This window comes from Mesocricetus auratus, unplaced genomic scaffold, assembly GCF_017639785.1.
Source record: "Mesocricetus auratus isolate SY011 unplaced genomic scaffold, BCM_Maur_2.0 Super-Scaffold_100003, whole genome shotgun sequence".
NCBI classification, from domain to species: domain Eukaryota; kingdom Metazoa; phylum Chordata; class Mammalia; order Rodentia; family Cricetidae; genus Mesocricetus; species Mesocricetus auratus.
Genome location: NW_024429188.1, coordinates 102,908,930 through 103,053,108, shown reverse-complemented (window position 1 = coordinate 103,053,108; position 144,179 = coordinate 102,908,930). Strand labels below are relative to the sequence as shown.

At 41.4% G+C, this 144,179-nt stretch overlaps 2 protein-coding genes across 5 annotated transcripts; one reads left to right on the top strand and one right to left on the bottom strand.

Moving 5' to 3' along the window:
• Positions 1-39,460: 39,460 nt before the first annotated feature.
• Positions 39,461-108,712, bottom strand: Slc9a6 (solute carrier family 9 member A6). Of its 4 annotated transcripts, none has more exons than XM_040744646.1 (18): positions 108,580-108,712; positions 97,549-97,773; positions 87,412-87,611; positions 84,577-84,654; positions 84,195-84,271; positions 83,815-83,927; positions 79,569-79,674; positions 70,727-70,868; positions 68,030-68,135; positions 67,452-67,540; positions 64,234-64,347; positions 58,104-58,215; positions 55,089-55,242; positions 50,434-50,523; positions 49,320-49,350; positions 46,000-46,079; positions 42,886-42,991; positions 39,461-42,084 (listed from the first exon to the last, which is right to left on the bottom strand). In XM_040744646.1, exons 2-18 carry the CDS (start codon positions 97,715-97,717, stop codon positions 41,812-41,814), a joined length of 2,040 nt encoding a protein of 679 aa, XP_040600580.1. In that variant the 5' UTR covers positions 97,718-97,773; positions 108,580-108,712; the 3' UTR covers positions 39,461-41,811. The 4 variants fall into 4 exon arrangements, with proteins under 4 accessions (XP_040600580.1, XP_040600579.1, XP_040600577.1 ...); XM_040744645.1 differs by lacking the exon at positions 108,580-108,712 and adding an exon at positions 97,914-97,987; XM_040744643.1 differs by lacking the exon at positions 108,580-108,712 and having other exon boundaries at positions 97,549-97,882.
• Positions 108,713-108,930: 218 nt separating this feature from the next.
• Mmgt1 (membrane magnesium transporter 1) lies at positions 108,931-120,924 on the top strand. Its single transcript, XM_040744647.1, has 5 exons — positions 108,931-109,218; positions 111,464-111,516; positions 115,592-115,695; positions 117,373-117,502; positions 117,866-120,924. Exons 1-5 carry the CDS (start codon positions 109,140-109,142, stop codon positions 117,941-117,943), a joined length of 444 nt encoding a protein of 147 aa, XP_040600581.1. The 5' UTR covers positions 108,931-109,139; the 3' UTR covers positions 117,944-120,924.
• The last annotated feature ends 23,255 nt before the right edge of the window (positions 120,925-144,179 follow it).

Below are 144,179 nucleotides of genomic sequence, written 5' to 3'. Positions count from 1 at the left end.
TTTAATTATGTATATGTGCGTGTGGTTATTATGCACATGTTAGTGTTGGTGCCAGAGTCCCCCATGAGGTAGTTATGAGTCACTTGCTGTGGATACTGGGAACCAAACCATGGTCATCTGCAAAAGCAGTGTGTTTTCTTAACCTCTAAGCCATCTCTGTAGCCCCTTGGCCTCTTTTCATAATTTAGACAGTTTCATTATAGAATTACAGTAGGGCCATCAAGTCTGGCTTCCTTTTACAACCTCCTAAGCCTGGAAGCTCCTACACATTTTCAAGAATTCAATTTAACTATTACTTCCTCCAAGAACTTTTCATTAATAATTCTTACCTCTATTTCACCCTCACCCCAATGCAGATTAAGGTTTCCTAGCACACCCTGTACAAACTCATCATAGTACTATGACACTATATTGTGACTACTCAGCTAGGCTGTTCATACATACATCCATTCATTCACTCAAGAAATATTTACTGAGCACTTTCTGTTCTGAGCAGCAGAGATATAGCAGTTCATGAAAGAGACAAAAATCCTATCTTGATCTTGAATTCTAATGGAGGAGGCATAAAATATACAAACACGTGCCAAATAATAACAAAGTCTGCACATAAAAATAAAGTAGAGCAAGGCAATACAGGGTTAGAGAGGTTGTGCTGTTCAGCGTGGTGAGGACTCCCCTCTTAGATTATATGGTACTTTCAGCAAAGATCTGAGGGAAATGAGGGAACGAGTCAGGCAGGTACCTACACATATTCCACACAGAGGGAGCAAGAACACAGGCCATGAAAATGTTGCACAGTGAGTGTCCACAAGAAACATCCTGGAAGCTACAAAAGCTGTACTGGAGAAATGTGACAGAGCAGTGGGAGGCATTGCTGAGCTTTAGAGCATGACAATCACTGCCATACATGAAGACCCTGGATACAGGAAGACAGGAGCTTTTGTGTGTATGTGTTCAACACACCTCACACAAGAAAGTCCAGTACTTATCAAAAGCTGGCATTTACTGCACCCTGCCAAGGGCCCATTATCTGTAATCTTCACAATAACCACAACAGGGGAAGTGGTGTGAACCTGAGAGTACACATAAAGGAAGTCCGGGCTGAATGGTGTGCCTAAGGTCAATCAGCTAGTGAGTCCCGCAGAGACAGTGAGAGTTCTTTCTGATTGAAAAACTGGAGGCATGTAGCAGGAATGGCAGTTCAAAGACAATCTTGAGAAATGCCAACACTTTTAGGGGCATGAGACAAGATACTCACTTATTTCAGGAGTAAAATAAAAAGGGAACGACACACAGCTTAAAAGTTAAAGGTACAAAAATTACAAAGAACCTACTGCTCAGGCATGCTCAGCTGGACATGGGCTGTCAGAAACACACCATAGGAATGGGAAGTGGGAATCCCTGCTGTGACAAACCGGATGGCTTAAAACAACAGACATTTATCCTGCTGTTTCTGGGGGGCCAGTGGTTTTAACCGAGTTAAGCTTTCTAGGGAGAAAAAGCTGTTCCTTACCTCTTCCAACTTCCGGAGCCTCTTGAAGTTCCTCAGCTTGTGGCTACATAACTCTAGTCTGCCTCAATCTTCACACTGGCTTCATTTTCTCTCTGTGTCTGCACCTTCTCCTCTGTCCCACACAAGGATGGTTATTATTACATGTGAACAGCACCCAAGATGATACCAAATGGTTTCATCTTGAGACTCCTAACTTCATCCCTTTTTGGTTGTTTTGTTTGAGCATATTTCCCACCCTCTGATTCTCACCACTTCCCCCTCCCCTTAGTCTCCTCTGTTGCCCTCGGCAGCTTTTTGTATACTTTTATGCCCTATGTACATATACAATTTTATGTACCATATAAAATCTAGGATCTGCAAATGAGAGCATGAAATATTTGCTTTTATGAGATAAGCCTGATTCACTTAATGTAATGATGCCCCGTTGTATCTATCTCCTTGCAAATGACATGACTTTTTTATTATGACTGAGAAATCCATTTTAATATATGCTAATTTTTCAATTCTGCTGTTGTTGGACACAAAGGTTGGTTCCATTCGACTTTTCAGTTAACTCAATCTGCAAAACTCCTGCTGTGGCTTCCATTAAATGTATGTCTTGATTTGGACACAGGGTATTCATATTAAACATCACTTCTAGATATGGCTATGATGGTTTTTTTTGGATGAGATTAGCCTTTCTGTTCATGGAGCAAGTAAAGCAGATTGCCCTATATGTGGGGTGAACCCATGTGCAAAAGAGCCTGGAACCAAATCTGTGATGTACACACAGCGTTTCTTGTCTTTAGTTCTGCACCTGAATCCATTTCCAGGTTGAAACAGCAAACCCCACATTGTCTAGGATAATCTCCCTTGCTTAAAGGAAACTGGGAACTTTCACACAGCTCAAAATGCCTTCATGGAAATGATAAGACTGGTGTTTGATTAACTAACTGGGGACCATATCTCAACAAAGGACACATAAAAGTGACCATCACAATTTAAGTAGCTGTAATAACTTTTTTGTTTTGTTTTGCTTTTGAGATAGGGTCTTATGTAGCTCAGGCTGACCTAGAACTCATTATGTAACAGAGCATAGCCTTAAACTTCTGATTTTCTAACCTCTATCTCCTTACTGAGTGGGATTATAGGCAGGTGCCACCCTGTCTGGTTAATATGGTACTAAGAATTGATCCCAGGAATTTGTGGGTGCTGGAAACACTCCCTATCAACCCAGCTACATTACCAGCTCCATGACCAAAACTTTTGAAAATGTTTGACAATATATGTTAAAGCAAGAAACAACATCTTCTCTATAAACCCAAAGGTATCATTTTATCTTAATAATTAATATAAATATCCAAAAATTATTTAAAAGAATGTTCATTATGTTGGTTATATTAATCGCAAATTGGAAGTAACCAAATTTTCCATCATCAGAAAAACAGACTAATAAATCATAGTAAGTTTATCCAATAGAAAATTACTTAGCAATGAAAAAGAACTATTGTATGCAACAATATGAATGAATCGCACAGCCATAGTAATATTTAAAAGCCATTCACAACTAAATATTTTCTATATGACTAAATTTAAGTAAAGTTCCAAAACCAGCAAAAACAATTTGATAATGTTAGAAATCAAGATAGTGCTTACCTTGGGGTAGGAGTTATTGACTATAGAGAAACATAAGAGAGCCTTCTGGATGTGGTGTTGTGGCAGTGCTTAATCTGAGGAGTGTACACAAACATCTCTCTCTCTCTCTCTCTCTCTCTCTGTGTGTGTGTGTGTGTTGGAACACTTAAGACTTTTGAACCTTATATTGGTCTAACAATAAATTTAAAAATACAAATTTTAAAAGATTCAGAAAGGCACAAAGAATTAGTTGAAACCAACAAGATGGTTTTAATGTCTAATAGCCTTAGAGCAGAGCCTGAGAAAGACCTGACTTGGCAGCATGGAGGCCGACTCGGGTTCTTAGTCAACCACAAGTTTTGTGTGAGTCAGCCACAGCCATGGCAATGGCAGCCGCTCATGTAATGCAAGCTGCTTTTGCAAAGGCAAAGCCTGTGTTATATTTCATCTTGTTGGCTCTAGCCCATCATTCTAAAATCTCTTCCAATCTTGATTGTGTCGTGCAGGAGAGAACAACATTGTAGAAAGAACTACGAAGATAAAAATAAAGTCTTGGAACTGCCTTTATCATGAAGGCAGTAATTTTTAATGCTGAACAAGAGTTCAAAAAGTTGTTTGCCTTCAAACTAGATTTAGATTTAGAGGCTAGACACAACACTTTCCAAAAGTTGTTGACAAATTTAAGAGGATCTTTGGGGCCAAGAGTTAAGATGGTAATGAGAAAATTAACCCAGCCATATATGGAGAAGCTTGAGACCAAAGAGAGGGGGTAGAAGGACATGGAATGTGTTTTATTTGGAATATTAGAAAGGCTAGTTTATGGAAGGGGACATATTTATTCACTCCTGAGAGCAGAGTTACACCCATAGGTCAGTGTGATGTTAAGGCCAACTGGGGTTATGTATTAAGAAAAAAACAGGCTTGCTGGTACAGGCTTGTAATCTCACTACTAGGGAGACTGAGGCAAAAAGACCACAATTTTAGAAACCTGGATGGGCTATAGAGTGGATTTAAAGATAGCCTGGGCAACTCAGTGAGACCCTGTCTAAAATGAAAAATAATGGGCTGGAGACACAGCTGAACAGTAGAGCAGCTGTCTAGCATGTGTAGGCCCTAGATTTAGTCCCCAGAATAGAAAAATGGAAAGGAAGGAAGGAAGGAAAAGAAAAGAAAAGAAATGAAATGAAGGGAGGTAGAGAGAAACAGAGGGAGAGACAGGAAGTCCAAATGGCCAAGGTCCTGCAAAAAAGAGTTGGGCCTCCGTGGAAAGAGTTTAAGCAGCTGCTTAATATCCATAGAGTAGGAAGTAGTCTAAGGAACCTTGCGCGACAATGGCTCTCTTCAGATGAGAAGTAATCAAGAATGGTACCAAGGAGGAGGCAAGTGGGATCTAAAGGACAAGATGAAAATATGCTAAGGACAGTTGTGGCAGCTAACACCTTTAATCTCAGCACTCAGGAGGCAGAGACAGGGCTACACAGTGAAACCCTATCTCAAAAACAAATGCTAAGACTTCTGTTTTATTATTGTTATTCACATGCTCTTAAATGTGGTCAGTGGGCATGTTTGTAAAACATTTTATACTAGCAATTGGCATGTATCTCTGTGCATCATTTGTGTACTTGGTTCCCAAAAAGGCCAGAAGAGGGTGTTGGACCTCTGAGAACTGGAGTTATAGATGGTTGTGAGCCACTATGTGGGTGCTAGGAATTAAAAATCCAGGTCCTCTAGAAGAACACTCGACACTCTTATCCACTGAGATATCTCTCCACCCCATAAAAGCCTGTTTGTTTGTCTGTATGTCTTTCTGCCTTTCTTTCTTCCTTTCTTTCTTTGATGGGGTGTTATTTTTTTAGACAGTGTCTCTCTGTATATGACCTGGAATTCGCTATACTGACCAGGCTGGCCTCGAACTCACATAGGCCTTTCTGACTTTGCTTCCTTAGTGCTGGGATTAATAACATGTGCCACCATGCCTGGTCAAAGTCTTTCTTAAAAGCATCCTCTTAAACATGGTCTCCTGGCCACTCTAACACATGGAGAAAAAAAAACGCCCAAAGCAGATCATGATACTCAAAGAAAAGTTTGTGACATTGATGTCCAATTTAGTAGAAATAACAGCAAATCAAAATGATGATGCAATCATGTTTTGGTCAAACTGACCCTGTCCCAAATGAAATGCTTGTTTTGTTCTGTGGTTACAACAAGCCTGTCACAACTATTAAGTAGATAAGGTCATTCAATACATTCTCTTACTAAAGAAGAACATAATACTGTATAAAAAAACTAGAAACAGACATATTTCATTTGCCGAAATAACAGCAAGACGCTGTTGAAGCACAGACCCCAGTTGCTGCCAGGCAGCAGGGAGATAATTTCAGTGATGATATGACATGACAGATTGTCTTTGCTGCACACAATTTCCACTCTAGAAAATAATTCATCTCCTACTCCCATCACATGGTTCTTTTCCACTGATCCGTGCATCAGTTCCCTTACCACTGTAGGCTGAATGGGGCCATTTATCCTCTGTGGCTGATGTACCAATTCTGCAAAACTATCAAAGGAAATAAGCATCACATGCTTTTAGGTAGCTTGAAAATTTGGAATGTCATTGCTTGTACCCCATATGTGTGCGTGAGTTAAGAAACCAGAAATAGATTAATCATGTTGTAGCAAAGGGCACTGTGAAGGGAGTCAAGAGCAGCTATGCTGTGACTCCGGTACAAGTTTGATTTGGATATTCTCATCTTGTCCTTTAGATACCACTTGCCTTCTCCTTGGAACCATTCTTGATCACTTCTCATCTGAAGAGGCACACTGTCCAGCAAGGTTCCTTAGACTACATCCTACTCTATGGTTGTCAAGAAGCTTCTAAAAATCTTCCCATGGAGATCCAACTCTGTTTTGTGGGACCTTGGCCATTTGGACTTCCTGTCTCTCCCTCTGTTTCTCCCTCCTTTTCATCCTTCTTTCCTTTCCATTTCTTTCTGCCAATTACCAGATGTGTGCACATAGAAGTAGTGAGACAAATCAGTGAGTGAAAGCTTGGTCACCAAGCCTGATGACCTGAGGTTGATCACCAGGACCTGTACAGTGGGAAGAGAGAATTACTTCCCACTGGCTGTCTCCAGGCCTCCACACATGCTCACCTACCACATATATGAATTCATGAACGAACAAACGAACGAACGAACGAATGAATGAATGAATATGTAATAGGTATGTGAACTTGGGGGAAGTTCTCTCATCTGTGAGTATAGATAACAACATGCTTTGGAGAGTAGTCATAAAACCTAAGTTATCCACATTCAAAGGGCCTAATTCAGTCTTATGCAGGTTCCTCAGTTGTGAGTCCAGAATTAGTGAGTTCCCACTTCTCGGGTCAGCTGTTTCTGTGGGTTACCCCATCGTGGTCTTGACCCCTTTGCTCATATTATAGCTCCTCCCTCTCTACAACTGAACTCCAGGAGTTTGGCCCAGTTCTTAGCTGTTGGAGCCCATTCCCTATGAAGGGATACCTTAGTCAGCCTAGATACAGGGTGGAGTGGGCTTGGTCCTGCCTCAAGTAATGTGACAGACTTTGTTTATTCCCCATGGGAGGCCTTACCTTCTCTTAGGAGTGGATGAGGTGGGGAGAAGGTGGGAGGAGCAGAAGGATGGAATGGAGAGGGAACTGGGATTGGTATGTAAAATAAGATTGTTTAAAAATTATAAAAAAAGAATGGGAACTATGGAATGGAAAAAAAACCCAAGTTATATCATGGTGTGTGTCCAGTCACCCAGTTTGTGTTTGCCAATTGGTACTTGGTAGTCCTGTTCAATTATTTAACTAAAATTTCTTGAGTGTCTCTTTTTGACAAATTTACTTTTACTGTTGGAGGTGGAATAGAAACAACAAGATCCATTTATTGCTATATCCTAAATCTACTGATAAGAAACAAAATGGGTAAGCAAATAGTAGGTAATTTATCACTAGGCAGCGATTTCTACGGAGAACTAATCACACAGGAGAACCGGGAGTGTTGGCATGAGAGGGTGCGAGTTGATGGGACGTCACCTAAGATGGTATCATGTCAGCAAAGTCCTGAAATGAAAGCAAGTCAGGGCAAGGAGTCAGGAGGCTATCTGGGGGAAATCGTTTCAGGCACTGAATACAGCAACTCAAGAAACATGAAAGAAGCCAGAGGTGCTCAGAACAGCAAGAAGGCAGATGTGGAATGTTACAGAAGGCGGGAAGAGAACAGGGCATGAGGTGTGAGAAGCATCAGCGACTACTGCAAAATAATCCTCTTGCACACTGTAAAGCTTTGTCACTCCAATTGGTTTCTGTCTGGCAAGTGCCGCATGTGTGGTGTGTATTATGACATTATCACTACCTACCTCAAACATCCAGAACATCACCCACTGCCAGACAGAAAACAAACTACAGAAGAGACAAAGATGAGAGCAGTAAGATAATTGAAGCAACCACATGAAGGGCGATGGCATGATATCAGCAGAGGTTCTGAGGCATGGTCAGATATGGTATTTTGAACTGAGCATCAATAGGATTTCCTGATTTGGTAAATGCTTAGATGAGAAAGGGGAGGAGTTAAAGGGATCCCGACTCAAAAAGAAAAGGAGTGGGGGAACAGAGGTTGTGCCATTCCATCTGTCATCATGAAGGTCAGTGATGGCCTTGATAAGACCTGCTGAAATAGAATAGTAAGGGTGACTAGATTGAAATTAAAAATAAGAATTTATTGGTTAGAGGATGTTAGGGAACCAACTATTACTTTGCAAACTAACCCTGAAGTGTCAGATTTCTTTAGAAACAGCACTACTAAAAATCCACATTGTAGAGTAGGTCATCACACTGTCGAACTATTCCAACTAATCAATGAAGGATGATCTTGCATAATGTCATCACTTTGCCACCACCCCACCCTACCCACAGCTGCTAAGGTCACACCAAGTATTCATTACAATGTCATGCCTCCTAATGTGACCACATACCATTCCAATGATGTACTTTTTCGTAACAAACGTGTGTAATGTGTTTGGATCATATTCATCCATTGCTCTCTTTTGTGCCCCTCAGCCACGCAGATGGGCCTCTTCCATTAATAAAGTGGTTGAGTAAAAGAAAAAGCAAGTCTACTTTCACTAGGCAACTAGTGTATCAGTAACTACTGGAGACAAAAGAATACATTTAAATGGTACTACAATGGAAAAGTCACTAGACAACAGCCTTTGGGAAACTGTATTGGATGTGGGGTGGGGGGGTGGCTGGATGTGGTGGTGCACATGTTTATGGTTGGCAAAAACATGAGAATCTCTGTGAGTTCCAGGGCAGCCAAGGCTACATAGTGAGATCCTGTCTCAAACAAACAAAAAACCACTAGGTTTTCCAATTAACAAACTTGAACAGGAAAAATATATACAGAAGAACCCATAAAAGAGACATATCCATTAATTGCAAAATCTGGGCATTATTGGATCCTAATTTAAACAAAACTGTCTCCAGGTTATGTCTTAATGAGACAATTATGAGCTAGAATAGTTACTAAATTTTAAGAATATATTTTCTAGATAAATACTGAATTGTGGTGTAGTAAATTCATATGTGTAGGATTTACTTCAAAATAATTTGAGAGGGAAATCGGTGACAGGACAGATTTTAAAAAGTCATTATGCCTGCCCTGGATGAAATGACAGACTCTGGAGATCCCCCATGGAGGCCTTCACTCTCCCTGGGGAGCGGAGTGGGGATTGGGTAGGGAGTTGGGGGGCATGGTGGGTGGTGGGGGATGAGGGGAGGGAGAGGGAGCTGGAATTGACATGCGAAGCAAGTCATTATGATTGTATAATTTTTGCAGCTGGCTGATAGCTACACCAGAGTAAAGAATTATTTCTGCTCCCTAATATATGTTCTACTTTTAAATATACTTGAACTTTTCCATAGTAAGTCTTAAATAGGCAATGAAAACAAGGTAGAATTGTAATTAATTTTGGATGATTGGAATGAGAGCTTCTAGTGTATTATTATAGCAGTGTTTTTCATTTCTACAAACTCACAACATCCTAACCACCATGAAGTTTAAAAGGCAACAGAAGAATTTTAATGTATTGCCTTGTGTTTCTCCAGTACAACTGGGATTCTGATTATAGCTATCAGGAGTCCTGGTATTTTCATTGAGTTGTGCTTCTAAAGAATTCTTGAGGGTTGGTGAGATAGCCCAGCAAGTAAAAGCATGTGCCACCAAGTGACAAAACCTGAGTTCCATCTCTGGAACTCACATGGTGGAAGGAGAGAATCTATTTCTAAGCTATCCACTGACCTCCACATTTGCATCATGATATGTGCTTCTACCCCCCAATAAATGAATAAATGTAATACAAAGTGAATAAAAAGAATTCTTGAGGTTGGGTGTTCTGTTCTCATTTTCTGATATTGTTCTTGAACACTAGAACTGATCTACAGCTCAAGAGAAGACTCTGTTTGCTATAAAGTTGTAGTTTTAATTTCTACTTTCCTCTAACACCATGTAGTCCTTAATAGCCAGCTTCATTTTCCAAATATGTATGTTATACTAATAAGAGCAAATATGAATATGAATGGGATGAGAGAATGTGGAGGCAATGAATATAGCAAACTAGAATAATTTTACTTCTCCACCATTTATTTGTTTTAATAGGCTAGATTAAGAGGGAAAACATGGGGCATGGAACAGAAAATAAATCTGAATAAACATAAGCTATTTTTACCAAAATTTTTATGACCACAGCCAACTAGTACAGAGAATGCCCTGAGCAAAACACTTAAAAGTTTTAATATGAAGGTGTTCTCTTAGCAAGACTGAAAAGTTCAATCTGGAACTTAGAATTTAGGTTGAAGTTCTTGTTCAGGGTGTTTGGCACAATCTATGCTTTCAAATCTATCTGAACAGGGGAATGGCTACTGGACCTAGATAGAACTACATGAGGCTTTTGGTATCATGCGTCACATAACTACTGACATTCATGCAGTGCCATGTGGGGTGATACTTCTAGTCTGGCTCACCAATATAGACTAAAATGTCCTTCTCCATGATATGTCTCAAATGCCTGGGCAGCATACTTTACCAACTCCTGTTGCAGTCCTCCAATATGTCTGAATGATGACTGATTAATGGTGGCAAATTACCACCTACATTAATTACTTTTCTGTTGTTGTGATATAACACCATGACCAAAAGCAACTTAAGAGTATATTCTGGAAAAAAAGGGTATATTCTGGTTCTATCCATTTGCCTTCAAATCTCTTGATGTCATTGTGTTTTTTTAACCACTGAGTAATACTCCATTGTGCAAATGTATCACATTTTCTTCATTCATTCCTTGGTTGAGGGGCATCTAGGTTGTTTCCAGGTTCTGGTTATTACGAATAACCCTGCTATGAACATAGTTAAGCAAGTGTCCTGGTCGTGTAATGGAATAGCCTTTGGGTATATGTCTAAGAGTGGTATAGCTGGGCCTTGAGGTAGATTGAGTCCCAATTTTCTTAAAAACTGCCATACTGATTTCCAAAGTGGTTGTACAAGTTTGCACTCCCACCAGCAGTGGAGGAGTGTTCTCCTTGCTCCACATCCTCTCCAGCATAAAGTGTCATTGGTGTTTTTGATCTTAGTCATTCTGACAGGAGTAAGATGGAATCTTAGAATCATTTGATTTGTTTTTCCCTGATGGCTAAGGATGCTGAACATTTCTGTGGGTGTTTCTCTGCCATTTGAAATTATTCTTTTGAGAATTCTCTATTTAGATCTATACCCTATTTTTAATTGGATTATTTGGGTTTTTTGATCTCTAGTTTCTTGAATTATTTTGGACATCAGCCCTCTGTCAGATGTTGGGTTGGTGAAGATCTTTTCCCATTCTGTAAGCTGCCGTTTTGTCCTACTGACAAGTGACCTTTGCCTTACAGAAGCTTTTCAGTTTCGTGAAGTCCCATTTATTAATTGTCAATCAGTTTCTGTACTGGTGTTCTATTCGGGAAGTTGTCTCCTGTGTGAATGTATTCAAGGCTGTTCCCCACTTTCTCTATCAGGTTCAGTGTATCTGGTTTTATGTTGAGGTCTTTGATCCACTTGGACTTTAGTTTTGTTCAGGGTGATAGATATGTATCTATTTGCATTCTTCTACTTGCCAACATCCAGTTTTGTCAGCACCATTTGTAAAAATCAGGTGCCCATAGGTGTGTGTGGATTTGTCTGGGTCTTTAATTAGATTCTATTGATCCACACATCTGTTTTTATGCCAACCATGTTGTTTTTATTACTATAGCTCTGTAGTAGAGCTTGAGATAAGATATTGCAATACCTCCAGACCCAGAAGGACAAACATAGTATGTATTCACTCATAACTGAATATTAGCTGTAAAGGAAAAGATAACCATGCTAAAATCCACAGACCTAGAAAGGCAAGATAACAAGAAGGGCCCAAGGGGAGAACACATGGATCTCCCTGGGAAGGGGTAATAGTTGAGATCTTCCAGGTAGACTGGGGGTGGGTGGGGATGGGAACTTGAGGTTGGGGGTGGAGGTAGAGAGTGCTAAAAGAGATGACTGGAAAGGGAGGTATTTGGGGGTCAGGTAGAAACCTCATACAAGAGAAACTCTCACAAATCTACAAGGATGACCCCAGCTAAGACTCCTAACAATAGTGGCTACAAAGCCTGAACTGGCCCTCTCCTGTGATCAGATTGGTGACATCAGAGAGCCTTCATCCAGTAACTGATGGAAACAGATGCAGAACCCCACAGCCAAATGTCAGGTCAAGATTGGAAAATCCTGCAGAAGAGGGGGAGGAAAGTTTGTAGGGGTCAGGGACATCACAAGAAAACCCACAAAAAAACTAACCTGGCTTATAGAAACTCACAGAGTCTGAACCAAAAATCAGAGAACATACATAGGACCAACCTATGCCCTCTACAAGTATGTGACAGTTGTTGTATAGCTTGATTTACTTGTGGGACTCATAACAATGGGAGAAGGGGCTGCCCCTAACATATTGTCTGGCTTTTGGGACCCTACTCCTCATACTGGGTTGTCTTGCCCAGCCTTAATACTAGGAAAAGTGCTTAGTCTTACTGCAACTTGATATGCCATGCTTGGTTAAATCACATGGGAGGCCTGACCCCTTCTGAACAGAAACAGAGGAGGAGTGGATTGAGTTGGGGGCAGAGGGAAGGGTGGAAAGAGATGGTGGAAGGAGAGGAGATAGGGAAAATTCAGTCAGGATGTAAAGTAAATATATTAAGTTTTTTTTAAAAGCAAGTATATACTCTGCCTTATGGCATATAGCAGGGAGGCATAGAATGGCAGCAGGGTGCATGATGGTGACAGCAGGATAGCATGATGGCTGATCACATTTTCATCTGTACAGACGAAGTATAGAGAGGAAGCAGAATGAGGCTGTAAAGTCTCAACACTTGCCCCCCAGTGGCACACTTCCTCCCACAACTTATCACCTCCTAAACAGTGTCACCTTCAGGACACTTCAATACCAAAGCCTACAGGGGACAGTTCTCAATCAAATCATCACAGATACCATAGAGCAGGAGCTGGCCAATGCAACAGTTTCCTGGGGGTTTATGCTCAAGAGAATATAGTCTCACTACGGAAGCCATGGCCCATTTCTAGGATACTCTTTTAAGACCATAGTGTAAACAGAAAGAGAAAAAGAAGACAGCTGTTACATAGTAAAGTGGCCCAAGAGATGTGCTTGCTCTCTGGCGGGAATGTTCTAATAGTTCCGATGAAATTAATGTTTAGATGAAAAGGAACATTTTGTATCATTTCCTTGACATCTGCTTGAGTAGATGAAAGTGGCTGGTAATCTAATGAAGAAATGGACTCATCACTGCTTTGAAAGACATTTCTGCCGTTGGGATCTATTTAGTAGCAGGATACTGCAGAATTTCTTTGTATCTTCTGACCACACCTGCTTCCACAATGATATAGAAAATAAGATCACACACCAAGAGTGAAGGTTGGAAGGGTAAGTATTAGAAAGCTGAAGAGAGAGGGAGTACATAGGACCTAGTCCTCAAGGAGAGAGGAAGAGTGGATTGTGCAAATAGGTTGCTAAGCAACTTGAAGGAGTCACTTTTGTGCTTGGCCATCAGGAATTTAAAGTGAGATCATTATTAGGCATTATGGTTTTCTATTTTGCCTGAGTACCAACTTAGCTGCAGGTGCTTAGCTGGAAGCTAGCTGAATTTCAGAGGCTTTTGCCAAGTGAACAGGCAGATGCAGGAAGGACGAGGAGTTAGTATGTGTACAAGGGAGGGATATGGAATGTAGGCAGTACAGTGAGGTAAGATGACAGGAAGGAGGTAAGGGTCAATGAAAGAGAAGGAGGGGCCGGGCAGTGGTGGCGCATGTCTTTAATCCCAGCACTCGGGAGGCAGAGGCAGGTGGATCTCTGTGAGTTCCAGGCCAGCCTGGAATACAGAGTGAGTTCCAGTACAGACTCCAAAACAATACAGAAAAACCCTGTCTTGAAAAACCAAATAATAATAATAATAATAATAATAATAATAAAGAGAGGAGGTTTGCTAGATGGGAAGCCTCATGTAATCAAAAGATAATTAAAATTAGAAAGAAAAAGGGGGCCATGAATTTGTGAGAGAGGGAAGGGGCACATGCCAGGCTGGAGGGAGGGAGTGAATGATGTAATTATATTTTAATTTTAAAATTTCAAATACATTTTTAAAATACAGCTGGAATCACTAGTAAGCGCAAACCGGGCAGTAGGAAATGCAGTTTCCTATCTAGCTATGCAAGGAGACATTTTGGATGTTTTAATAAAAATGGTGAAGGACAGGTCTGGGGTATAACTATGGAAGTAAGTGGGTAAGGTGAGGCTAAGGGAAGACAAGACCCCTGGAGGGCTCCACAAACTTAGAGGTCATGCTGGGAGGATCTTGCTCATAGGCATAATGAATGAGCTTCATCACAAATGTGCTACATCCATAGTATACAGGTCTGTCTAATTTGCATATTGTCCTCTTTGAAACTGATGTCGAAAATGAATCTGTATCATGAAATATTAAGAGGTGGTAACCCCCAGAAACAGCTGACCTGACAAAGGTTAACTCTTGAATCCCAGGCATCAGCCTGGGAATCCAGCATGGGACTGATCAAGATCCCCTGAATGTGGGTGTCAGTGAGGAGGCCTAGGTAATCTATTGAGCCTTGGGCAGTAGATCAGTACTCATCCCAAATATACGCACGGACTTTGGACTCCCATCCAACAATGTGAGATGCACTCTCACCCTGAACTCTTGGGGGAGGGTCTAGGCCCTGCCCTATATGAAATGACATACTATGGACACCCCCATGGAGGGCCTCACCCTCCCTGGGGAAATGAGGGGATAATGGGGGGCTTGGGGGGAGGGCACGGGAGGAGGGGAGGGAAAGGGAGAGGGACCTGGAACTGACCTGTGAAGCAACCTTGTTTCTTATCTAAATTTAAACTGAAAAATAAATTAAAAAAATATTAAGAGGTGGGAGCAGTTGGGCATGGTAATCCCAGAATGTGGGAAACTGAGGCAGGAGGATCACAAGTTCCAGGTCCGACTTGGCTACAGAGCAAGAGTGGCCAACAACGACGACGACGACAACAAAAAGAGGCAAGACCAGGTGGGTCATTTAAGAGTGTCAGAACTCTGTTCCCATGAATGGAGAAATCCAGTCATGGAGGACTGGCTTCATGGGATAGTAGTTTATCTACATAGTAGGTCTGTTATTAAAGTCATCTTGGTAAGTCTCTCATACACTCCCTGTTTCTTTCCTGGGCCACCTGAGCAAGAAGGTCACCACCACATGTGGCTCCCCAACCTTGGACCAGAGCTAGTAGTTCCAAACAGCTTCTTTCCTTTAAAACTCCCTCACTTAGAGGCATTGCGTTATTGGTAACAGAAAGTGGACCTGTGCAGGACCCATTAGGGGAATGCTGGACAGTTGAAGAAATGTGTTGAGGAAAGGGTAATCCTATGCCACATAGAACTGAGAAGCCCTGTGGAGAGTGTTTATAAGCTGGGGGAGATCTGATTATGAGGCTTCCATTTCTGTAAAGTGTAGTCATTTTTTCCCTTCAGGAGAATATTAAGTGCCATGTGTTGCATGAATATAGAAGCCACCTGAGTAATGCGGCCTGCTCCTCCACTGGGGATTTAGTCTTAGTTTCCAGGGAAACAGTGTGGAGCAGAAGAGGTGTGATGCGAACCTAAAGAAGCACTCCAACCTCAGACTGTTGCCTTTGTTGGGGCTCCATCACCACCTCTCCATACATCATTCCATTCTCCACTGGTTCCCACCAGGCTGCCACTCCCTCCTCTCTGCAGAACCAGCTCTAGCCAAGGACACTATTGACCTCCTGGAACCTAATTTCACAGTCATTCTGTTGTCTGTATCTGTGTTCCGCAGCAGTGCGAGGCATGTCGCCAGCTCCCTCCTCCTTAAAGCACTTGCTTTTCCCAACTGCTTCCGAGAAACAGCTGCCTTTCTCTCTTTTCCCACTGACTGATTCCCCCCTCCTATGCTGGACCTGTAAATTGAGTGTGTCCTCCTTTCTGCCTGTTTCTCTTAGGATTGCCTCTCTAATTCCATGGTCTCACCTGAAACAACTCTCAAGTCTTTGACAGATGGTTACCCTTCCATGGGAACCCTCTCCTGGGCTTTAGATTCCCATACTCCTATCACCCCCCCGAGCATTTCTTCAAACTCTAGGGATGGTGTGTGTGTGTGTGTGTGTGTGTGTGTGTGTGTGTGTGTGTGTGTGTGTGTGTGTGTGTGTGTGTAGGAACATTACTTGCTACAGAGTCTGAAGAGCTTCCAGGAGTTGGTTCTCTCCTTCCACCATAGGTTCTGTGAATCAAAACTCATGTCACCAGACCTGCACAGCCAGACTGGGACCCTTTTTGCCTCCACATTTTGACACAGTGTACAGAGTAAAAGTTGGCATCTGAATGCTGGATGAAATAAATGTGTGCTGGATGAATTGGATGAGTGAACAGATGAATGATGAAATCGATTAGTCAAATGTCACCCCTGTAGGAGAGTGATGGTCTTCATATATGGAAGTAGTAGCTCAAGAGGAGTCTGAAGGTTAGCAAGGATCCAAGAGGGGTCATCGGTGGCCTGCTAAGGGCTGTGGCCTGCATTCTTCCAGCATGACTCACTTCTGGCACTCATTAAAGGAGAGCACTGGAGAAGGCTCTTTTGCAACATTGGCAGGAACTGTTTCAGACCTTTGCTTTGGGAAGAACAACAGCTAGACCCCAGCACATAATGGGCTGAAGGAGGGATGAGCAGAGGTTGGTATCCTCTAGGAACTTTTGGTGAGTGCTAAAAACTGATTAGCCAGTAACAGGTAAGGACCTGGAACACAAAGTTTACAAACTCCTTGCTATCGGCTAATAATACTGGCTGGGGCAGGATGGGGTTATCCAGTTGTCTCTGGTCATTTTGAACAGCCTCACCTTTTCTGGAGGGCAGTGCAGTATTGGAGCAGGGCAGCCACATTCCATCCCTGCCTTACCTCTAGCAGTCTGCATCCCACACCCACCTCCCTACTCCTCATCCCCCACCCCACAGCACCAACAGCAGCAGAGTCGTCATTCCACCTCCAGACACTCTGCTCAGAGGAACGTTTCCCACCTATTAAGCAGAGCTTTTCACTCCTGTGAATACTAAGAAGTGAACCTAAACAGAGCCCTTGCCAAGACAACCCCTTTCTCTCAGTCTCAAAGGCCAGGCACTAAGCTGCCCGACAAACATGTCTGAAGTCCCCTTGCTTTTCTGAAAACTGCAAACTAAAGAAAGAGCTCTGAATCAAAGAGCCCCCTCCGTGCTCGTCCCTTTGGAAGTAAAACATGCCAGCTTGGAAGTCTCCCAAAGACCAGAGATGCCAGACTTCTTATGAACAAAGCCCAAATTCCTTCACATGCTGCCTGACTGATGGAATTCCTGTGGGATCTGACCCTTGGAAGGCACCTGATTATTAAGTACTACCAGAATAGACACAAAGCTCAAATTATAAAAGCAAACACCCAAAATCCTACTTGCATGCTTTTACACATATTGTGGTGGCATACTACAAAACAATAGAAGGCATAATTCCTGTCCTTGGAAGGTTCCTGTGGACTGGACCACCATATGTGTAAAGGACACCACTTAATGAAGAACATTTAATGCAAGACATCATGTGACTAGCACGGTTCCCTGCACCATCTCTGCCAAGGTGTTTGATGCTCTCAGCTTTCCTTTGAGTACCAAGATATGATGACCCAGCTTCAATACACCATAATCAAGTTCCTGCCCTCACTCACTACAAAAGAAAATGGTTCAAATTTAACCTCTGGTCCCTAGCACAGAAAAATCTCAACACAAGAACACCTCCCCTCATTCAACTTCTCCCTAAGTCAGTTGTTCTCAACCTTTCTAAAGCTGTGACCCTTAAATACAGTTCCTCATGTTGATGGGCTAGACAGTGGTTCTCAACCTTCCTAATGCAGTGACCCTTTAATACAGTTCCTCATGTTGATGGTCTAGACAGTGGTTCTCACCCTTCCTAATGCTGTGACCCTTTAATACAGTTCCTCATGTTGATGGTCTACACAGTGGTTCTCGCCCTTCCTAATGCTGTGACCCTTTAATACAGTTCCTCATGTTGATGGTCTAGACAGTGGTTCTCACCCTTCCTAATGCTGTGACCCTTTAATACAGTTCCTCATGTTGTAGTGACCCCCAAGCATAAAATTATTTTCATTGATACTTCATAACTGTAATTTTGCTACTGTTATGAACCATAATGTAAATATTTTTTGAAGATAGAGGTTTGCCAAAGGGGTCTCTCCCCACAGGTTGAGACCCACTGCCCTAATTGATTCAGAGCTGGGGCACTAAAATCCAGAAACATTTGGGAGGAATTTACAACTGTGGTTCCAACCCTAAATATTTCTTGCTTCTCAGTCATCCATTTTATCATTCTCAATCATGCAAAAAAACCATTCAATTTAATGGTAAGTATATAAACAAATGTGGATCTGGGCAAGTATTTCCTGGAGTTGGATACTGGAGGCACTGGTAGAGGATAAATCAATAAAGCCATGGAAACTTGTAAAATTTTAGCCATTTTGGGGGAGAGGTGGTGGCTTTTTTTTGAGGTAGGGTTTCATGTAGTTCAGGTTGGCCTCAAACTCGCTATGTAATCAGATGAGTTTCAATTCCTGATTCTCCTGCCTCCACAGCCCCACTGCTGTCACAACAGCTCTTGATGGAAAAGAACGGGGGAGGAGTGGAGAAAAAAAGACAAGAGTAGTTTAACTGGTTATCATTCTGACTCAGAACTGGCCACACAATATCCTCTTTGAAAAATGGGATTAAGGAAAATGAGAAAGCAGAACTGTGGAGCAATGTTAGACATTTCATGGTTTTCCAAAACCACTAACTTCTATACTCCATCCACAGCAGTTCAGAACACATGGTGGTCCATGAAATAGACAGGATCACCAAACGCTGACATGCCCTCTACCTCCAGTCTTTCCCAACAATGCCAGGCCCACCCACAGCATGCCACATGCTTGCTCGTAAGAGACTATTTCCCATCCGAACCTGGCTGTGAGGCAGAGTGGAGCAAAGGGTTTCCTCGACTTTAGCCCAGACCATTTTTAGCCAAATGGGTATAGTACATCAAGCCACAGCATAACCCATTGACAGCAGCTGGAAGGAGACAAGAAAATACAGGACAGATGGTAAAATCATTTGAAGTAGGGAGTCAGTCCCTAAATAGAGAGGCAAGAGTCACACACTATTTTGTTTGGGAAGAAATGAAATGAAATCATTCGTCCAAATCTCAACAGAGGTTTCCAAAGTAGAGTGCCATAGTTCGCCTTACATAGTATAGGACTACCTAGCTTCTGAGGACATGGTATGGTGAGCAGCTTTCAGGGAACTACCCTTAGAGCCTATAACTAATTCACTGGAGTTTCATTGCTGCTTGATTTGTGCGGAGTTTGTTTAAGTGGACAAAAATTGCCCACCTAGGCAAATGTCCCAACTAGACTGGCTGTACCTTGGCTCCAGGAAGAAGTGGATTTTCTCAGGTGTCCTATTGAGGAGTAACAATGTCCAGGTCACTGACAAGATCGTTAGAATAAGAAAGCAACCTCACAGGAGGCGAGTTTTTTTTTGGAAGTACAACTCCCAGTTATTAGATGTGCATGATATGATATCATTTAAATAAATACAAAAGTTCCGATGTGTTTTTCAAACCCACTCACTCCTTTCCTGTACTGTGTGTTTAGGACAAGGGAAAGGGACTGAGTGGTGCTTTACCAAGTCATGCGATGTCACTTTGTTCACAAGCTGCTTCCTAAGCAGGGTCAACCTTGATGGTGAACGTCTGTGATTCCCAGCACTCTGGAGATGGAGACAGCAGGATCAAAAATACAAGGTCATCTTTGGCTATATAGTGAGTTCCAGACTAGCCTGGGCTCCTTGAAACTTTGTCTTAACAAGCAAACAAAAATCACATAGCAAACTTTTCTGAAAGGGCCATATGGGAAAGATTGTGAGCCTTGTGTGCCATATGGACTCTGGCATACCAATTCAATTCCATGTACAGGTGGCGTAAAAATGACCATAGCCAGTACTGAAGCACATCAGAACAGATGTGTGCCATTTAAATCTTCTTTGCAAAATCAGCCAGAACCAGAGTTGCAGGGCTGAGTCCTCAAGCCTTAGTTTGCCAACCCCTGCTTTTGTGCAAAGATGACACACATTCACAGGCTTCTTGGCCAACATCTCCAAAAGATTTCATTGGAAGGTAGAGGGGCAAACAGAGGTCCCCTGGCTCCCATAATCACTTCTCTCCAGCAGTTTTCGGCTGAATCCCATGATGTCATTCAGAAATGCAGCGGGTCGCTGACAGGGTCATATTACTCAGAGGACAACAGGATGTTTGACACCTAAAACATTCAGAACAAGCCAGAGCTCATCTCTGGGGGAAAACCCTCTTATATAATGGGAAACAATCAAGGAAAGGGAGAATTCAGTAACAGAAGACTGAAAGGGGGCAACCACTCATGGAGAAGGGACGCTGGGTTAAGCTCAGATGGCAGCCTGCTGCTCCACAGAGAACAGTTCTGCTTGCAGCTGTCACTTCAGTGGACAGATGACTTCATTTCAGTTCCCACCCCAAACAGAGGGACAATAATCTCTTGCTTGGGAGAAATACCATATGTTAACTGCTTTGAAAAGTTGTAAGAGAAATATGAAGTACTTAGGAGGAAAAAAACACTTCCCAACACATGAAATTTGTGTAGAGAAGGATCAGGCAGTTTCTTTGAAACACCATAGCTTCCTAGAAAAATGAGCCCAAAGCAGTGGGATTGGATGACAAGCAGGACATTATCAAGGCAGAGCACTAGGGGGATCTCCTTTCTTTGTGTTTACATCCCTTTAGTGCTGCTCAAATCCAAAATACTCGATCCCCAAGCTCTCCCAAGACCAACCCAGGACTCAAACTCAACAGCCAGCACTCTATCTTTGGACTCGAGTCTAGCAGTTCCCAGGCACGTTTGCTGTTCTAGAAAGCTTCCCCTGACTGGTTCCTGGCTTCCTCAAGTGTGTTTAGCACCCCTCTTCTGGGATACCTTGGGAATCTTGCTTCTATTTCTTCAGCTCAATTTGCATGTCATTTATTTAACACTATGTCTTATTGCCTCTGCTGGTCTGTGACAGCCTTGCTCTCTGACCTATTCCTATAAGAATTTTTATGACTTATTTATCAGCAGCAGCTCTGCCTGTATAGGTTGGCTTCATGAGGATGGTGGATGCTTTGGAAAGGGACAGGTACTGTCTCTGTTGCATACACTGTTGTAACCATGACATGGTACTAGACTTGGCATTTAGCAGGCATTTGATGAATATCTGTTGAATGAGTGAGTGAAGGCATACCACAAGGTATGAGTAAGTTAACACCCATGGGATGCCTCACCCAGACCCATTGCCTCCAGGCACATAGTGGAAGCTCTTAATCAGCATCTTCAAACACTGTCATCCCAGGAAGCAAGTAGGTTGATAGAGTGCCATCCCACTCCAGCACTTACAGAAATACGTCCTTCCACCTACATCCAACTGGAAAGGGTGACAAGTGCCAAAGGAAAGCAACTGTCTTCTTTGACACAGTAATCAGAAGTGTGCAGCAGTTGACAGCATTCATGGTCTCTTTAGTATTGCTTGATTAAATAGGAAGACAAGAGAAGCTCACAGATACAGAAAGGTGGATCTGACTGCAAGTGTTAAATGGCTAGAGTTCGCCATTACATAATACACATGCACGGATACTTTTTTCCAAAGTTGACAACACAGCTAAAGTTTCCAAAAACAATACATATGCACCTAAAACATCATACTGTAAAGAATAAATAAAGGTACACCATCTTATCTTTCAACTTAAACATAAGCAATGTTTTTTTTTTTAAAAGCGTATCCGACCATGCTGCAGAGCAGGACAAACCCACTTTAAGAGATTATATCCATATAAGGCTCTCCACACAGCTCCCAGGGGAGCCTGAGCTAATCTGGCACCTCTTACCAAAGACCAACTGGATTGCTTTCAGGGCTTTGTTCACAAATAACCTCAAAGTCTGCTGTCTACATTTTCATCTAAACATATTATGGAAAGCCTAATACCACTCTAAGCATCCTGGGCCTCCCAGACTCTTGAAAGAAGTACTGCAAATAGCTAAAGTGCAGCCATCATCCAGAATGCAAACTCAAGGCACCCAAAGATCTTCCCATGTTGTGATGGGAGCAGGGTGCTAAATTCAGAGATCCACTGAGATCTGCTTCTCTTCTTGCCAGAGAGCAGCAAACACATTCTGTTAAATTTGAGGGTCTCACTCACAAAGACTCAACACTACCTTTTTAGTGGAAAAGATTAGATAAAACATGAATGAATGGGTGTAGATTTGTCCCAGTCAAATCTTACTGAGGAACACTGATATATGAATTTAATTATTTTACACATATGACATAAGCATTCTTTTGATTTTTTCCAAACATTTATAAATTTGAAACTATCTGTAGCTCATAGGTAGTATAAAATGGACACTGGGGCACATTTGATGAGTGGGTTCTACCTTACTAACTCTGAGGTACCAAGTAATGCACAGTAATTGCAAACAACACAGCCCCAAGTATTGGACTCACATAGACTGTTCAAGTTTATTTTTGCCACTTTTTAATACATTTTTATTTAAATTAGAAACAACCTTATTTTACATACCAATCCCAGTTCCCTCTCCCTCCCATCCTCCCATGCTCCCCACCAACCCCCATCCCATCCCCCATCCACTCCCCAGGGAGGGTGAGGCCTCCCATGGGGGATCATCAAAGTCTGTCACATCATTTGGAGCAGGGTCTAGGCCTTCCCCCATGTACCTAGGCTGAGACAGTATCCCTCCATAGCGAATCTGCTCCCAAAGCCAGTTCATGTACTAGTGATAAATACTGGCTCCACCACCAGAGGCCCCATAGATTGCCCAGGCCTCCCAACGGACACCCACGTTCAGGAGACCTGGTTCCCGGTTGTCAGACTGGGGTCCATGAGCTCCCACTTGCTCAAGTCAACTGTTACTGTAGGTTTCCCCAGCATGGTCTTGACCCTTTTGCCCATCGCTCCTCCCTCTCTACAACTGGATTCCAGGAGTTCAGCTCAGGGCTTAGCTGTGGGTGTCTGCCTTTGCTTCCATCAGCTATTGGATGAAGGCTCTAGGATGGCATTTAAATAGCCATCAATCTCATTATAGGGGAAGGGACTTATAGGGGAAGGACCTCTCCACTATTGCTTAGATTCTTAGTTGAGGTCATCCTTGTGAATCCCTGGAGATTTCTCTTTGAACCTATAATGGCTCCCTCCATTATGGTATCTCTTTTCTTGCTCTCCTTCTCTATTCTTCCCCTGACTCAATCTTCCTGATCCCTCATGTTCTTCCCCATCCCCTTCTCCGCTCCTCTTCCTCCTACCTCCCCCCCACTACCTCTTCCGTACTCCCAAATTACTCAGGAGATCTTGTCCCTTTCCCCTTCTGGGGGGGTCCATGTATGTCTCTCTTAGGGTCCTCCCTGTTTCCTAGCTTCTCTGAGGTTGTGCATTATAGGCTGCTCATCCTTTGCTCAACATGGTTTGCTCAGTTTGCTTTTTAAATACAATTCAGGACCACCTGACCATGGGTGGACCCACTCAAAGCAGGCTGGGCTCTCACATCACGTTAATCCGATGGAGGTAATTACTCAATTGATGGTCCCTCCTCCCAGGTGACTCTAGTTGGTTTCAAATTGAGAAAAACCTACAAGCACAGAGCTTAGTAGTTTCTTGATGAATGAATGGCCGCAAGGATAAACTGATACTGCCAACATCAAGGAATGGGTGCAAGTGGAGTGGTCCCCAGTTGAATATGATTTGACTACAACTCTGCTACTTTATGATGGCACCAAAGCATAACCTTTACAGCCATTCTATTTTCTACTCTCTGTACCACAGTCTAGAAATTACATGAGATATCCAATGCTACAGTATCCAAGGCTCTGGCTTAGATGATTTGGCCTAACTGTAAGCTATTGTTAAGTGCTCTAAACATATTCAAAGCTGTCTAAGTCAACCATGACATTCAGTAGTTTAGGCATCTTTACAACATTTTCAACTTCACAATGTCATTATCACAATATAGGCCCACCATCAGTCAAAGAAAAGGTCTTTCTGTCCCCATCTCTAGGGTTTACCATGTTGAAAAGCGTTGAACACAAGGGAACCCTCTGTGAAAGTCTGCCTGGGAGGCTGCAGGCAGTATCCCATCCCTGTCGGTCTTTTCTTGCCTTCAACTGACTTCCCAGGGGGACGGTGGCCTACCCACCACCTGCCTTGCGAAGAGATGAGGCCCTTGCATAAACACAAGTTTGGGACATTTTGGAGCCAAATTTGTATCCACACATGTATCCTCACCCAGAGGGTCATTGCTCCAGCTGCTAAGGTAAGAGAGGGGTTAGCCAGTGATTGACGCCCCTGTGCTGCACTGGGGGAAGCCATTCAGTTTTAGATCCAAAGCATATGGTGTTCATCTGCCCTCTAAAACAGGCTGTGGGGATTCCTGGCATACGGGTAATTCTTAGTTCAAACTCTCCAAGGGCCTGGAGGGGAGAAAGCCCATGCAGAAAACATGGAAAGGAAAATCATCTTGAGTTGGCTTTAGCAAGCCTTGAAACACAGAAGGTGCCCCAGGTGGATCAGAGGTTCCAGCAAAGCTGTCCCTGGATAAGGCCACTGCAAGCCCAAGCCAGGCAGACAGAGTGTTGGTTCCCCACCGGGAGAAAAGCTGAGGAATCCAAGTGAGTGCTGTACTTGGCAGTGCAGGCCTTGTAAGACACTGAGCAAGAGCCTGTGGGCTATGTGAGCACTGAAGAGTCCCTTAAAGGCTTCCAGCTTCCCTCCCGAGGAAGGCTTGACTTGACTCACACTACAAACGCTGTCGACCACATCAGAGCTGCTTCACGCAAGCATTCAGAAACTGGAAAATGTTAAGGACATTTGTGGGAACTATGACTGAGCCAAGCACAAGCCCAACATCATTTCCCCACCACCCAAGGAGTCACCTTCACAAGCCTTGGAGAAGCAGGAAGGGAAACCAGGGTCTTTGTAGCTTTCTCAGAAGGTCCCCAGAATCCAGGAGACCTTCAGACATCTGTATTTCAGAGTTTGATGGGGGAAGTCCTGTACATTTGTTAATAAGGCACTGTTGGCCAATAGGAATCTAGATAGGTGGGGCTAGGAGTCCAGGAGGACTCTGGGAAGGAGAAACACAAGAGTTCGACATGTAACGCCATGGGGTAGGAAGCCTGGAACTATTCTCCAGTAAGAGAAATACTTAGATTAACAATTATGGGGTAATTACTTAAGTCAGAGCAAGCCAGTAAGAAACAAGCAAAGGCCAACAGCTTCATAATTAATACAGCGTCTTGTGTGTTATTTGGGGACTACAATGTGGCAGAGCCCAGGTGACTGGCGGGTGATATACCAAAGCAGCTAGCAAGATAAAGCTTCTCTTAACAAGAGTTAGTTCATTTTAAGCCTTGGGGCCCATGGCCTGCTGCGGGCCAACTGTGGCACCAGTCACGTCTTAGGGTGGCCCGTAGAATTACTAGGCATAGCAGCTGCCATTGCCTGGGTGTTGGTTGCAGTACACTCACCGCGGCAGGTCACTGTGTCACCACAAGCATCCATAGCACCTCTCCAAGTCTCCTCTTTGTTCCAGCCTGACCAGTGCTAGTGCTCGGCTCAGAAAGTTGCGCTGAGGCACCATTAAGGCAATTTGTGAGAAGCACTGAGCCTGGTGGCCGGCCCAGGTTAGCTGAGTCAACACTCACTCATTGCTATTGTCACCTGTCAGGCCTAGCCGAAGGTCAGGAGCAAAGCTGATAGCAACTTCAACTGGTTTCATTTTCCCTTCCCCCACCCCCAGTTACCTCTGGTTCTTTTTCAAAAATTTTAACTAGGATATAACCGCATAATGTAAAATTCACCCTTCCACAGAGTACAATTCAGTGGGGTTCTGTAAAATACAAAGTAATCTATTTCAGCATGGCACTCCATGCGTGTGCGTCATAGCGCTCCTCTCCTGACCACATGCCCACCAGCCTCCCTTATCTTTCACTCCCCTTCTTGCTGCTCTAGCTCTGTGGTGCAGACAGTCTCCTTTTGCTCTTACCTTAGTACTTAAGTGCAGACTCCTTCAAATCTCCTCCAGCCCGAGGCAGAGCAGCCAGATGAAGCAGTTACCTGGAAGGCAGCGGATACTAATTATCCCCAGCTGTGAGTGCCTATCACAGCGGCATCCAAGCAGACCACCTCGTCTTCCTGTGTATTTCCCAACTCCTCGACAGTACAGCTTTTGGGCCGGCTCCACATGGGAGGCACGCTATTATAGCAAAGAGTACAGCTCACACTCATCAGTGGCAATGCAAATTGGTCTATGCATGATGGGGAAAAGTGGGGAGGCAGTTCTCAAAAGTTGTTAAAATGACCTATCACATGACCCAGCAAGCCCACTGCTGGGTATGTCAATGCAGAAAACAGAGTTCTCACCTTCAAGGGAATAAGAGATAGTTTATTCTGGAGCTAAATTTGAGTGGTTACGACTGAGGAACACAGAATTAGGTTACTACAAATTCCATATTCCAATGTGGAAGTAGTTTTATGAAGTTTTATATTTCTACAGAACAAAGAAAGGCATAAGCCAAGGCAAGTTTAAAATGCATTGGTGGTTACATTAAGATGGGGAAGTTATTCTTTAGGCCTCAGATGCTATCTGTTGACATTCTTAGCTTTTGGGTTGGTGGAAGATAGTGGTTTGCTAAGGTAACAGATTCGCAAAGGTTTTTGCTTTAAAATTTATTTTTATTTTATATGAATTGGTGTTGTGCCTACATGCATGTCTGTGAGGGTATCAGGAGCTCTGAAGCCAGAGTTATAGACAGTTTTGAGCTGTCATTTGGGTGCTGGGAATTGAACCTGAGTCCTCTGGAAGAGCAGCCAGTGCTCTTAACTGTTGAGCCATCTTTCCAGTCCCTGATTCGCAAATATTTTTATCTTTTAGTCACATGATGTTAGTTCTGACACAGAGATGGTCAAGGAATGGCTATTTAGGTGGCTAAACCTATCCTGAGATAAGGTAATTAGCCTCTAGGCCTGCAAAATTCCAACCTACCCACACAATTGCAGTTTTAGTTAGTCTTTGCAGACACAGACAGCTTCTTTCCAGGAATTCTCATGGGAAATTATATACCCAAAGAAGATGAAACAGCAAGCCAAAGAGACAGCTGCAATCCCCTACTTATCACAGCGAAGAATATTTGTTCTTTAGTTAAATATCTAAAAATCTACCACAATGAAGATGTTATTGCCTGAAAAACAATGTCACTAATTTAAAAAACAAGAGAAGGCTGGCAAGACGGCCCAGCTGGCAAAGGCACTTGCCACCAGGCCTTAAGATAGTCCCTATACGCCGGGCGGTGGTGGCGCACACCTTTAATCCCAGCACTCGGGAGGCAGAGGCAGGCGGATCTCTGTGAGTTCGAGGCTGGGCTGGTCCGACAGCCTCCAAAACAATACAGAGAAACCCTGTCTCGTAAAAACCAAAAAAAAAAAAAAAAGATGGTCCCTATACACACAGTAGAAGGAGAGAACCAAATCCACAGTTGTCCTCTGACCTCCACACATGTACTGTGGCACACACACCACCCCCAACATGAAAAATAGAAAATAAAATATAATAAAAGCTAAAAATGAGGGTCTTCAAAAGGCTACATGCAATGTGATTGTTTAGGGTTAGGGTTAGGGTTAGGGTTATGTTACGTGAAGCTTTTTCTTTTTGCTAGCAGCTTTGGTTTATCCCCCGCCAGTTGCCTGGGCTCTGCCGCGCCAGCCTGGTTCTAGATCCGCATCAGTCCCAAATAAACAAACACACAGGACGCTATATTAATTATGAAGCTGTTGGCCTTGTTTGTCTCTTACTGGCTAGCTCTGCTTTAAGTAATTACCCCATAATTGTTAATCTAAGTATTTCTCTTACCGGAGAATAGTTCCCGGCTTCTTACCCCTATGGCGTCACATCTCGAACTCTCTTGTCTTTCTCTTTCCCAGAATCCTCCTCGACTCCTAGTCCCTCCTATCTAGGTTTCCTATAGGCTCAACAGTACTTTATTGACAAATGCACAGGACTTCCCCCAACATCTCCTCTTTTCTGTTTAAACAAAAAGAAAGGTCTTAACTTTAACACAGTCAAATTGTATATAACAGAACAGTTATCAAATAAGAACATAGTTACAATATTTTAGCAAGATTTAAAGAAAATATCATCCATCCCATCCTTGTGAGTCCACAGTCCTATATGTAGCTTATCTTTTATCATAACTAAGGAAAACTATAATTATAACTATCTGTCTTCAACTCCATCAAAGACCACAGAAGGATAATATATAAACACTAGGATTGATAGAGACATCTTACTGCCTGGACAGTCACCCGAAGTTCCTCTGTAACGTTGGGGCATCCATCTTCAGCCCATAGGCCACAATGTGTCTGGAACACTTCTCAGCAAAGCAGGAAATTTCAAACTGTCCATCTGCGTTGGCAGTCTGTCAGTCATTTTTCTTTGTCCTGCAGCAAGTCTCGTAGACTCTTCATCAAGCAGGAACCCTGTAAGACTGAGTTCAGTAGTCACTTTCCTGTGGGTCCTGCATGTCCAGATGATACAACAACAGTCAAACAATCTAGGCAAGAGCAGTTTCTTGCCCAAATGGCTAATCTTGCCATGTTGAAAGCAAACTTTATAACGAGTTTCTTCGATGCCCATCTTCCTCTCAGACGTAATTGGTGCTGCCAGGAGCAGACATTTCTCATTGTCAAGAAAAACCCTAAACCATTTTAAATGCCATTTTCTGAAGGTCTTTGAGAGGTTTGAAGACTGTTTATCTATCTCAAATATTTTTCTGTATATCTAGAAAACCTAACTTATGTAACTATAAATTCTGTTATAAGTAACTATCTATAGTCTGTATTCAATTATGCATTACATTTTAAAAGATCAGTATAAGCACAATACTTAATCAAGAGGAGAAATATAAACATCACAAAATTGACCTTGAATTTGTATCAATAAATGAAAAACAATACCCATACCACAATTCCCCTTTTTACCATTAAAAAGTAGATTGGCTGTGATCATTAACCAATTATAAACAATCCCATTTAAATGAAAACAAAGATTTATAAACAAGATGGGAATTGGGACGTCGCTCATTCCAAACTGCTTCCTGCTGGAAGGGGGCGCTGTTTATACCATGGGGATCATTACAAAACTCAGAAACCTGTATAAGTCCATATTTTCATGGTCTGTAAGACTGCATCATCTTCGCTGTTTCAATTGTTGGAACACCTGGTCCACTGCTTCCGGGGGTCTTGGTTCGTCAAACCACAAAAGCCTGGAAGGAATCCTTAGCTTTTCATTTTCTGTAGAAACATAAATAAAAACTCCTTTTCCGAGTAACATATCCTTATGCTTAAATTTTGAGGTCAAGGCATTTTCGAAAGATATAAGTTGAATTAATTCAGCAGCATTTATAATCAAGTGTACCTCAGTAGCTGTTCCTTCCTTAGCAATGAAAAAACTGAAAAACACAATAGCGTACAGTATCCAGACTCTCTGTGTATTTTCCATCTTTACGTGGCTTATTTATTTATTATTACTTTATTCCTTTCACTTTTATTTCTTTTTCTCTGAGACAGGGTGTCTCTTTGGAAATCCGCCTGCCTCTGCCTCTGGAGCAATTCCTACCGGCGTGCGCCACCACAATGCCAGCTTTTGTATTTATTTACCACTTTGCCGTTTCATTTTCTCTCTCAATCTCACGTATATTTTTAAACACACTGTAAACCTTTAAAAGTTTTGTTTATCCAAGTCTGACTTTACTGTAAATCTTTACGTTTTTCTGGCCACGTGTCTTATCTGTAAAACTGTGGCTGTTTTAAACTGCCGTTTCAAGATGGCGGGCGTAAGCGTGACTCCAGCTTACCGCCTCAGTCCATGCTGACATCCAGCAAAAGCTGCCACTTCCAGCTGTACGTACAACTTTAAATCGTTAGCAGAGTCTCTTAAAACAACCTTGTTGGTTTTTTTTTTTCTTTTTATGCCGAGTCAGGAAGACTCCGGTAAGCGAGCCACATGAATCTCGGCTTGTCGATAGCAAAACAGAGCACACCTGAGAAAATGCTGCTACCAAAATCTATGCTTCTCTCCGTTCTTCTGTTTCTAAAATTCCTTTAAAGCTTTTGTTGTTTTGCGTGGAAATTCAATCCCGCTTCTGACAACCATTCTGTTAAGAGAAGCTTTTTCTTTGAGAGAAGCCTTTCTGCCCGCCTGGTTCCAGAGCCGCATTAGTCCCAAATAATCACACAGGACGCTATATTAATTATGAAGCTGTTGGCCTTGTTTGTCTCTTACTGGCTAGCTCTGCTTTAAGTAATTACCCCATAATTGTTAATCTAAGTATGTCTCTTACCGGAGAATAGTTCCCGGCTTCTTACCCCTATGGCGTCACATCTCGAACTCTCTTGTCTTTCTCTTTCCCAGAATCCTCCTCGACTCCTAGTCCCTCCTATCTAGGTTTCCTATAGGCTCAACAGTACTTTATTGACAAATGCACAGGACTTCCCCCAACAGGGTTAGGGTTAGGGGTTATGGTTAGGGTTAGGGTTAGGGTTACAACTCCTCGGGGGAGTTGTAAATGTTCCATATTTTCACTGTGGTGACAGTGGCATGTCTGCATACACTTTTCAAAACTCACAGAACTGTGCATTGGAGAGGATTAACTTTGTTGCTTTTCACTCATACTTTAGTAAGTCATAGTTCTGTTTTGAAAGACGTTTTCTGCCTCATTTCTCTAATACTGTTTTCTCTTGGGAATAAGACAGGTCTAAGAAGATGAAACTTTTGGAGGGAATGGTCTAGAAAGACAAGTGAAAACCTGATAAGAGAAATTTTCATCCTCCTATCAGGCTCTTGAAGTTGAGCCACACACAGCTAGGACTTGGGTTCTGGTTTTTGTTCTTTGTTCCTTTTTTTTAAAGTCACTGGAAACCAAGGTTTATGTGAAAAACATAGCTCCCCTTGTAATTTAATGAGGTGGCTTTAGTGTGAATTCAAGAACATGATTTACAACTCAACTGATATCTTTAGGAAACATTTACATCTGTAACAACACTTCATAAAACTTTTTATTGGAATAACTGCTTATATGGTTAAAGCAGACTGTCAAAATATTCCCCCTTGGACCAAACCCAACACTAATTGATAATTTATAATTACTCTTGACAATATTGTATCTAAAGTCAACCTGATGAGGAATAGGAAAAAAGGAAAATTAATTGTCATTACATTCTTTACAAATGCTGGAGTTTTCACTTCCAAGAAAAATAACCTAAAGACTTATTCACTTCAGTATTTTCAGTACCTAGAGTGAACAGGCACTCTATGTCTGTTAGAGAAATGAAGGAGGAAGGGAATGGAGAGAGACAGAGGGTTCTAATCAAGCCATTGATCTCCTATGAAAGACAGGTTTGAATCCAAGTACTGACATCCCTGCCAAGGGGCCAGGAAAAGTAGAGCTCAGCGGGGTAGAGTGTAGTATAATAAGAGAAAATATATGGTTCCATCATTACACAGAAAAGCCAGTTTTGTTATGGTCTGTAACCATTGGCCTACTGTCAACTCGAGACAGAAGTCTTGAAATGAGATGTGGATCATCTAGAAGAATCTAGAATATAGCATGACTAATTAACCCACACTGTGGTAGAGTTCAGGCTCAGGAAGAAAACACTTTAATCTTCTTGATGTCTCCCCTGATGATCTTTTTCAGGTTAGGATTGATAGTAGTCCAAGAACAGCTTAAATGGAGAGATGAGGAATGGGGAATGATTTAATTCCTTGGTATCCCTAGGGGATACATATCTAACTGCCATCTATTGGGAAAGGCTAAAGTGAGCCAACAAAGTTGTCTTCCTAGGTAAAGGTCTTAGTTTATGTGGTTATGAATATATATATATATATATGGTGAGCAAATCAGTCCTCAATTTTTAGGCAAAGGAATAAAATCCTGCCTAGAAAGGAATGCGGTTATGGTTTTTAACATAGAAGCAATTTTAATAAATATCACTAAAGACAAATATTGTACATAGGTGTGTGGGGGTGAGTGAAGTTACATGTATTCATGAACACACATACACACACACAGTCACACACATACACACCTACCTCTCTATAGATCATCTTTTCCTCAAGGTAATTTTAAAGTGAATTTTCCCAACTGCTCTGGAGGCAACAAAGTTTGGAAACATTGGCTGAGCAAGCTGGTGACTCACACCTCAGATGAATTAATAAAATTTGAGAAAACAAAAACCAGATGTTTCCTTCATCTTAATATAGGCCTCTATGTTTTTTTAAAATATGTTATACTGTCGTTTACTGTTTTTCTTCTATTGAGAAGCAAAAAGCAATTTTTTAAAAGCAGTTGAGTCCAGGCACATTCGATGAAATCTCCCCCACCAGTGGCTATTTGACTCAAGCTTCCCCCCAAAGTGTCAGCTTCAATTCTGATAACTGGCACTGGTGAATGGCACAGGAATCAGAGCACAGCACACCCCAGGGCTTTGGTCACCCCAACAGTCTTTGGGGAAGGTGAAAAGGAAAGGAGTCTCGACTTGCATGTAAATCTCCACAGAACCAGAAAGGGTCTGGCCAACCAGCTGTGGCTTTCTTTCCACGTCCAATATTCATTCTTTGGCCTTTGACTCTCTTGGAAAATACTAAGAACTGCATTCAACAGAGCCCACCACATATATTTCATTCTCTTGGCCAAGACCAGTGATGGATATACTAAGATCCAGAGTGACACAGTTTGAAAAGTTTCCTAATAACACCACCCATCATTCCTGAGAACTTCTGAAGCTCTGTTTCTTCTAAATGGGGAAATAATTTACTTTTTTCCTCCATCCATTGTGCTTTGGTTAAATCAATTATTTTTCCCAGGCACCACCCAGAGGAAAAGCTCCAGATGTTCCTAGGTTATAATGGATACTAACTTACAAATCCTGGTGGTATTCAAGCTTGTATTCTTTCCCAACCTCGTCTGGGGCCCTTGTCCCTTTCTCTTCTTTTATTTATGTTCCCACTTTTATTTTAATTAACATAATATTTGTACATATTTCTGGGGTATTGTGATATTTCAATACATGAAAACAGTATATGGTGATAAAATCAGGGCAAATCGTACTTCCATCTCTATCATTTTCTGTGTTGGAGCCTTTAAACTCCTCCCTTGTATATTTGTGAAAAACACATAGTGGACTATCATAAATAATAGTTACCCTATTATGCTACAGAACACTAAAATGTATTTTTCCTATTTGTGTTTACTATTAACCTACTTTCTTCTATATCCCCTTCTCCCATCCTTCTTTGTTTGGTCTCTAATAATCACTATTCAATTCTCTTATACTCTTATACTTTGAAATTGGGGTTTTAAATCTCCACAATGAGACACAGCATACAGCACTGTGTGTGTGTGTGTGTGTGTGTGTGTGTGTGTGTGTGTGTGTGTGTGTGTGTGTGGGTGTGTGTAAGAGAGAGAGTGACTCGGAAGCAAATTTGTTTTTACTAACATATCTCACAATCTCTTGATCTAATTTTTTTTAAGATTCTAGTTATTGTCTTGTCTTCCATCCATTACGCCCAATCCAGTTGCTCAGATCATTGGACTATCCCTCGTCATTTAATCATCACATGTGGAAATTGATCTATTTTTAGTTTATGTATGTTTTGCCTGAATGTATGTGTATCATGTGTGTACCCTCAGAGGCCAGAGGTGAGCATCAGATTCCCAGGCACTGGAGTTATGGGTAGTTGTAAGAGCCATGTGGGTACTGGGAACTGAACCAGTTTTCTCTGCAGAGCAACAAGTGCTCTTAACCACTGAGCCATCTCTGACCAACACATCTCTCCAGCCCCGATTATCTTATTTAGCTTACAACTATTATTGATCTACATACTAAATTCTCCCTGATCTATCTCTCCTCTTTGTCCTCAGTGACATTTCTCCACACTACTACACACTCTCTCACTGGCCAAGCTTTCTAATCATTATTCCTATGTCCATTCTTGCCACATTCAAGTAGCCATAGCTACAAGAATGATCTTTCTAAAGCCAGGTTTGATTTCATCCCCTGTATACTGCCACTTTCAAGGGATACAGTGGACATGGTGGCTTGGGAAAATCCCTTACACCAGCCTGTGGACGTCCTTCCCCAGAGTAGGAATCTTATCATCTGGACTCATCTCATGGACCTATTGTGCATTATCACAGTTGTCTGTATGGCTCCTAGTCGTCTCTACCCAACTGTCTATGACCAGTTCAGTTCTTTCTGTTCCCTAGTCCCATGCACAATGCCTGGCATAAGTTAGACATTCTGAATGAGACAGTAACAGAAACAACGTTCCTTCCCTCACAGGCAGTCTGTTAATTTCCTATTGCTGCCATAACACATTCTCACAAGCTTAATGCCTTCAAACAACATCCACTTGTCATCTCACAGCTTGGTAGGTCAACAGTCGGACAAGGCTCTCAGTGGGCTAACCCCACTGTGTCTGCAGGCTGCTGTATGCTCTGCTAACCCCACTGTGTCTGCAGGCTGATGTACACTCTGGCTTCCAGAAGCTCCCTTCCTCTTTCTCCAAAGCCAGCCAGATGGTATGTGTCTGGGTTTGTGTCTGTGATCCACTCTCCTCCTCTGACCATGGCCAGAAACAGTTCACAAATTTTAAGGGCCTGTGTAATTCAGTTAGCCCCCATCTGTATAGCCCAGAATAACCTCCCACCTCAAGATCATTCCACTGGCAATCTTAATTCCTTACTTCCCTTTGCCACATAAGACATGTACTCATTCATTCACAGGTTCCAGGGATCATGGTGTGGACATTTCTGGTGGCCCATACTCTGCAGCAATGTGAAGGGCCACAATTCCACCTAACAACCTCATTCTAATGCTTATCCCACCACTATGATGCTCTTATTTAGTCTGCTGCGTTCTCCTTTAGGCTCAAACCATGGTTTAAACACCCGTGTTGTGTTTCCCCTGCCCTTAGCCTGGCTCAAGTCTCAGCTCAGATGAGACACTAATGGTCTGTTGACTGCAAGTTAGAATTTAAAATACTGGTTGGCCAAAGTCGTTGAATTTCAAACTCCTGGCTCGTCTTAGAAAATGGACCTTTGTTGAGTTTTTCAAAGTGTTAAAAAAAACAATTTTGTAGCATACCCAGGGGGTCTAATTGCCATTATCTTGCCTTCTCACACAAACCCAGCACCGAAATGGGGGGGACAACTTTCATTATCTGACAGAAGTCTTCCAGATTTTACAGATGGAAAAACAGCTCATATAATTTTTGCCTGAGCCACATGGGAACACAGCTGTATAGGAGATTCAAATAAACAACAAAATCAGGCAGCAAAGCCTCGTGACTCCCAAAGCAACTGAGAACTGGCGACCTCTCAAGCAATTTTTGTACATTTAGTATCTAAAGGCACAGTGAACTACTTCAGTTGCAACAGAACAGGTGAAATTAAACCTCATTTCCAAGAAGTACTCGTAGTGCTTTCAATGAATTTTTTCCATCACAACAAAAGAAATGACTTCCACGGCTAAGCTCATCCCCGGAGAAGAACCCAGTACCTACCAGTACCTACCCAGCAGCACTGGCAGCTGACCATGGAGGGCAGGGCTTCCTAAGCTACAACTGTAATGTAGATTCATAGTAAAAAATAACACTATTCAGGTTACCAAAATTAACCAGAAAATGGACTCGTGGACTTGGGGCTTCATTCGTGACAGCAACGGCTAAGGCAGCCCAGTTTTCACTGTGACAGGCACTTGGGACCCTTCCAGTGTGCCAAACTGCAGATTCTGAAAGAACACAGCCTGGAGGATCTGAACAGTCTATGAAGTGTTTTCCATATCATAATCAAATAGCACCTCATCAGAAAAGCCATACAGAAAGTCCAACCTCAGTCAGACTGCTTGGACGTACATCACTTCATCTGATCCCCTAACAGCTGGCGGCTGTTTGCAGCTGGAGTCATAGTCCACCACCTACCACAGTGTCTGGCATATGGTAAAAGCTCAAGAATGCTCACCGAGTCTCTGATCTGTCATCATTTTACAAAGAAGCAGGCTCAGAGATTCCAGTAGCTTTCCGAAAGTGCTCAGTGGCAAGCAGGACTAGGACTCTGCCGTCCTATTACTTACTGCTTCTCCTAATCTACTATAGCTGTCTTCCAACTGAATCAAGGACAAGACATTCTGTTTTCTGTCAACAAGCATGCTTTGATCATCCACCTCTGCACCACTCCCATTCTCTACCTACATCAGGGGCTTGTTTGTCTGAGACAGGAGGGTCAGGCTGAGACAAGAGACCCCAGGCTGGTCCCAAATGCGCTGTGTAGCTAAAGCTGGGCTTTGACTTATGTATGATCCCACTGATTGCTGACATTTATAACTTCTCCCCGCCTCTTCCACTCCCACCGCCTCTCCTCACGCCCTTTACCCCCTGTCCCATCTCTTGCTGGCCAATGATCCACCCTTTCATTATTTCATGCATGTGCATTTATGGTTTGCTTTCTCTGAAGGGAATGTAGACTTCCTGAGAGCAGGGTGCCTTTGACCCAGTCTTCCTCCTAATTGTTAGGAGGGGTTGATGCAGCCCCAGAAACTAAGCAAGCCAGGGTGGTCTCGGGAATAAAGAAGATAGTAATATGGTTCTTTAGCCTGGGGACATAAAGACTCAGGAAAGACATTATCAGCTCTTCTTTTCAAAGGCCCTTAAGGTAATATACAGGAGGGAGTTGTCTTACTCTGGGTAGAAGGGAGGAGGGTGCAGGGGGCACATTTTGGCTCATGGCACTCACTGTGATTAACACTGGAACTAGGATTCTGTCCTTGCAACTGCGTAAGTGCTGTGAGGGTAGCCTTATTTTTGTTTCTTGCTGAATTATATAGCACAGTGTCACTCAATAGATACCCAGCTAAAGTAACGTCACTTCACTCTGCTTGGAAAGGTCCTCATCACTTCACTCAGCTGGCCCCTAACACTTGAGATCTAAACTTAAGCATCACTTACACAGAAAAGTCAGCTTTAGTTCCTGTATCACCAGATTACAGTGGCCCTGCTATCACTCTAGGGAGGGTCATAGCTTTTATGACTACTGCATTTGAAGTTATGACTTAAAATCACTACACCACCACTAGAAAGCAAGTGGTACTTCTTCCAGGAGTGATTCCCAAGTACCCCAAGCTATGACAGACAATGTCTTCCATACAGTGCTATTCAGTTGTTTGCTGCTATTCCCACTGTATGTGGCTCAAAGTATGAGCTTGGATCCCTTGAAGAGTAAGAGGAGAGAATGAAAGACTTAAGTCAGATAACTGGTCAACATCACACTCAGTAGCAGGGCCTGAGTTTGAACCTGGGCTTTTAAAACACTAGTCCATCCTTTGTGACTACAAAGACATTGTTCACAATCACACACTCTGGCATGAAAGACGGGCTAAGAGGCAGTATAAGGGGGTATAAGGCAGAGCTGCTAATCAGACAGCTTCACTTCACAGATTGGATAAGATACAGGAGGGGCCCTCGCCTAAGAGTGTCAGGATGTTTCCATCCAGAGACCCATGTAAGGCAGCCAACAGGGCAGGAGATTCAGGACAGAGCTGAGACCTCATCTTTTACCCTGGCCTGACGGCAGGAAGTTGGTGGGCAGCAGGCTTGAAGCCTACAACTCCATGCCACATCTTCAGGTTGTACTTAGTTTAGTATGGAGCCTGTGCCTGGAGTCCGTAATGGTTAACAAACTGGACTTTGAATGTTAGGTGTGGTGGTACATGCCTGTAATCACATCTCTCAGGAGGCTGAGATTGGAGGACCATTTGTTTCAAAGCCAGAATAGGCTACACAGTGAATTCAAAGCCAGCTTGACCTTTATGGTTATGTTCTGTCTTAAAATCTAAACAACAGAATCTGGACTTTTGGAATCAGGCTGAGGCTGGATTTGAGTCACAGCTCCATGGGTTACCAGTCATGTAAATCCTGCACTTCTGTCTCAACTGAAAAATGAGAGCACACTCATGTCATAAAATTAAAACAATACAAATATCATGTAAATACATTATGTGTACCTAAGAGGAACTCAAAAAATACAATTGTTATTGACATTTCCAGTTTATTTACAAGCCTCATCCAGTGTCATGTTGATAGTACTTCCTGTTGAGAATTTTCCAATTAATTCAAAAACACCTATTCTTCCAAATCCTTACATTCTAGCTTTAAATCAGATTAATGAAGACACTTGTTCACACCTAGTAAAGGGTTGTGTGTGGTGAGAAAAATGAATTGGTGCAAGGCATGAGCCTTAGGTGTGGTGTTTCCCACCTGTGCCCCAGTGAGCGAGCAACAAGTAAGGAAGCTGGAGTGGATAGCATAACTGACAGCATGGTTTGTACATCAACAAGACCAGACAAGGTTGCTCTTAGCAAACTCTGCTGTGGCTATTCCTGGTTGTTATTGACTTTATCTCGTATTAATTAAAACCCAAGTGGCTGGATATACCCGTGAGGGATATTTTACATTATTTAAATCATCTGAAGTGGGTAAGCCCACTTCTAATGTAGATCTTTTGAGGTCATAAGATCCACGTCTAATCTGGGCCACACCTTCTCCTGGCAGCCTATAGAAAGGACATGGCAGAAGGAAGCTGAGTCTCTTTTTGGCTGCTTGCTATTGCTGGCAGGTCTATCCCTTCACTGGTGTTAGAGCCCACTGGTGTATACTGAAGACCAGCTCAGGCATCCAGCCTCGTGGACTGAACAACTACTGGCCTCTTGGATCTTCCATCGGTAGACAATCATTTTTGAACTATCTGGACCACAATCTGTAAGTCATCTAATAAATCCCATATACATACATAAATATACACACATATATGCATATATAAAGTTGTTCTAAAAATCTCACATATACATCACAATATACACAGGATTTATTAGAATGGTTATATATACATATATATTAATGTTGCTGTCAGGTGGCTATTCTTGGTTGTCAACTTGACTACATCTGGAATTAATTAACTAAAACCCACATGGCTGGTCATACCCGTGAGAGATTTTTTTTCTTCTTAATTAAATCATATAAATTCTTCAAGTTTTGTTCCTGTAGAAAACCCTGACTATGCAAACTCTAAACCACAAAACATCTCATGTACAAAGAGAAACATACCTTTAATGTGAAGGACAAACCTGGAGCTGACTTTCTATCTACCCCAATTCACCACTATCCCACCTGCTGTACAATGCAACTATTCTCATGACATTCTCTGGTACTGCACTAACAGGCTACAAATCAATGTAATGGAACTGGATGCTTTTGACCAGTATTTCATAAATGGTCCAATTGTGACCATAAGCAAATACATTCACTCTTATTATAAGCACCCCAACTCTGCCACCTCATAAGTTAAGTACTGTTCAGTTTCTTTTTAAAACACCGGTTCTCCCCCTTTTCCAGTATGTATATAGGTAGAAAAATAAATGAAGTCAGCATTCTTTATGACTCTCTAGAATAAGCTGTGACTCAAATAACAGTGGTTATTTGCAAGGCTATAATTTTTTTTAATGACAGATTTTCCTAAAAGAAACCACTATAACATCTTTCCAAGTACTCCAAGGGAAACAAAACTCACATAAAGATTAGAAGTCTAGTACTTTAACAGCACACTGCCAAACACAGACTAGGATAAATGCCAGGAGATCTTAAAAAATAACTCTGAAAGATGCAATGTTCAAGTCTATCAAACATGTAGATTCCACAAACAACAGAAAAACAGGTCCAAGAGAGCAATTCACTCATGCATGATGGTAACTCAGACTGTACTTCATCAAAGTTCATTCAGGTCTTCCATTCCAATGGCTGTCTCAACATGGGGCTGTGTACACAGACGAGAGAGGGGGAAGACATAAGCACAAGCTTGCTTCCCTTTTGATAAAGTACTGATGGCAGATTTTATGGACTATAGCATTACAAGTGTCCTTAATGAGAAGTCTTATGCATGCGGAAAGAGACAGGTTACATAGTTTGTCATGCTAAGTATTTATAGTCATTTTCATACTGTGAGCTCAGTAACCTGACAGAATGAAAAAGATAGTAGTTAAATTACTGTATACCGTTTTACAATTTGAATGACTGTGTGGATCAATGATGCTGACATTCAATCCCCCCCAAACATACATTAACAAGAAATTATTTACTGCATGAAGAGCCACACATCATATAAAATATTCACTTCACAGGAGAAGTTCCTGCATAGCAGGAAGTCACTACCACTACATAACAAATGGCCATGCCAAGAGTCAAGGCTGCCACAGATGGTACAACATTAGAATTCCCTTAACATCTCCAGGAGTGTTTACAATGGCACAGAACCCTTTTGGAGAGTAAGTGCATGTTTTGCTTGGAAGGGTATTTTTCAGTGGAAAATTTGAACATCACATAAGTAATCAATTTTCTAATTGGATTAGGTTTAAGGCAATGCTACTGAGACCTGAGAGGGGGAAATCCACAAAGTTTGTATTTTTCCCTCCTGAATCTCGAACAGGTCAGAATCAGCATCAAAAAGTATTCCCCTTCCAAGTGTTCAGTGTACCTTTAGGTATTTGCAGCATTACAAAATAGAAACTACTTTCACACTATGACTAGGAAATGAAAAAATGTTCTGTGCTCTTCCTCAAAAACTATCAAAAATAACACATGGCAGCTTAGGTGTCTAATACTAAAAAGTAATATGACAATGAAGACAACTACACCTACTTTACACAAAAGAGAATCCTTTCAAAGACACTGCAGAGCACTGTGTTTCTCTTACGGGTCTCTTTGGTGTATGTAGTATCGAACAATCGTGGGTTCATAAATTAACTTTTAACATCAACTACGGACTAACAAGTGACCATTAAACATCTTAAGTTTAAAAATTTTACATTTTGCTCCTGTTTGGCTGCTGAAGAGCAGCGATTTAAATTGATATAAAAAACTTCTGATGACAAGGCTTACTATACACACAAAGAACATAGTCAAAAATGAAGCAGCAGCAATGACATCTCCTATTTCAACTTACTGGTATCAAATATTTACATATGTGGGAAGAGAGACCACCATCACCACCCTATGCCCCATTGTCCACTTGCTCCAGTGCCCCCAAATCTGTAACAAGTGCCCTGAACTATATATACCTATACTTTGGCTAAGCCAGCTAGATGCAATCCCTACGGTCTTGGTGTGAAAGAAAAGAAATAAGGTCATTTGTAGCCTTCTTTCTCAGAGCATCAATGTACTGTAGTCAAGAAGTGTTCTTTCACACCAATGGGGGAAAACAGCCCCCACACTTCAGTCCCCAACCTGAATGGGGAGACATCAAAATGCCATCAGCTCCTTGCACCACAAAGGGCCACCAGAGAAAAGGGAAAAAAAAGTCATGACAAAGGCAGCAGCACTCAACAAAAGTTTTCAAACAAAGGACCCTCTCCTCCTTAGGTTCCCCAGGGAATAACAGCTTCCCCTCCCCTCCCCCTTCCCTGCCACACACAAATGAATTCACATCACAAGAACTTAGTACTCTGGTTAAGTGTCAGATAAATATAAGAAAGGGTCAATCTGTCACTTTTTATACTTTAACCGAAACATAAAACTAACAGAACACACATCATTACTGTAAAAGGAACGTTCTAAAAGCGATCCGGCCAATGTAGTACAGCCAGCAAAACTTAAGAGAACAGATTGTTCACAACCTGCCTTGTACAGGGTATTTATATTCTTCCTATGCTATATAAATAGCATTTATATAGCTTACACATTCGGAGACATGCACTAGGACTTGTAGGTAGTACACACTTCTTCACAATCACATGTGCAAAGTTTACAAACCACTGAGTGAGTATTAGAAAGCTTAGGCTGGACTGTGTCTTGTATCATCTAATGAATTTAACGCTGGTTCAGAATCATCCATCGGAAGAACCAGGCGTGTTCCACGAATGACTAGTTCATGGTCCCCAAATGTAAGCTCCCGATCCAAGGCATCTTCGGAATTGTTGCCCATAAATCTCCTTGGGGCAGTAGCTGTTGCGGAGTCAGTGTTCACAGTAGAATCCCCATATGTCAAACTGATATCACCATCATTGAGAATAAGATCGGAGTCATCATCTTTCAGTTGCTCTTGGTTCTAAATGGAAACAATATAAGGTTTAAGAGTAGTTAAGTGGCTGGGCGTTGGTGGCTCACGCCTTTAATCCCAGCACTCGGGAGGCAGAGGCAGGCGGATCTCTGAGAGTTTGAGGACAGCCTGGTCTACAGAGTGAGTTCCAGGACAGGCTGCAAAGCTACAGAGAAACCTGTCCTGAAAAATCAAAAAAAAAAAAAACCAAAATAAAATAAAACCAGAGCTCTAACCCATGGAACAGCTAAATGAAACTTCCTAAAAAATTCAATTAATGCAGCCAGGTGGTGGTGGCTCACGCCTTTAATCCCAGCACTCGGGAGGCAGAGGCAGGCGGATCTCTGAGAGTTTGAGGACAGCCTGGTCTACAGAGTGAGTTCCAGGACAGGCTGCAAAGCTACAGAGAAACCTGTCCTGAAAAATCAAAAAAAAAAACCAAAATAAAATAAAACCAGAGCTCTAACCCATGGAACAGCTAAATGAAACTTCCTAAAAAATTCAATTAATGCAGCCAGGTGGTGGTGGCTCACGCCTTTAATCCCAGCACTCGGGAGGCAGAGGCAGGTGGATCTCTGAGAGTTTGAGGACAGCCTGGTCTACAGAGTAAGTTCCAGGACAGGCTGCAAAGCTACAGAGAAACCTGTCTTGAAAAAAAAAAACCCAACAAGAATCCAATTAGTACTAAAAGCCACTTACTTTGGAGCAAGGTAGTGCATGCCTGTAATCCCAGTTTGAGGCCGGCGTGAGCATACAGCAAGATCCTGCCTCAAGACAACATCAGTAAGTAAATAAACAAATGGCACTTACTTCATACGCTTGGGGGCTGGTGAGGCACCTGGCGATGGGCCCACAGCAGGCTGGGAGTGTGGTTGTGAGAGGAGGCCCACTGTGGGTCAGCAGAGGCTTCAGGTAGCTGAGAAGGTATGGTTAAGGAAGGGGGGTGCTCATTTCTTTACTTTTAAGAGAACAGGGACTTGTTGTTTCAGGGGTACTGGGGAGCAAACCCAGGGATTTGCCCAGGCCATGTAAGTGCTCTACTTGCTCCTAAACTACACCTCAGCCACAAATAATACAATTTAAGATAACCAATGCCACAGCATGCTGACCTCTTCAAGAGGCTGGCGAAGGGTTTACATGTGCGAGTTCATCTCACTGCCATATTACAGCAGGGAGACAGCAAAGCGAGACCTTTTCATTATCTTCATTTTACACACAGGGAGACTGACACAGAGGGGTCAATGACCCACCTCAAGTCCCACAATTAAGGAAATGGGAACATATCTGCTAGCTTTTACTTATGAGCCTGTTGTATGACATCCCGTTGCTTTTCTGCTTTTAGGGATTAAAGGAACAAAAGCTTATCCTGAGTTTGGTACTGAAGAAAATGAAAGAGAAAGCAAAGAATGATGGTGTTCAGAGGGATGAATAAGTATTACAGTAGCATATACTAATAAAAACGGCTTTGATCACTTATCATAGATTCTGATGGCTCCTGAATGCTGAGTTGAATTTCTGTATCATGCTGTTTCACTTCCTACAAAGTGAAGGAGGAAAGAAAAACGAAATCCCAAGACTTACAAAAATCAAATCAACAAACTATGAATCATAAATTCCTGTATCATAGATCCTCATTTCATCAGATTTGGTAATTCATGGCAATTGAAAGAAAAAAAGAGGAAAACGCGGAGAATCAAATGGAGAAAGGACATTATAAAATGAGAACCCAGGGCATGTAGCCTAGAGGTAGAGTACTTGCCTAGCATGTTTAAGGCCCTGGGTCAATCTCCAGACCACACCAAGGTTATTAGCTACATATAGCAGTGCGTGCCTGTGATCTCAATGCCTGGAAGTGTAAATTCAAGGGCACTGGGATACACAGCAAGTTCACCTCAAAACATTTTAAAGGCAAAATTTTGAGGCTAGTAAGATGGCTCAGATGGTGGAAGCATTTGTCTAACAAATGGAGTCCCACCCCAGGGTCCACATGGTCGCAGAGAACCAACTCCTGCATTTTGTCCTCTGCTCTCCATAGCGTATTCCTTCTCCTGACACACCTACACACAATACACACATAAATAAGTCTTCAAAAGACACCATTCACCCATGCTTACATTAATAAATTCCATGCAAAGATTAAAGCTCTCTATAAGCACACTCTGTCTACACAAAGCCACTAAAAACAGAAATGATAAATTCTCAGAATATTGATATAAACATGACCAAGGCTCTGTTTAGTAGTACTGAACAGGGATTTGTTATACCAAATTACCCAACAATCTGCCAAAAGAAAACTCTAAAGAGTCTTGTGCTTGTTAGAGAAATAAAGAAAAGGCTGGGCATGAGGGAAAGTGCCTGTATGCCTAGCACTAAGGGGACAGACATGGGATCCCAAGTTTAAGGCTAGCCTAGGATAACTAGCGAGGCTTTGTCAACAAGGACTGAGGAGGTACAATGCTTCTCTGCTATGCACAATGCCCAACATCTGGACCACAGCTCGCTGAATTATTGTTCTGCATAGCCTTCTGGATAAATTACACAGATGTCAGTGAAGGAACAAAGACATGAAAAGAATAAATATGATCTATTTAAATGAAAATCAAAATCAGCTAGCCCTAATTCATGCTGGTGGCACTCAGAATCAGAGTTATTGCTCTGTGGGGCAAGTTAGGGAAGGTGTTACCGACTGAAGAGAACACAGGGTACCCTCTACTGTGCTATAAATACACCAGCATTTAAATGGACAGTCGGTACACAGGGATACATGGTCAAAATTCATTAAACTCTATTCTTAAGATTTGCATACATCATATTTAAATCATAACTCTATTGTGACAACCTTGCTAAATAAAATAACTGAAATCTAGACTGATGAATAATTAATTCTACCAGGGCTCTGGGAATTAAAATTACTAGAGTTTAGATTTTGGTTTTACTTCTACAAGATTATACAGGAAACTAAGTTCTTTTTCTAAACTTGAATCATTTAAATTATTTTTTGAATTTTGAAAATGTACATTTTATTCTACAAAACTAAAAAATGTTAAATAGGAGGAATGAAAAGCCCCAAGAGATACGGGAAGGGCATACATCCAAGATGCTGGTAATGGAGCCAAAAGTAATGACATAATCCTTAAACAATTTAAAAACCCAGGCTCTCACTCCCTAATGGGAGCCTTAATGCCTCAGATATGCTTGAATTTTTGTATGCACACAGTAATTTAAAGTACTTGCAAAGAATGGAAGTCAACACCTAGTAACCAGAGTATAGTAAGCAGTGGCTTCTAATCATGAGGGCAAGTGTATTTTGTCTAAATGTACAAGTTTTTTTTTTATCACAAAGTCATTCTGAATAGCAAGTATTTGGTCTTTAGAAAGGCTGAGAAAGAAAAGATACGCTCTCCTCTTGCCCCAGTGGGGAAAGGTAGCTTCTAACGAAGTGTGGTGTCAAGAACACTGTTTCATTTCAATCTCATGCTTTCCTCTAAGGCTTCCACCCAAGCAAGGAATAACCTCCACAGAATTCTCCAACTTAACTCAAGGACATCAAATACTAAAGTTTCCTCCACAAATAAATCTATATCTAAAAAATGAGCCATGTCATTTAGGCTCTGGATTTCCTCCATACATCCGTTATTACAATAACCAGTGCCTACTGGTTCCCTGGGTTTGCAAAGGAATTCACTGGTGAGAATGTCCCTCGCCACTACACTTATGGAGAGAGGCAGGTTTTATATTCTGCTTCTGGAAGGCAAACCAGCTGTTCTGGGGCTGCAGCTGTAGCTCAGTGGTAAAGTACTCGATTAGCAAGTGCAAGTCCCCAGATTCATCCCCAGAATTCATCCAACACACAGACACACTCACATGTGCACACATGCATGCTGTTTCATTAAACTGTACCATGTGTTATCTCATTAAGGATACTTATGATCGAAGTTGTACCACATCCGAAAGAGCCAGGCACTCTCTGCTTTGGTAGTTCTCCTTTCATTTTCAGGAACACCCTGCAGACAGACGATACAAGAGTCAAAGATGCAGACAGGTTTATTTACAGTCATTCCTTCCCAGAATCAGAAATAGAGCCTTCACAACATGGGTAACGTTAACATTTAGTGGCTTCTACACTGCAGCTTTGGTGTAGGAAAATGAAATGTTTTCCTAAGCACCTCTATGACTCGGGCAGCTTTACTACTTTATGATTCTATTGCCACTTGTAAGTCAATGTGGGGTCCATTAAAGAAAAGGAGGACATGAATTTGAGATGGACAATAAGGATGGAGTATATGGGAGAGGTTGGAGGGAGGAAAATGAATTAGAGAAACTATATATATATGTATATATATTCAAAAATATTATAAAAATCAGTGTGGATGTCTGTGAGAAAAGTACTTGCCATGCAAGCATGAAGACCTGAGTTCAGATCCTCCGAACCCACATGAAGTCAGGCATAGCAACACTTCTCTGTAACTCTAATGTTAATAGAGTGAGATAGGAAGTGAGGACAGGAGACTCTGGAAGCTCATGGGCTAGCAAGCCTGATGTACACAGCAATTAACATCCTATTGTACGATGCCCAAGACTACACTCTGATCACTACATGTACTGTGGCACATGCATACCATGTGAACATACACACACAGACTACAGCTAAGCCAGTAGGGCTAATTCACCTCCTCACTCTGAAAGACTTGTACTACCTATGCAGTGGTACCTACCGAAGAAAACATCTCACCCTATATTTGGAGAGCTGTGCCATGGATTTCAAAAGTAACTGTCATTTTCAAAGTTGCTACTATGTTCAGAACACAGTGGCAAAATGAAAACAAGGAAATGCTATGGTAGAACTCACTGGCCATGAGGGAGACTAACACAGCAAGCAGGCAGCTTCTAAAACAGCTTACAAAAATGTGAAATGTCCGTATTTGTAATTGGTCAGTAGTCAGGCCGTGTAGCTCCAGTCCTGGTTCACTGACATTAACTAGTTGGGCCTGAATTTCTTCACGTGTAAAATGCAAGCAACACAGATTTCCCCAAGGCCCTTTCCAGAACTAATGTTCCATGTTTTTGTGATTTTCTAAGGGCAGAGTTTAGAGTCTGAGTTTTGTCTCCTTCCTGCCCAAATAGCTTACCTTCCCCCTCAACAAGTATCAATGCATACATAACAATGATAAAAATATCTGAGAACATTGTATGTGCTCACAAGCACAAAAGAGCTTCCGAACTTGCTTCTACATCATTAAGTTTCGCATGTCTTCATCTCTTAGTTTCTTGTTTGTTTGTTTATTTATTTATTTATTTATTTATTGGTTTTACGAGACAGGGTTTCTCTGTATTGTTTTGGAGGCTGTCAGTCCATCTTGTTTAATTTTTACTGCTTGGGAGCCAGGAGTGGTGGTGATACATGCCTTTAATCCCAGCACTCAGGAGGCAGAGGCAGCTGGATCTCTGTGACTTCAAGGCCAGCCTGATGTACAGAGTGAGTCCTTGGACAGCCAGGGCTACACAGAGAAATCTGGTCTCAAAAAAAAAACAAAAAAAATTGGTGCTGGGGATGGAAGCCAGGACCTCGTGCAAACTAATTGCACATTCTACCAGTGAGCAGTAGCCCACGCAACTGCCTTCTTTTTACAGTTTTGCTTTCACTTCTTGTTAATTTCATTGTTATTACTACTATTGTATTATTATTATTACTATAATTATTATTTATTGGGTATTTTAGAGGTTATTGTCCTCCAACATAGGTTCCAGGGATTGAACTCAGGACATCAGACTTACCATCTTATTGGTCCTGCCTTCACTTCTTGTAAAGCAAATCATCTACAGACCTTACCATATAACTAAGTTCCATACTGGCTATGATGTTCCTGGAGCTTTATAATTGACATAAGTGTTACTGAGTAAACAATGCAATTGAGATGTCCATGAGGTTTTATTTATTCTCATCAGTGAGTGTGTGTGTGTGTGTGTGTGTGTGTGCATGCGTGTAAGGGCACACATGCCACAGTATACATGCAGAGGTTTGAGAACAGGGATCAGACTCAAGCTGTCAGGCTTTGCAGCAAGGGCCTTTAACCACTGAGCCATCTTGCTAATGTCTGTCCATTGTGTAATGGAAAAATATCTCTTTTTGTTTGCCACACTGATAGTCACCTATCTGGCACTTTCCCTTATTTCTCCTCTGTGGTGACAGTGTTACCAGGGCTGATGGAAACATACATGACCCAGGAGCTGTGTAAATGCAATGTTTTATTACTACTGAGACATTAACACCCCTTGAACCTATTCTAGAAGCTTGACAGGATAAAAAAGTCTATAATCTGGTTTGTCCGGGGAAGTCTACTTTAAGATTCTAACCACAAAATGGGCACGTACTTACTATATCACATGCATACACGCACACAGTCATCACTCAAAATTAGCACTTGGGAAATGAATTGAGTAAATGCTCTTTTAAAGCATACTCTGCAGAAAAAAATATACCACAGCTTGCTTGTTTCAGGAAACAATAGGAATTATGTTTCAAAAGATACTTTCCATCTTCAAAACCATCATTTGTGATTTCTCATCTACTGTGCAATGTGTAATAGAGAATCACTCATTCAGTGGTACTCAGAAACCATTACAAAGAGGGTGGAAAATACCAGAAAAGGGTGGTCAGTCTCCTAAGGGCAGACAGTTGTGTTGTGCCCAGTCCACAAGTCTGGAGATCATAGGGGAGGCTGAGAAACTGACACATGGAAGGAAGGAAGTGAGGAGCTGTGTTGAAAAGGCTGAGGCTGGGGTTAAGAGAGTGTAACCCCCCAAACACGCAGATGGACACTGAGAAGACTGTGGGCAGTTAGTTCTCAAGGGCAGCTGCTGGTCATCCAGTTTGAAAGTTCCACAGGAAGAGCAGCTGGAGTGGGGCTGACATCAGAGACAAGCCTTCATGCGCAACTAGAGTGGAAAAAGGCTGCCCGTGCCAGAGCAGTCACTTGAACACCCAGGAGCACTTAAGAGCCTATTCTCCTCAGTGGCAAAAGCCCAGGATGGCCACAGATAGGAAAGCTGTCACCCTTGATAGCCATGTGCTGCCGAAACTATGCTTCTGATTCATGGAGCAATGAGAAAAGCCAGAAATGTCAGTTAAAAGTCGAGGCAAACAAAACGGTATCTAAAAAGTGGCATGAAGTCTGAGACAGTTTTCTTTCCAAATGACTGAACGCTGGACAGAAATGCCAGGGACAACACAAGTGTATATTTACCAAATGTTCTTGGTCTGAGTCAACACCAACCCTAAAGGAAAAACACAAAGAGCAAATGAGATTTTAGAAGCCAGTAGAAGGTCTACTCACATATACACATTGCCAGGCAAATATTTTTCTCAACACAGAAGCTCCAGAATTGTTAATGTTCCCTCTTCTCTACAGGTTGGGGTGGACATTTCTGGCTCCTGCCACTTTCTTTAGCAACAACCTTGGGTCTAAGGCAAGCAGGGCAAATGTTCTATTCTAAAACCCCACTTACCAATTTCAGTAAAATAGTATCTCTTCTCTGAATGCTAGTCTAAGCACCAAGAGAGAGAGAAACTCTGCCCCAATTGCTCAGTAAGAATGACTAGAAAGTTTCAAAGTCAAAGCTGGAACACTGCTCTCATGGAAACATTGCTAAGGTGACAGAAAGGGGGTCCAGTTGCTGAGGGACTACAGGATAATTGATGGACATCAGTTTTGGTTCTTCATAATTCTTGGGTACCTACATCAGCTTCCTTCTTTGGGAATCCCAGGGAACAACTTCATTTGCCAGTTCTGAGTCTGCTCTCTAGTCTCAGAACTTGAACTCTGTTCTCTCTCCTGCCCTGCCTGTCACTTCTCCTCTCCTTGCTGTCCCAGCCCTCATTCTGACTCATGAGTTCTGTTGAGTAAGCCTTTCCAACTGTCAGGCTCTCACCCAGAGTTAACTCTGGATAGCATGGAACTCTCTAGGTCACTGCTTTCACAGAAGCTTCTGAGGGAAGCTCACAACCCTGAAGGTCACAACTAAAGTCCTTTGTAGGACATTCAAAACTCTCTACACACCAGTGGCCATTCTTTTCTCCAACCTACCTTCCCACCCCCATTTCCAGTCATCTTCTTCCAAGTACCATGTGATACCCTAACCCACACCTCTCCCCAAAGCCCTGCCAGCTCCAGGAGTTTTTTTCTCACGCCTCTCATTCCCTCAGGTCAACTTGTGCCCCCACCCAGTTTTCTACTCATTTGTCAAGTGCCAAAGTAGCTGTTCCATGAGGTAGTCACACAGCATCACCTCCCCTTTGTGCTTCTGTAGCACTAAGTTCTTTATTATAAACATATATCACAGCACAGGATAGTTATTTACCTGTCCATCTCCCCAAAAAGACTGTGAGCTCCTTGAGGGTAAAGGCCATGTCTCAATTCATCTCTGTATCCCCAGAGTCTAGCATAGTACCTGACATACAATAGGTGCTCAAATGTTTATTGATTCGGTTACCAACTACAGACAGCACAGACAACATAGCAATACAAAAAGCTGTAGCAACATCTGCAAAGACAATACTCAAAGGAGGAAAATGATACAAAACTGTATCTGGAAGGCAAGGAAGTCATGGTCACATATTTGAAAACAGGTGGCCATGACCAGATTCGAAGCTCAAACAAAGGCTCATTTTCACTTTGTTAAAAATGGCCAGACACTGTTTAATAGCTTCCCAGTCACATTGGACTCTCACCACATTTACGCGTCTCAAGTGACACCTAGTGGTCTAGATGATACAACATTTAAACATTCTAGTGGCACATTATCCAAAAGCAATGTAATAAACATTTACAGAGCACTTATTATTTGCCAGGCACTGCGCTAGGCACAGGGCATAGACATAAATTAAGCATGGTCCCTGTCCTCAAGGAGCTCACAGACTAGTGGGGAAACAGACCCAACTACAGCAGACTCAAAGATTTTGCTATTAAGGCAGGATGGGTTCAGGATTACTCCGGGATAATTTCTAGCTATGTGAGCTCAATCAGGCTATGTGGCTCTAAGGAATGTAATTCTGTCACCCAGAAAATAGGGCTAGTATCACCACAAACTGTTGCTGCAAAAATTAAATGAGAACATGTCCTGAGAAACTTTTAAAGTGCATCACTAGTGCTAAGTGGTAGGTAGTTCTTCTAGCAATACTGCATTACAAGGACGAATGGGATAATTGCTGTGATAGGCAGACCCAATGCTACATAGCAACTCCAAGAAAAAAGACTAGGGGAGTAGGAGGAAGGGTGGTTTTGTCAATTCCTAAGAACGAAAAAGAATCTCAGGCCAAGCAAAGGCTCAGAGACAAAGAAATGCAAAGCACGTGTGCCTAGCTAAATGATAGGGTGCCAAATGTGACTGTCACAAATTACATCAAAGGATGCAAGCTGATTAATTCACTGCTCCCAAGACAGAGGACATGATCTTTTTATACTAGAAATCAGATCATGTCACTCACTTGCTTTAATATCCTCAAGATTTCCATTGTATTTTCAAATCCCAAGTCTTCACTATATACTACAAGACCCTATAGTGAGAGGGACAAACTACAGCCCTCATACACATCCAGTGGTAGATAAGGTTTTATTGGAACACACCCATACTATGTGATTCCATATCACCTGTGGCTGCTTGTGCCACCAGATCTGGATAGCTGACACTGATCACAGGACTGTGGGCGTCTAGAGTCTTTGCTTCTGGCCCTTCACAGGTAGTTTTAGGGTCTTGTCCAGCTTTTTTTTCTACTTACCATTTGATCACTCTCATCATGTAAGCTTTTCTCTGTGTCAAACAGGCCACATCTGCTCCTGCCTTGGAGCCTTTGCTGTTGGACTGCTCTGTCTGGACTGCTCTTCCTGGTCGTCGTTGAACTGGCAGGGTCTTGCCACTCAGGCAGACTGAGCTCAAATATAACCTTTCCAAGAAACCTCCCCTGGCTTCTTCATATTATATATAACACATTCCCAGTCACTATCACAGCATCCTAATTTCCATCACATTTAGTATCATCTAAAAACTGTCATGTTCATTCATTTATTTACTAGGGGTTTTTTAATCATGTTTCTCTCTAAATGGGAACGTAGACCTTTTCTATCTTTTTATTGCCACTGTCCTTTTGAATACAGTTACTTCATTTTAGCACTACTGACATTTGGGGCCTAATAATTATTTAATTGAAGGTCTAGACAGTAGCCAATTCTGTGTTCTGCAGAATGTTAAACAGGGTGCTGGCTTCTGCCTGCTAAATAGCAACAGCAGTCCCTTCTCCTAGTTGTGACTGTCAAAAATGTCTCCAAATATTGTCAATTATCCTCCGAGGAGACAAAATAATCTGCTAAGAACCAGTGAGTTGGAAGTTGACACAAGGAGTGTCCACAAAACCGTTAGTGCTCAGTAAATATTCACTGAGTGACTACACAAAAGGCACACTTGAAATGTTGTGCAAACAGCTTTGCAGACACTAGCACACCAAGTTCTCACAGCAACTCCAGGAAATGGGTGGCACACTATAGAGGTAGAAACCAAGTTTCTGAAGAGTCAAAGACCTTGCCCAAAATTAAGAAGGAATGATCAAGAATGCAAAGGTTATGTTGGTGTATTCACAAATCTTCAACAGCCCCAACTCATCAGCAACTTCAAAATTACACCACTAAAAAGGCGGAGGAAAAAAAGAGGCACTTAAAATACAGTCTTTGCCTTTACTCCCAAATATAGGTCGGAAGGAAAAACAGCTTTTTAGGCTTGAAATGCCAATAGAGAGATAAACCAACAATAATTACAGCAATAGTAAATGTCATGAAAATAGTCACATTTTCTATTTATGTCAATTATTAAGAATTTATTAATAATTAAAATAGAGAAAATGGAAGATTTGTGATGTAACTATTAAGTAAATGTGATAAATAACATTTTAAGCCAATACATGTTTAGAAAAATTAAAGCAACAATGTGAATTAAACTATAAAAATGAATACTATATGTTTCCCAACTATTTGACATGCTAGTCTTAACCACATTCAGTACCCTATCCAGTAAGGACTATAAAAATATATAGCCTCATTTCAGTGTGGAAAGGTTGGAGGAAGATACCTGGGAAGAACTTGAAAAAATTAACATATGACCTCTGTTCACAAACAGGCCAAAACACTACAATAAAACAAGAAGTCGTCTAAAACTACAAGGCAATAGATATAATTAAGCCTCCAGCTGTGCTGCAAGGTAAGAAAGAATGGGACCAGCCAAGAAGCTTTCAAATCCAGTGATGTAAACAAAACTCAGTGTGACTAGTTGGGATTCTCTTCTCTCTTCTGAGAAGAATGGTAAAGCATGGGATTTTTTGTTTTGTTTTGTTTTTCAAGACAGGGTTTCTCTGTATTGCTTTGGAGCCTGTCCTGTGTAGCCTTGGCTGTCCTGGAACTCACTCTGAGGACCAGGCTGGCCTCGAACTCACAGGGATCCGCCTGCCTCTGCCTCCCGAGTGCTGTGATTAAAGGTGTGCACCACCAACGCCCGGCTAAAGCATGGGAATTTTATTTGCTCCATGTAGAGTGCAGTGAGGGGAACAAAACTGATTCTCCGTTGATGAGTTTAGTTCTAAGCTATCTCACATTTTGCTTTAGTCTCCTCACAGTGTCTTCAGATACAAGCTTTTGAGAATAAAGGGAGTTTACTCCTTTCAAAATTTACCACACTTATTTCTTGATGAACCATGTCTGAAAGAACTAAAAATAGAAGATCCTCTGTCTCCTGTTTAATTATCTGTATGACATTGAACAATTAACAACTCTTAAAGCCTCACTTTTTAAAACAGTTACTATGATTAGATAAACATGTTAAACACAGCTTACAGAATGCCTGGCACATAGTAGGTGCTTAATAAATGTCAAATTCTCTTATGAGTAGTAAGTAGGATTATAAGAACATTACTGGATGTATAAAAGTATATGCTGCACTATATTATCTACTATACACAGAAATAGCACAAAAAATAGAAGAGATTTTAATAGTAAAGAGAGATTAAGACATTAACAACATTCACTGTGCAATTAAAAGCTAGCTTGTCTTTGCAATGTTAAAAGGCATAATAGAAAGTAAAAGAAACAGGCAACAGATTCTCTATTACATGAAACACTGGTTTTTTTCAAATGAGGTTCATATATCCTGAAAGCTTGGTAGCTCTTAACATCCATGATGTTTCAGTCAAACACAGAACTACAAAGTACAAAGGCTTTAGACACGAGCTGCTGTATCCATGGAAACAAATGCAGAACTCGAGATACAAGAGAGCTTTCAAACTGAATACATTAAGCAATACACACACAAGGCCATGACTACATCACTGTGGCCTTGGTAGATTTGCTAGGTTAGAAATGGTGCTGATCAGAAAGATGAAAAGGAATGATAATGTTTAGTATTGATTAGAGTTGGGGTAAACTGGACTCTCACACACTGCTGATGGACTGAACTTTGTAATCTGATCAAAAGCCTTAAATACATGCATGTCTTATGAATTAATCAATTCCACTTCTGGAAATGCATCCTAAAGAAACAGTTAAGCAAGAGCATGGAGGCACATTGGCTTTAGAGCATTCATTTGTTAATAGTAACAGCAAAACCCTCAGATGGAAATGAAAATAGCCACAGCCTAAAACATATAAAACTACAATAATAGGGATTTTGTTAAATCAGTCAGGATACATATAGCTATTCAAATAATAGGAATATATTCACCAGGACAAATGCCCACATTTCAAAACCAGTTTAGAAGAGCACTTAGTGTTGCCTGTTTGCTAAAATGCATAGCAAAGGTCTGGAATGCTTTTCATTCATTCTTCTTGCTGTTTCTTTTGTCTATATTATGCTATGCACTTGTTAAGAAGGAAAAAATGAAAGCATATTTGACAAAGCTTAAAATCTTCTCCTGACTAAAAAGAAAAGTAACTGAATTAAAATGGAATACGAAAATGAGTTCCCCAGTTCCCACTTACCTTATATGCAAGCATGACAACATGGCAGTGGTGCCACCACCAAATACCCACACAGTAAAAAACACAATCAGAAGTGTGGTGCTGAACATCATTTGACGTGCATAAGTGGCAGTATCACGAATGGCCAAGGCAAATGCCATTGCACCACGAAGGCCTACAGGGAAAAAAAGAGATGTTTCTTCAATAACTCATCAGCAATGTAGACTATAAATTCAGAGATATAAAACACAACCTCAAAGCTTGAGAGCATGTAGACAAATATAAAATACATATTTAACATACATAAAGAATGACTGACAGAGTTAATGTATAATACTGACTTTCTGTTTGTTTGTTTGAGACAGGGTTCTCTGTAGCTTTGGAGCCTGTCCTGGAACTCACTCTGTAGACCTTGAACTCACAGAGATCCACCTGTCTCTGCCTCCCGAGTGCTGGAATTAAAGGCATGTGCCACCACCACCACCAGCTATAATACTGATTTTCATTGATATTTTGTTTATTTTTCAGACATGCTCTTGTTACTGCAGCCCAGGCTGGTCTCAACATCACAATCCTCCTGTATCCGTCACCCAAGTGCTGGGATTGCATGTATCTGCTACCACATCCAGCTTGATTTCTTAACAATTCTCTAAAATTTAGTAGTTTATATGTAATGAATTCAATTTATGTTTTGACAATACATAGAAAGGGGTGACCATTGTCCCAATCAAAACAGAGGTAAAATTTTACCCTTCCTGTCCAAATTACTTTGTGCTGCCCACTAGCCCAACCTCCTCATCATCCTGGCCTGATCTGCATCGCTATTATTTTGTCTCTTAAAAATATCGCTGGGTCTTGAGGTAGATTGATTCCCAATTTTCTAAGAAAGCACCATACTGATTTCCAAAGTGGCTGCACAAGTTGGCACACCCACCAGCAGTGGAGGAGTGTTCCCCTCTCTCCACCGTAAATTGTCTTCGGTGTTTTTGATTTTAGCCATTCTGACAGGAGTAAGATGGTATCTCAGAGTTGTTTTGATTTGCATTTCCCGGATGGCTAAGGATGTTGAGTACTTTCTCAAGTGCCCCTCAGCCATTTTAGCCTCCTCTAATGAGAATTCTCTATTTAGTTCTGTGCCCCACTTTTTAATTGGATCCTTTGGTGTTTTGGAGACTTGCTTCTTGAGTTCTTTGTAAATTTTGGAGATCAGCCCTCTGTCAGATGTGGGGTTGGTGAATATCTTTTCCCATTCTGTGGGTTATCATTTTGTCTTATTGACTGTATCCTTTGCCTTACAGAGCTTTAAGGGGGACCCTAAGAGGGTTGCATGGATAGCCCTGGGAAGGGAAACATATGAGATCTCCTGGGTAAACTGGGGGTGAGGTGGCGGAAAAGGGGAGGGAAATGAGAACATGAGGGAACGGGGTAGTTGAAGTGAGGGGGTAGAGTGTAAGAGCAATGAAAGAGTCATCTTAATTGAGAGAACCACTATGGGGTTAGAGAGAAACCTGGTGCTAGGGTAACTCCCAAGAATCCACAAGGATGACCCCAGCAAAAACTCCGGCAATAGTGGAGACGATGCCTGAACTGGCCTCCCCCGTAGTCAGATTGGTAAATACCCCAACTATCATCATAAAGTCTTCATCCAGTACTATTGATGGAACCAGATGCAGAGATCCACAGCCAAGCTCCAGGCTGAGCGCCAGGAGTCTAGTCGAGGAGAGGGAGAAGGGAACACATGAGCAAGGGAGGTCAAGATCAGGATAGAGAAATCTAGAGAAAGCTGAACCAAGCTCGTGGAAACTCAGGAACTCTAGACCGACAGCTGTAGAGCCTCCATGAGACCAAACTAGGCCCTCCGGATGTGGGAGACAGTAGTGATGCTTGGACTATCTGAGGAGCCCCTGGCAGTGGGACCTGGTGCATGAGCTAGCTTATGGGAGTTCATTCCCTATGGTGGGATGCCATGCTCAGCCTCAATGCATGTGAGAGGGACTTGGTCCTGCTTCAACTTAATGTTCCAGACTTTGTTGACTCCACATGGGAGCCCTTACCCATGAAGAGCAGCAGATGGTGGGGTGGGGTGGGCTGGGGAGAGGTGAGGGGGTGGGAGGAGGAGTGGGAGGGAGACCTGAGGTTGGAATGTAAAATGAAACTTAAAATATCATATTGCTTTTCCCTGCTGTTCCTCTGAAGAAGCAGACAGGTGCTTGCCTGTCTTTCTTTCTCTCTCCACTCTCTTCCTTCCCTTCCCAATAAAACTTCCCATGTAAAAAATGCCATACCAATGGGACCATATATATAAATTTTGCGACTGGCTTCTTTCATTCAACATAACACTTTGGAAACTCCTCCATGCCACTATGTGAATGAAAGTTTGTTCTTTTTATCATTTAGAAATTTTCCACAGCAGAACTCTATCAGGTTCTTCTCTGCCCCATTTGACCAGTGAAAGACAGACAAATGTGGCAGTAAAGGTCAGCAATCCAAAACACACAGGGTGCTGAGGCAGGAGAGTCACAAACACATGCAAGACTTGCTAACATCGAAGTCAGTCTGAACAACTTATACCCCAATCTTACAGATCAAAAAAAAAGGTTTTTTTAGGGGGAGAGACTGGGGATGTATGTATGTACGTACGTACATACAATAGATATCTTAATGATAGAGTATTTGCTTGGCATGCCTGAGGCACTAGGTTCAATCCCCAGAACTGAAAAAAGGAAAACAAGCAAGGGATTTGTAGGTTTTGGCAGTTATGGATAGAACTGCCATAAACATCCACCTGCATGTTTTCTCTAAAAATGTATTCATCTCTAACTTATTTACTTTGTGTGACATATTTTGAAACCAAAGATTTAGAAGCAGAGTGTGAAAATTTTCCACCAAAGAGAATGGAAGATGATAAGGAATTTTCTATTTGAGGGTTCAGTTTCAATGTTTCTGGCACAGTACCTCCATCACAGGCTATAGAAGTTAGCGTACGTGGTGTGAATAGTATCTTGGGTGTAGATAAGACACGAAACTGAAGCTTACCAGCAAACATCATCATGTGTTGAAAGTTTGATCCAATCTTACTTCTTCTACCCAAATTAAGTAAGAGAGACAAGGGGTAAATATTGGCAGCTCTTCCCAAGAAAATAGCAATCTAAAATCATTAAGAGGTTAAGGAGCAGTTCTTTTACTACTGGTAATTTAAGCTATACATTCAAGGTGGTGAGCAAGCACTGTCTATTGACAACACTGTCACAGTGTCATCTGCTACAACAGTTAATATCTACAGAGCAGCTGGAATACAGTCAGTGTAAGTGGAGGACTGCCATTTTAATTCTATACCATTCAAATGAATTTGAATTGAAATAATCACACATAGCCAGCTGTTTACAGACTTGCTAGTGTATGTCCAGCACACACTAAGTATGAAGAAAAAGATATATAAAAGAGGATCTTCTTTAGTATTAACATCACAGACACATTCATTTCCATTGCAGGGTTGAGAGGAAGCAGAGTCACTCTGGCTAAACTGCACCTTCCTTATAAGAACACAAAAAAGGGCAGCTCAGTCACTCCATGCACTGAAATTCCTGCAGAGCCCTGCTGGGTCTCACTAAATGTGCACTTCCAACCTGCACAAAAGGTCAGATTTGATGTCAGAGCAGATGGGTCTTAACTAAGAAACAGTTTGGGTGTCTTTTTCTCCATTCATTGTCTACAGAACCCTGTGCTTTATAGTTGCAAAGTTTACTGCAGAGTTCACAACACCAACTCCACCACATTTCCTGAAAGGAATAGAAAGGGAAATGTAATATTAAAAGCAAAGCAACATGGTTGAAACAGTACTGATGTAAATTCCTTTCAAAAAGAGTGCAATTGCTAAGGCCACAGGCAAAAGGCCACATGTAAGGATTATATACTCGTTACCTGGGCATAAAAGGTGGAAGCAGGAGGCCAGGAGTTCAAAGTTAGCCTTGGATGAATAGAGAGTTTAGCATGGGCTACATGAGACCTCATCTAAAAAATCAATGAGCAAAAAAAAATCACCAAAAAAAGAGAAAATGAAATGCTTTTTGATGAAATTATTTTCCAGGTAAGTACTAGTTAACAATACTATAACTGTCATATAGCCATGTACCACATAACATTTCAAGCAAAGAGTGCTTACACAATGGTGGTCCCATATAACTTTAATGGAGCTGAAAGATTCTTATTGCCTAATGACATCTTAACAATATTCATGTGTCTATACTAATGCTGGCACGAACAGACCTACTATGCTACCCCTTATACACAAGAACAGCACACACAATCATATGTAGTACACAATAGCTGGTAATAAGTGATTGTTACTGGTTTTACGTATTTACTATATTACACTTTCTACCGTTATTTTAGTGTATTCGCTCCACTTATAAAACAAAAACTTTGGGTCAGGGGGATGGCTCAGTAAGTAAATGTGTTTGCTACTGAGCCTGACAACCTTAGGCCAATTCCTGGGACCCACAGAGTGGAAGAGAACTGAGCCTTAAAAGTTGTTCTCAGATATCCACACATATCCCATAGTGTGTGTAAAAAGTTTACTGTGAAATAGCATGCTGCTAAGCCAGCAATCACCTCATATACCTCATGTTTATCAACTGTCCTAACCGAATCAACAAGCTCTTATGAATAACTGACTTATATCATGTAGGTTTCTGTAAATATAGTCTATGAAACTCTCAATGACAAAACTGCCTGATGACACATTTCTCCAAATGTATCTCCACCTTTAAGCAGCACATGAGCATCTACATATACTGCAACTGAACAACTAAATAACTGAATGGAAGATTCTAGTAGTCAAGTTCTTTATGATGGGAATGCAAGTGTACAAACCAAAAAAAGACAGTTGACTGTTAATGGCAATAGGTTACAGTTGGAGCCATCAGTACAAACTCATGACAGGAGATGCTGATGGTTACAAACAAAAATATTTATGGATGTATGTGTATGCATATGACTTACTATATACATGGATAGCACCTACCTCTGTCCATTGACAGGGTCTAGAACAGTGGTTCTGAAGCTTCCTAATGCTGCAACCCTTTGATACAGTTTCTTATGCTGTGGCAACCCCCCAACCATAAACTTATTTTCACTGCTACTGTTATGAATTGTAATGTACATATGTGTGTTTTCTGATGGTCTTTGGTAACCCCTGTGAAAGGGTTGTTTGACCCACAAAGGGGTCATGACCCATAGGTTGAGAATTACTGGTCTGCACACCCAAAGTCCAGATCTTGATTTCCAATACCACCTTTTCTAATTAAAAGGAACCAGAGCCCCTTGGAGAAATGGACAGTTCTTGGGTATAAAGTGCACAAAATGAGCAGAAGCATCTTATACTTCTAGAAAGTAAGGAAGTGTTAAAATACAAACCCAAATCCCCAAACCATGATGACAGGTATGTCAAATAGAAATGGGGATCTACAGAACAAGCCCCTGATGGCTAAAGCTGAGATAGTTTGAAGAACAAAATTTGTAAAAATGTTGTAAATAATTCAATGTATCCTAAGTATTATTCAAATAAATAATTCTAGAAATAAACAAAAGAAGAAAACATCATGTGAGGGAGAACAGATCGCCTATGTAAAGAATTACAAGCAATTTTGTAAAAAAAAAAGTCCCTGGGGAGATGAACCCTAACTCCACATTCCCTAAATGTGGGCTGCAAGGGGTAGCTTCTTTTCCAAGCAGGGCAAGATAGAAAGACATGAGTCACCTGCAATGGGGAAACCCTGTAGTCATGTGACTAAAACTAATATCAACACATTAACGTGCTAATAAATACATGCCTTCAACACGACATGATGACAACAGCACTTCATTTCCCTAGTACTGCTCTCAAGAATACATGTAACCCAGTGTGATCTTGGGGATAACATGAGACAAATTCCAACCGAGGAACAACCTACAAAACACCTGATCAGTACTCTGAAATTTATCAGGACTCACTAAAATAAATTCAGGATTCAGGATGAGTATGAAGCTGACTGAATGTATCAATTCAGAATCATTCCCATGACAAATGTACTATGCTGATGTGAAGTGCTAATGGGGAACTGGGCTGTGAGGTATATATAGGGCAGCTTTCAGTGCTATCATCATTATTCTTTTCATAAATGTAAAATGCACTACAATGTAAAATTTCTTTGAAAATAATTCCATTTAAAAAAGAAAAAGAAAATGTAACAGCAGCAAAAAGGCATGGGAGGCTGTGTGGCAACTGCTGCTAGTTTTCATAAATCCATACCTAGTCTGTTCTTCTAAGCACAAGACCCTCCTCACTTTTAGCTCCAATTTTTGAGTACACAGCTACCCAGATAAAGAGTGCGATTACTAGTTTCCCTTGTGGGTAGGTGTTGCCAGTGCTGTTATGTACAAGTGGTATGTACACTTCTAGGTAGTACCCTTAAAGATAATTACGAGGCACAAGGGTCAGATGCCATGAACCTCAAGAACACAGGCAACTCCCTACAGAGAACAGCACCAAGGCTGCCCAAGTTCATAACAATTCCACAGTCACACAAGCTCAGACTTTTACATAAGAAACTTCTGTCTCATTTAACTTATTAAAATCTGGGTTAATTTGAGTCATTGTCACATGAAACCAAATGCAACCCAGGCAACCAGAGACAAGACAGTGTTGACCTGTTAAGAATCATTTGCATAGATTCTTTATTGATAATCTCAAATCCTAACAAACTCAGAAACCTTGCAACTATTTAACATTATTTCTAGGCTAATTTCTATAGATTAAATTTTTTAAAATTTCAAATACAGCTGGGCGTTGATGGCGCAAGCCTTTAATCCCAGCACTCAGGAGGCAGAGGCAGGTGGATCTCTATGAGTTCGAGACCAGCCTGGTCTACAGAGCGAGTTCCAGGACAGCCTCCAAAACAATACAGAGACACCCTGTTTCGAAAAACCAAAAAAAAAATTTCAAATAGTGATGAGCTCTGAAGCAACTGAACTCCACAACTTGCTAAGGCAAGTTGACTCTTATTGACAGGAATTTGCTGTTTTGCTGTAAGACTTAAAAACAGCAGTTCAGCAAAACGTCACTTTCTAGCATAGATCTTGTGTGTTTAAAATGCACTGCTCTGTTTGTCAGAATCTGGCTTCTTATGTGGCTTTAGTGCTTCTTTTGAAAACCACTTATTTAAGCATTCATTTCCCAGACTGCAGTCTTCCCTTCCACATTTCAAGTTCAACTCTCCTGCTGAGCTAGTTCCAAGTCCTCAGTCTGAAGACGGCTCTAGCCTTGCCTCTCATGGTCAGCCCCCTTCTTTCTTTGTTTCACTTCTTCTCCATGTGGTAGAGACACTCTTCCCACAGCCTACATCTACTTTGTTCTTTTCTGTTTCCATCATGCTCACTCAACAAAGCCACAAACCTCAATGGACCCAACGTTTCATTTTTCCCTGAGCTTACTGCTAAGGCTTCCTGGACAGAGTCACATGGCTTGGAAGACTGGGATCTTGCAAGTACCTAATCCTCAAAATCAAATGGGCCCCCATTAATGCTCAGCAATCATACTGCAATTATTTGGTCAGCTCTCTCCTAACTTTCCATGACTACTTCATAAACTTTCTCTCTACCTTCCCCCAAGCTCCCATCTGTGGGAGCCAACCTCCAAGATGGTCCCTAATAACCCCTGCCTCCTGATATAGTGATATATATAGATATATACATATATATATATATTTTGATCCTTACTCACACTGTGCCACAGCTGGTCTGTATGACCAGCAGAATATCACAGAAGTAATGATGAAATTTCACTTCCAACATTGGTCTATAAATGGCACCTTGGTTTCTATCCTTGTACTCTTTCATTTTACTCACTCTGGGAATCCATGCTGAAACTTCTCCTGTGGATAGGTCCTACAGAAAGGTGGTCCTTTATGTTGACAGCACATGCATGAGGTTGGCATAGCTCCTCCAGCCCCAATAAGCCCTCAGAGCCACACCAGCAAACCATGTCACTGTGCCCCCCAGAGAGGCGATGGAGTCAGAATCGCCTCGCTAAGATATTCCAGGGTTCCTCACCCCCAGATACCATGTAAGGTAGAGAATGGTAGGTTTCCAGATTATTTCTCCCACAGAGAATAACTTGGGCACCTGGCTATTCTATCAGCAGGCAATATCACTTCCTACTTCATAAAACAGGAGCCATCAGCTAGGAGTTTCATTTTCTCGCTGTATCTCCTTCATCAACTGGAGGAACTGCCCTGAGAAGATGCCAATTCCTCTCCATAAACTTCAGGATCCACCTGTCCCCATCCTGTCATGAGGATGTCTTTCTTGTTCTCAGATTCTTCCTTTCAAGTTGGTTTTACTTTTATGTATTTATTTTATTACAATTATTTACTCATGCCATAAGTGTGGACATCAGAGGCCACTTGCAGGAGTCAGTTCTCAACTTTTATCACATGGGTCCCAAGGAATGAACTAAGATTGTCATCTATGGTGACAAGCATCTTTACCCTCAGCCACTTTGCTGACCCCTCAAGTTGGCTTTAAAGTAAAAGTGCTCATTTATATGAAACAGAAAAATATGGGAAAGCATGTGGCCTTGTTCAACCTTCCTCGTCTTTGATGTACTGCCCCGTGGCATAGAACCTAACTCTTCCTCATAATCAAGCTTTCTCTCTCTCCTTTAGTAACGCAGGACAGTTTTTGTTCCTTCTTTTGTGATTGGCTGGAGATGAAAGTCACGGTTTTCCTAGGGAACCAGCTTGCCCCCAAGTTACTCCACTGCTCCATTTTCAAATCTGATTTTGAGACAGGGGCATGTCAAAATGGCCTGACACTTCAGATCTTTGCCACCATCACAGGGACTATAGTTACATGGCACCATGCGTTGCAAAGGACAAATATTTTTACCTCTGAGGTCAACAGAGTAATAAAAGTCTGTCATTCCAATCTGTCAACATTTTCGTGCAATAAATTCAAATAGAAATAGAACAGGAAAATGATTAGAATGGACTTGGGGAAACAGTTAATATACTTACTTGTTTTCTCAGAAAAAAATCACACACTTAAATATTTTATCAACCACATGCCTAAAACCACATGAAGATCTCAATTAAAATAGTTTTCAAAACAGACACATGATAAAGGATACAAATGCTCCTACTACAAATGTTGGGTTGAAGACATGGTTCTGGAAGGTGAACAGCGTCAGCCCCATGTAGGAAAATATGAAATTCTCCGCTAAGAAATTGAGAAGCTCAAACAACTGAAATGAAAGTTAAAATGTTCCAGTAAGTGTCACACTGAAAACATGAGGAACACACATTTCAAATGTGCAAAACCCATATATACACCTGGAAATATGTGACTCAGAGGGGAGCACATGTAGCGATGGCATTTCCAAACCTACAGAAGGAGCCAGAAACGGGTGCCCTCATGTTTCCCATCAGCTCCGTTCTCACAGTCCTCATCATTGGTTCCTTTCTCCTCCTCCAAAACCCAATGTTTCGTTTTGAATGCCCTAGCCTAGCTTTGATCACTTCTGTACATGATTCTGAAACCGAAGTGGAAAGCCCTTCATGACCATTTCTCATCCTCACCCAGTGAATCTCACCTAAAATGAGTTTCAAGATACTTTCCTCTACAAGCTACAAAACACAGTTCAACTCCTTTTGCCCTAGCAGAGGATCTTGCGCGACCACTGTCATATCGCTGGGGTGCTGTCACTTTTTTTTGGCTAGGTCTTAGCTTCTCATTTTATGGACTAAGACTCCTAAAATCAGGGCTTCTCTATAATATGAATCCAGCATCCTCCCCTGATGCTTGTCAAGGTCCACCCATTCACGGCACTGTTTCTACCGCAGCTGTAGAGAGTTTTCCAATAAAGTGAAGGCCTTCCATAAGCTCTACTTTTCCTTGACCTTTCCCAGGAGTCACCTGCCCCACAACAATAGGAAAGATAAGAATCTGAGCTCTGGAGTCTAGACACATAGGTTCAAACCACACCTTCCCTACTTGCTAGCTCTATGGCTTTGGGCAAATTTGTTGGTGTTTTTGCTTTTTGTTATTGCTTAGAGGGAAGTCTTGGAACAGAGTTTTACTATGTAGCTTAGGGTGACATTAAATTCCAGATTATCCTGCTTCCATTTCCTAAGTATATGTGTTTGTGTGTTATGTGATGTATTGTGTATATGAATGTAGGCACACGTGTCACAGAGTGTATGTGAAGGTCAGGTGTTAGTTCTCATCTGAGGAAGGGTCTCTGTTGATTTTTTTGCTATGGATAGCAGGCTAACTGACTGTCAAGCTTCTGGGGATCTTGTCTATACTTCTCATCTTCATTTAGGACCATTAGAAACACTGACGCTCAGGTTACGTACCCAACTTTTACATGCATTCTGGCAATTTGAACTCAGGTCCCCACACTTGCACAGCAAGCACTTTTACCTGCTGAGCCATTTTCCCAGTCCCCAAGTGTTTTCATTAGAGGTACATACCACACACCTGCCTTACTTACTCTTTTCAAAGCCAGAGTTAGAAAAGTTTTTTAAAGCAGAGTTGTGAGGTCTGGGAATATAGCTCAGTGGTAGAGCACTTGGCCACCAAATAAGAGGCCCCAGGTTCAATCCCCAAAACTGCACAAAAAAGCAGAGTTGGCTTATTAACAAAAATAATAACAAACATTAAAATAGGCATATATTTTTTTCTATGAATGGCTTAATACATTCTTACTCCTATTTGTTTGCTTAAGGACTGTAAATACAGATTTTTTCCTTATTACTATGGGCCTGATTACTATACTAAGCAAAGACTCCATGCACATGATCACATTGTAATCTCATGACTAAGGATGAAAATACTCTTGTATCTCCACTTTAAGAGGACAAAAGTGCAACACGGAAAATTCTCTAACTTGATCACAGAGTCAGTGTTCAAAGGCACAATGGATCCAGAGTCTAGCTCAAATTCTGAACGCAGAGCTGGCAAAGCTCATGAGGTGCCAGAGAGTCAATATTTGGGGCTTTGCAGATACAAGATATCTATCAAAGCTCAACTTGGCCACTTTATTACAAAAGCTGCATAGGCTACGTATACATTTAAGGATGCGTGTGGCTCTGCTTGAAAAAAATTTAGTAATGGACACTAAAATTGAGTTTCATATACTTTTCATGATTTACAAAATACTCTCCTAGTTTTACCTAAACTTATAAATTATAAGAATGTTCTACTTCACAAAATAGCTAAGGCCAAACTTAACCTAAGGATTATAGCTGTTTCCACTAGGCCATTCCAAATCCTTCCCATCCTTTAGATGCACCATTTCTACTATGATAACATCCAGCCCCTCAAGCCTCAAACTGTGCACTCTCTCACCAGATGTTTTGCACAACAGAGATTCCCAAGTCCACACACTATGATTCCTACTGGTTATATGTATTTCCTGTATGCAAGTTTTATGTCACCAACAAGGCTGGAAGCTCTTAGCTTGCTGTTTTTATGCCTTACCTTGCCACCTAAAAAAAAATCAATCCCCAGGCTATTTTACTTCTGTATGTTCAGTGTACTACATTATTTGGCAAATAGGATTTATAACCTCCATGTAAATGCTCCAGAGGGGAACTTAATTTCTTTTGCAGTATTGGGGAAAGTGTTGGATGTACAGTACCTTTGTAGTTCCAGGAGGGAGAGGGGAGAGGGAGGGACAGGGACAGGGAGATTCCTATTTTGCTTTAGCATTGGTCCTTTCTAGACTCAACCACCTTTCCTAGCCTTCTGCACAACTGGAAGTTCCTGGTTCTCACTACAGTTATCAGCATGCCCACGTTCCTATTGTAGACATTAATTGCTCTTCTATATCTCCTAAGACCAGAAAATGATGTCAAATTCCTTCAGAATTCTTTTTAGGTAGCCTGTTCATGCAGTGCCCAGTCAATGAAGTCCCCTGAGGCTCCTGGAAGCAGCAGCATTGCAGAGCCTGAATGAAGAGTACAGGAAGTTTTGTCCCTGCATAGCTAAGCAGATCTAGAGAAGTCAATCTCTTTTACACTACACAGCAGAAACTTATCAAGTCAGAGCGGGCCTTCAAATTGGTCCTCTTAGCAGCCACTGGATTAGGAAGATACTAAGAGAAGGGGAAGTCAATTGACTGGTTTTCTGAAGTCCAATCCTAACACCCTCTGGTTACTCTGCTGACAGACTGCTGCCCTAGAAGCTACTACCCTGCAACCTGCCAGTCCCATCTATTTCTAGGGTCAGGGGAGGAGAAGATATCACCTTGGAATGATCACAGATATTTAAGTTGAAAAATAAAACCTTTTGTTTTGCTAAGAGGAAGAAAATTTTATTCACCAAGTATAAAATTTCTCTTACCTGCTTTGTTCTATGCTGAGACTCTGTGGACAAATTATTGTATGTATAATGTGCCTGTGTGATGCCACAAAACAGTACCGCAACCACACCTGCAAAGACAGAAAAGTACAATTCACAGAAAAGGAGGGATCCTAAATTTTACACTAAGTCTCTTATTTTACAGAAGTAGATTCTACACATAATGTTCACATTTCATTTACTTTGACTTATTTTGTTGGTAGGAGCCAATTCCTTGCATGTAAAATCCTTTTTATGGGCTGGAGAGATGGCTCAGAGGTTAAGAGCACTGGTTACTCTTCCAGAGGTCTTGAGTTCAATTCCCAGCACCACATGGTGGCTCACAACCATCTATAATTCGATCTGATGCCCTCTTCTGGCATAAAGCTGCACATGCAGACAGAGCACTCATACACATAAAATAAATAAATAAATCCTTAAAAAACTAAACCCTTTTTGCATTCAAATCTCCATCCCAACTCCCAACCATAACAAGTATGTTTAAACACTAAAAGAGTTGGTTCACTTGGGAAAGGAAGTCACTCCTCACAGAGGCTTACAATGCAAAGAAAGTCACCTACCTGTGAAACCCCAGGCTTCGGCCAAAAGGAAGGTGCTCCAGGACATCAAGAAGAACAGACCTGTCTCCAACAACTGGAACTCCCGCAACTTGGTGAACTTCGTCACGTAAGACTGTTAAGCTTGGTAACAAGATCTCATAATAACACACAAATATGACTAGAAAAATAATAGTCAATTCAAGGTAGTCATGAAAGTTAGGGAAGGGCTCTTGAGCCCCTCTAACATAAAAGAAACAAAGTAAAATGGTAAGAAATTATTAGAATGAGATCTTATGGGGCTGCCCTCCTATCAGTGAGAAAATCTCACAAATTAGATGTTCCTACTGATTTATGGGCATGACATACTATGCCAGAAAACACACTATAAAAGACGGAGACAAGAGCAGAGCACTGACACACAACCATGCCAAAACTCTATTAACCCATGGCCCAAAGCAAGACAGTCTCCATAATTACAACAATTTGCATTCATGTAGTTTCCATGGAGTTTCACATTTACTTGATCTTCTAACTCATCTGCAATATAAAGCATTCATCCCATGATGAACAAAGTGAGGCACTTCACTCCTTTATATTAATCTAAAAAAGTGTATTTCAGGTGACAGTGGAAGAGCCTGTGTCAAGATGTAACAAATCAAAGTTGTGACAAATTCATGAACTAGCTCCTTAACAAATAATAAGCAAGATACACTTCCTAGTCCTGAGGATCTTGTACCAGAGAGGAGATACAGCCTGTACTGGCTCCCTTCAAAACCCTTTTACTGCCTTTTACACCTCAATTCAATGAATGATAGATGGGCATGGTAGCACATGCCTTTAATCCCAGCATTTGGGAGGCAGAGGCCAGAGGATCTCAATGAGTTCGAAGTCAGCATGGTCTACAAAGTGAGTTCCTGAACAACCACAGCTGTTAACAGAGAGAAACCCTGTCTGAAAAAAAAACAACAAAGACCATGAATGTACTCTCTTCCAGCATAAAACCAAGAGTATTGAAAGAGAATCACACACATGTATTACATGAAGGTGTTTTAAAAGATTTATACCTGGATGAAGCTAGAGAGATGGCTCAGTGGTTAAGGGTGCTTGATGATCTTCCAAAGGACCTTAGTTGGGTTGCGAGGGTGACTTACAACCACGTGTAACTCAGTTCTAGGGAATTCAACGTCCTCTGCTTACCTGAAGACACCTGCACACATGTGCCATACACTCACACATACACATAAATAAAATCGAAACTTTGGGGCTCATCCAGTCCTACTCAAATTTCCCAACCTTCCACTATCCTACACTGAGATCCCAGGTTCAAATATCAAAACCTCTATCATACTTGTGTCTCAAGGGAGAAGTCATGTTTGTCTTATCTTGGATTCCCAGAATGCAGCATCTGGAATGTAGCAGTCAATCAGCAAATGTCTCCTGAATGAATAGAAAAATCATTTGCCCTGCATTTCTCATGGCTAGCTAGTGACAGTATCAGGATTACAACTCAGGTCAGTTTTTGCTCCAAAGCCAGGGCTCTGGTGAACAAAAGTTGTAATGGAGAAAGACAGGATGAATATGTATATGTGCTCACACAGGAATCACACATTTTCTGTTTGTTCTATTAAGCAAGGAGAAAAAAATGACAAAAATGACCAGCAGCACAAAATACCCATAGACATTGGGGAGTCTACTTACTTCACACCAATTTAATCTATAACTTTAAAATTCATCCTCTAAGGGATAGTTGTATTTAGTCAAAGACTTTTACAGTGTGACCGTTCAGGGGTAGTTTAGTATGTGACAGCAATTCTAGCACTCAGTAGGCTAGGGCAGAAAGATCATAAATTTGAAGGCAGCCTGCAATACCATAATAAGATCTAGTCTGAAAATAGGGAGTAGGGACTAGAGAGATGCCTAAGTGATTAACAACACTGGCTGCCCGTGCAGAGAATCTGGATTCAGCTCCAAGCACCCACATCTGCAGTAGCTCCAGTTCCAACATCCTCTTCTGGCCTCTGCAGGCATCATGCATGCACATAGTACACAGACATACATACAGATAAAGCAGACATATACATAAAAGTAAATTAAAAACAAAAAGAAAAGCCAGGTGTTGGTGGCGCATGTCTTTAATCCCAGCACTTGGGAGGCAGAGGCAGGAGGATCTCTGTGAGTTCGAGGCTAGCCTGGTCTACAGAGCGAGTTCCAGGACAGCCTTCAAAACAATACAGAGAAACCTGTCTCGAAAAAAACAAAACCAAAAAACAACAAAAAACAAAAAGAGAGATGAGGTGTGGGGATATTTTCAGTTGGTAGAAGGCTTGCTTGGCATGCATAAAGCCATGGGTTTAAGCCTAAACACTGCATAAACTGGGTATGGTAGAGTATTCCTATATTCCTAGAACTTGGGAAGAAGAGACAGGAGGATCAAAACTTCTCAGGCATCCTCAGCTCCATAGCAGATTCAAGGCCAGCATGAAATACATGAGACCCTGCTCCCCAAACACAGTTCAAGGCACTGAGCTTATGCAAAACAATGGAATTCATTAAGTGACATATTCACAAAGACTTTTGCTTCATGTTTTCATAACAACTTCTTTGTTAAAAGATTAGCAAATGTAAAAGCAATTCTAGTCACAGAACTAGGAAAAAGCATGCCTCATTAAGCTATCTCAGTAAGTTAAAAAGAAAAAACTACATATAATAAAAGGATATTAAAGCTGTCACCACTCCTGTAGCAGCACCCATTGCAAAAGATCCACTGAAGATCCCAAGGAAGATTCCAATAGATTTGAACATGGCTGTGACATCAAAGGTATGGCTGTTGTCTCCAGCTGGTTGGTATGCCACTATTGAGCTATAAAAGGACAAGACTACTCTCAATTCTAGTAGCAACTTTTACTTTTAAAATATTATCCAAATCTGGATGATTGCACACACCTGTAACCTCAGCATTTGAGAGGCTAAGGCAGGAGGAGCTCTGGTTCTAGGATAGCCTTGGCTACACAGTGACAACCTGTATCGACAACAACAAAAAAATGGAAGCATTTTCTAGTATAGAACTTTAATGACAAAATCAGAAGAAGAAAGAGATACAACCAGTTGTATGTGAATTACAAAAGGCTACAAAAAATCCTGCAGTATATACAGCTAGTAAGAAAACATAGCTTTCAAGAGCAGACCATTGTAAAGGTCTATTTAAAAGCTGTATCAAGCCTCTTCATCCTCAATACTGGGTTAACTGGGATATGCCTCCTTTCTCTGCCCCCCCAACCCGTGTGTGTGTGTGTGTGTGTGTGTGTGTGTGAGAGAGAGAGGGGGGGGAGGGAGAGAGAGACAGAGAGACAAAGAGACAGAGAGAGACAGAGAGACAGAGAGAGACAGTGACAGAGAGAGAGAGAGAGAAAGAGAGAGAGAGATTATGTTTAAGAATTATTTGTTCTGAGTATTTCAAAGCCCTAATGAAAACAAACAAATCAATCCTACTTGTTTCCTGCAGAGGCATAAGAATACACATTGCTCAATATTCAACCCTATTGCATGTGGTTCCTCTTATGGGAAAATGAAGGTAAAATGAAGGATTTTTCCAACTTTTAAGATGCCGCGTGTGTCAAATGTCTAATATGTATTTACTCATTAAAATAGACTTCTCTAAGAGAGGAACACTCCTCCACTGCTGGTGGGAGTGCCGACTCATACAGCCTCTTTGGAAATCAGTATGGAGATTCCTCAGGAAAATGGGAATTAATCTACCACTAGACCCAGCAATTCCACTCTTAGGCATATATCCAAATGAGGCAAGTTCATACAAGGGCATCTGCTACACTATGTTCATAGCAGCATTATTTGTAATAGCCAGAACCTGGAAGCAACCTAGATGCCCCTCAACTGAAGAGTGGATAGAGAAAATGTGGTACATTTACACAATGGAGTATTACTCAGCAGAAAAAAACAATGGAATCTTGAAATTCGCAGGGAAATGGATAGCACTGGAAGAGACCATCCTGAGTGAGGTAACCCAGTCGCAAAAAGACAAACATGGTATGTACTCACTCATATATGAATTTTAGACATGGAACAGGATAGTGCCAGTCTGCACTTCCACTGATAGAGAGTCTGGGAAACAGGAAAGAACCTAAAAGATATGCATATATACATAGTACCCAAGAGAAGAGGATGGAGACAAGATCCCCTGAATGGATGGGGAACACGGCAAGGGGTGGGGGGGAGTGGGACCTGGGAAGAAGAGAGGGGGTGAAGAGGAAGAGAGTTGGTCATGGGGGAACAGGAAGTTGAGGGGGTGGGGGTAGAAGAGGGGGAAGATGGAATCATAGGATCGAATACAGATCAGGCACCAGAGCAACCTCGAGTGATCTAAAGGGATAACACCAATTGGCAAGCTAAGCAATAGTGGAGAGACCACCTCAAATGCCCATTCCTGATAATGAGCTTGATGTCTATAACCATCTGGGAGCCTTCATCCTGTGACTGATGGAAGCAGAGGCAAACACACAATTAATCACTGAACTGAACCCAAGGAACCCAGTGACAGAGAGAGAGGAGTGATGAGCAAATCGGCAAAGAATGGGCTGGCAAAACCAGCAGAGACAGCTGATCTGAACAGGGGAGAGCTCTTGGACCCCAGACTGACAGTGGGGAGGCCAGCATGGGACTGATCTGGACCCCCCAAATGTGAGTGTCAGCGAGAAGGCCTGGGCAATCTATGGGGCCCTGAGCTGTGGATCAGTGTCTATCCCTGGTATACAAACAGTCTTCGGGTGCCTATAGCACAAAGAGGGATGCTCTCTCAGCCCGGACTCTTAGGGGAGTGCCTAGACCCTACCCAGAGTAAAATGACAGACTCTAGATATCCCCTATGTGGAAGGTTTTGGCAATAGGGTGGGAGGGTAGGGTGGAAGGGGAGTGGGGGAGGAGGGGAGGGAGAGGGAACTGGGATTGACATGTAAAACAAGCTATTTAAAATTAAAATAAAAAATATACTTCTCTAGGCAAATGGCTCAAAAGGCTTTCCAAGGAATTAGGATCCACTCTGGAGTACTTTGGGCATACCTAGCTGGATCCTCTACTCTCAACTTAAGAAACAGTCACTCTGAACCAAGTCAAGCCAAGCAATTAAAATAAACACTCTCTGTTTTGAATTCAAATTCCAAACCTGGTCTGAAAAGAGCTTCTTTTGTAACAGTCACCCCAGGAAATAGACTCTAGGTCTACAGTTCCAAGACAGCCAGGGCTACACAGAGAAACCCTGTCTTAAAAAAACCAAAAATAAAGTACAGACTCAAAGACATTATACAAGTCATGTCAAAGAAGAGGAAGAAAAACACATTACTCAGGATATAATGAATTCACCCTAAGCTCACAATTGTTTGCTGGTTCAAGGCTAAAAAGTATGTTACCTATACCATGCATAACAAGTTGGTTTTTTTTATCTCTCAGGTTAAACTGTTAAAAATGTAAGACCAAAGTATAATTTCCTAATTATTATCTATCTTATTAAATTGCAACATCAATTTCTAGTAACAGCATTAAGGAAATTTTAACACTCAATCTGAATTGAAATTTTACACATTTGTGTTTAAATGCTCAAAGTAACAAGATCACTTTGGAACTAAAAGGGTATATATTGTTTTGATAAATGTGAAATGGCATTACTAGCACAATAAGTTTACATATACACAAAAAGTTCCACTATTGTGTGTGCTGTGAAGCAATCTTTGTACACTTTGTACTCCCATTGGTTAATAAAGCGCTGACTGGCCTATAGCTGGGCAGGAAGAGATTGTGTAGGAGAGCCACACTAGGACACTGGGAAGAAGGGTGGAGTCTCAGAAGCTGCCAGCCAGACACAGAGAAAGCAAGATGTGTACAAAATGAAGTAACAAGCAATGAGCCACGTGGCAGCAAGTAGGACTAGAAACGGGTTAATTTAAAATGTAAGAGCTAGTTCATAACAAGCCTAAGATATCAGCTGAGCATTTATAATTAATAACAAGTTGCTGTGTGGTTATTTGGGGAGCTGACTGGTGGGACAGAACTAACTGGCAGGACAGAAAAACTCGACCTACAAGCATGATAAGACTATGCTATGTAACATTAAAATACAGGAGGGAAAACATACTTCTCTCAGCAACCTTCATCTTCTTTGATATTGAATAAAATATAATGTGAATGCTTTGCCTCCCGGGGTTGCTCTCTTTGGCTTAGTCTAAATTCCAGCTTACACTAATCATTATTTTAGTCTTTAATCACTAAAATGAAGAACACATGGAAAGCATGATGGGTTTGTGTCTTCTGTTTTCAGCAAATGCTGGTCTCTGGGTTAAAATCTTGCCTCATTGTTTTCCGTATCAGGGCACATTCCATCTTGTACATAAATATTTACATGAATACATTTCAAAACTCCTAATATTAATGCAACATATGGCTCAGGGGAAAATCACCCCATCATCTACTGCCTTAACAGATGTGTCTTATTAACCTTCAATATTGATTTTCTCTTTTTGCTACATGCATAATGTTTTGAATTCTTTATGAGTCTGTAAGTACTCTAGGCTGGTTTAGAACTTGCTGTGTAGACAAGGATGGCCCTGAATTACTTACCCTTCTGCTTTCACTAGCCAAGTGCTGGGAAAATAAGTGTATACCACCATGTCCAGTTTTTTTAAAGATTTATTATGTATACAGTGTTCTGCCTGCATGTTGACATGCCTAGTTTTAATGCAGTACTAGGGATAGAACCCAGCACTTCATGTGTGCTAAGCAAACAGTCTATCAACTGTGCTATATACCAGCCCATGGTTTTGAATTCTGCTTCTTCAATGAACAATGAAACACAAATTACAAAACCAAGCTATTTAAGAATTTAAAATGATATTAGCTTGTTGGTGGAAGTCCTGTGCATTTGTCAATAAAGTACTGTTGAGCCAATAGGAAACCTAGATAGGAGGGACTAGGAGTCGAGGAGGATTCTGGGAAGGAGAAACACAGGAGAGTCGAGATGTAACGCCATTGGGGTAGGAAGCCCGGAAACCTCTCCGGTAAGAGACATACTTAGATTAACAATTATGGGGTAAATACTTAAGTCAGAGCTAGCCAGTAAGAAACAAGCAAGGCCAACAGCTTCATAATTATTATAGCCTCCTTTGTGTTTATTTGGGACTGATGCGGCTCTAGAACCAGGCGGGCAGAACGGCTTCTCTCAAGGAAAAAGCTTCTCTTTAACATTAGCTGATGGGGGATGTCCTTCTATATGCTACGGATATATGTTTCTCTTATTGGTTGATGAATAAAGCTGTTTTGGCCAATGGACAGACAGGATGTAGCCAGGCAGGAAGTACAGGCTGGGCTACGAGACTAGGAGAATTCTAGGAAGTGGAACCCAGAGAATGAATCTTGAGAGATACACCATATAGCTGCCAAGGAAGCAACAAGTCCAGGCATCACCAGTGAGCCAAGACCATGTGAAGGTACACTGATTGATAGAAATGGGTTAATAACTAAGAGAGAACTAACCAATAAAAAGCCTGACCCACTGGCCAAACAGTTTATAATTAATATAAGACTCTGTGTGTTTATTTGGGTCTAAACTGCTGTGGGACTAGGAGGGACAGAAACTTCTGCCTACAATTAGAGGCATAATTTATTTAACCATTTGGCCATGGCTAGACTTTAAAAGTTGCTTCTAGAGCCTGGTGATAAAGCTCAGTAACAGAGTACTTGCCTAGCATACAAAAGACATGCAAAAGGACTTGTTTTTTATTCCCATATGACAAAAATAAAAATAAAAACACAAACTGGACTTCCAAAACCTGCTCCTAATATTTGTTTCTATAGCAGCATGGAGGAATATCTTTGCGACTTCTGTATATTTTGGTCTATTTCTTTGTACTATTTTCATGGAAACAGAGTATTACTGTATCTACAGTTCTTTTTATGAGCTAATCAAGTGCTTCCAAAACAGTCTCCATTTCTGGAGAGAAATATGGCAATGCTGTTCACTTTTTAAAAGGTTAGAGCCATTGGCCTAGAAATTTTACTTTAAAACGTATCTTTCGGGTAAACAAGATGGCTCAGTGGGTAAAGGCACTTGCTGTCAAGCCTGCTGACCTGAGTTCAATTGCTGGAACCCACATGATAGAAGGAGAGAATTGGCTCCTACCAAACAGAAACATAAACAAGTTCCAAAATAAATTTTATAAATCTTAAAGGGTTGGTTTAATACGTTAATTGCCAAACAATTCTTCCAGAAGGCATTCTCTCCACACAAAATTACCTTATAGAATATAAGCAACAATAATCAAATTAAGGGAATGCAATACAAATAGAGTATACTTCACTTCCTTTGAAACACATCAAAGGTGAGTGCAATATACCATTGAATACCTACATCTAGTAACTTTCCATGGCTGAGCAACACAACTACTTTCCCTCTCATTTGGGGGCAGGAACTCATTTGCTCAGCTCTATCAAGACACATCTATAGCTAACAGCTTCCCTGTTATAATGATACTTCCTGTGAAGACTGCAGCACAGATGGCATGAGTTAGCTTAACAGTTCAGAAAGGTACTAGCTATGTAATATCCTTAAGAAAATTAAGAAAGAAATCATTCAAATTGTTTTCTAGAAGGCTTCATTCACTCCCAGAACCCAGTTTGAGAAAAATTGCACTAGGAGAAATGTGGCCCTTTGTGAGAACATTTATGGAAAACTTTTTTTTCATTTAAACATATTTCTTCATCACCAAAGCTCAAATGTTTCCGATATATTCACTTTTCTTAACACTGGTCATACGCTAAAGTTACAGGAAATGATTGATGGAAAATGTAAAGCTTGCTGAACAACAGTTTAAGATAGTACCAGAACAGAACAAAGTTGTTGTTTTTTAAACTCAACTCATTAGAGCAGAAAGAAAGGAATGCTTATCAGTAGATGATTTAACAGTAAAATGACTGGGATAATCACTTCAGACTGGGGGGTCTCACATATACTAGAAGCTTTAAAGCTTTAATGATCTTTATCATTTCATGTTTCTGAAATACATAAATTACATTACACTATCTATTACTCCTTTTATATAATATACAACTTTTACTTTGCACTGATCATCATTGAAGGTACTCACATTTAACATCAGCATCAATATTAGTTATAGCCATTAGGTTTCATTTTATTTCAGTCATAAAAATTCTGCCAATAGACACAGCAGGGAAGGAAGCAACACTGACACATAGAGCATTCACAAAAAAGGATTTGAACTTTAAAATATTGCTATCCACGTCATTGAAGAGGTTAGTGCTATATCTCTGGAAAGGGTCATTTCCCACTGTGCAGTAAGTCAACAGTGGTAGTCAGGCTGGGCAAAACAGAGTCCATGACTTCTGACTCTATTATAGTTAACAAAGTAGAAGTTGACGAGAGAGATTAAAGGAGAAAATGTGAAGGGCGTTTTCTTCTTGCTCGCAGCAAGTTTTAGTATAAGGTGATGGTGCTTGCCTACATGATTACATATGTCCTTAGTTAAGAGTGAGTTACTCAACTCATGAACTCTAGACTGACAGCTGTGGAGACTCCAGGGCACCAAACTAGGCCCTCTGTATGTGGGAGACAGCTGTGAAGATTGGGCTAGCTGAGAGGCCCCTGGCAGTAGGACCATGATACAAACCTGGTACATGAGCTAGCCCAATCCCTATGGTGGGACGCCATGCTCAGCCTTAATGCATGGGAGAGGGGCTTGACCTGTCACACCCTGTTGTGCCAGACTTTGTTGACTCCTCATGAAAGCCCTTATCTGTGAGAAGTGAACTGGGGGTGGGCTGAGGGGAATATTGGGGGGTGGGAGGAGGGGGAGGAGGAAGAACTGTGGTTGGAATATAAAATGAAATTTAAAAGAATAAATAACTAATAAAAAAGAGTGAGCTCTTCAGGGGTGCAGAACATCTTCCACCTGCAAATACCTTGTAACAACACATATGACAATTTCTAGCATTAGATAACAAGCATTATTCATTCAAGAATTATCATCAAGAAAAGTGTATTTCACACATCTAAGATAAGAATATTTCCCAGATGATTATGGTAAGAAAAACATGAATTCAACTGCAATATACTTTCTCAATTATCAATCTGGCAAAAATATAAAAGCTGGACTAATAGTTTACTGGGGGAGCTCCAGAGAAAGAAATATTCTCACATCATGGTAGTTGAAGTGTAAAATGATACAATCTTCTGACTGTCAGTCTGCCAATATTAAATAAAACTAAAATTGCATTTGTCCTTTAAAGCAACCCCAAATTTCATCACTTCCAAGAATTTATACAACCATATACCTATGCCAGTGCAAAATAAAGTTCTAGGTTAAACACTGCAACTTCCTTGGGGAAAGCAAAGGACTGAAAATTCTTCAAATAGTCAGTAGTAAGAGATTGAGAGAAAGAAAAAAGAATTACAGTGCAGTTCACAGGGAATACCACAAAGATGCAAAGAATAAGAAGTTCTTTTCATATGAAAAATAGCTAGCAAACACCTAGAATAAGCTACTTTCAAAATAAAAATTGAGTGGCTGGGGATGTAGTTCAGTTCTGGGGCACTTGTGTAGCATGCACAGGGCTATAGGTTCAATCCCCAAAACTGCCAAAATTAAAAATAAAAACAGAAATAAGAGGCAAATAAAAACTATATCCATATCTGTGACTGGATCTGAAGAAACAGTAAGACATGAAAGAAACTTTTTATTAAACATCCCCAATGAGCTAGGAAAACGAGGATTAGAGAATAAAAACACAATTTCTCTTTGTTTCTTTTCTTTCTATTTTTTTCTGTTTTGATTTTTCAAGACAGAGGATTTTGTTGTAGCCTTCACTGTTCTAGAACTAGCTCTGCAGACCGGGCTGGCGTCGAACTCACAGAGATCTGCCTGCTCCTGCCTCCCAAGTTCTGGGATTAAAGGTGTGTGCCACCAATGCCAGGCAAAGAACAGAATTTTTTTTTTTTTTGGTTTTTCGAGACAGGGTTTCTCTGTGGCTTTGGAGGCTGTCCTGGAACTCGCTTGGTAGTCCAGGCTGGTCTCGAACTCACAAAGATCCGCCTGCCTCTGCCTCCCGAGTGCTGGGATTAAAGGCGTGCGCCACCAACACCCGGCTAAGAACAGAATTTCTATACAAACCTTTTCATGTAGTTTTGAATTCAAAACTTAAGCCTAAGTAAAAATGTATTTGTTACAATGTTAAAACAAATAATAAAATTGCAGACATTAAAATGACAATTATATAAATTCATGGCAAACAGAAAAACAGTAGAAGGAACTGTCCTGGAATTTTTATAGGAGTTATTTTTATGTGATAGGAATATATAGCAATTTTTCTTTCATGTTTTCCATGCATTTTTCCAAGTTATCCATAAAATGTGTGTTCCGGCAAGGAAAAGAACTTAGTATTCCAAATATTTCTGTTCAGAATGTACTTTATTCAATAACTGACTTTCAGCAGCTAGCACGCTTGCATGGACCTTTTGGAGTACAAAAAGAAAATCAACACTCACGAGGACAGCACTATGGCAACGGCATCATTGAGGACACTTTCACCGAAGAGAAGAGCATAGAGTTCAACATCAACTTGAAGCTCGTGGAAGATGGCAAGAACCGTCACTAGTAGAGACAAAGAATCAGAGGAATACTTAGACATCACAAATACAGCATATATCTCTCATCAGCTGTTAGGCAGTATTTGGAAATTGATGTTTTCCTTCTAATATTCTCTTACTGAATTAAAGATTTAGTAACTTTCTGATAATATTTATTCTTAATTGGCTACATGCAACACTACATTTCTCAAAACAGCTGAAAAAATCTTAAAGGCCTGAGCTGGCCTACAGTCTTCATGCAAATTTGAAGAGTCTGATTTTGTACATTTATTTTCTATAAAGAGTATATTCAGAATTTCTTATGGATTAAGTAGCAATTAATCTTTAATAAAGAAGAAAATATGAAAAGCACCACTTTCTGTGAACAGCCCTTCTCCCTTAGAGTTTTACAACTCACTTCTGTTTAACTTACAAATTGAAACCATACCAAGTTTAGTAAAGACTTTAGGAAATGAAAACGCAACTTTAGCTTTCTGGTTGGCATAAGATTTATGACCAGAATAACAGCTGCCATATTTAACTGATGAAGAATCCAACTATCAGGATATTGCAGGATAAGAAGGATAGAAAACACAACACTCCCTTCTTTTGGGGGAACCGAATATATTAGAATTTTTAGAAAATCAGATAAGACTGGAATTTTCATTGCTGGATCACATATTGCTTGCCCATTAAACAAATCCAAGCAGATATGAAAAATTAATATGGCCAGAAATGAGAACATTTTCAAATAGGAAACAAAAAACAAAACCTTGTGTTTTAAAAGATATAATTTCTATTGCAAAACATGGGAGCAAACATATCTAAATACAGATATATCATATATCTATTTATAAATTCTGAAAAGCAAAGAAAACTGTGGCCAGAGAAGAGTCAGTGGTTGAGAACACTGGCTCTTCTTCCAGGAAACCAGAGCTCAGTTCCCAGCAACTATGTGGAGGATCAAAACAGTCTCTTAACTCCATTTCCAGGGAACCTGGCAACTTCTTCTGGCCTCCTTGAACACCAGGAATGCACATGGTACACAGACATTCACGCATGTAAAACAACCTTACATGTAAAATAAAGAAGAAAATTTTAAATCTTTTAAAGAAAAACTATGTGGGGGAGATTTTATTTTATTGTTTTATTATATGTGTAGGGGTGTCTTGGTTGCATGTATGTCTGTGTATCATGTGAGTTCCTGGTACAGATGGAGGCCAGAAGAGGGCATTGGAGCCTCTGGAACGGGTTAACTGTGAGCCACCGTGTTAGTGCTGTGAACTGAGCCTGGGTCCTCTGGATGAGCAGCTAATTCTCTTAACTGCTGAGTCATCTCTCCATCCCCAAGAATAGGATTTTACAAAGCTTACCAAAAGAAAGAAAAAGGAGAGAAATATACTGTCAACTTTTGAATAGAGAACCTATGGCTCAAACTTCTAGAAGATAATGCAAAATAATAGAACTAGAGAAAGCAACTACAAAATCTAGAAATCTGTCAAACCTTATATAAACAAAAGATTATTGCTCCAACTAAAACAAAACCAGAAGGTTGAAGTAATGTTGCCAGTTCAACCCTTAGAAAGGTCAAGGTGCCTCCAAAACAATACAGAGAAACCCTGTCTCGTAAAATCAGAAAAAAAAGAAAGGTCAAGGTGCCTACTTCTACTGAAAGATAAGGACATCCGAGACCACTGGCTTCTTGAAAAACATAAGCTCAGTACATCTATAAAGAAGCAGTCAATATGGTATCAGTTTAAAAAAAAAGTTAAGATATAATTAGGTGTAGTGGTTCACCCCTATAATCTCAGTACTTGGAAGGCTGAGGCAGAAGGATTACCATTAGTTGGAGGCCAACTTGGGTTATGAGGATCAGTCCACCTTGAATTACATACGAAAGAAACCAGAACAAAATGTTAAACTAAGTCAAACCTGTGTGGCACAAACTTGTAGTACCAAATACTTCAGAGGCTGAGGCAGGAAGATAGCAAGTTCAAGAAATGCCTGGGCTATAGAGTAAGTTAAAGGCCAACCTTGGGGACTTAGCAAGGCCCTGTATCAAAACTCAAAACATGGGGGCTCAGGCAATGGCTTAGTTGGTAAAGTGCTTGCCATGTAAGCACAAAGAGCCAAGTTTAAATCTGCAGCACTCACATGGAAAGGCACATAGCAGACATGACTATTGGCCCAGTGCTGGGGAGGAGAGACAAGTAGGTCCTGGAGCTCACTGTCCACCCAGTCTAGACATTGGGGATCTCCAGGCTCACTGAGAGATCCTGTCTCAAAGTCTAAGCTAGAAAGGAATAGAGGAAGATACCCACACACATGCACACACGTATATTATACTCACAGGAATACATGTACCACACATATACCCAATACAAATTAATTAATTAGCACCAAAAGGACTGGGGGTATAGCTCAGCCATGGAGTGCCTGCCTAGTGTACATGAGTCCCTACATCCCATCCACAGCAGTACAAAAAATAAAAATATTAAACTGTACGAATGTCTGTCTGAAATGGCTCTCTGGGAACTCTTTTTGTTTGTTCATTTAGTTTTTTAATTATTCACTTTGAAACAGAGTCTCACTAGATAGCTCAGGATGGCCACAAGTTCTCTAAATCCCTGCCTCCACTTTCCAGTATTAAGACTACAAGCATGTGCTATTGTGCCTAGTGAGCCCTGAGTAATCTTTTAAAATTAGCTCTCATAGCACATGGAACACATTTTTCTCTTCTGTCATTCCCTGTGTCTTCAGAGTTAAGGAAGGAGTTCAAAGATAACCTTAGGACACTTCTTCAGTTGTGCTCTATGATAATTAAAGAAGATGATTAACTCACAAGGGCAAAAGTTGAAACAGAACAAACCGCTATCAAATCCTAACTAATAGTAAAGGAAAACTTTGACCCCAGGTTCTAAATCTTCAGTCTAGGGGATAAAGACACAGGTCAGTGACAAAGCACTTGACTACCATGAGCAAGGCTCCCAACACCAAACAAATTAAGAGCAAAAACCCTTTAGTCTGTTGTTATGCTGGCCATTCTTCCCAATTACTTTTATTACTATATGTTAATTGTATAAACTAATGGCTTTCACTATGGTGTTTTCATACATATATACAAACATATACATATATATGTGCATGTAACTATATATATATATATATATATATAGAGAGAGAGAGAGAGAGAGAGAGAGAAAGAGAGAGAGAACACTGATCGTATCATCCCACTACCATTACCTGTCCCTCTAATAAGCTGGTTCCCTCTCTCTTTCCAAATACTTTCCCTTCTACTTCCATGCTTTTTCTTTTTCTTTAATAATTTTGTTTTTACATCCTAACCAAAGGTTCCCCTCCCTCCCCTATTTTTAGCCCCTACACCTCCCCACATGGTTTTTCTTTTTTAAATCTTATTTTTCATGAGAGAAAATATGTGAAATTTGTCTTTTTTAGTTTGGCTTATTTCACTTAACATAATTTCCAGTTCCACAAATTCTGGAAATGACATAATTGTATTCTTTACAAAAACTAAAACTCCACGTGTTTATGTATGCATCCATGTGTATATATCACACTTTCTTTATTATCTATTTGTAGATGGTTACCCAGGCTGATTCTATAGCACACTGCTGTGACTAGTGTTATAATAAACATGGCTGTGCAGGTGTATTTGTAATATGCTGATTTATATTCCTTAGACATAAGGGTGATACATCTGGATCATATACTAGTTCTGTGTTTAGGTTGTTTATTTTTTAGTAATTCCCATACTGATTTCCATAGTGGTTGAACTAATTTACATCCCTACCAATAGCATATAAGGTTCTCTTTTCTTGAGGCTCTTACTCTGCAGCCCAAACTATCCTGACACTCATGGCAATCCACCTGCTTCACCTCCTCAGATGCTAGAATTACAGGCATAAGCTCCACATCCAGCAAGAGCTCTCTAATGAGAACAGCATCAATGTATGAAACAGTTTTAGGCAAATGCAATAAAACAGCAAAACAAGCAGATCTGTGCCTAAACCAAAAGGAATAAAGAAATGTTTACTCGTGCACAGCTGGAAGATCCCAACCTGATTGTAAGCCTCACAGGAGCATCTACATGCACTTTGACTGGAAACTGCAACTGAAGCATTTCAGCTCCATTCCAAAACCATACCTGGGTCTGTGGCGGATACGATGGCACCAAACAGCAAGCAATCCGTGAAGTAAAAGTCTCCCGCAAGCTGTCCCGTCACTTTCATCAGGGTTACACAGCCATACATAATAGACCTGTCCAATAAACACAGTCCTATATTAGAAAAACACCAACTCTTAAAGAAGTAAGGATAAAGTAAGAGTAAGAAATGGAATCTATGATAGTGCTCTGTGATTAACCTGAATTGAATCAACAGGTATTTAAATATGGCTAATACTTTAGGTTTAAGGAAAAGTCAAACAACTTATTACTAATATGTACCACGAACGTTTTTAAAACACATTTGAGATTATAGTAACACATAAATCAAATGCAAGTCAAAGGGTGTTCTTCTATCTTACCCAATAACGAAACAAGAGATCGCTGTTCCAAGAAAGGCATATGCTAAGATAGACCCAAGGTTCCGGAAGAAATGTCTCTGGCAAAAAAAGAAGTTATGCTCTGTTAGAATATCTACCAGCATTGACAGAGAACATTTTTCTATAACACTTTGCTCTTCTAACAGTAAAAGCATTGTTCTATAGAAACCAGTCAGAGAAAGCATTCTGGTACCAGCATAAATTTCACCATTTCAAAAAGACAAGGAGAAAGGGAAGAAGGACTTGGAAGACATGGCCTGTTTCTGAAGTGCCAAGTACTAAGAAGCACAGGGGTAATTTAACACCCTTCAAAGTATGGGGAAGTTAAGGCTGATTAAAGCAGAAGAAATGCAAAAGCACTTACCCTTTTCAGACTGTAACCTGCGTAAAATATGATAGGAGGAAGTAGTATGTTGAAAAAGACTTCTGGATCAAAAGTAACCTGTTAAAACACAGAACTCTTTGAGATTATTTCCTTCACAATATCTCACTACATTATCAAACTATCAAAGGAAAAAGATTAAAGTTAAACTGGCTAACAGCAAGAGTGTTACTATGTCAGCTTAAAAATACTTCATGTCAGAGTTTAAATTTGTATTTCCCTGCTGAGGACCACTTTTTATTTATTTACCATTTTTATGTCTTCTTTTAATAACTAATTATTAGCACATTTATTAATTAGATAGATATTAGAGGGTTTTACATATCCTAGATTGTAACATCCTAATTGCACTAGGCTAAGATTCTTTGCCCATTCAGTAATCTTTCTCTTCACTCTGTGTGTGTGTAGCGCAACAGCAGAGGGAGACAAATTAGAGCCTAGTATAATAATACATACTTTTTTCTATGGAAACTATACAAAATACTACATAAAATCCTTAGCAAGCCAGGCTGTGGTGGCGCACACCTTTAATCCCAGCTCTCAGGAGGCAGAGGCAGGCAGATCTCTGTGAGTTCAAGTCCAGCCTGGTCTACAGATCGAGTTCCAGGACAGGCTCCAAAACAATACAGAGAAATCCTGTCTCAAAAAAAAATTCTTAGAACACAAATAATACATACCTGTAATCCCTGCATTTTGGGAAAGGTCTGAGGCAGGAGAATTGCTGTGAGCTCAAAGTCAGCCTGAACTACTTAGTAATAGACCAGGCTACATAGCATGACTCTGTCTCAAAAAAATAAATTTTTAAAATCTTAAAAAGTAGAAAAAGGATAAACATATTTTTTGCTTTATATAAGAGACCCAAATTCAGAAACAAAATTCAGGGCTGTACTTATTGTTGACAAAAGGAAACTGAGTTACTACTATACAGCTAATCTCTCTAAAGCTACGTAGGATAATACTGTAGTTAGTTAAAACTTTCTATACAATTCGAAATTTCCAGTCCTCACAGCCCACTCATTTTAAAACCTACTTGTTTCTCTTTAAGGTTTATTTACTATGTATGCAGTGTTCTGCCTGTATGTATGCCTTCATGCCAGAAGAGGGCATCATATCTCACTATAGATGATCATGAGCCACCATGTGGTTGCTGGGAATTAAACTCAGGACCTCTGGGAGAGCAGCCAATGCTCTTAACCTCCAAGCAATCTCTGCAGCCCCTAAAACCTACTTGTTTTAACAATGCAGAGCCCCCTTTCTGTTCTGAAGGTTGCAGTAGAATTTGATATAAATGCAATGCAGCAATACACTTAACCATGCCAAAAACTTACTTTACTAGAATTTTTAAGGACTGCACTTTTCCATAGCTGCTAAGTACTCTGGTTGCAAAGTCAACTAAATTTGTAGGGATTTTAAAACCATTACAGAAAGGAACTGTGGTGATTTAAAAGAAAATGGCCCCTATAGGCTTACACTATTAGGAGGTGTGGCCTTGTTGGGGTAGGTGTGGCTTTGTAGGAGGAAGTATATTAGTAGAGGTGGGCTTTGAGGTCTCAAACCCTCAAGCCAGGCCTGGTGTCACTCTCCCTACCTGCTGCCTGCCCATCCTGATGTAGAACTCTCAGCTACTTCTTCAGAATGATGTCTTCTTGCACAATGCTATGAGTCCCCCATCATAATAACAAACTAAACTTCTGAACTGTAAGCCAGCCCTAAGTAAATATTTTCCTTTATAAGAGTTGCCCTGATCATGGTGTCTCTTCACAGCAATAAAAACCTAACTAAGACAGGAACACAATCAAGAAGCTATACAAATCAAGTGCTCCTGCCAGGAGACAAGGGGTGGGGGAAAACAGCAATGTGTGAATTGGTACTGAGCAGCTTCAGAGGAGAAAGTGAGCAGCCGACCATTCCTAGGGGTCTTGAGAGCTAGCGAGACTGCAATCCAACTTCCCATGGAAAGCAGGGTACAATACCTGACGCTCTTACTAGGGCCCCAGAAGTTGTGCTAGATTCTGAATCAAAGAAAGGTTCAATTATGCTTATGTAGAATACAAGCAAGGCATGAAAGAATTCAATGAAATATTTATGGGATCATGGGTAGAACCAAATGAACCCAATGTATTAATGTACCCTAAAGCAATAGGACCATCTGTAAGTTGAAGAAATGCTTATGCATTCTTCTGAACTCAGGTCCTGACCACTGTCAGTTATAAAAACATTACACATTGAGTAAAAATAAAGACAGTTATAGATTTTAGTCTTAATCATGAAAATAAGACATAGACATATCCTGGGTTCAATTCCCAGTGCCCACATGGCAGCTCACACTTGTATGTAACTCCAGTTCCATGGTTTCTGACACCCTAACACAGACACACATGCAGACAAAACATCAATGAACATAAAATGAAAATAAATTACATATTTTAAAAAAGAATTCAATAGCAAAAGAAAAAACACAGACAGATCCATCTCCTAACAGCATTATATTTATTAACAGATTTTATTACATTTTAAAATTAATTATTATTTTAAATATTTAAAAATTACAGCTAGGCATAGTGGCACAAGCTAAAAAGAAGGTACTGCATGCAAGTAACCCAAGGAGGGAGGCACACGAGGACTGACTGCTACAACTTCTAGGTTAGCCTGGTCTAAGCAGCGAGTTCCAGGGCAGAGACAGAGAGACAGAGACAGACAGACAGAGAGACAGAGACAGATAGACAGAGAGAGGTCATTCCTTTTCTTAAGATTCATCTATTCGCTCCTTACATACCTTTTCAAAAATCCAAACATCCTCTTCACCTAAAAGCTTACCTTCCTAAGCATTTCATTGTCTTGGACACTGTTGAGTTCGTGTGAGCTGATCTCTCCTTTCAGCGTATATTCATAGAATTTCCCACTAACGTTCACCAACAAGGTGGTTGGACTGGACTGCACGTCACAGCGCAGGGTCACATTATTCACATCTCTGGGAACATGGATGCCGTACCGAAGCACAAGGCCCACCAAAAGACCTGGCAGTGAAAGAGTCCCATCAGCTCCTCTTGAACACACAAACTGCTTATCTGTACCCAACAGCTACATCAAGAATAGACATTTTCTGATCAGAGTCCCTAGTGGATCAGAACCAATTTTTAGACCAAATACTATTACAATTTAAAGTATTACTGAATTCACATATCTAAGAGTTCCATCTTCACATAATCCACTGGGACAGGAGGGAAAATGCCCTAGAGTAACAGCACAAACCACTACATCTCTAAGTCATTACATACATAACCAATGAGGAAAGTGACTAAATGAGAAAAGATCTTCAAATCATCTGTACACAGATTATGCTCCATGGGGTATGAGGACAACAATGCACTCATACGGGAAAGGCATTCTTTTTGAGCCTAGAAAATTTGGTGCACACCTAGAATCCTAGCACACAAGAGGCTGAGGAAAGGCTGGGTTCAAAACCTGCCTGGGCTACACAGTAAGTTCCTGGATAGCCTGAGCTACAGGAGACCCTATTTCCAAACAAGGAAAAAGCAATCAGTCTCTTTAGTGCTCCTCCTTGGGTTTAAGCCCAAGACCACAAAAAATGTGTTTTTCTAAAACCCCATCCATCAGTTAACAAGATAAACATATATGCTCCCTGTGTTTATTCCCAAAGCACATACATGCACATAGGGGTTCAAATAATATATATTTAATAAATGACAAAGTAAATATGCTATTTATAGATGATTTTTCACTAGACTAGGTGGCCAGTGAGTTCCAGGGACCTATCTGTCTCTGCCTTTCCTCAGAGCTGTGCTTGAAGACACATGCCACCATGTCTTCTTTTACTTGGGTGCTGGGGACCCAAACTCAAGTTCTCATGCTTTCACAGTAAGTAGTTCATGACTAAGCTATTTCTCTAGTTCTGTAAGCTTCATTCCTTGGAAGTCTACTTTTTCATCCCTATAGATTTGCCTGTCGTGGACATTTTACATAAATGGAATCCTACAATGTATGACCTCTTGTGTCTGGTTCTTTCACTTAGTATAATATTTGAACATTTACCTTTGTTGTAGAATATATCAAAACTTCATTTGTATAGAAAATTAATATTCCATTACATATATATATGTATGTATATGTATATGCCTATGTATGTATACCTCAGCTACACACTGAATCCATAATTCTGGAACTTTAATTAAGTCACAGTGCTAACTACACTTTACCTTCCAATTGCCTTTTATTCTGACTGATCACCCATTCATTTAATATGTAAATTGCCAGCTTATGCTACATACATCCTCAGGGTTCATAGATAAAAATACTGTCCATTTCAAAGAGTTCCCACTCCAGTTAGCAAAAAAAAGACAATTTTAACATATATACAAGATGTTCTAAATACAGAAAAGAGATATTTAACCAAGTCTAATGGAATGGGACATTAGAATGTTTACCAAGGATATCACCTAAGTAACTAAATATCATTAACAGGTAGTAGTATAGTAGAATATATATCCACTCAAGGAATAACAGAGCATGGCTGATAGGGGGATCACACTGTGTTTCAGTGTGGCTACATTATGAGCTGACAAGAGGTGAAGTCTGAAACATCTGCAGGAACTAAATCACAAACAACAACAGGTATGTTGTAGAAGGGGGTTTGGACTTCATGACCTGAAGGAAATCACTGAAAAATCCTAAGTGTGAGCTTGACATTAGCGATCTATTTTAAAAGCCTGGTCTAGACTTGAGAGAGTCTAAATGGATGTCTAGGTGAACACTGCAATCATTAGGCAATAAGAGCTTTGGGCCTCATGTAAGAGAGTAATGCCAGAAGTGGGGGTGGTTAGAAGATAGTATGTTTTAGAAAGCTTTGGTGGCTAAGTAGAATAGGCTAGGGAAGATGATGAAAGACTAGAGGAGCCTTAATGGCCTTGACAATGAGATGATTATATTGGCCTGAGCATCCATATGGAAAACAAAGCTATTTAATGAAGTGGGAACACAGAGAGAATGGATTTGCAGGGGTCAAAGTCCAAGTTAGTTTTTAAAGTACTTTTATTTATATGTGTGCATCTGTCTGTCACATATGCACAGGGGCCACAGGGGCCAGAGGAAGGCATCCAGTGCACTGCAGCTGCAGTGTCAGCAGTTGTGAGATGCCTTATATGGGTGTTGGGAACTCAGGACCTCTGACAGAGCAGCAAGCGCTATTAACTACTCTCCAGCCCGCTGAGTTCAGTTACAAACTTGCTGAGTTTCACGTGCCTGTGGAAATGCACGCTTGAGTATGTGGAGTATAGAGCACAGGCAGACAGCTTCAACTTAGTGATCACACTTAGTAAAGGTTAGGTACATATATGAGATGACCATCAGAGAGCAAACCTATGGGAAGAAGACTACAGGGATGGGTCCAGGACTTGATCCATTAACAACTAACAATGAGGGGCCAATAGGAAGTGAGGAACTGATAATGAATCGAAGGAGGAAAGCCAAACGAGTAAGAAGAAATAAGTGGTGGCTAAGAATTCAGGAAGAAGTGGAAATTTTCATTTTTTGAGAAAATGAGGAAAACCATCAAATACTACAATAATGTTAAATAAGTAAGGAATGAGAAGTCTCTGGGTTTAGCAACAAGGAAGGTATGGGTTGCCTTTGTAAGGGCAGTTTCAGTGGTGAAGAAGCCAGACAAGAGTGGGAAGGAATGAAACAGAATCAGGGGATGTACAGAGGATCACTGTATCACTCAACCCTCTGCAGAGGGTTTCTTCTGGTATCAGATGGGAATTAGCACTGAGACCCACAAGCAGACAACGTGAAGAGAGTAAGAGACTGTGGCACACTGAGCACTAAATGGAATGTCTCTATCAAACCTCTCCCCTAAAGGCTCAGAGACCTATGCAGAAGAGGAGGCGGAAAGAGCATAAGAGCTGGAGGTGGCAGATGACTCCAAGAAACTAGTATCTTGTATACACAACTAACTGATACTCATATTAACTCACAGAGACCATGACAGCATGTACAAGTCCTGCACAAGTTCAAACCAGACAAAATCCTTGCACTGGCAAGGAGAGGTGAACACAAAGTCCTATCCCAACCAAGAAGCTAGTCTCAATTGATCCCAGCTGGGAAAAGAAAATTCAGTTTTCTCCAAGGGAGTGTCACTGAGCATATCAACTACACTCCAGAGCAGGCCCCATTTTCGGGAGTAGTAGATCAACACAAAACAGACTCCATGTTCCATCTGGGGGCAGTGTTTCATTATTTTTTATCTTACTGGCTTTTGTGTATTTGTTTTCATTGTTCCTTTGTTCTTGTTCTGAGTGAGAGAGAACATGAAGTTGAGTGAGCAGGGAGTTGGGGAAACTCGGGAGGAGTTAGGGAAAGAGAAATATGATCAAAATATAATTCGTGAAAAATTAATAAAAAGGAATAGAGGTGTAAAAGCAGTAGCTGGTAGGGAAAGGGGAGGAGGAAAAGATTCCAGGCCCTTACAGTTAACTCACAACCACCACGTGTGCTTGTTAAAGTTAGCAGCAGTGATGAATTGCTGAACAGACAATACCAATTTGAAAAATACTTTGGCCAATGTTCAGATGTGAAATAAAGATTCACTTTAAAAGCCTGTACCTCCTGGATTGGTAGGGTGTATCTTGGTATAAGAGCAGTAGCAAGTGCAAAGCCCTAAGCTTAAACCCCAGCACCAAACAAAAAACAAAACAGTTGGACGAAAACAACTGGGTGCGTGGGGCACACCTCTAAGGCAGAAGGCTGTTGAGTCCAGACTAACCCCCACAAGAAAGCAAGCAAGCAGGGAAAGGGACAGAGCAACAGGGGGAAGGGGAAAGGGACAGGGAGGGACAAGGAAGAATGTCATGACTGGTTATCAGCAATCCTTGATAGACATAATATGGGAGGGGAAAAAAGGCTACATCCATATAATCCCTCTGTGTAGGTGACACAGGAACAGCTTTGTCCTCTCCCAAACCAGGGGCTCAGCCAAAGCTATCGCTTTCTATTTACACGTTAAAAAAATCACACTTTAGCTACTATAAATATTAACAATAGAAGCATAAATTATTTCCAATGCAAGGAAGAGTGTCCAACGCTTCCCCTGCATGCCTGAACCCACACTGAAGCATCAGGTGCCCCGATCAAAGCCAAGCACTTGGACAGATTTAAAACACACACCTTGAAAAATAAAACAACAGCATGGAGAACAATTACTTATGTTGGAAGCAAGACAGATCCTTTCATTACAGCAGATGGAAACTGGAATTTCTCTGAAAAATGTTGACAGATCAACTGAATTCAAGTTCTGTAAAAGGTCAAATCCTAATCATGGAATTAAAACAATTTCCAGTAAAGAGGACAGTCACAAAAGAGTGCTTTGTCTAGGAGATAAAGCAGAAACATCTAGCATCCTACACATATGGAGGCACAGAATATATTGATATTACAAAGTTTTAAATTAATAACAGGCGATGAGAGATATTTTCACAAAACAGAAGCCTACCCCTCCCATGCGTTCACGATCTACTTGTGCTGAAAGCACTGCCAGGAATAAGGAACTCAGAGCCACCTGGCCCACTACTGTCTGCTTCTCTAGATAATGCAATATGGCTTTCTCAGGAATCCTAGCCCAGTCTCCCTGCCCATTGCACCTGAAAACCGTGGTGCTCAAAATATGGAAGTAATATCACTGAAGAAGTAAGTGTAGCCTAAACTGATAAAATTTTCTACACCTTAAGAAGTGTTTGGGGGATAGCAAGATGGCTCAGCTGCTAAAAGTGATTGCCACACAAGCATAACGTTCTGAGTTCAATCACTAGAAAACTGACTCCAAAATTATCCTCTTACCTCCAATGTGCACTCACAACCCATAATGCAAACATACACACTCGTCAATAATAATAAAGTTTAAAGGAAGTGTTTGTCCTGAAGTCCCAGCACTCAAGAGACAGGAAGAATTACACCCAGTTTAAGGTCATTCGGGGCTATTCAGTGAGACCCTGTCTCAAAGTAAAAAGTGAAAAGAGGGCCTTGAGGATATAGCTCAGTGGCAGGGTGCTTATCTATCTAGCACGAGTGAGGGCCCGGCTTCAATGCCCAGGGCTTCCAAGCAAAAGCATACATGCATTCATAAAACGCTGATAACTTGTTTCCAAAATGCTGTTAGAGAAGGCTGAAGGTGTTCCATAGATTAAGGGCACTTGCTTCTCAAGCAGAGAACCCAGGTTTGATTCCCAGAACCTACATGGAAGCTCACAACCATCTGTAACTCCAGTTCCAGGGGATCTGATACTAATTGTATTCTCTGAGGCCAATGCATGTATGTGGTGTACAGACATTCATGAAGACAAAACACTCATATAATAAAAAATCTTTAAAGAACATTGCTAATTCTGTGGCAATGGCTAACTGGGTTAAGACAGCAAAGAAAGTCAAAGCTTTTACAGACACTGGTTGTGATTTGCTGGTTAAGAAAATGGGGCTATTAAGCCAGACAGACTTTTTGAATCCTGACTAAACATATGACAGCAAGCAGATCATTTAACCTCTGTGAGCCCTAATTTTCTCATCTGTAAAAAAAAGAAAGACAATGGTACCCATATAACAGAGTTGCTATGAGGTTTAAATAAGATGCTACGTAAAAGTGAATAATACAGAGTGCGAGACATTGTAATCCTCAATAAACACTAGCTATTAAGTCACTAAATTGTACGTACTTTGGGGACAGGGAATGTGGCACCTATCTGCCTTTCTCATCACATGCCACATACCACAGTCATTTAACAAATGTTTACTGATAGAGCAACAGTTAATCCTGGGACTTAACTAAACAAGATTCCCTAAGGCAAAACAAATATTTTTCTGTCATTTGCTTCTTATTTGTAAGCAGATGCAATGAGTGATCATTTTTCAGACTTAATTAACTACCTCGACAATTTCTACTAACAGTGACTCACTCTTAAGCTTCTTAGGAACGCTAGCCCAATGAACAAAACACGTGGGTGCATTGATACTGTGTTTGCAGGGGTTGGGGAGAAGGCTCAGTTGGCAATGTGCTTGCCAAGCACAAGAATCTGAGTTTGGATCCCAAGAAGCCATGTAAAAACTGGGTTACAGCAGAGTGCATCAGTAATCCCCATGCCACTGAGGTAGAAACAGGAAGACCAGCAGATCTGCTAGCCAGCTAGTCTAGCCAAAGCCATGAACTCCAGGTGCAGTGAGAAACTTTGTCTTAAAAACTAAGGTGGACAGTGACTGAGGGAACCACCCAATGTTGAACTCTGGTCTCCAATGTGCACCTCCACATGTACATATGCAAGAGTAGGGGTTTTTGTTCTTTTTTGTTTTAGTTTATTTGGGTTTGGGGGGTTGTTGGGAAAGGGTTTCTCTGTGTAGCCTTGGCTGTCCTGGAACTCACTCTATAGACCAGGCTGGCCTCCAACTCATAGAAATCCATCTGCCTCTTCCTCTTGGGTGCTGGGATTAAAGACGTGAGCCGCCACCACCTGGCTAAGAATCTGTTTTTAACTAGAGCAATTATTAACCCATATTACAATCTAGAAACTGACCATATAAGTGACTTAAGTCTGCTTTTTGTTTGACTTTTTTGAGATAGGATCTCACTCTGCAGTCTAAGATGGCCTCTAACTTGTTAAACTCTTGCCTGTTTCCTGAGATAGACATGGTGATGTAAGCCTGTCATCCTAGCAGTGGGGAGGCAGAGGCAAGATTGCAATGAGTTTGAGACCAGCCTTGGCTACACAGCAAGATCCATCTCAATCAGTCAATCAAAAAACAAACAGCATTTTTCTGAGAGTAGTTGCATAGTGAAACCAGTATCACAATTAGATCGCCATCAGGCTGAAGCTTAGATGTACCGAAATTCTCTTTTTACCTAGAAATGAAACTAAAAAGTAAGCTATCTTAAAAATATACAGTAGCAAGACAGCTATGAAAATGCAAGAGTCATAAGAAGAAGTAAATGGCAGTAATTAGGATTAGAAAACCTGAGTTTGGTAGACATTCAAAAGACCGGAGTTGGATTTGGGAGTTAGGAATCTGTTTATTCCATAGCCCCCATTTCTCAGGAGAAAATGGAACAAGCTATGGAATTGCAATCAATCAAAACCTAGACTAACAATCTTGCACCTCATGCTTTTCAAGTGATGCCCTTGCTTTTGTTCCTTCATAGAATATTACTAAGGCACTCTATTAATTTTCATATTAGAAACTTTAGGAAAGGCCATCAACAATCCTATTTTTGTCTACTTAAAGCCATGAGTTAAAGGAAGTTAATGACACCAGATAGCAAAGAACATTTTCAAGGCCATTCAAAGTCCCTATTTGATTTTTAAATACTGTTTGTATCTTATAAGAGTAAGCAATGAAAAGAACTTTTCTGAGCCTTGGAGAATTGCAGCTGCAATAGCAACAATAACACAGCTATCAGTTGTTGAGGATTTACTTAGGAGGCAAGTAATACGCTAAAACTTTTTCCTTATCGTGTATTCCCAATGCATAGACAGGAGGAAAAGAGGAGTGGGGGCTTGCTAAGATCACAGTTATTGGCACTGTGAAACAGAAATCTGGAGCTGAATCTCAAGGGCTTTGCAGCTTCAGACCTCAGTCTGGTTTTACATGGCCCAAGAGCTGAGAATAGGGGTTTTTGTCATTTATTTTTAAAAACCTAAAGATTTCCATTTTAAAATGTATTTATTTATACTTTATGTTTATGTATGATTTGCCTGCATGTATGTTGGTACAGCATGTGTGTACACTGACCACAGTCCAGAAGTGGGTATCAGATCCCCTGAAACTGGTATTACAGATGGCTGTGACTTGCAATGTGAGGGCTGGGAACCAAACTAGGGTCCTCTGCAAGAGCAGCCAGTGCTCTTACCCATTGATTCTTTTCTCTGGGACCCGGGTTTTTGTTTGTTTTACATTTTTTAAGTTTGCAAAGAGAAAAAATTACAGAGATTAAAATATAATACAAATGACCCTTAAAATCAACAATCTTTATTATCTAGCCCTTTTAAAAATGCCAATCCCTGGTCTAAAGACTTGTACCATCAACTATCTAAAACCATCTCTCTCAATAGGAAAGAGATTATCTGTGATCAGTTCTTTATTTTAACAGTGTATGGTTCATTTTACATTTAACCAAAGTTCAAATATCATTATATGCTTTTTACGATTTGTACACTCCTAAGAGGTCCCACATACCTATAGATTCTGTACATACTATGTAATAATAAACTAATTAGTAAATGTTTGTTGAAGATAGTAAACAAGTCACACACATTGTCACACAGAGAGATTAGATAAATGCATGACCAATTAGCCTTAAGAGGCACTACTACAAATGAAATACAATTTTTGGCCAGGTGGTGGTGGTGGTGGCGGCGGTGGGGCACGCCTTTAATCCCAACACTCGGGAGGCAGAGGCAGGTGGATTTCTGTGAATTTGAGACCAGCCTGAGTTCCAGGAAAGCCAGGGCTGTTACACAGAAAAACACCGTCTCAAAAAACCAAAAAAGAAATCTATTTTGACATCCTAGTTAACAGGGATATTCCTCATGCTTAGAACTTATTACCTTACAAATGAAAAACAAGCCTAAATGCATGCATTTTCTTAAGGCACACAACTACCTTTTATTGCTACCCTTGAGATGCACACACATTCTAGAAGTGTGGATTTACTGGAAGGGGTGGGAAAATGCCTTTTAGTGCCAAACCTTCATATACCTTCAAGTCTTAGGACAAACCTCAATAATTCAAGACTACCAAATGAAGATAATTTTCACACACGTACTACACAGACAGGACTGTCTGTGTACCTTCATCTCTTCCTAGGCAGATCTGAGACCATCAACAATATCATCTCTTCCCCCTAAAGCATGGCTCGAAATGCTTCTAAGCCCATGGGTTGATTTTCTTCTCTCTCTGTCTTTCTTTCTGTCTGTCTGTCTGTCTCTGTCTCTCTCTCTGCCTCTCTCTCTGTCTCTGTGTGTGTGTGTGTTTATCATCTACACCACTCACGCGCAGATAAATAATCTCAAAAAGAAAGCACACTGAGACTCAAGTTCCAAAATCATTTACAAAGCAATTGGTCAATAACCGCACGCCGACAGCAAGTCACCCCTATGCATAACCGGGAGGATTCTTAATCAATATTCGGCTGAACTCTTCCCATCATACGGTATATGACATGCGGCTGGGAGAACCTTAGCCCTGACTCGTCCTTACTTTCATAACCCTGAGTCCTAGGGGTCAACCCTAGATCTCCCTATCAGGTATTGCAGGTATAATATAATAAATGAGCACATTTAAGATGTCCTGCACTTTCTGCAAGCTGCTTCACGTTTTTATTTTGCGAGGGTTCCACCGTTGTAAGGCTATCGCTTGCATCTGGAAAGGAGGCATAGCCAAAGCTGGGCTTTGAGTAAAGGTCGACTCTGGTTCCAAACGAATGCCAGATGCTGGCAGTACACAGCTACTACTGCAGCTTCAAGGGACCTTAAACAAACTGACACCCCAGAGACACAGACTGCTAGGATGTCTTCCCCTCCCCCTGGCCCAAGCCCCATCCCAGCCACCGCACCGACTCCCTTTCCCATCTTCAACACCCACCCGTACTGGTCCCCAGCTTGGTAGGCAGAGAAGGGGCAGAGGGGTGCTGGGGGGGGAAGAAAGGGGGTGGGGTCGGAGGCAAAAGCAGAGAGGAGAGCTAGAGAAAATGGGGAGGCGAAGCTGAGAACGAGGTAGGAAAAATGGGGGGCGTAGCAGAAATAAAGGGGGTGAGGTAAAGAAACGGAGGACGGTTTAAGGGGAGGCAGAAAATGGAATGAGACGGGAAGCATAATGTAGGCCGAGCAGGAGAAGAAACGCCGGCAGGCAGGCAGAGAACGGGGTAGTGCCAGCGAGGGGACAGGGGTCCGAGCCACGTACCATAAATCATAGCGAGGCCGGTTTCGTGCAGGAAGCGGGCCCGGCGGTGCTTGAAGAGCCAGATCGTCAGAATGGTGAGGGTGAGCAGCAGGATGAAGATGAGCAGGTTGGCGCTGTCCTGCCGGTGGCTCTCCTCCGCCTGCTTCTCGGACACGATCTCCTCGTCCATGGCTCGTGACGTTCCCCCGGAGCCGTCCGAAGCCCCGGCCCAGCCAAAGACACTCACTGCGAAGAGCAACAAGAGGGGCCGCATAAGCGGACGCGTCCGGAACTGGCCGACGCCACGGCGAACAGGAGCCAACCGCCAGCAGCGTCGAGCCACAACCATGTCTCCCCCAACCCCCCACCCCCGCCCCTCTCCTCACCCGCAGCCGCCCGCGGTCGGACCACTCCCCGAGGGCTCACGGGAAAGGGGCGGGGCTGCAGCCGAGCCGGCGGCGCAGGCACCGCCCCGCACGGCCTCCACTTTTAAAGGGCCCGCAGCACCTCCCGCCCTCCCCTCGCGCTCCCATTCCTTAGCCCGCCTATGGACACACCTAGAGATTGAGCTCTGTCCGAGACATTGAATCTAATCCACTGAAGAAACACGTAATCAGACGCAGGTTGCGCGCCCTTTACTTTGATTCTGACAACTGGGAAAGGGAGAGGAATTGATCTTCATAACCCATCTGGATATCGTTCCCCAGTGTCTCTTAACAGGATAAGAAGTTGTCCCCTTGGGAGTGGCCTTAATCTTCAGCTCTGTAATTTAAATCGGAATCCCCTTATTCTATCATTATTGGGGGGAAGAAAATTAATTACACTGTAAGAGTTCACAAAAGAATCCACACAAAGCATGGAATATGTGTGTATCGGTATAATTGGCTTTTCTTTAGCAGTCAAAGAGAAACGAATACATAGCTTCAACCTTGCAAAGAATAGTCAAGCAAATTTGTGCTCAGATTTCTCTTCACTCAGAAGCACTTCCCTACCTTTGGGGAGAAGTCTTTGGAGGGAGGTACAGGCTGTTTCAGTCTCCTGTTCTTTTTGGTTGCTACGTTAAGGCAGATGTCAGTAGCTCTTTGCCTCCACCCCACGCCCAAGTAATTTCTGTGTATTCCTCTGAACCTCACAAGGCAAGATTTTCACAGTTCGTCTCCATAGTTTAGCTGTGTTGAGGAACGTCTCCAAGAAGTCCCCATACTTCCAGGATGACTCCTTAGTTGCCTGGGCTTCTTTTTCTCTATACTTTCACTTCTACGAGAATAAGCTGTGTCACCAGCCCTTCCGGCCTGTACCCATTGAGTATATTGAATATATCCTGTAAAGGAGCACATTCCTCCCCCTATGCGTATGCATCCTCCCTCAAAGCCTCCACGACACCATCAGTACCACTATCAATCGCAGCCTGCCCTTTTGTATACAAACGTACCATCGTGAAAACTTTTCGTCTCAGGGCTGGCCACATAGGCCAACAACAGCAACAAGCAGCCCCAGTGTGAATGCCTCTTCACTAACACACTCTTTAAGCTCTGTGAGGATACTGAGAGTTCAGAGAAAGAAAACAACTCTAGAATGGTGGTTCTGTTGACAGGCTGGGAACTTTCCCACCAACTGCCCATTCGCTCCCATTAGTACCTGGTGCTGTATGTCTTCCCCAGAAACCTCATGACTACCTATCTCCTTTCCCAACTCCAGTCTAATTGAATGCCCCTGTTCGCACTAGAATGGGCGTGTTACACAGGCCAGCAGCCATGGCCCTGGGCTTCCCACTGTGCTCTCCTCCCATCGTGTTCTCAGACCTCCCTGGTGTTCTCAGACCTCCCTGGATGCTCCAGAACACCTGAAAGTGCTTACCTCCTTAAATCAAAGCCACTCATCCCAAATCTATTTGGCCTGGCCACAAACCCACTTTCTGATGAGGATCTGGATCTTAAGAACAAGGTCACAGGTTTGTTTCCTTGACCACCGTGAACGAACCTCTCCCAGCCCCAGACTACCACCGCAGTTTCCATGGGCCCAGCAACTCAACACTCTCTCCATCTGTACGCTCTAGAAAGCAGGGCTCCAGGAGCACACACACCATTCCCACCTCTCACTGTCCGCCATTTCTCTTCCTTGCTGCTGCCCCTGCCACTCCTGGTCAGCGCGTTTTCTGCAGCCATTTCCCAGCTGTCCCCTTGGTTGCTGCTCTCATGGTCCCTTACCCCCTCCATTTACTTGCTCTGAAGCAGTTTCAAGTGGAGGCAGTTCATGTCGTCACCTTACTGTCCTATATGCCCACGTGTATACACGCGTGCTCGTGTGCATACATACACAGCCTGTATCATGTAGCCTGAAGGAGCTGACGCTTTGCTTCCTCCTTATTGTTCAAAGCCCTTACTCCTCCACCCTTCATGGGAAGCTGTCACCTTCTGTTTCCTTGTTTTCGACATCCAACCACTTCCTGGTCACTCCTACACATCCAGGGTACTTGAGAGTCTCGTTTATAGGCTTTCTATCTTCTTCTCAGCCCTGCCACTCACTACCTTTGAGGGACTTCAGTAATCAGATAGACAACTCAGAATTCTAGCCATGCTTCTGTTTCACTGAGAAACTCAAAGCATTCTGGGAAGCTCCTACCCTCCAATTGATTAAACATCACACTCATATCTTCCCATCCTCCTTCTCCTTCAGCTTCATGTAAAAGGTGTTTTCTCCTCCTTTAGAAAACAGTCCTCAATCTAGCTTATTCCATCACGTAAAAGGTGCTTTATCCTCCTTTCCTGTCCCCTGCTACTCTGTCAACACGTTCTGGTATCTTCTGACATACAGCCCTTCCTTCAAGCTTCCCGGTAACGAATGCGCGCCATTTCTCCTCTTGCTTGACAGATAAGCTTCTGAAAAGCAACCCTATCTTTTCTGTGATCACATCCCACAGTGCGGGGGTTAGCAAAAATCAGACTACGGCCTAAAGGCCAAAAGAAACTTGTCATCTGCTTTTTATGACTGGAAGCTCCGAACACTTTTGACATTTTAAAATAACAATTTAAAAAACCAAATGAGTATTTTGTGATGTGACAATCACCAGAAATCAGAATTTCAGTGTTCATCCATGGTGGAGTATTGGGGAAAAGGGGGTTGCCATTTGTTTACTTACTCTTTATGGCTGTTTTCCTGTAACAAGGCAGAGTTGGGTAACTTTGAAAGAGGCTTGGGGCCTGCAAAGTCTAAGCTATTTGTTATCTGACCCTTTGTTGGAAAAGTTTGACCTGTGCCTTAGTCCCTGTCAATCATTCCCCCACACTCCTATGAGACAGCACTTTCGGAAGCTGCGCTCTGCTCTTACATTTTCAACCTTGCCCCAGATCCTCCAGCGCCCCCACTTTAGTTCCGGCCCCTCAACATGGGACACAATCCTTGGGGCACTGTGGCTCCAGGCTGTTTCTTCACTATTATGGTCTGTCATCCCCTGATGTATTTTACTCCAGACATTCTGAAACACAAAGTATTATACCTTTTATTTCGTGAGTGCTTCATACGTATCTCCCATATGCTTTCCCATACGTCCCTCCTGTTTGAATATGCCTACAACCCCTTCCTCCCAAAATTACCTTCTAGTTGGCTGACAAAACTCAGATAAAGGTCACCAAATGTTCCAGGATACCTGCAGCCTGAGTTAGGGGCTCCTCTTCCTACCCCCTTGGGCAAATCTCTGTCATGGCTCTCCTGATAAAATAGATATTCGTTTTATAAGATTATAAACACCTTCAAGGCAGGAATTAGATATCATTTTGTCCTTTGCCACTAACAACTGGCACAAAACTTAACTAAAATAAGTATTCTGGGGCCAGCAGAATGATTCGGTGAGTGAAGATCTATGCCAATAGGCTTGACTCACATGGAGGAAAGGCAAAACTGACTCCTGCAAGTTGTTCTGTGACCTCTACACATGAGCCATGGCAAACATACACACACACCCACACATGCACACATACACATACAAAAGAAAATGTAAGATGTATTCAATAACACATATCATGTCAATGCATAAATAAGTGCCTCTTGAATTTCTTTGAGTGCAAAGGAAATCTTCATGTTTGCAAATGGTGTTACATTTCCATGGAAACAAAAACCACATTTCAAGGATAAACTGAAAGAGGGCTTTGAAATACCAGGTACATAGTAAGTACTCAGTAAATACTTGATAACTGAAAAGCACCGATAAGTTCAGTCATGCTCAGCACAATCTTTAGTTCACTGCAAGTGCCTGATAAACAGTGGGTTAACTATTTCATGCACTGGGAGAATGGTGGGGAAGTTTGGCTGAATTCACATTACGGAAGATCTACAACACAACTGAAATGTTGAGCTCATTTGTTTCCCCAGTCAAAACTATCCCCAGTTCAGGATAGGTTTTGGCAGCAGAAAAGGGAATAAACTACATGCAAAGAGATGAGTATTGGGAGGCCAACTAGGAGTTTAGAAAAGTAGTTTCCCATGGTGACACACAGGTGTATTTCCAGGACCCAGAAGCCTGAAGTAGGAGCAGCAAAAATTTAAGACCAGCCCATGTTCCACAGTGAGATTCTATCCCTTCTTTGTATTAGTTACTTTTCTGGCATTGTGAAAACACCATGACCAAACACAACTTAAGGAAGAGAGCGCTTCTTTTGGCTTATAGTTGCAGAGGGATATCAGGCCACCATGCTGGGGAGGCATAGCAGCAAGTAAGAGACATGGCAGCAGGAACAGGGGACTGGGCGCTCCCATCTTCAGATGCAAACATGAAGCAGAGAGGGCATACTGGAAGTAGAGCAGGACTATATACTCTCAATGCCTGCCCCCAATGACGTACCTTCTCCACCATGGCTGCACCATGTAAACCTCTCCAAACAGCACCAGCAACTGGGAGCCAAGGACCTATGGGGAACATTTCTCATTCAAAGAATCACACTCTCCTACTACACAAACACAATCAAGATAAAAAATAAAACAGAAATAGTGCCAAAATGTAATAGGGCCTTAATTTACTGAGGAAGCTAGGAATAAAAGTGGCAAGCTGATACAATGTAGATGACTAAGGATACAGCTCAGTGCACACGCTCAGCATGTGTAAGGCCCTGGGTTCGATTCCCAGCACTGCCAGAAAGGGGGGAAAAGCACTGAAAACGGACTCCATAGTTTGAATCTGCGTACTTAGAGAACACAGACCTGTTAGCAGTAATAATAGGAAGGCTATGGACAGGCTGTTTGCAAGAAACTGGTGGGAACCCAGGTATGGTGACACATGACTATAACCCCAGTACACAGAAGGCTGGGGCAGAAGAATTGTCACAAGTCTGAAGCTGACCTGGGTTACATAACAAGTGTCAGACCAGCCAGGGATAAATAACAATAAGACCCTGTCTCCAAAATAAAAAGGAGAGTGGCGGGAAATCCACATGCAGATACTGGAGTAGGCAGTTCAGGAGTGATATCAGGACAGGCAACAGATTTGCAAGGGATAAGTGCAGTATTGAAGTTAAGGGAGGTCCTGACTCTTCCCAAGAAGAGCGGTATCATGAGCTCAGTCCTGAGGCAATAATAAAGAGAACGCCTATATTCAAACAGAACTCAGAGAAGCCACAACTACCCATTCAAACCCACCATAAACATGCAGAAGTTTTCACCCAATTTATCTCCTGATGTGGCCAACCCAATGTGGAAAAAAGCAAGTAAGTTTTTTTCAGTGTCATTAGGAAGGGTCTTGAAGGCTGTATGCTTGTATTAACCTCATATAAGGAACCTAAACTACTTTGTGCAGATGCATCAATAAAGCCCTAAGACATATATTCAATCTAGGAATTGTCACAATAATTAAATATCAGCACTCAAGAGGCAGAAGCAGACAGGTTTGGACCAACCAGAGCCACGGTGTGAGACCCTGTCTCAAAAAAAATAATCAAAGGGAAGAAGCAACTGATGTTTAGGAAAGATTAATGGCATAAGGAACCACTTTAGTTTGGAAAAATACAAGGATGAATAATAAATAATAATAACAGGGGCTAGGGAAATGGCTCAGTCAGTGGGGAAACCACTTAACACACAAGCATGGAGATCTGAGTTCGAATCCCCAGGACACACATAAAGCTAGATTTGATATCTGTAATTTCAGTATTCCTATAGCAAGATGGGAGGCAGAGACTGGAGAATCCCTGGAAGCTTGTGGGCTAACGAGTATGGGGTCCACAGCAGCAAACATGAAGATCCTGTGTCAAACAAGGTGGAGAGTAAGGGGCAACACCTGTGGTTATCCTTTGACATGTATAAGCACACACATACATGTGTGTGCACACACACGTACACGTACACACACACACACATTAAAATAATAAGAGATGTTGGGGGAGTGTCTGGGCCCTGCCCTGGATGAAATGACAGACTGTGGACACCCCCATGGAGGGCCTCACCCTCCCTGGGGAAATGAGGGGATAATGGGGGGGTTTGCGGGGGAGGGGGACGGGAGGAGGAGAGGGAAAGGGAGAGGGACCTGGAACTGACTTGTGAAGCAACCTTGTTTCTAATCTAAATTTAAACTTAAAAAAAAATAATAAGAGATGGTTCAGCAGGTAAAGAAATCACTTGCTGTATAATCATGAGGATCTGAGTTCGAGTCCCAGAACTCACATAAAGATGGAGAGAACCAACCCCACAAACGTGTGCTCTGATCTCCACATCTGTGCCATGACACACACGGCACACAAGCACCAATATCGTACATCTACAGTAATTGCAAAGTAACAATAAATTTAAAAATGTGGCCTGGAGATACAGCTTTGTAGTTAAGAGCATACACTACTCTACCAGAGAACCTGAGTTCAGCTCCCAGCACCCACATCAAGCAGCTCTAAGGAGTGACACTGGTCTTCTGGCCCCTGTAGGCACCTATACTCATGTGCACATACCTACCCACAGACATACACATAATTTTAACAACAAATGTCTTTTAAATAATAAAAACAATAGTCAACATTAACTGAGTGCTTACAGTGTGCAAGATTACTGACACACCTCACAGGCATCGCCAGGCTCAATCCTGACAACAGCCCTATTAATGAGCGCTATGGCTATTCTCAAGTTACAGGTGAGGGAACTGTACAGAGATGCGTAACTCCTTTAGTCTCCCAGCCATGCAGAAGGAAAATCCAGGGTCCAAACCCTACCCCAGTCCAGGGTACAAGCTCTAGAAAACTATTGTAGTACAAGTGATTCAGCAGACAAATCTCAAAGCCATGAATCATGTAAATCCAATCTTTTTAAGATTACATTTCTCAAAATACCGAGTGTTACTTAGATCTTTTGAGATACTCGTTTTGTTATTTATTGCCTGAATTTCTTCCAAGCATACACTATGTCTGTAAGAAGAAAATGAGAGGATGCAACGTCAGTTTTGAAAATGCTAGCTATCTCCTAGGGTTTCAATCCAGGGATCCGAACTCCACTTCTGGTAGCTAGGGAGCTGCCTAGGGCCACCAGGAGCCGCCTAGGGAGAGGAATGAGCTCTGATAAGGGCTATACATCTGCCTGGCTGAAGGGTAAAGAAGGGAATTCTGCTTTGTCCTGTTTTTGTTGTTGTTTAAAAAAAGTGCGGTGGTGGCACACGCCTTTAATCCCAGCACTCGGGAGCCAGAGGCTGGTGGATCTCTGTGATTTCAAGACGAGCCTGGTCTACAAGAGCTAGTTCCAGGACAGCCTCCAAAGCCACAGAGAAATCTTGTCTCAAAAACCAAAACAACAACAAAAAACAAACAAACAAAAACAAGAGAGCAGAAACACCAAAGTAAAAAATGTGTGACTTCTTCTCTGGCAGAATTACTTACAAGTCTTTCGGGAACCTGGACAAGCACTTTTTGCATGACGGATGTGTTAGGTGAAACCTGTGTGGATCTGTGGAATATTCAGTTCTGTTGTTCTAATGATCTGATTCCTTACCTGAGAAAGATCTATGCAATGCAATTCCTTGTTTACAAATAAATCCATGAAGTGGGGAGGATAAGGGAGGAAGGGAAGGAAAAGGACGAGTAGACAGACATGGAAGGCAAGATGGTTAGTTTGCCTAGAAGGAAATAGAATTCTATAATTTGCTATCCAGAGATATTGTTCTAAATATAAATAGCTTAAAGAAAGTTTTTAAAAAAAAGATTATTTAATTTGCCAGGCATTGGTGGTGCAGGCCTTTAATCCCAGCACTCAGGAGGCAGAGGCAGGTGGATCTCTGTGAGTTCCAGGCCAGCCTGGAATACAGAGCAAGTTCCAGGACAGCCTCCAAAACAATACAGAGAAACCCTGTCTTGAAAAACCAAAACAAATTATTTAATTCACTGTGTGTGTGTGTGTGTGTGTGTGTGTGTGTGTGTGTGTGTGTTTGCACATTCGCCCATACTCGACTTTAAGGAATTCATTCTCTCCCCTACCACCATGTGGGTTCTGGGGACTGAACTGAAGTCATTAGGTTTGGCAGCAAGTACTCTTATCTGCTAAGCCATCTCATCAGACCCTTTAGCATAAATAATCTACACATTTTTCTTATAGATATCTGTAATAGGAACATATTTGCAGGAAAGGTGGATTTTTAAATCAGGTCAGAGTATGACAGATAAAGGGGAAAATATATACAAGAGATTTAAATGTACACAAGTAACGTATATATGAAAATATTTATGAACTTGGATGACATGAAACAAAGGTCCAATGCTGTAACACTTTTCTCTAGTCAACACATTAACCCGGGAAACATTTCATATTATCCTCACCTCCAATAATATCTGTGCCATTAATCCATGGCACAAGTAGAGAGTGGATTTTTTTGAGGGGGGTAATTAAGACACTTCTGTGGTTACTTAGAAATTTAAATACTGTGTTTTATGCAATTTGATTTTTATTCTAAGAACTCAGGAAAACAGCACTGTCACTAGTTGAATTTTGTAATCTGGGATTAATTCCAACCAGCAGAACTATGTTTGAGTGGATTCTAGTTTCTCTATAACTGTGAACACCTTGATTTCCCTCAGGTTGGAATCTACAGATAACTGAAATGTCACTCCACGGGCATAGTGGTATATATCTGCAGTCCTATAGTTTCTGGGGAGGGGAAAGCAGAAGAACCACTTGTGCCCAAGTGTTCAAAGCCAGCTTGGGCACCATAACAAGACCCTGTTTCAAAGCAAACCCCATGAATTCAATTTAACAGCTTATGACTAGAAAACATAAAACTATTCTAGTATTCTTGTATTTGATACAACGATAAAAGATTTAAAAAGTGGTGCGTGCACCACAGAGAGTAATTGTGAGATGGGGAGAGATGCAAGTGTATCTTAAGTTAACAAAAAGCAAGACTGTTTTCCTAGAACCGAGTCACTTCCCTAAAGACTAGGAAAATGCATTGGTGGCTTATACAAACACAAGACTTCTTAGTGGGTGTATTTCTCCATAACCTCCTTTTTTTTTAAAGAAGTGTCCCAGAACTCAAGACAGTTCAAGGAAACTCTTAGCTGTTCATGGTGTTACATACCAACAACTCCAGCACTGGGTAGGTAGATAAGGCACAAAAATCTCAATTATGACTCCAAGGCTAGCAGAGACTACATAGTGACAGTCTCAGTCTCCTCCCCTCCCCTCCCCTCTCTCCCTCTCAAAATCCTCTAATCTTTAATCATTTTTACTTCATTGTTATTAGGTCACCTAGAAAAGTTTTTATGACCATTATCTAAGCTAAAACAAAAGTTTTGTCTGTTTTTAAAACTATTTTCTATCTTTCAACAACCCAAGCATTGAGAAAAAAGCATTCTCTTGCCAACTAAACAGTGATAGGCTGTTTGTGATGTTTATTGATAGCTCTGCTTTTTTAAGAAATGCATGATATTGCATTTGAAGTTGATCAAGCACTGCCTGGAGAGGGACCAAAGAACAGTAATGACAATGACTTAATGTTTGAGTAATTTGATCCAGAACAAAAAGGATATAGATAAGCTTAAGGAAGGATGTTGACTCTTGCATGCCTTAATTTCCAGATTTTCAGATTTTCAGAAATCCAAGTATATCAAAGACCACAGGGACTTTTTCAAAACCCAATTCAAAATACTTTTCAGTGGTAAAATCACTTTCAGGTCTTTCCCAATATTTATTCATTCTTTAATCATATATGCATTCAATGTCCACTATTTGACGGTCAACGTTCTATGCACAGAGACATCTGTCTTCTTGCAGCTCACATTCCGAGTGGGAAGGGTTAGCAAACAACAGTAACATAACACACATGGTAACTAAATGATAGATTTTAGAAGGTGATATAAAGTCAGAGTAGATTAAGGAGATCAAAAGTCGGGGTGCTCCAAATTTGAAAGGCACAATAAGGAGCATCACTGAACAGGTACTGGTGAGTCAACTGATTGAGAGAGCAGTTCTTTGGAGGTTGATGGTAAAGAATTGTAATGACGCTTTACATTTACTTTGTGACATGCAGCTTACAAAGCTGTGCCACTCAGCAGGGGCACCGAGGGAACTTATGTAGAGTTGAGGGGTGAGTTACGTTTGGCCATATACATTTCATGTGCCACGGGATTTACTCACACGCAAATTAATATCCAGCAATGGGTAGTTGGGAATGCGGACCTGGTGCTAAGGAGTGGTATTTGAGACACAGTTGTTGATTTGGAATCACTGTAGTATCTACGCGGGTCTGAAGTGAAAACGAATCAATGAGCTTGTCAACAGAGAGCAGTGCAAAAAGTGAGCATGGGAAGCCCTCACTTTTGAATGCCTACATTTTAGGAGATGAAGTAAAAAACGGAGAAAAGAGGTTACATTTGGATCCTGATCCCTTTATTGTCTTATTTTTTCCTTAATGCATGCTAGCGTTCTTCACGACAAAACAGGTCCGCTACGCTACACTCCTTTTCGGGTCGATCTTTCTCGAAGAAAGGTAAAGTAGAAAAGTAAGAAGCTGAATTAATTTTCCGATCGTCTCCGGCAAGCTAAGCGTTCAGGGCTCCCACCCCACCCACCAAGTTATCACTTCCACACTTTATTTACCTCCTCGCGTCAATGGCCTCGCGACCTTCCTCAGTACTAGTTCCCCGAGGCCAGGAGCATAGGAAAGACTTCATGAAAGCAAAGGAATCGGTTCGAAAGAAAACCAAATCAATTAGCCAACTTACAAATACCAACTGCTAGATCTCAAGCCTCCGCCCCCAGCTTTCCCACCAGCCCCACCCTCTCCTCCTGGCTCTTTCCGTAAGCCCCGCCCCTTCTCCAAGCCCAGCGCTTATTTGCCGGCGCTCTTCCGTCTCCCCATTGGTCTCGCTTGGTCTGTTCTTTCACGCCCCCGACTCAGTTCCACCCCTCTGAGAGAAGCGGCACCGCGCAGACTCCGGGGAGGCTCCAAGGACCTTTTTCCGTGCCGCTTTCTCCTTCTTCCCAGCATTCCTTTTAACTCGTTCGCATGGCTCACTGAGTTTTGCGCCACCCGGCACTTCGCGCCCAGGGCTTTGGTGACGTCATGTTCCTGCGCCGCGTGGACGCCCGCCGGTGAAAGAAGGAATAGCTCAACCGCCCTTCGCCTCCTTTTGTTGGACTGCCGCTCCTTCCGAATCATGGCGCCATCGCTGTGGAAAGGGCTTGTAGGCGTCGGCCTCTTTGCCCTAGCCCACGCTGCCTTTTCAGCTGCGCAGCGTAAGTGCCTAAAGGACGGGAACTTACTGCATGCGGGACACCTAGAGCTGTGTGGGGGCACTCCCTAAGGAACTGTCGGACCCAGTGCCGGAGGGACAGCCTTTAGAGACCTTATAGTTTGGGGTGACTTAAGTAAAGCAGTGCAGGGTCCTCGGTGAAAGGCTTAAAATTGGAGGGCTGTGGAACACCTAGACTGCGGAAACGTTAGGAAGGATCGCTGATATTTGAGAAAGAATTTAGAGCAGGAGTCTGTCCCAGAACTCAAGACGCGAGATGTCAGATCCAGTAAGGGCGGATCAGACAAAGTGTGGGATTGAGAACTTTGAATGGCTCGTGGCTTCGTGGCAGTTAGGTAGAGAGCATCCTGTGCGCTCTGCTGTCCAGGCAGAGTCTGAGAAGTTAAGTGACCATTTGCCTCAGGGAGGCAGTGTGGCACGGGGAAAGAGCAGTAGACCGGTAGCATTAAAGGGTTAGTTGTTAAGATTTTGCTTAACTGTTAAATCTGTGACCTTGGGCAGAAGATAACGTGCTATATAGCTGATTTTCATTTTTTTCTCAGATCAATGATTGAAGTTGCTGCTGCTTTTAGATGCTAGAGGTTCTGCGGTGCCATAAGGGAATTCTTAGGCTAGTGGAGAAATAATTCCAGTAAGATAATGAGTGTGCTAAAAGGCTGAGCGTGTGTATGTATAAGTGTTTGGGGATTACCAGGGACCCGCGGAAAGTGTCTTAGAGCCTTGCTGCTGGTAGTGTGTATGGTCAGTAGGCCAGCACCATGGACATCACCTGGGAGCTCATTAGCAGACATTCAGGCTCCACCTCACACCTATTGAATCAGAGTCTTCATTTTAATAGATCCCTGGGTGCTTTACATGCACATTGGTTTGTGGAGCACTTTCCTGGAGATTAGGATACACTGGAGTACTAGATTTTTGAAGTAAGCTTTGTCTCTGTTATACACAGAACAAGGAAGGCCCTTTGAAATCCAACGTCCTCATTTCAACAATGAAAAAATGCCGAGCTAGTATTAAAGATACTGTTAAAGTGCCAAGTTAGACTTCATTTAAAAAGCCTAGCTAGAAGTGGAACGGTAGAAGGTTAATTCAAAACTACTTTTGATATTGGATTTTTTTTTACTCCTGTCCTTAAAAGTTCTGTAAATTCAAATATACTCTGCCTGAAAACATACCTTTTTAACAGAGTCCAAACAAAACACATTCACTCAAAACAATTTGGGTATTTTAAGTCTATAGTACATAATGAAGTAGGAATTGTCATACTTAATCTAGAATGAAGATTTTGGATTTTATATTTTTCAAGTGATTAGAATGCATTGTGGATTTGTGACTGCAGCAAGACCTCTGTAATGCTCATGCTGGCAAAAGACAGGCATTACCTTTGACACTAGTTGTGTCATGTGAAATTGTGGCATCAGATAGCATTCTATGGAATTGTGCTCATCTCTGCTACAGTGACCTTTAATATAGCAGTACAACGGTCATGTATTAAATAAATCCCATGTAACTTTCACATTCCCATTTTGCCACGGAGGAAACTCTTAGACAGTTGAATGGTTCTGTATCTTTGAGTCTAAGAAACACTCTGCTCACTTACATATTTTAACAGTCTACAATTGAAATGCATTTTGGAGTTGCTTAGGATGTCTAGAATGAGATACAGTAAATGATAGTAAATAGAAAAGCTGGTGCTTCAGGGTTACCAGTTCCCAAATTCTGATCCTTCAATCCCTTGCAGCAGAATTAAGTAGTAGCAGGAACAGACATCGATGTCCTGAAACTCCAATTAGACCACTACACTGAAGAGAAGCATTTCGGTACCAGTTTTCACTTTGACTTCACTGTACAATGGCAGGGTCATTCAGCATTAAAGATTTTTGTAGTCCTATTGATTGTTAAATAATTATGACTTCTTTGACCACTTAGTGAAAGGAAGTTTGAGAATTTGTAGGTTTTCTGTACTAATGAATGAAAAATGTTGCTTAGTTCTTTGTTTCATACTTGGCCATCTGTCACTCACTTAAGGTGAGAAAGACAGGCCATGACAAGCATAAATTAATTCATAACGATAAGGATGACTGTATTAGCAGAGGTTTTTGAGGAATCTGGGATTAGCATTACTTTATGTAGTATATAAGTCAACCACTTCTTTGGTGTATTGATTTTCTTGCATTTTAAGAACGGAAAACAGGCTACAATTTCCTTAATGGTATGTTTCTGGTTTATAGATCGTTCTTATATGCGACTAACAGAAAAGGAAGATGAATCACTACCGATAGATGTAAGTTGGTCATTTATATTCCATTAAATACATGTTTAAAATCAGCTACTTGGCTTATGGTAATTTTTGTTATTTTACTATTCCTTTATCATTTTCAAGCATGGTATGACATCTGTTACCTGCTTCTTTTTTGGTGTAGCTCTCACCAACTTGGAACTTACTATATAGGCCTAACTGGTCTTAAGATCACAGAGGTCTGTCTGCCTCTGCCTCTCTTCCTCTCTTCCTCTCTCCTTCTGAATGGTTGGACTAAAGGCCTGTGTTACCTTGCCCAGCTGTTACCTGCCTTTTTTTTTTTTTTGGTTTTTCAAGACAGGGTTTCTCTGTGGCTTTGGAGGCTGTCCTGGAACTCACTTTGTAGACCAGGCTGGCCTCGAACTCACAGAGATCCACCTGCCTCTGCCTCCCGAGTGCTGGGATTAAAGGTGTGCGCCACCAACGCCCGGCATTACCTGCTTTTATCATTCCATAAAATCAAAAGATTTTGAAATCTTAACATTTTTCAATTACATCATTTTCTCAAACATGGTGGCTCCCAGCTGTAATCACAGCACTTGGGAGATTGAGGCATGAGGATCGTTGTGAGTTTGAGGTCAGCCTGTACTGCAGAGTAAGACTGTCAAAAAAAAGTAAAGAAGGAAATGAGGGGCCTTCCTAGAAGTTTCTGTATCCACAGTATAAAATAGCCCTTAAAATTCTTATTTGGCTTAAGTTTTATGAAAATTCCTTTTTCAATATTGTATTAAGTGTGTGGGCATTCATGCCATGGTACAAGTGTGGAGGTAAAAGACAATCAGCAGGAGTCAATTCTCTTCTTCCACCATGTGTGTCCCAGGGGAAAACAACTCAGGTCATCAGGCTTGATGGCAAACATCCTCACCCACTCAACCATTTCACTGGCCCAGTAGTTCCCTTGAAAATGAAGTTTCAAAACAAGCAATGTTGACAATACATTACTTACAGACAGGATCAATGATAAAAAAAACTAAAGAAGGTGGCTTTTAACCTGAATTAATGCCTATTCCCCATTTGACTTATAATTTATTGTTATTATTAGATTTAAACTTATAAAATAGTTAAATTCTTTGTAACAAACAATAAGTATGAAAAATATAAACTAATCATACAAAATTAAAACCATAGCAGCAAAAGAACTGATCCCATTCCCCGGCTATTTCACATTTATTCGTAATAGTTTAAAGGATATCAGAGTTTAGGCTTTTCCCTTTGTATATACAGTGTTGTCTTAGGCACATGTACTTTGTTTTACGTAATTGAAACAGCTTTTGGGAGCTGGTGAGATGTCTCAGTGTGTAGAAGCACTTGCTAAATTTAATCCCTGGAATTCACATGGTAGAAGAGGATCAACTTGTACAAGATTTCTCTGACTTGAACCCTTATGCCGAGGCACCTATGTTTCCCCCTATAAGTGTAAAACAAACAAGAAAATTAAGGTTGCAACTAGATCCTTTATAAAAGCATGATGTATGTGTATATATAGCTTAAAATTGTTTTTAAAATTAAATATAATCATATCATTTCCCCTTTCCTCCTTCCAACCCTTCCCATGCACTCACCCATCACTCACTCAAATTCATGACCTATATTTCTTTACTTGTTGTTACACACATATGTATATAGCTATATATATTTCTAGATATGTAAATACAACTGCTCAGTTTCTATAATGTTACTTTTATATATATGATTTAAGGGATGACCATAGGGCCTCAACACTAGACAAAGTAGCACAGACGACTAAGGAATGCTGAGAGTAGGAGAAAGTCTTTGCCAGGGAAGAGCCCCCAAATTCATTATTCAATGCTAAGTATATATGTAGTCTTGGAGTTAGTTAGCTTCACTTTTTGTTTTGTTTTGGAGACAGGTTGTGTGGCCTAGGCTAGCACTGAAATTGTATATAGCCAAAACTGGCCTTGAAACTCTTGATTCTGCTGCCTTCATTTCCTGGGTGCTGCGATTACAAGTATGTGCTGCTACACCTACTGTATAGTTAGTTTTCCTTGGACATAATTTTTGGAGCATATTTTTATGACAGTTCATAGATTAACCACATTTTTTGCTAATTGTGTTAACATGAAACACAATCTCCTAGGGGTTAGGGATGTAACTCAGTAGTATTTGCCTGGAATACACAAATCTCTGTGTTTGATCCTCTGTACCCAATAAATGGGGCATGGTGGCACACATCTGTAATCCAAGCACTTGGAATGTACAAACCGGAGGCTCAGGAGCTCAAGGTGTTCCTCAACATTGAACTGAGACCCTGTCTTAAAAAACAAAACAAGACAATCTCTTTGGCATATTGGTGGGTGGAATGTAAAGTGACATTTCAGATGTTGGGTTTTTTTTTTTTTTGGTTTTTCGAGACAAGGTTTCTCTGTGGCTTTGGAGGCTGTCCTGGAACTCACTCTGTAGACCAGGCTGGCCTCGAACTCACAGAGATCCGCCTGCCTCTGCCTCCCGAGTGCTGGGATTAAAGGCGTGCGCCACCAACGCCCGGCTCAGATGTTGGGTTTTAATTTAGACATTAATAGCTTGCAGCTAATTATGTCTCTACCTGTTTTTAACTAATAGTACAGTGTATGTGGCTGTTAACTTGGCCTCCAGTCACCTTTTCTTTTTGGTAAATGTATACAAACATATACACATTTTCATATCTATTTAAGATAGTTTTCTTAGGATTCTAAATTGGCAAATTTAAAATTCATGTAACCATAATTAAGAAAATAGGCCCATAATCCTGTGTTGCCTCATTTCAAACATGAAATTAAGCATTGTTGCTTGCACAACCTATTTGGAAAGCAGTTTGGTGTTATGTAATAAATCTGAACACACATATACATATACTCTGTACTCAGAGTTTCCATCCCTGTGTACCAGGAGACATGTAGGAATATTTATGTTGGCCCTGTAAAAATACCAGGAGACATCCCACATTCCCAGGAATAATGAACTAAATCATGGTGCTTTCATATGGTAGGTTCTAAACACAATGAAAAGGAACAGACTACTGCTGTGGGGATGAATCTCACAAATATTGCTGAGGAAAGACAGCTAGTCTCAAAAGAATGTATTTGAGTGCATTTAAATGAGATTCAAAATGAATAAAAGTAAACAATAATGTGTTTTAGAGGTTCATAAATTGTTCAAAAACAGGAAGGAAAATTGCCAACAGCCAAGAACCTGATTAATACACGATTAAGTACAGTAGTTAACTTAAAGAAAGAAAGAAAGAAAGAAAGAAAGAAAGAAAGAAAGAAAGAAAGAAAGAAAGAAAGGAAATAATGGGACAGGGTCTTGGAAGGTTCTGAAAAGCCAGGTTTGGTGGCATATACCTGTAATCGCTGCATCTGGAAAGGCTGATGTAGGAGGGTTGTGAGTTTAATGCCAACCTGGGATGTATGGTGAGATACTGTTTCAAAAAGAGAAGGGAAAAACTGAAAGTTTAGTTGGTTGGCAGGCAGGTACTTGATACCTTTTTATTGCTTTTGTGCTCATATGCTTTGTGCCTTCTCTGATACTCACCAGTGATAAAATAACAAAAAAAGAGTTTTAGTTGCTCTTGGAAGCAGTCACTGTTTGGTACTTGAGTTCTAAGTGGTTTGGTACCACTCAGTACTTGGTGACTATGCTTCTCTGAGCATATTGCTAAGTTCGCTTCCTAAAACATCGGAAGTGTTAGTGTACTTAAGAGATTTTATTGTGTCTAAGTACAAATCATTTCAAGAACTGACTCCTTGGTGAGTGGCACTGAAGAATGCTTGTTAGAACTTGCACAGAGGGGAGAAGTGGATTGTCAGTTTTTCTTTTTTTTTTTCTTTTTTTCTTTTTTTTCTTTTTTCTTTTGGTTTTTCGAGACAAGGTTTCTCTGTATTGATTTGGAGGCTGTCCTAGAACTCGCTCTATAAACCAGGCTGGCCTCGAACTCACAGAGATCCACCTACCTCTGCTTCCCAAGTACTGGAATTAAAGGTACGCGCCACTAACGCCCGGCTTCTAGTTTTTCAAACAGTATTCATATGCTATTTGTTAATCTGAATCTTTGTACTCACAGATAGTTCTTCAGACACTTCTGGCCTTTGCAGTTACCTGTTATGGCATAGTTCATATCGCAGGGGAGTTCAAAGACATGGATGCCACTTCAGAATTAAAGAATAAGTAAGTCCTTTCTAGAAGCCTTTAACTTCAGAGAGATTTGTTTTCTGTACACGATTTACAATGTGATTTCAGCTACACAAAAGTTGGTTTCATTTCTATCTTTTGAGTATGTAGTTTGTAGAAGTAATATTAGGCAAAAGAACTACGTTCGTGTTTGGTATCCTAGGACAAGTAGAAGTTGAAAGCCAGGTATAGTGGCACATGCCTGTAAGCCCAGGATTCTTGAGGGTGAAACAGGAGGACTGTGAGTTCCAAGACAGTCTGGGCTGTATATAGGAAGAGCCTGATTCAAAACAAAACCATAAAAGGAGAAAAGTAAAAACAAGGTATTAGACTGTGGTTCCTGCTAGTGACCTAAAATTACTGGTTGGTTAGGATGTGATAGATGGATGAAAATAAGTATACAGAAATAATAGCTAAGAAACATTAGCTAGGTTCCTTCCCTGTTTTTCCCTCCTATCTGTTCCCTTCCTCTTTCTGTCTTCTCCCTTCTTATTCTTTTATCTTCTCATCCCAGCTTAGTCTTTGGAAGAATAACTGAATTTTGTTTCCTCTGTCATTTGAACCTAAACTGTGCCCTCAGCCATTTTTCTGTTTTTGGATTAAAGAACATCATTATTCTGGATGTTTCTTCTGGTTTTTGTTTGCTTACTTGCCCCATATTTTTACTTCAGTTTGTTCAATTTCACTTTAGGGCTTTCCCTACCTTCTTTATCCAGAAGTAATCACCCTTTACAATATTTTCTTAGAAGGATTCACAATAAACATCTGTACACTGGAGGAAGTTAATCCCCCTCCATTTACTTCATTATTTCAATTTATTATTTGAAGATTCTTTTGCATTCATGTTTATGTGTTTACATGAGTTTATGTGCAGGTGCCTGTGGAAGCCAAAGAGAATCGGATTCACTTAGAGCTAGAGTTAATGGCAGTTATGAGCCACCTACCCAGCATGGATGCTGGGAACTAAACCCTGGTGCTCTGCAGGAACAGTATACATTCTTAACCCTTGAGCTATCTCTCCAGCCCCTCTTATTTCCATCTGTGTGGTTAAGTGGGCTGACTTGGACATTTTTTTTCCATAAAGAAAAGCTCTTATCTCAAGACATTTATGGACTTTTTTGAATGATACAAATCTCACTGGGAGCATCTTCGAAGGATGTCAGGCAAGAGGCCAGGAAAGAAAGGAGCCAAACCAAATGGCATCAAGTAGGGGGCAGCAAAATAGTACATACAGAAGGCCAAAATGAATTTTTCACTGTGCTCGAAAAACAGATCCTTGAAATGTCTATGGGTTAGGGCCGAAGGATCAGAGGTATAGTCTGTGTGGTAGCATTTGAAAGATGATTCATCATAAGCTACTGTTAAGTTTACAGAGATGACTGAAGTTCATCTACTGTTTGTTAGTATTGTTAGGCACCCTGGAAGGAATGAGAAGGAATGAGTGGCTGAATAAAAGGTCTGAGAACTTTATGGTCATTTCCAAGTTTCTTACATTCTTTGTATAGTAAAAATATGCCATACAGTATGATTACCATTTCTAGTCTAATCTCTGATGTATTCTTATTAAGAAATATAATTCACAGCAAATTCATAATTAATTGGAAACCTGCTTATTTTTCAAATGCAATTTTATAAAGGTTTATCTAAAATTGGTGCTTTTTTTTTCTTTTTAAGGACATTTGATACTTTAAGGAATCACCCATCTTTTTATGTGTTTAATCATCGTGGCCGAGTGCTATTCCGGCCTTCGGATGCAACAAATTCTTCAAACCTCGATGCATTGTCCTCTAACACGTCATTGAAGTTAAGAAAGTTTGACTCACTGCGCCGTTAAGCTTTTTACAAATTAAATAACAGGACAGACACAGAATTGAGTATTGGAGTTTGGGGTGTAAAACTCCCCCCAACAATCAGTATTTATATTGCTATTTCAGAACTAATTAAAATAATCTATGGCCCTTATTTGTACATTGTTGAAATCAAATAGTGTATAAGTTATCTGTGAAATGAGTCTTTGAAGTTTCTTATAGAGGTTTTTTTTTTTTGTCGTTCATTTAAAACAATTCCCATGTTTTGTAAAAGTCACTGTTTTGAACACATTTCCCAGAAAAAATGTTGGGATTTTTGTGATTATTTATTTTCGTATTTCTTTTCTTTTGCACTACAGGTTTTAGGAATCCTGAAAAAACCATATAAGACCTGCATTTTGCAGCACAAGAGTCAAATGGTCTTTAGTTCTTATTAGACCAACTTCTTTAAGAAGACCAAAGTGGTGATTTTGCAGTTTTTCTTAGGTCCCCTAAAGAGTGACTCTGCTTTTGTGGATACTTGCCAATTTATCAATGGTTTCTCTCCAGACTCCACTCCCAGATACCTTCTAACATCAGCTGTCTTGTTTCATCACTCTGAGATTCTGTGTGCAGTGAACAATTTTTGTGTCAGAAATTCTATCATAACATATGTATTTAACAAGTTAATCTTGGTGTAAAACTACTCATGTTGTTTTGTTGTAAAACTTTCACTGATTATATAATGTAAGTCTAGTTGAAAGTAGACCAAAAAGACAATTTATGACTTTATTATCTTGCCTATGTAGAATAGTATTGATTGAGGAAAACTGATTGCCATTAGCCAGTTTCATTCATACAAAGTCTATTGGCTTATTTAGTGAATTAGTGAAAATAAAGGAAATGTGTCATTTAATCTAAAGGCACATGCAAAAAATTGTTCTACATATTTGGAGCTAATCCATTTCAGTTCTCTTAGAAAGTTAAGATCATTTAAGAAGTTGCTTTGTAGCTTCTGATTGAGAGCTGGCTTGGCATTTTATATCTTCACTATGGCGCTAAAGGTGCGTATAAGGACACAGCATTGAATATTTTTCAGAAACGGTAATCTTACTCTTAGGAAAATTGGAGTAGCTTTTTTAGCTAGGAAACTAAGACGCTCAACATTACTTTGTAGAGATTATTGCTTATCACAAGCATCAACACATTAATTTTGTTAAATTATATAGGTGTAAAGGGAATAACTGCGGATTTTGATAGGAAACCCACCTCAAGCTTGTGTGTGTGTGTGTGTGTGTCTGTCTGTCTTTGTTGTTTGTTTGTTTCAAGCAGGATCTTGATATCCAGATACTCCTACACTTGCTGGCATATTTTTTCATTAGGAATGAACCTCAGCCTTTCTACCCAGTGAGGCACAGCCTCAAAGGATAAGATTATGTTGTCATTGATTTGTTTTTGTTGTTTTTGTTTGTAAACAAGATTTCACATAACCTGAGCTAGCCTCAACCTCACTATGTAGCCAAGGTTGATCTTCATGCCTCCACCTCCTCAGTGCTAAGATTATAGGTGCTGCCACTACACCTGGTTTTCTGGGTCCTGGGCATTGATCCCATGGCCTTATGCATGCTAAGCAAGCATTCTAGAAACTGAGCTACATCCCAGCCTCCTGGCGTTGGCTTATTTTTCTTTTGTTTTGCTAAGTCTGTGTAGCACTGACTGTTCAGAAATTTCTACTCAGAAATCTACTGATTGCCTAAAATAATTTACAAACAGTCTAAAAATGTGAAGTCAAGCCAGGTGTGGTGGCATGTGCATGTAATCCTAGCACTTAGGAGGCTGAAGCAGGATCACAAGTCTGGGGCAAATCTAGGCTATCTTAGTGAATCCCTGTCTTAACCCCAACCCCCCAAAAAAGTGAATGCAAGGACTATGGTGATGATAGTGAAATCAAAATGGCATGCAAGAAGCATGCTGTATATCAGGCTTTTCTACCATTCTCGTTGACTATTACTTGTTTTATTCTCTTGGGGGACTGTCTTCCCTTCTTAATGTTTTTTCATAATAATGTTACTGAGAATTAATCTACATGCTTTGTAATTTCATTCTTTTAAAGATGTGGCTCACACCTGTAATTCTAACACTCATGAGGCCAAGGCAGGAAAGTTGTCACACAAATTCAAGGCCAGATTGAGATACACATTGAGACTTTATCTTTAAAGAAGTTATACAAATTTAAGAGAGTACAATTAAGTAACTTTTAATATAATCATAAAATTATGCAACTACATGATAAGTCATGGCCATTTTTCTAACCCCAATGAAGCCCTGTATTCCTTAGTAGTCACCTCTGATTTCCTCCCAGTGTGTCTTACCTAGGTCCCAGGGAACCAATAGTCTATATTTGCATAGTCTGATCATTTACTAACAATGAATTCATGCAATATTTAGTCTTTGCAAACAATTTCCTAAGTACGGTTTCCTGTGTGGAGTGAACACTCATCTTGAGAACCTATAACCTACTACAGTGAGAGGAAGTGGTTGAGGGGCTAGTGGTAGACGGCTTGTCTAGCCGGTTCATCCCCAGTATCACAGGAAAAACAGTAGTTAAGTAATGAATTTAAAGAGGGAAATCCAATACCTGACAGAGTTCTCAGTTAATCTTGTTACATAGACTAGCCAACCATCCATTCTGTACTACTGCTTCTAATATTTCTTTAGTTTTTACAATGGATGTTAAAAATCTATTCTTGCCTACCCAGCCAAGAAAATCCTACTAAAAATAATGCTAATTTTTTGGCAAATAATTGACATAGTAAATTTTAAAAGTCTCTACCTTTATGGACAGCTTGTATACCTCAGACCAGGTAAACGTCCCAAATTTTTTTAAAAATCGACTTCACTGAATTTCTGCTATCTTCTTGAAATACGGTACTATAAAGCTAAATAAGATTTGGGTGCATTGTAACAGTGCTAAGTTTGTTCAGTACAGAATTTTATTTACAGTACTGTGTGATAGTCCATTACTGCCTAGGGTAGTTCAAAAACAGCTATGTGAGCTAGTGCTAGGTAAGCCTATACTGACATAATTTCAGTGTCATTAAAAAATAGGAGACATATACAATCAAAGTTCTCCAGAATGCAGAAACACTCTTCATAACCAGGGAACTAGCTAAATCCTATGGGCTAATAGCTCAGCTGCAGGGAATAAAAATCGTGAGTTGATGACAAGTATGCACAGTAACTCCCTAATGATTGCTTCCAAAGCATACTTTTGAGTGACATGACAGCATCTTCCTGGCTGTATGTGACCTGTTTCCATGATGTATTGAATACTGTTGTTTGTGAGCCTTGATGCCTGTAACACCAATAAACCCATTTTTGAATATGTTTCCTCTCTTTAAATGACCTTGCCCTGTCCAATAAATAAGTGATTGTCTCACCTTGGTTTTGGTAGTGGCTTTTTTGTTTTTAACTTTTAATCTCATTTCTTCAGCTTCTCTGTCTCCAGAAAAACGTGAACCAATGTTATGATACTGTGTTTTTTAGTATGATGCTGTTTTTCTAAATGCATGCGTTAAGTGTGTATGTAAAGTCTTCCCTTAAAATATTTTTTTAATTTTTGAGATAATATAATTACATAATTTTACCCTTTCTTTTACTCCCTCCAACCCCTCCGTAGCCCTCCTTGCTATCTTTCAAATTCATGGCCTCTTTTTCTTTAATTATTGTTACACACATATTTGAGATGATGTTTCATTTATTTAGTCCTTACTAGCCTCAAAGTCCCTAATCAACCAACACTGGACTTGAATCCCTAATTGTCTTGCATCTGCCTCCCAACTACTGAGGTTACAGGTGTGCACCACCACACCCCACTGTATATGTAAAGTCTCAATGTACCTTTGATTTTGCACTCATAATGTATAATGTCACTTCTAAATAACCAAGTGCCCTGCAATACAGGAGTTGGTCCTTAGCAGCAATATGAAATCACTGCATCACAAATACAGCATACAGTTAAAATGACAGTAAAAAAAAACCAATTGAGCTGGGTATGGTGGCACACACCTTTAAGACGGATCTACAAAAGTGAGTTCCAAGCTGGCTAGAGCTATATAGTGAGATCCTGCATGCTTACACACACACACACACACACACACACACACACACACACACACACACACACAAAATAAAAAATCACGATTGGAATATCAGGGGAAAATCAAAAGTCTAAGGGCAAGTCTCATATGTTAAACTTACCAGTTACCTACAGTAACTAAAAACACTACCAGTATCAGAATCCATGTAGGATATTTCAAAATAACTTGATAAAGTGTTTCTTATTTAAGAAGGAAAATGAAATGTAATATATGCACATGGAATAAAAGACCAGTTAGCCGGGCGTTGGTGGCGCACGCCTTTAATCCCAGCACTCGGGAGGCAGAGGCAGGCGGATCTCTGTGAGTTCGAGGCCAGGCTGGACCGACAGCCTCCAAAACAGAGAAACCCTGTCTCGTAAAACCAAAAAAAAAAAAAAGACCAGTTAATGCAGAAAGTCATAAGATTTAGGAACATGACCAAAATATATTGTATGAAAATAATTCTTAAATTAAAAAAATAGCCCCTGGTTAGAGAAGGGGCTTTAGAATGATCACAAACTTATTCTGTTAAATAACAAATAATATCCTCAAAGAGTAGCTAGATAGTAGAAAAGTGCATATGTCACATTTGTTTTGTGTAATGTGTGTTTATTGTGTAATTTATAAATAGACTTCCCCTGTGTTTTGAAAAAATAAACTTTTTCCCCTCTCTAATATGTATGTTTGCAGAGGTAATCAGCTTTGATTGCCATCCAACATATATTTCATTATTTTAAATTAATAGAATCAGACACTTTATGCCTTTGTGTGTTGTTTCTTGTATTTTATAAGATCTTTCTATATCAATATATACATAAACACCATTATTTTTTCAAATAATATTCCAAACATTGGTCAATTTTTAGATTGTTTCCAGTATTTTACTGAGTCATATTGGAATAAATATGTGCATTCATTTAATGAGATTATGCTCACAGGGTTAATTTCTACCATAGACCTCCAGGATCATAGGGTGTTTTTCATTTTCAGTTAAGTAGCTACTATCAAACTGACCTTCAGACATCTCAGCCCAGCATCCTTCCACATTCAATGTATGAGAGGAAATGTTTACCAGATTCATGCCAATACTGAATATGAAGCAGTTTTTGGTTTGATCATCTGAAAGTGAATTATTGGAATCATATATATATATATATATATATATATATGTTTTGCGAGACAGGGTTTCTCTGTTTTAGAGGCTGTCGGTCCAGCCTGGCCTCGAACTCACAGAGATCCACCTGCCTCTGCCTCCCGAGTGCTGGGATTAAAGGCATGCGCCACCACTGCCCATCGGAATCTTATATTTTAATGAAGGTTTAATGCATTTATTTTATTTTTATTTTTTATTTGATCTTTGGGGACAGGGTATCTGTGTAAAAATTCTAATTGTTTTAAATTGCTATATATACTTCCTTTCTTTTTTCCTTTTCCTTTTTTTTTCTTTTTGTGGTCCTGGGGGCTCTAGCCCAAATCTTTAAGCATGGTAGGTAAGTGCTCTACAAAGCTGGTCTGTGTCTTCAGCTCCATAGTCTCATATTTGGCTCCCCTAGTCCAAATCTCATTATTCCTCCTGAGGATTTTTCCTAGTTATCCTTCCATGATTATTTTTCCAGATAACCTCTCATTAACATTTTGCCCATATCTAAAATATTTTTCCTGTATTTATTTTTGGAATTTGGAAGCTTGTGAAATGTGGAAGAGTCATGTGATGACCCAGGGGAGTGCCATCATCCCTAATTTTCTCACCATGGTTGTTTATTTCTCCCATGTGTTTTTTCCCTCCCTTCTTAATCATTTCAGCCAAGTTGTAGACATTTATTATCACACTTCATAACATTCCTAAACATGCCAGTGTGTCAGTCCTACAAGAGTGAGAACATTCTCCGGTGTGATCACAATGCCACTGTCATAACTAAGCAAAAACAAACCATTTTACGTCCAAATTTCTCCACACTTCTCTCAGATAGCTTTTATAGCTGCTTCTCCAAGGTTTGCAAATTAGCACTTATTAGTAACCCTTTAGTCTGTCTTTAACAAGTGGTATTTTTCTAAAATAAAATTGGTTCTTTTGTACTTTTTTGACAGTTGATGACAATGTTATTGGCGTTTAAGAGAAAAACAATGGGGCAGGCAGGCTGCCAGGAAGAGGGGCAGTGTTTAAAGAAAGCAGGCTGGTTCAGTAATGAAGGTCAGCCAGCAGCCACAGGAGCGGCAAGCAGCTGCCAGGCAGAAGGGGAGGAGGCTTCCTCGAGAAACAGAGAGGAAGCACAGAGCATCTGGAAAGCATGCCCAGGGCTTTGGCTAGTACCCAAAAAGAAGAGACAGAAAGATAGAGAAAGGCAAAACTGCCAGGCGGTGGTGGCGCACACATTTAATCCCAGCACTCAGGAGGCAGAAGCAAGGGGATCTCTGTGAGTTCAAGGCCAGCCTAGTCTACAGAGTGAGTTCCAGAACAGCCAGAGCTGAAACCCTGTCTCAAAAAAACAAAGTGACAAAGTTATGCTTTTCTGACTCAGAAAAAAACTGTAGGCCTCAGTTCTACATAATATAAGATTTGCAAGGACTGGATGGAGGAAAGGACTTCTGGGGAGAAGTGCATAATCTGAGTGAGGGGATAGTTACTAGCTGTTTTACTTTTTCTGGGGCATGGATAGGAAGGTAGATTGATTATTAGAACATTTTCATACTTTCAGAAAACTTGGAAAGATAAGTTCCATGTGCCCTATAATCTGTTTCTCATGTTACTAACACATTAACTTAGGATATTTGGTACAAACAATATTAGTGCAAGATACTAACTAAAGTCCATATTTTATTCAGAATTATCGGGTTCTGGCTTCTCTTGGCTGAGAGAGATTAATACACATTCTTTGATGTTTTGCTACTGGGATTTGTCCGATGTTATTAGATTGTGATTGCATGTTGGGGTAGGAGAGAAAGACAGCCAAGGTAAACTATGCCCCTCATCATATCATACCAAGTTCATGTATCCACTCATCACTAGTTCACCTGTCAAAGGTAATATTTGTCAGGTGTCTCCACTGTAAAACTATTCCTCCGATCCCAGTACTTATTAGAAGTCCTATATACAGCCCACACTTAGGGAGTGAGAACTTAATGCTTTCCTACCTTGAGGACAGAGTGCTTACATAGCTGATTCAAATTTCTTCTACAGAAATAAATAACTTCTGAAATCTGTCCAATGCCATGTACTAATTTATTTGGTCATTTCTCCTAATTTGGATTCACAGATATAAACACTACTTATTTTGTTGCTGCAATGGTTTGCGTTGTAAACACTGGGAGTTTTTTTTTTTCTGGAAGCTTCTATATCCCTTTGATATGCCCCCATCATAGATTTGCATTTTAAGCATGTCTTTGCTTTCTGGAATGACGATACATTCTAAGTTCACATTGTCTACTTCCTTCTCCAGTCCTAGAATTAGTCAACACCTAACCCCTGGCCACTGGATTTGCTCATTCTCACTGTAATGTCACTGCTTCTACATATTTTCATTTGGATATGCCAAGGAAATGTATGTCTGCATATTAACCTGTGCACATACATGTAAGTGTAGCTATTTCTAAAATATCTATATGCTTAGTGAGTTCATGCTGATATCTATTTATTCGTTTATTTTTTGTTTTTTCGAGACAGGGTTTCTCTGTATAACAGCTCTGGCTATCCTGGAACTAGCTCTTGTAGAACAGGCTGGCCTGGAACTCACAGAGATTCCCCCTGCCTCTGCCTCCCAAGTGTTGGGATTAAAGGTATGCACCACCACAGCCTGGCTCATGCTGATATTTAATACATCACCCCGTTCATCTTTCTAACTTCTTTTCCTTGCTTATGTTTAAACTCACTCCAACTGAAACCTGACTCACGCCAGCTGCTATTCACTTAATTGAGTTAGTTAAATTCTGCCTCTTTAAGTTATTGTGCATGTAAAGTAATTGCAGGGTTGCTAGCTCACAGATCCTAGAAAACAACTTTACCAAGTAGAGCACAGAGATTACAAGTTGATTGTTTGCCATTAGTGTTAGGAAGTCTGCTCATTTGCAAAGTTACTTCCCTCTCTTTAGGACATCCAGTGATGTTTTTTTAGTTTCTTTTCGGGGGGGGGCAGGTTAGACACAGTGTTACTCTGTAGACCCAGGCTGGCATCAAACTCACAGCAATGACCCCGGGGTCAACCACTTGTTAAATCTGTAATACAATTAGATTGTTTTATCACAGTGTACATTCTATTTGGGCATTTCACAGGCCTCCTAAATAATTGCTTCATATGTACACACTAGGGTTAACTCCTTTTTCATCTTATTCGTGTGTTTTTTTCAGTACTGAACATTGAACCCAGCCCTTAACACAGCCTAGGCAAGCCCTCTACCCTTTTGATTTTGAGATAGTATCTCACTAAGTGCCCCAGAAGACACTGAACTTGAGACCCTCCTGCCTCAACTTCCCAAGTATCCTTGAGATTAGAAGCTTTTGGGTCCAAGCCCAACAGTATTCTTTTTTTGTGTTCTAAAGTTTGATGAGTTTTGACAGGTGCATAATGTTAAATAAGTACAATCGTGCTATCATATAGAATCATTTCAGTCTTAAAAGCCCTGTGCCTTGCTTCTTTTTCATTCCCCTAGGTCCCTGTATACTCATTTTTCCTTCCGTATGGTTGAAATCCTACACTATGTAGCCTTTTTTTGACTGACTTCCTTCAGGAATGTGCATTCAGCAACCCTGTCTGTGTCATGACAGCATACTTCTTTTGCTCTCTGAATAGTACACCATTCTCTGGATGCCCCTGCTTGTTTACTTAGTATTTTGAGGCACATCCCATTGCTTTGGCTGGTCCTGAATCAAGTTGCTATAAGCATTCACATGTAGGGTTTTTGTGTGGACATAAAATTTCAAATTAGTTGGGTAAATACCAAGGAGCACAGTTGCTAGATCATATGTTAAGATTATGTTTAGCTTTATAAGATATTGCCAAACTGTCTTTCAAAATGGCTGTATGATTTTGCAATCTCTGTAGCAATGAATGCGTTCCTGTGGCTTGGCACCCTTATCTGTTATTGGTACTGTCTGCTTTTGAATTTTAGCTGTACTGCTAAGTGCGTAGTGGCATCTCATCATGATTGTAATTTTCAGTTCCTTTACATTTTCATGTGCTTATTGGCCATCTCCACTTTGCCTTTGTCTATCTTCTTTCTTTTTAAAAAATAATTTATTTTTATTTTATGTTCATTGGTGTTCTGTCTGCATGTATGTCTGTGTGAGGGTATCAGATCTCCTGGAACTGGAGATACAGACAGTTATGAGCTGCCATGTGGGTGCTGGGAATTGAACCTGGGTCCTCCGGAAGAGCAGCCAGTGCTCTTAACTGCTGAGCCATTGCTCCAGCCCCATCCTTTGCCCATTTTCTAATATGATTGTTTTCATATTGACCAATTCGAAGACTTCTGTGTATATATTGAGTGCCCTTTATAGATGTATACTTTGCAAATATTGTTTTTATACTTAGTGGCCCATCTTTTCATTTTCATAATATTATCTGTTACAGAGAAGTTCTTGATTTTAGTACAATCTAAGTTACCAAGTTTCTCTTTCATTGGTCAGCCTTTTGGCAATGAGTTTGAAAGATTACCTAAATTTTCTCATGTTTGACTAAATGTTACTTATTTAAAATTTGTTACTGTATAATAATTTCATCAGATGCTATTTTCATAGTTATGTTATATGCTCTGTTCATATTCAACCCCCATCACCTCCCCCTTCATCAAGTGGTCCCTCTTTCCTTCCCAAATGTTCTTCCTTCTACTTTTGTGTCTCTCACACACACACACACACAGAGAGAGAGAGAGAGAGAGAGAGAGACAGACAGACAGACAGACAGAGACAGAGAAAGAGAGACAGAGATATAGAAAAAGAGGGAGAGAAAAAGATATTAAAACCCAATCTAATTGCATCGTTTACTCAGTTTAGTTTTGTGGTTTTGAGACAAGCACCTCATAGCCCTGACTGGTTTTGAATTTTTGATACTTCTACGTCTGCCTCCACAGTGCCATGAGCATAGGCGGGTGCCACTATGCCCTTACATTTGCAGTATCTCCCAGAGATCACTAACTGTCCCAGTACCAAATGGTGTCGTTTCCCGAAGTCATGTGCAGCCACCTCTGAAGCACAGGAGATTTCCACACATGAGAGGAAGCCCTCTGGGCCTTGCTGTTCTGTCATTGTTGTGTTCTCATGCTCTGTGCCACACTGTATTGGTTAAGGAAAGTTAACAGCAGGTCGTGAGAAGGGCAAGCCAGATCTGCCTCATCTCTCCTTTTTGTGATTGTCTTGACTACTCTTGGGAACTTATTTCCCATGTAAATGTTAGAATCAGCTCCATGATATAAAAGGAAGTGACAAGCCAGGCAGAGGTGGTGCACGCCTTTAATCCCAGCACTTGGGAGGCAGAGACAGGCAGATCTCTGTGAGTTCGAGACCAGCCTGGTCTACAGATCGAGTGCTGGGACAGGCTCCAAAGCCACAGAGAAACCCTGTCTAGAAGAACCAAAAACTAAAAACAAACAAAGAAGACCACACCCAACAAGCCCTGTAAGGATTTTTTTATTGTAACTTTGTTTCATGTATACATTAACTCTGGGGTGAAAAAACACCAAGTTTTCCCATCCACCATTTGGCCCTTCTCTAATGACTTCCATTAAAAAAATTTTTTTGGTCTTACGAGACAGGGTTTCTCTGTATTGTTTTGGAGGCTGTCAGTCCAGCCCGGCCTCGAACTCACAGAGATCCGCCTGCCTCTGCCTCCCGAGTGCTGGGATTAAAGTTGTGCGCCAGCACCGCCCGGCTCCAGTAAAATTTTATAATTATTCGCATACTGGTTTTCCCTATGTTTACATAGTTACATACATATACTCTATATATTGTATGTGTAAAAGATGTATATTTAGGTGTCTGGTCTTATTGTAGCATATACGCCCTGCTTGGTTGATGTCCTTGGGAGGCCTGCTCTTTTCTGAGAGGAGATGGAGGATGGGTGGATCCAGGGGAGAGAGGACACTGCAGGGAGGGTAAGAGAGGAAACTGGTTGGGATGAAATATGTGAGAGAGTAATAAAGAAAAAGGGTGTATATTTCAGTATGTTTATATATTTATATCTCACAGTTTTGCTAATGTTATCTTAAAGGCTTGTATTTCTTACATTTTTGGGTCCTGCTTTTTAGACATTCAGTTAATTTTCATATGCTGAATTTATATTTAATAAACTACTTGACCTTTTGTTCATCAAAATAATTTATATTTGAGTGCTGTACTGCTGAATAGAATAATTGATGACAAAGAGCACATTTCATCTTTGGAAGATTCTAATTATCTTTTAAGATGAAATCTCACTACGGAGCCATAGCTGGCTTTGAACTTGCTTATGTAGGCCAGCTGGCCTCAAACTCAGAGACTAGTCTACATCTGCTTCCCAAAGAGAAAGAACTGGAATTAAAGTCATGTACCATTATGCCTGGCCTATGTTGTGTAGGTAAACCTAAAAATCAAAACAAAAACTCGTTGAGTCACCAGGGTGATCTATGGTGGACCCAAACTTTAGTTTGCTATTGGACCCTTAGAAGGAGAGGGTAGACATTGTAGCCTTGCCCCACAAAAATTTTCACAATCAGAAAGAGTTGGGTACAATCTTCATTCACACATTATATGCCAGCTCCTGTAGACCCTGGCACTGTTTCGTACCTAGAATTTTCCAGTCACTGTGGTATCTCATATTCTCACATACCCTCTCTTTTGGCAACTGCTGACATCATTATCTCTAAATCCAATATCTGACAATTGTCTCTCCACTCTAGCCCATGTACCATGATCTCTCAACAGTGTACCATGACAGTTTCTTAAATGGACTCCCTAACTACTTTCCAAATTTTCCACACCCTACAATTTGTTCTTAAACATAAGTACCTGCCATCCTTTTTGCCTTCTTTTCCTTTCTCCTTTAATCACAAAATGCTTTTGGGATCAGATGGCTTTTCTCTGTTCTTCTAGCCTACTCTGACATTACTGATTATTGATCGTCAGGAAGTCTGTTCTGATTAGCCTGCTTCCTATTTGCTTCCACTTCCTACCCATCCTCTTCCCAATACTGCATGAAAGTGAGGATGTGCACAGGGAAATGAGGCCATGCCACGCCCATGCTGAAAGCGCATCCTCTGTGTTCTTTAGCCCCAAGGACACAAGCTGACTCCTGACTGTGATCTACAAGAGTCTGTATAACTCATCCTACCATCCATTCCTCTCCTAGGTCACAGTGGTCACCTTGACATTATTGCCCCTGCCTCTTCCTTTCATTCCATGGCTCCCAACACATGCCCTTGCATCCTCGGCCCTGGTCCTTACCACAGTGTGGAACTCTCGATCTGCATCTACGCAGTCCTCCTGTCTTCTCAGGCTGCTCTTAGAGGACCCTTCCGAGAAAACCCTGCCACCACCAGGTGCCCTTTGCTTCTCCCTCTCACACCTTTGCTCAATTCGTCCCCCAACACAAGAAAAGCTGTGTGTGGTGTCACCACACTCTTTCTTGCACATTGGGGGGGCAGTTCCTGTCCCTATTTCTTCTGCCTCAGAATACAGAATTCTCTTCACTCCCAGTCTGACACCTCTATGCCATTTCCTCATCTTCTGCTGTGCCTTCACAATCCAGGAGCTGAGGATCACCAGTGAACAAGAAACTCAGGAAGCAGGGCCAGGTATGGTGGCGCACGCCTTTAATCCCAGCACTTGGGAGGCAGAGGCAGGTGGACCTCTGAGTTCAAGGTCAACCTGGTCTACAGAGTGAGTTCCAGGACAGCCAGGGCTACACAGAGAAACACTATCTCAAAAAAGAAAACAAAAGCTGGGCGTTGGTGGCACACACCTTTAATCCCAGCACTCGGGAGGCAGAGGCAGGCAGATCTCTGTGAGTTCGAGGCCAGTCTGGTCTACAGAGCAAGTGCTAGGCTCCAAAGCAATACAGAGAAACCCTGTCTTGAAAAACCAAAAAAAGAAAGAAAGAAAAGAAAAAGGAAATAAGAAGAAAGTGGTTGAAATCACCTGATGACTTCTCAAAATTGGCTCCACTGTATACTGTGAATATAGCAGGAAATGTCATTGTACCCCTCAGTTGCATTCTCTGTCTGATGACATAAAAGCCCCTGGAAGTGATGGGCTAGAAGATGAATGTGTTACCAGTGATCTCTCTATAGCTGAAAAAAGAAATGTCTATTTGGGAGGCTGTGCCAAATATAACCCAGTAAATCCAAGGAAAATCAATTCCAGTATCAATTAGTAAACAAAAAGTCAAAAGTTTGAATAATGTAAGTAGTGGAAAAACATTTATCACTAAAAATAGGGGTGGGATCACTCTTGATCTTTTTCAAGGCACAAGGTACTTCTTGGGGTACATCTTTTTAAAAATAAATGTTATGGGACTAGAGAGATGACTCAGCAGTTATACTAGCACAGAATCCAAGTTCATTTGGTTTTTTATTTTTAAAATTTGCTTATTTATTTATGTATTTGAGTTTTCTGTCTACTTTATGTTAGAAGAGGGCATCAGATCCTACTACAGATGGTTGGGAGCCACCATGTGGTGCTGGGAATTGAACTCAGGCCCTCTGGAAGAGCAGTCAGTGCTCTTAACCGCTGAGCCATCTCTCCAGACCCCCAAGTTCATTTCTAAGCACCCACAAGCACTTGTGAATCCAGTCCCAGGGCATTTGACAGTCTCTTCTACCGTCTGAGGGCACCCGCACACCTGTGGCGTGTGTGTGTGTGTGTGTGCGCGTGCGCGCGCACGTGCGTGTGCACATACACACACACAAATAAAAAATTAATTTTAAATCTGTTATTAACATTTTAGGTCTACATATTATGAGAAATAAAGAGTAAAGTGCTTACTGAAGGGAAGCAGACCAGCATCTTTCATGTGGCCTTTTTGCCCTTTTCTTTTTCATGTGTGTCCAGAGCAGTTCTGAGGTTATCTGTGGTCAAAAAAATGCTTCCATGATTTATTCTCTCTCTGTGTGTCTTTGTCTCTGTCTTTGTCTCTCTCTCCCTCTCCCCCCATTAGGTTTCTCTGTGTAACAGCCCTGGCTGTCCTGGAACTAGCTCTTGCAAACCACGATGGTCTTGAACTCACAGAGTTCCACTTGCCTCTGCCTCCCAAGTGCTAGGATTACAGGCATGCACCACCACTGCCTGGCTCTGGCTTCTCTTTACTTTGGCTGAGGAAGCATGCATTTTCCCTTTTCTTACTTGGGTTCCTTTCACTTTCGCTCCCTTACACGCAAAGGTCTCACTTGTATGTTCATTTCTGCATCCTCCTCATATTCCCAATGGGAAGCATTCACTTGTTTATATCTGGGCCACTTTGATACCCCACCTAGAGTTGAGCAATGGAAGCAATGGTACTGAATGTCCTACACATACCCCCAAATATTTACCACCTGGATCTTTATAGAAGCAGCTTACCCAAATTTTGTCATACCTGACTAAGTAATTCCTGGTGAGCTCATTAATGGTGCTGCCATAGGACAATGAAGGACTTGCTGAATTGTTTACAAGTTTGCCATTTGCCTTGAGAATAGTGGTAGATATGAGCCAAACCACTGAAAGCTACCTGAGAGTCCTCTAGTCCAACCAGCCCACAATGACCCAGGAGCAGTCTACTTTTGAAAACATTACTGGTGTTGTCACAGGCCCTGACCTGGCCTCATCTACCCTGCCATATATACTATTTTCTTTCTGGCAGCTCAGCAAGGCAAGCTGGGTGGTTAAAGCTGAGTTCATTTTAGGCATGTAAGTGGGGTAGGTCCAGTCCCTTAATGCATCACTCACTACACTTGGAAAACGGACTCAACAGACTTTTTAAATTTTTATACATTTATTCACGTGTGTGTGTGTGTGTGCGCATGCGTGCGCGCACACATGAGGAGACGTGTGTCTATATGCATTTGGGAACGTGAAGGTTATAGGCATGCTATGGAGGTCTGAAGACTACTTGCAGAATTCAGATCTCTCCTTCCACCACATATAGATCGAACTCAGGTCATCAGACTTGGCAGTATGTGCATTTACACACTGAGCCATCTCACTGGCCCTCAACACATTTTTCTATATTAATTTGCACCTGCAACTTTGCATGAAAATTCAGCTTATAATCTTATATACATTTTAAGCTCCATATTTTAGGTGTTTTAGAGATCTTTGGGAAGATGAAATGTCTTGATTTTGAGGTTTAAAAGGAAACTCTTTTTGGTTTTGGTTTGGTTTTTTGGTTTTTCGAGACAGGGTTTCTCTGAAGCTTTGGAGGCTGTCCTGGAACTCACTCGGTAGACCAGGCTGGTCTTGAACTCACAAAGATCTGCCTGCCTCTGCCTCCCGCGTGCTGGGATTAAAGGTGTATGCCACCAACACCTGGCTTTAAAACAAACTCTTGATTTGGGACATTTGTGTAGATATTACAGAGATTGAAATTTCACAGCCTATACAATGAAGTCAACTATATCATAGCTATTTCCTATCTCAACTGCTCTTGTGAAACAACAGGGGTTTTGTTGTTGTAGAATGGAGCCAGATATTGATGAGGGTTCCTAGAATTTGCAGGTTTTACAAATGGATTTTAGACATAGATCTGGGGAGTGCCAGCCTACAATCCCATGGCCAGAGAGTCTGGGAAACAGAAACTTCATTTAGTGGCTGATCGAAGAAGAGGCACACTCCCTTGGTTAAGCACTGCGCTGAACTCAAGAAAGCCAGTAACAGAGAGGGAGGACTGATGATCAAAGGGATTAAGACTGGGCTGGTTTACCCCCCCAGAAACAGCTGACCAGACAAAGGTTAACTCTTGAATCCCAGGCATCAGCCTGGAATCCAGCATGGGACTGATCAAGACCCCCTGAATCTGGGTGTCAGTGAGGAGGCCTAGGTAATCTATTGAGCCTTGGGCAGCAGATCAGTACCCATCCCAAGTATACACACGGACTTTGGACTCCCATAGAACAATGTGAGGTGCACTCTCACCCTGAACTCTTGGGGAAGGGTCTAGGCCCTGCCCTATATGAAATGACAGACTATGGACACCCCCATGGAGGGCCTCACCCTCCCTGGGGAAATGAAGGGATAATGGGGGGGGGTGAGGGAGGGCACAGGAGGAGGGGAGGGAAAGGGAGAGGGACCTGGAACTGACTTGTGAAGCAACCTTGTTTCTAATCTAAATTTAAACTTAAAAAAAATAATAATAATAAATAAGATTTTTAAAATGCCTTCCAGAAAATAAGAAAAAGTAGTAAAATATTTCAGTGTTAGGAGTACTTGTTGCTTTTGCAGAGGATCTAAGTTCAGTTCCCAGCATATACACGGTCGCTTACAACACCCACATGGTTAACTTCAATTCTAGAGGATATGATGCCCCCTTCTGGCCTCCATGGGTACTGCAAGATGCAGGCAGAATTCTATATTAATGTAGAATTATTAATATGGAATTCTTCTAAGAATTGTCTTTAAATATATAGTTTTTCTTGTTTATCTCCTTGAGAAGGGTATGTTATTAACTCATCAGGCTAAAGACTGTAGCACGAGTAATAAAAACCCAGAGACATATTAGGGTTCAAGCTGAAGATCAGAGAAGCAAAGTAGTCAGCCAGTAGCTCTCACCTCTACCAAGGCTGACATGGAGATCCTGTCCTCCCTGTGCCTGGAAACTGAATCTCACATGAGACCCTTTGCTTCTTCCTATATACCTCTCTAGTGCTGGAATTAAAGGTATGAGCTCTGTTACTCTTTTAGACTGACTCACTCTCGTGTAGCCCAGGGGAGTCTTGGACTCACAGAGATTCATCTGCCTCTGTTCCCTGAGTCCTGGATTTAAAGGTGTGTGCCATCACTGCCCGTTCCCTATAGCTAACTAATGTGGCTAGCTTTGCATTCTGATCCCTAGGCAAGCTTTATTTAATTATAAACAATATGTCACCCCAAAAGACATTACAGTCTTGGTGTCTGCAGTAGATCACAATGTCATATCTGGTTTTAAAGCTGCTCCTCGCTACCCATGCTCTCTGCCAGCACCTTATCTGCTCATCATTCTTGGCCAGAGGGAATGACTCAAACATTTATTCCTCAATACTCTGGCCATTAGAATTCTGCTTCAACTGGATTCTTTTCATTACTCCTTGCCCTAAATCACAAAACACAGGAGTACTAACAAGAGATCTAGCCTTATCGTGTATACTCCTTTATAACCCCTTTCGATATAGGAACTCAACTTGTATTTGACAGTCTGATTCAACCACACCAGAGAGTACAGTAAAGTACAGCCTCTCTGCCAGTTCATTGAGAAGAACGAGAAATCCAAAGAGGCCAGCCAGAAGTGCCACCTTCCCTTTTAATGGAGACATTATTGTTTTCCCTGGCCAAAGAATTTCTCTAATTGAAATGAAAATCTCTAATGTAGAAGAGCATAAAATAGCATCATGAGAGTCCACTAAGCTGTGAACCCACCCATGAATTAAACCATTGATGGAGTTTGCGTTTTCTTTTTTATGTTAAAGTTTTTATTTAAATTAAAAACCATCTTAGTTTACATACTGATCCCAGTTCCCTCTCCCTCCTGTCCTCCCATGCCCCCGAGTTTCTGTTTCCGTGGGTCAATCATCTCTACATAGTGCCACAAAGACCAGGCCTTTAACACGTGTACTTTCATATCCAAACCATGACATGGCTTTCTTCTAGACTGGTTATCAGAAACATTTTTATTGCATATTCTGAAGGTTGCTGGCTAGTCAAGCAGTGACTGAGACACAGCCTATGCGTGTAGTTCACTCATACTTCTGTCCACTTCTGACAAAATGAGCATCCTGGTGCACTGCTAGAAGTTTGTCCTCCCAGGTGATTAGCCTTCACCACTGCCTCCAGGGCTGGCCCAGCCGGAACTATGGCGATACACCTGTCCCCTTTGGGCCTGCATGGTGGAAAATATTTCAGTTGTGTCCCTCTGTGATTCTAGTCTTCTCTGTCATCCAATCAAACCTAATTATGATTACTGCTGTGGTGAGATTTTTAAATGCAGAAATGAATTCTTTCTTTTGATAGCACTAAAAGAAAAACTAAGCAAAACAACTGTGTTCCTGTTGAAAACAATGTTTACACTTTGATATCATTCAAGTAGATTACAAGAAAGGGGTGTCCTAAGAACTGTTCTGAAATACATGCAAATCTTAGCATGGTAGTCTATGAATCTCTCATAATAAAAAGGATCCTTCTGACAATGTGATGAAGAAATACAACTCCTGGGATCTGGGGAGATTGCTCAGTGGGTGAGAGCACCTGCCATGAGGATATGAGTTCAAATCCCCAGCACCCACATAAAAGTCAGAACTTAGCCATGCATGTAACCCCAGCACTCTGAGGGTAGGAAGTACATGGTGACAAGAGAATCACTCAGGCTTTCTAGATGTCAGCCTAGCTACAGTTGAACAAGAGATCCTGTCTCAAGGGAATAGGGTGGGTATGAGAGAGCAAGACAGCTGAAGTTTTCCTCTGGCCTCTGTGCACGTGCATGCACCCCCTGACACTCATCCGTGCTATTTTGAATGAGAAATGTCCTTCAACATCTTGGGCGTTTGGATGCTTGTACTCTCATTGGTAGTGCTGTTTGGGAAGGCTTAGGAGATGGAGGAGATATGTCACTGAGGCCAGCCTTTGATGCTTAAAAGACTGGAGCTGTTTCATGTTTGCTCTCTCTGCTTCCAGCTTTGGTTTGGTGCGTGAGCTTTCAACTGTTCCTACCATCATGTTGCCTCTGGCAACATAATTCCCCACCATAGTGGATAATTATCCCTCTGGAAACAGACACAATCAAGCTGAAAACTTCAGTTTTAAAACGTTCTAAAAAGATGTATCGATTTTTTATTTTATGTGTGAATGTCTTGCTTGCAAGGTGCAGTGCCCAAGGAGGCCAGAAGAGGGCATCATATCCCTAGAACTGGAGTTAATGTGGTTGTGAGTCACCATATGGGTGTGGGAGTCACCTTGTATGTGCTAGAAACTGAACCTGGATACTCTCCAAAAGCAACAAGTACTCTAACCACCCCCCACCAACTTTAAACCTTTATTACATACAAGGGGAATTACTGTATTTGGACAAATTTACAAGTTTTACTTCTTTTATTTTGAGACAGGGTTTCTCTGTGGCTTTGGAGGCTGTCCTGGAACTTGATTTGTAGACCAGGCTTGTCTTGAACTCACAGAGATCCTCCTGCCTCTAACTCCCGAGTGCTGGGACTAAAGGCATGCACTGCCACCACCACCCGGCCAAGTTTTTCTTCTTGATGTGTACACACATGTTTGCATGTGTGTGGGTATACATGTGTGCATATTTTCCTTGATCAGGTACATCACTCTCCATCTTATTCTTTGAGGCAGGATCTCTCAAAGTTGTTTTTTGTTCAACCCTTTTGTTTGAATAAGTATCAAGGCCAAAAGATGATCATTTTGTCTTTGTAATTAGCAATCTTTGCTCCAGTCTGCAAGAGTTTTTATAGAGGCTGTGGTTATTCATGTCCCATTCTCCATTTTTCCTGTTGATAAAATGGCTACCAGGGAGTCAACTTCTCACTGAGTTTTAGAGTTCCTTGAAGCATATGCTGTTTATTTTCAGTTTGGAAAGACTCAATCTGGACAATTTGGGTAGGCAGTTTATAGACTTCCTTGTGATTAATGTTAAGTCTCCAGCATGAGTCATTCAACCATAACTTTCCAGAATTTTAGAGGATAAGATGCAAGTGTGTGTGTGTGTGTGTGTGTGTGTGAGAGAGAGAGAGAGAGAGAGAGAGAGAGAGAGAGAGAGAGTAGGCAAGCCTCAAAATCAAGTGACCTTCTAATGCATCAGCCTCCCCTAAGTGTTGAGATTATCGGCATGTGCCACCAAGTCAAACTAATACTTGTACATTTAATAAAATAAAAATAGTGTAGCTAAGTGGCCGGGCATTGGTGGCACACGCCTTTAATCCCAGCACTCGAGAGGCAGAGGCAGGCAGATCTCTGTGAGTTCGAGGCCAGCCTGGTCTACAGAGCGACAGCCTCCAAAGCTACACAGAGAAAACCTGTCTGGAAAAAATAAAATAAAATCATTTTATTCCAATTAAATCACTAATAAAAAGCACCACACAGTTGGTCTAAGGAAGCCACTGTAATTCTTGCCCAGTCCTAAACTCTATATATCACAGTGAGCACCATAGTTAGAACAGCCATTCTGAAGCAATGGAACATCACTTTGGGTTTTTTACTTTCACTATTAATTACACGTTTATTCACTTGTTTACCAGGAAAAAACTATGACAGAATTTGTCTTAGGGTTTCTACTGATTCCATGAAACACCCTGACAGAAAGCAAGTTGGGGAGGAAAGGGTGTATTTGGCTTAGACTTCCCCATCACAGTTTATCACTGAAGGAAGTCAGGACAGGAACTCAAACAGGAGGCAGGAGCTGATGCAGAGGCCATGGAGGAGTGCTGCTGACTGGCTTGCTCCCCATGGCTTGCTCAGCCTGCTTTCCTACAGAACCCAGGAGCACCTGCCCAGGGATGGGACTACCTACAATGAGCTGGCCCTCCCCCACAGATCACTAATTTTAAAAATGCCTTATGGACTGGCTCATAGCCTAATCTTATGGAGGCACTTTCTCAATTGAGGCTCCTTCCTCTCAAATGACTATCGTTTGTCAAGTTGACCTAAATCTAGCCAGCACAGAGTATCCTTTTACCTACATCCGGGCTTTCCTCATCACCTAAAATCTCCCTCAAACGGTCTAAAGGAGCCCATTTTCCAGCAGACCGCAGTGCATTGTTCTGTATTCTAAAGCTATGTGCCAGACTGCAGTGAAGCCAATCCGTCCCTCCCACAGTCTGACAGCCTTTCCTGAGACCCTCAGCAGTTTTCATAAGGAAAGGCCAGGCTACGCCTAAGTGCGTAATCCCACTGGAGGTCTTGTTTGCCTCCACCCTCTACCTAGTTGCCTAAGCTTAGAGCTATCAATTCAGATGCAGGTATTTCTTTTATGTTTCCCTAGGAAAGTGACACAACAGTTGTCACCTGAACGTGGACCTCAGCTGTCACCTGAACACAGACCCCAGCACCCAGATCCAAAATGAGTCAGGATGGAGCAACTGCAGGGGAAATACCAGGAAAGTGGACATCATCATCCATATGGTTTGGAATGGCATGCTTCCTTGATGAGTGTGTAGCATCCCAGGTGATTAATGGAAGAGAGAATACACAGATCTCCCTGCAAGTGGTATGCATGGAATGGTCCCCGTTACAGTGATAAGGCATGTTCATTCCCAGTGTCGCTAGCTTGAAGGAGATTTCCTAGCTAGAAAGCAACATACAAGGAGTGTCCTCCACATTAGTCTGAGTTGGCAATAAAATCAGATGAAAATGGAAGATGAAACAGAGGTTTTGGTTTTTAAGATATTTAGGTTTATGTGTATCAATGCTCTGCCTACCCGTATGTCTGGGCACCGTGTTCATTTCACTCAGCGCCCACAGAGGAGAGCCTCAAGTCTCTAGGACTGGAATTGTGGATTCTTGTGAGCCACCATGTGGGTGCTGGGAATTGAACTCAGGTCCTTTGGAAGAGCAGTCAGTGCTCTTAACCACAGAGCCATCTCTCCAGCCTGAAATGTAATGTTGCTCATGACTGTGAAACAAATGGGACTTGAGTGCAAAAGACAAAACCAAACAAAACCTTTGTTCCTGGAACCAAACCCTAAAACCCATAGGAAGAACTGAATAGTGAGGAAAATACTGAGATAACTGGTGTGTGCGATATCCCTACACACCTATTCCAACTCGGGACAGGAAAGGAGAAAAGTTCACAGTTAAGCATGGAGACAAAGATACTGAGCCGAGCCGCTTGAACTGAAAAAAGCTTTTACATAGGCACAGAAAGGAAGCCCTTACTGATTGGCTGATGAGGCTCTGGCATATGGATGTGAATGTGAGTCAGCTTTAAGCAATGGGACTAAGCAACACAATGAGCCATCCTTTTCCCTGTCAATGCCTGCAGGACCTCCAGCTGCAAGAGAAAAATCACTCACTCCTTAAGGACTGGCTCATATGGGCCTTCAGGGACACTTGGATGCCGCCTGTCTCAATATATTTGAGTGATGAGAAAACTATTGGAGGATCAGGTGATGCTATGAGAGCTGAGAATGCAGGAGGCCGTTTCCGATGCTAAGTTACCAGGTCAGCGAGAACTGGGATTACTGAGACCCCCCTCACAATAGTTAATGCAACAGGACCTTGGAAGAGGGCTTGATCCCTAGTGGCTTTATTAAGCCCACTAGTGAAGCACAAAAATCTTTGGGATGAGGGAAACTCCAGCCAACCCACACGACTTGAATTGCTGCACAAACCAAGGATGCAGTGTAAAAGCAGCCAACAGCACACAGAAAGGGGAAAACCAATTCTAGTGACCAGGAACCAAACATGGTGGATCTGTACCATGCTGGTGTGCCACAGGATACAATTGACAGGAAACCCAATGCTGTTTTAGTAAGTTTCCCCAAGGCAGGGAAAGATGAGAAGGTGCTAGTCTTCTCACACTGGGGACTCCCCCAGCCATTCCTCACAGGCCATTCCTTACAGGGTAACTGGAGGTGTCACATTGAGCTGCAATCATATTGGTCTTCTAATAATGTAAAGGCCATGTGGTACTTGGTACCCATTGGGATAGAGTGCATACAATTTGTGGGTACTTCTTCTAACATGGAGGGCAGCAGGAAGATGACAATAGATATAGAGCTCAAACAGTACAAAAAAAGCTAAGCTTATTATATCGAGGGGTGGGAAACTATCCCCTCTACACTCTTTTTTGAGTATACTGCTTGTATTTACCCCCTTGAAAAACTCCTAGGATGAGAAGTGGTTCTGAAGAAGTCTACACACCAATGTCAGAAAATGTATCCTGAAGACACAAACAGTAAATACAGTACTTGCAGCTGGGGATGATGAAAACTGGGAAAGCTACCATACAGCTCCTGGAGAACGGCTAAGGATTATAGAGAGCTAAATACAGCAGTATCCAGTGTCTACTGTACTGTACCAACATTCTTCTTCTAAAGGAGCAGCGAATATAAGTGGTGTGATCATTTTCATCCTGCTAATGTTTTATTCCTTTAACCCACCAACCCCATGACCAGTGTACATTCGCCTGCAGTGGATAGCAGTGGAACTTCAAAGAAAACCCCAATGATTGTACACAAGTCCCACAACTTGCTATGTGATAGCAGACCTTGCTTTATCATCCTACCCACTCGTGGGAAAAATAATACACTATATAAACAATGTTATAACCTCTTTACAGGTTAAAGAATATCTGAAGGCTGTACAAGAACATCTTTAAGAGCAATGATGAAATGTTCATCTCTATTAAGGTTCAAGGGCCTGGCACAGTTGCAAATTTTGGGGATCCTTGTGGTTTGGCCAGATATACACATTAATACCTATGAAAAAAGTCACGTTTTTATTTTTAAATTTTATTTTTATCTCATGTGTATGGGTGTTTTCCCTGTGTGGCAGTTTGAATGACAATACCCATCCCCATAGGCTCATATGTTTGACTATTTGAGTCCCAGTTCGTGGAAGGATTACAAGATGTGGCTTTGTTGGAGATGTGTCACTGGAAGTGGGTTTTGAGGTCTCAAAAGCCAGTTCCATTCTTTCTGTCTCCCTGTCTCTGTCTGTCTCTCTGTCTCTGTCTCTGTCTCTGCCTCATGCCCGTGGATTGAAATGAGAGCATCCAGCACCATGCCTGTCTTCCTGACCCCATGCTCTCCATCATAATGATCATGAACTCTGGCCCTCTGGAATCATGATAGGAAATTAAACTCTTCTGTAAGCTGCCTTGGTCATGGCGTTTTGTCACAACAACTGAAAAGTGACTAAGACAGGCAGCATGTATATCTGTTCATCATGTGTGTGCCTGATACTCATGGAGGCTGAAAGACAGCACTGGATTTCCTGGAACTGAAGTTACATGTACTATGAGTCACCACATAGGTGTTCAAAAATCAAGATCTGGTTGTCTGGAAGGGCAACCGGTGCTAACATCTGCTGAGCCATATCTCTAGCTTTTTGTTGTTGTTGTTGCTGTTGTTGTTTTAAACAGCAACATGTACCAATAAATGTGAAGCAGACACATGTATTTATACGATTTCTGAATATGACAACTGTTGGAGTTGGGATTTCTATTGCTGTGATAAAACACCATTACAAAAGCAACTTGGGGAGGAAAGCTTATAGTTCCACATCACAATCCATTATCAAAGAACACTGGGACAGAAATCTGGAGGCAGAAGCTATGGAGGAGTGCCACTTACTGGCTCATTCTTCACGCCCAGCCTGCTTTCTTAAAGCACTCAGGACCACCTGCCCAGGCAATAAGGGCTTGCCCACAGGTCAGTCTGGTGGGGACATTGTTGTACGACAAGATTTTTCCTGGGGAGACACTACACACATGTCTACTCACCTCAGATACGGAGCCGATGACAGACTAAAGTTTCAACAAAGAGAAACTTGGTGATCACTGCGTTTTCTGGGTGTTACAGGGATGAGAGGTGACGTAGAAAATCAGAAATGACTGAAAGACAGCTGCCTCACGAAAGCCCACCCCAGCACAGGCGACAGCTCACAAGGCTTGGAACCTGGAGCACACTGCACAGCCTGCAGGCAGCTCAACAGGTTAGACAGTGTCCTTTCCAAGTGTCTCCTTGGTCTAAACTACTCTTGCATGCAGCTCGGCAGCTTCTGCTTCTTCCGGGCAGTTGGCCTTCTCTCAGAGTCTTCTTAGCAGCTTGCCTTGTCTGAAAATCTCCTTTGTAGCTAGACTTGTTTACTCCTGGGAAGAAGGGGCTTAGAGAACCTGGTCAGTTTTGGGGAGTTCCTGAAGCTATTTTGAGTTGTTTACGTTCTGTTAAGGAGCTTCCTGACAGAATGTTTCAATATCAGAGGAAACTGATACATAACAGCAACTTTCCTAGTCAGGGTTCCCAAACACGCTAGCTTGTATTGAGTTAATATAAAAACTAGCCATCACAGGCACATTTTTGTGCGTTGTCTTGTTCAAGTTGCCTGTTCTTTATATGACCTGATAAAAAGGGGATCATGTGGACTGGACCAAAAAGGCTCAAGAGGATTTATGTAAGATAAGATTCTTGTGGCACAGGCTGAATGTTCCTGGGCCCCGGGGCCCATTGGTTTTAAGATTACAGAGCCCAGAGGGCTATAGCTTGGAATGCTGGCAGAAACAGTTGAACAGACTGTTCTGATAGGGTTTGCATTCCACTCTCGAAAGCGGGTAGGAGCCCCCATATGCAGCACAGAAGCAGAAATTGCTTGTTATATATAAAACCCTGCAGCAGGTGGATGTCACCACTGAACTTACTCCAGTAGCAATAAAACAAATACCATAAAGAGATGTATTAAATGTCTTCTGGCCAAGCCCCTTCTGGGATTGTCCAAATTCCAGACTCTATGGAAGTGGCACATATACTTAAAAGAGCATGGAGTTTTATCTTCCAGTCTTGTGACAAATATCGAGCATGCCATAATGGCACTGGTGTCCTTCCAAGCTACTGGACCACTTCCAATGATTACACCAAATAGTCATACCAGATAAGGGACTAGAACAGATCCTAGCCATCTTTAAAGATGGCACCAGTGGGCTGGGGTACAAAACAGGACTAGGCAATGGGAGCAATACAAATGCGTATACATACTATCTGAGCAAAGAAAGGAAAAGATCAGCCAATGGGATCACTTAAGAGCTGTGAGGGTCAGCCTGGAGAGAAGGTTCTGTGGTTGACAACACTGACTCTTCTTCCCCCAAGGACTGAAACTCGGGTTCCAGTGGATCCAATAACTTCTGGCATCTATAGGCAACAGGTGTACACACAGTACACAGACATGCATCCATACACACAGAAAAAACAAACACTGGAAGAATTGAAACTAGAGTCGGGCACGGGGAGGTGGGGGGTGACAGGAAGGGGATGGGTGAAAGGAGCACTGGCTCACAAGGAATGGCCACTAGCTTTTTTACAGACAGTTGCTCTATCTTTAGGGGTGTGGTCCGGGGAGGTGGGGGGGTGACAGGAAGGGGATGGGTGAAAGGAGCACTGGCTCACAAGGAATGGCCACTAGCTTTTTTACAGACAGTTGCTCTATCTTTAGGGGTGCGGTCCGTGGATGGCACAGTAACAGAGAGCACTTTAAACTGCTTGCTGGGCCAACAGATACAAAAGCATGAAAAGTACAAAATAAACCGCAGCCACGAACAATCTTCCTGTGGCTTGCATCCAGCACAAGCGCAGGCCGTTCAACTGTCACCAAGCGCTGATGCCTTCACAAACGTGTGAGTCATTTGCTCATTAAATATGAAGAAGTTATCCATTGGGCACATGTGAAATCTGGGTACAAATGCATCGGGGACAGTACAGGCTGGGA

Bases quoted from the DNA above. Each gene is read 5' to 3' on its own strand.
- Slc9a6 (XM_040744643.1), bottom strand. From the start codon at position 97,876: ATGGTTGTGGCTCGACGCTGCTGGCGGTTGGCTCCTGTTCGCCGTGGC. The intron at 87,612-97,548 runs GTACGTGGCTCG...TTTCACTGCCAG, and splicing joins CGGCCTCGCTATGATTTATG to GTCTTTTGGTGGGCCTTGTG. The intron at 42,085-42,885 runs GTAAGTGCCATT...GTTTCCATTTAG, and splicing joins CCAGCCCCCAAGCGTATGAA to AACCAAGAGCAACTGAAAGA.
- Mmgt1 (XM_040744647.1), top strand. From the start codon at position 109,140: ATGGCGCCATCGCTGTGGAAAGGGCTTGTAGGCGTCGGCCTCTTTGCC. The intron at 111,517-115,591 runs GTAAGTTGGTCA...TTGTACTCACAG, and splicing joins ATGAATCACTACCGATAGAT to ATAGTTCTTCAGACACTTCT. The intron at 115,696-117,372 runs GTAAGTCCTTTC...TTTCTTTTTAAG, and splicing joins ACTTCAGAATTAAAGAATAA to GACATTTGATACTTTAAGGA.